We start from the raw sequence: 144,179 nt of genomic DNA, 5'->3' as shown, positions 1-144,179 counted from the left end.
TCTTGGCTTGGGTAGGGGTACTCTTCACTGAGTAAAAAATTGGCCCAAAGAGTGGTGGTGAATGGAGTTAAAACCAGTTGGTGGCCAGTCACAAATGGTGTTCCCCCAGGGCTCAATGCTGGGGCCAGTTCTCTTTAAAATCGTTACTAAAGACATGGGTGAGGGGATCCAATGCACCCTCAGTAATTTCACAAACACTAAAATAGGCACAAGTGTTGATCTGCTTGAGGATGACCCTCCAGAGAGATCTGGACAGGCTGGATCAATGAGCTGAGGCCAATGGGATGAGTTTTAACAAGGCTGAGTGCCAGGTCCTGCATTTGGGCCTCAAGAACTGCCAGTAGCACTACAGGCTTGGGGCAGAGTGGCTGGAAAGCTGCCCAGCAGAGCAGGATCTGGGACTGTTGATTCATAGCCAGCTGACTATGAGCCAGTGATGTGCCCAGTTGGCCAAGGCAGCCAACAGCATCCTGGCTTGCATCAGAAATAACGTGGCCAGCGGGACTAGGGAAGTGATCATCCCCCTGTACTCAGCACTGGCAAGGCCACACTTTGAGTACTATGCTCGGTTTTGGGCCCCTCACTACAGGAGAGACACTCAGGTGCTGGAATGTGTCCAGAGAAGAGCAAGAAGGCTGGTGAGAGTACTGGAAGACAAATGTTATAAGGAGCTGCTGAGGGAACTGGGGCTGTTTAGTCTGGAGAAGAGAAGTTTAAGGGGAGACCTTATCACTCTCTACAACTACCCGAAGGGAGGTTGCAGAGTGGTGGGAGCTGACCTATTCCTAGTGACAAGCAACAGGTCAAGAGGAAATGGTCTCAAGTTGTGCAAGGGTAGGTTTAGATTGGATGTTAGGAAAAAATTCTTCACAGAGAGAGTTGTAAGGCACTGGAACAGGCTGCCCAAGGAGGTGCTGGAGTCACCATCCTTGGAGGTATTTAAAAGACGTGTAGATGCAGTGCTCAGGGGCATGGTTTAGTGATAGCTTGGGCAGGTTAGATTGATGGTTGGACTTAGTGATCTGAAAGGTCCCTTTCAACCAAGACAATTATATGATTCTATGATTCTAACCTGGTAAATGGGAAATCTGTTCCAAAAATGATACATTAACTTTCTAATTAATAAGAAGTATGTGAAGAATATACAATAAGTATCTAAAAAACCCTCTAATGGATCATATTTATTTACTTTTGTGGCTGAAAATAAATGGATAAGCAAAGGAATGGATTCAGAGTTAAAAAAACCCTTAAATATTTAGATATTTTTTTAATTTTCTCTAAATTTTCAAACCCAAAAACTTTTCCAAGAGATGGCTAGCTTGGCACTGGTACAAAGTGAACTAATGTGTTTAGTTGTTTTATAGGTTTACCTGTGTTAGAGATGGCTTCTTTTTTGGCAGTAACATAAACACATCAAAATAGAAATTGTCATAATTCTTGGGGTAATGAAGGGAAGCTTGAAAACCTACTGTTTCTACCTTTGTATTAGATTTCAGGCTGTGACTCTTCCAACCTAGCAGTCTAATGTTGAAATTTTTATATTTTAATAAATAAAATTGGGGCTATATTTAAGAAAATCAATTAGACATCAATATCTAGTCATCTCCCTCTTTCTAATGAGATTAGAAATGTTTGACATGAAACGTCAAAGTCGTCTTAAACCGAACTCCCAAGTTTAGTTTTCAGTTATATGAAATCAGCATAAAGTCCTCAAGATTTTTTGTTCCCATTAAACTGAAGGGTAATATTGAGATGGAAGCAGAGGCAGAACACAAGGCATCTTCCTCTCTGCTTGGGAACTTGCTTTTCCACTTCAGCGCTGCTGATGTCCTCAAAGTGGTGACCTTGGAACTCGGTGTGCAAAGGTGCAGTCCTTTCACGGCAGAACCACAACAGGGGGAAAGTTCAGGGCTCACAGTCCTTCACTGCATGTACTATTCATCAAGGGTGAATACTGCAAACACTGTGGAGGGCAGGGGAAAATGGAACATTAGTGTGTATCTTAAACAGTCCAAGAGGTGAGCAATAAAATCTAATAGAGGTTACCACTTCTGCACTTGATCTTCTCTTAACTGTAATTAATTGGAAATGTTTCATTGTCTTGAACAGTTCCAGCACTGGACTCTGCAGGCTCTAAACAAACCTGATGTGAAATACTTTCTGTAATCTCTTTCCCATTAGTGGGATCACACAAATATCAGATCTGAATGTGTCACCGGAGTCACTTTGTTCAGTTCTGCTACTGCACTAAAAAAAGGACATTATTTCTCTATGGCATCAATCTAAAACTTGACTTGCTCTAGGTCATGATGTTTAAAGGTGGAAAAGTACCACATCATACAAATATACTTGGTGTTTTCAGGATCATACACCAGTGGAAGCTAGATATTATGGATTATTTTTAGGAGTTTTATGTACTTAAGCCTGAAATCATTAAAGCATTATTTTTGATAATTGAAATGTGCATGCGTAAAATTACACATAAATTAAAAATTTAAAAATACCCAAACACTCCAGCACATGTAAATGCACCTAGTGAAAAATTCATTCATTCCACAGCATAATACATGTTCTTCTAAGTGAAGAACTGCAGATCCAAAAGTAAAAATTATCAGGGACTCCTTGTAAAATGGTTGCTCTGGGCAAAAACCTGATACAAAATACATTCTATAATCTAGCTTCCATTAGTGAGATCATTAGCAGATTTTGTAAACACTAGCTGTAAGCATATTTATGAAGTCCTTTATTCCCTTCTACCGAAAAAAAGATATTATATATTCCACCAGTGAACATTTTTTTAAGTGTATGAAAGTTCTGCTCATAGAAAATGGGAGGATTGCAAAAGCTTTTTTACGCTGTTTCTTTTACTTAAAGCCAGGACCAAAATACTTGTGGCCTCTACAATTGCTTTCAACATTTCACACTTCGCAAAATAGGGTGAGAATATAAACAACCATATCTAAATTAGTATCCTGAACTTACTAGCTTGTATATTTTTCAAGTTTGTTTGAATTTGTTGCTTTGAACTAGAGTGGCATGATTTATACTGAAGAAAACTCTCAAAAACATTCTTTGTGAAGTGATTCCAATATAGGAAAAAGAAATACACACACATCCCCCCCCCCTCACTCTTGTCTCAGATGCATTACAATAATCTGTACCTTCTCTTCTTTTTCCAGCTGGTCTATAATCTTAAGGGGCCTGTATTTCTGGAAAGCTAAAAGGAGCACCCATACATCACCCACAGACGACAAAGTTCACATTGAATGTTTATTAAATGATTAATTTCTTGCACTAGAAAATATCATAGCTCCCTTATCATCCTGTTCCACCTTCTCCATTCCTGTTTCTTCCCCCACTGAGATATCTGCACAAGGTTAAAGAGACAAGGTCAAAAAAAACTAATCGGTAGCCAATCCTCTGCTAAACAGTTACAAAACAATCAGTCTTATCCCCAGTTAATTCTGAAACATGGACAGGTGGTTAGTCCTGTAAGGACCCTGATCTGCAGCTAGTGCAAATCACTGTCACTTCACTTGAATACAATTAGACCAACTTCACACCATGTAAGAATGTGCTTTAGGATTTAGTTTAGCTAATGCCAGAGCCAACAAAAAGCAATCCTTGATTCTTAAACCTGAGGTCAACTTAGGCGAGCAGTAAGTTATTGTTTGCCTTTGTTTGTTTATCATTCAGAGAGTTGTTGTTTTATCTTTTATTAAGAAAGGAAAGATAAGTGCATTAAGGTGGATCTTTCAACCCTTGAAACATTTTATAGGTCTATGTAGACATCTGATGCTATCTTCAGAGGCAATAATAAGAAAATGTACTGTGTAAACTCTATTTTATCCTTATAGTTTAAGGATTTTAGTATTTTTTTGTAATAGCTGCAGGGTTTCATAATGCAGGTATATGAAAATTAGAATCTCTCCACATTTTGCAAACTTTTTATTATGCAAGCTATAGGCAAGCTGGAAAAGATAGGTATGCCAGTGATTAGGAAGGGATACGTTATTGCTACATTATAATGCACAAACAGGTTTTATGTTCTTCTGCACAATATTAGAAGCTAAAATTTATTGAGTCACAGCATCTTATCATCACTCAGCTTTTAAATTGAGGCAGCAATCATTGATTTATATCAGGCATAAAGAAGTTCCCTTCTCACATTACTTACTGATACACGGGGTATAATTCTGATAAAATATGAGAGCATGCAATAGGGTTATTAAGAATTATTTGCATGCATGTAAAAAAAAATAAAGCAAAATATATTCATTTTTGTTACTGTTAACCTCTTCAAAGTGACATCCTCTTATTATCTACTATTACCTGCTAAAAAACATAAACATTCAACAAATCTCCTTGAACAATTTCTCACTTTATAGACTTTAAAGATAAAATGTAAATGCAATGCACCTAAAAGTTAGAAAAACATCTATGATAAAGGGATGCAATCAGATCTTGCACTGTTATGTAGAGGCGCTTGTGATAGAGACTATTCTGATAACTAAAAATCCTTTCAGTTGTCTAGCTAGGAATAAACAGACATCCTAAACTACTTTCTAAAACTAGTAAACAAATTCCTGGATAATAAGTTAAATAAATGGGATTAATGAATTTTCACCTTTTTTAAGGATGCAGACTGCATGTGTGGGCAGTCTTGGGGCCTTTATTTGTTCCCATGAAGAAAACTTGCAGATTATGCTTCCTGTACATTTTTGCTTAATTTTAATATTTACTGGTATCCTAATATTCCTGAAATATAGTGAACATTTTTAGTGATCCTGTAGTAAATGCTGTAGCACCTGTAGAAAAATCACCATAGTCTGGTCCTATACTTATAATACCCATTAAAAAAAAAAAAAACAAAGCCACAATAAACACCAAAAGACAAACAACCACCAAAAGCAAAACTGTTCAATGGAAGCTGTTCAGATTATGTGTACATTTCTTAAGAAATTTGAATCAAGATTCCTGAAAGTAAAATTAATCACTAGCCATTTCTACTCCAGAATTAAAATAAATACTCCTTTCTGCAAACTATTATTGATTAGGGCAGTTGAATTTACAAGTCGATCATTAATGTATTTCTCTGGTTCATTGGGAAGATTATGGGCAAAGTAGAGATTTGAAATGATGATAAATCAGAGACCAATGACAATATAGGAAACATTCTATACCGTGGTATTTTAGGATATACTTAGTCAGTCAATTCTGTAAATTACATCCCACAAACGCTAAGGAACCTTCACATCATAAATAAATGCTTTCTAGATAAACAGGGAGCCCACTAAATGCATATTCTCTGTACATAAAACAAAGTGATATATAGTAAATTATTTTGATACTGCACTTGTAAACTCTTGATTTGAGGCCTACTGCTCCTGCTCCAAATAACCCAGCTACAATGTAGTGGTCGTATAAAATGGACTCAAGTTAACCTCAAAGAGTGGCTGAAATACTCTCTCTGGCTGATAGAAAGTAAGTGTGAAAAGAAACACATGCTTTGAGGATTGTTTTCTCTTAATGATCTCTTTTGGCATTGTGCTAGGTGCTTGATGCTATTTCTTACTTTAATTGTCCACAGTTTTCTGTCATTTAATGCATTGCAGTTCTGTTAACTATGAATGTCGATAATTTAATGAATATTCTGATGCTCACTTGATGTTAATGGAAAAAATGAACAGAACACAGTGTTAATTAGATAAATAAAGTTGGAAATATTACAAAATAAATTTCTTGACAGTTACAGTACTAAGCTTTTCTAAGTTACATTTTGGTCTTGTAAAACATTGTGCATGCTATTTCAATTAATGAAATTATTATGTACAGTTTCATTAAATAATATCCATGTGTCTGTTATTCAGGGTGAAAAATGGCTGGAGTCCCTTAAATAATAAAATAAATTGAATTGAAGAAGAAAAAGGATATCAGAAATGCTCAATCTGCAGCTCTTCTATTTCTTTTCAAAGTCAGTTTATCCTACACTGGGAACAATATTTAAACTAACTCAGCTGTCTTTGCATGGAAGATGATGTGAGATAACTATGTGAGCATTTCAGCTTTTCAGCAGCTTTGCAATAACAAAGAACAGCACTGGTAATATCTTAAAATGGCATATCTATTCCTGTAATCAATATCTGGTCATTGCTTCATTTCAAAAGAGACCTCTTCCTCAGGATTTCTTAGAGATGAGGGTTGAAGGAGAGAGAGAGAGGCACTATATTATACCGTAGATTCTGGGTATTTCAGGTAAAATTGTCATGTGTTCTTTTTTGGTGGAAGCTTAAATTGCTGTAGTGTTACGGTCTTGAATTATAAATAAGTATAGGGAAAATCTTTTACAGAGCATCTTTTTTAAAACTAAGACATTTTTATGCCACAATTACTGACCCAGAGTCCAGCTGAGTTTTGCTGTCTTTCCTCCTATAATTTGGAAAAAATTCAAAGGAGATGATGATAAATCATCAAACTGTAAGGCTGAATCTAAATCAGAGATACTGGCAAATACCATGTTGGTGTTACCTGGCATTCAGATGAGCATATGCAAAAAGATGTTGATAATAGAAACTTTTTTCATTACCAGGCTAACTCCACTCTTTGTTAATAGTCCTGGAATTGAGTGCCCAAGCTAATGCACAATGACTGGATAATTGATTATCTGGAGTATGGATTTTACCTTTACACCTGATTTTGCTTTTACTCCACCACATTAATTTGGAGACACTGACGGCAATCAAACCTTAATCTTTATACGTGTGTTCCAATGCTTAATAATGGTGTTCATTATTTTCAAAAAAAAGAGAAAAGCACTTCACTTACAAGATTACAGCAACAGATCTAATTTTACTTAACACATTTTGCTATTCAGAGAGAAATTGTAGAAGAAATTATTATTAAATTACTTGATTTTAAGCAAGCACCTTATTCCGCTGTTCTGTGCACCTATATAGATTCATATCTTTTCTAAGTTTTATTGAAATCTCTTTCAAAGCAGTTTTAACCCTACACTGGCACCTTCAACTAGAGAGGTGTGGAGAAAACCGAATGCAGGAAATGCAAAGACATTTCAAATTCTGGTACACTTCAGATGCATCTATGTCTCTCTAGTCTGTCTCAAAATGCTTTTTACCTGCACTAAACTTGTTTTCTGCCAGTGTAAAAGAAATTAATAGGACTCGGAGAGCTAGACAAAATTCATGCCTTAAAACCTAATTTAGCTGATGAAATTAAACAGAATAGTGCCCTACTAGTTCAAGAAATATCAGATGATGTGTATGTTTATGTGGAGCAGAAGTGATAGGAGAATTATTTTACTGCATTTTCCACACAGATTACACATACCAAATCGGAATAAATACCCTTCTCAAACTGAGTTTGTGACAAGCTTTGTCACAGGCAGTTAGGAAAATCTGTAGGCAGTAAGGCTGACACAAAATAATCAATGAGGGTATTCTAGATTTTTTTATTTTTGCATAATTTACATAGCATTTAGTCTACATTATATCCATATGTAGTAACAGGAATCCAAGTTGTATGAGGGTTTACTCAACAAGTTGTTTGTAGTTACTCTTCACATGATGTATTGATCTGTCCAGATCAACTGTTAATTCAGGATTGGTATCTGATAAAATACAGATTGGTAGTACAAAAACATAGCATACCTTTCACAAAAATTACCTGGCTCACCCTTGGAAAAGGTGTAATGATAGATAAAATGATAACACTCCGAGGAACTACCACTGCTTGTGTTTTGCACAGAAGTGCAAGTGAATGTGACAGATTTTGAACCTTCTTCAATTATTTTTACAGGTGTAAGCTTGTCTAGAAGAAGAATCAAGAAATAAACTTAGCTACCTGCAGTATGTTTAAAGCAATTTTAAGAGGAGTCCTGGGTCAATAATAAGATAAGTTTTTGTATTTAAGATTTCTCCTGATGACAGAAGTTGCTGTCTGTAAATATGGAAAACATATTAAAAAAAATGCAACAAACAAAAAACCACCAAAAGCACAAAACACTAAATCCACTGTTTTCTTCACTTTAATGACTGCCTAGCATATCAGGAGATAAAAAGCAGGTATGACTGTTTTCCTCCCTCCTAGATACATTTGCAAATTTACAGAACTTCATACTTCCCTTTTAAAACCAACATTTCAACTTTGTCAACACACAGAATTCCTAAAGAAATGAAAAAATCACAAAAAAGAGAGAGAGACAGAGACAGAGCGAAAAGGAAAGAAGGCTGGACAGCTGTTATTTTTGGTTAAGGATATTATAGTTTATAAAGAAAGCTCCCAGAGAAGAATGCAATGTTTATGTGCACATTCTTTACAGATGATAGTCATTTAAGAGAGGCTTTGTGGTTAACCCCTGTCAATGGGAATGTATGGATTCTGGTAGGAAAGAGAATTATATACTACCACAATTTGTAGGAAAGTTTTATTTTTAAAGTATTGACTGCATGGTTATGAAAAAAGATGTTTAAGGAGAGTAGTAGTGAAGTGAATATTTGTTCTCGCTCCTCCTGAAATCAGTGGATGAAATGAGCTTCTCTGATTTAATAGAGGACAATATAGCTCAGGAAATTTTATGCCAATTCTATATACAATTTACAGCACATTTCTGTTGCAGAAAATTAAGGATAATTTTTTTCAAAATTAAATTCCATTAATTTTAAATATTTTACAGCAACTTCTCTAGCTCAAATATTTCAGAAAGTGTTAGACACTGAGTATTATAATTCTGCTGGGGATTACTTTGTATTGACAACTTAATAAATTATTGTGTGATAGAAGCCAAATCAAGAAACATATAATTATTTAAAATTGTAGAATAATAATCACTACTGTCTCAAATAAATTGTGATATTTCAGAGAAAAATGTTCTCCTCTATTTGATGGATCAACTTAGTGAAGAAAAATAAAAGATCAGAAACACTGAATGATTGACAGAATCATAGGAAGAACCCTCTTTGGGGTTTTCACCCATATTTTACTTTCCAATAGACATACAGCCTTTCTGCCACTTTAATTAGGATGAAAAAAATATGGCACAGTTTCCACTGCATTCAACATGCTATTGCATTGCTGACACACCTCCCCCAGAAGTCTGAGCACACATTTAATCTTGATTAGATGTTAATAAGCTTTAAAGAGAAAGAAGTTGATATATGAAGTTTAATCTCTTCTTATGTCTTAAGAAGGACAATCGGGGCTAAATTTCAAAAAGACATTTTGCAAACCCATGTAACAAAGTGTGATGTGGCAGGAGCCATCCTGTTTGCAAACCAAGTGAGCAGGCATACAAACAAATGAATTTTGCAAATTATGACTAATAGTCCTATATAAACAGTGTACACACAAATCCAAATATTTTCTGGGAACAAAGTTGTCCAGTTTTAATTGCATTTGATATTGAAGAACAGCAGAAAACATGCATTAACAGAATTTCTAAAAAGCATGTTCCTGAGGAAAAACTGAGATTCTGATCTTTGAAATTACCAGAATATCTCTGAAGAATCATCATCTAAAGTTTTAGGATTTTCATTAAGCAGGTTACATTTTGAAAAGTTCCTAAGTTAATTGTCCCATTCTCATTGAAATCAATAGCAATCAGTTCTGGCTCCATACAAAAGACTCAATCTTATTTAGGCAATTATCATGGCAATTTTTTATTTAGGTGCTTGCTTGTCTATTGGAATCCAGAGCTCTGAGCTAAGTGGATAAGTTTCTCATGAAATGCATGGCAGCTTGCCCAAAAAAAAAAAAAGGAGGACCCATCTCCAGAAATACAGCTGTGATTCCTGCTCAGGTCTGCTTGGGCCAAAAGCATTTAAGCTCCACAGGCACAGAAGTTTGAACGTTAGTATTTGCCAAACACCTGAAGTTCTGTTTCTCGGTACACAGAAGAGCTTTCTTCCTGATGCTTCACAGCTCCCCACTAAATAGACACTAAACCCAACATGGATTCATCTTCCAGACATCTTATATCTTCAGCTGCACCCTCAGTCTATTTGGCATACTCTAATACTTCCTATCACATGCATATAAAATCAGGATTCACAGAAAACCCCAAATAACAAGAGTTTTACTGGCACGTGAGTCAAAGTGCTTATCTAATAGCTCAGAGTTCCTGACTCAAAGCCTTTCTCCCTGAAGATAGAAACCCTAGCTGTTCTGGAAGAGTGCTCAACCCCCAAGTTATTTAAAAAGGGGAGGGGGGTGGGAGAGGGAAGATCTTTTTCTCTTTTCAAAGCTGTTTCACTAGGGGGTGAAAAAAATTTAAAATCTCCATTACAACAGAGGGAGAGAGGGGGATTGCAACTATAACATTATAATATGGATTATTTATAAAATTCAAATATTCTTCCTCAGTCAGTTTGATGAATGCTCTTGCATGTGATTCACAGAAGGTCTGTCTCGTCCTTTGGGCAGTAAACTCATCTCAGCTGTCACTTCACTCTGTGAATATCAAACTGGGCATTATAGAAGTTCAACTGTTTCAGTGACAACGAGTAAGACTATTTGGAACATTCAGGATAACAGTAAATTCATTTCTGGATAGACAGCATGTTTTTTTCTCCAGTGATGAAGTTAGAAATTCACAAACCCACACTACCAACCACCCTTCCTTCATCTTTCATAGTACAGGTTTGTGGATGGGCACTATGAACTGAATGATCAAAATAAAGTAGGATTGAAAACCAAAGAATATTTGTAACAGATCATTCAGCTGGATTTTAATCAGGTTTTAATAACTCTTATCCACTGAGAAAAGGTCTGTTACTGTATATTGCATCTATACTTACCCATACCATGTTGCTTGGAGACATCTAGTCAGTGCCAAGCACATTAGCTCCAGAACTGGAAGTATTGTAGCTCCAATGGCAAGATATTGCACCCTACATACTTAACCCTGCAAACAATCAAAGAGAAAGAGAGAAAATATGATGCTGTATTTGTCACATGCCCTTTCTGATAACCTGGAGCAAAGCTACACATCTCCAAGTCCCTTGTGCAGCATCTTAGCCTGGCTATGAGCAGTGCAGTTTGCATGAAGTTAACATCTTCAGCACAGCATGGCACGATGTGGCATAGAAATATCCTGCTGTAAATCCATAGAAGAGGAAGTGCCCAGCTCCTGGGGATGTCAACACTGATGTTCTGGAACATGTCACGCAGTACAGCTTTTCAGTGTCAGGGGTCACAGTAAGCTAAATGTACTCAATATGCAATGGGGTTCAGTACAGGTAGTGTATCAGATATCTCTACATACAGGGATGACAGTCACAGGCCCATACCCTCAGCTGTTGTGAGATCAGTGAAGCAGCAATAACTTGGAGCCGCCTCAATTTACACCGACGGTGTGTTTTGGTTGTTTAGTTTTTAGGGGAGTGGGGTGGGATATTTCCTATTCCTTTTCCATGATCTCTGTTTTTAGTATCTTTCATCTTCCCATCTGCCCAACCTTCTCCTTATCTATGCACCTCTGCTTGAGTACATGTTGTTGCAGGTTGTGAAGTAACTTGAAATTTAAACCTTGAAAGGTAGCAATCCCATTTTGCAGTACTTTGTTTAGATGGCATCAAAAATCACCAAGAGCAGAGTATGTTGGACTGAAAAAAAAAAAAAAGACAATGAGAAAAGACTTAGTAAATATATGAAAGGTGGGTGGGAGAAGTGAAGACATGAACTGAGAATGCTCGTGTTTGCTGCTGTATTCTAATATAAACTGTATGCATAAGCTAAAATGATGAACACAGGCTTGAAAGGGGAAGAAAAAGGGAAGGGATTTAACTATGTTGAGACAAAAAGACATCTGATAACTTTGCATGTAACACTTATAATGCATATTCTACACATGTAAAACAACTGTATTGTAAGAGTTTTTCCTTATATTAAATAGGGAAATGCTGAGGTGGGAAGAACAGACCTGGTACAAAACATTCATCCATTACAAATTCAGCACTGCTTTAGGTGGTGTTGCTGCTCAAAACAAAAGAAATGTTTCAAACCCGTTCTGCAGTTTCTAAAAGGCTTTTAACAGTATTATCACCAGCAGACAAATCTTGTCGTTTTTTGCTAACTGGAAGTTGCACCTTTATAACTGTATTAAAAAGCTGCTGTGAAACCATGATCCAGAGTAGTGTCTAAAAGCATTTGTTAGGACATTCTTTCATTCTGTGGCAGTACAAGCTCAGGGCACAGTTCTTGACAGGAACAAATGGAAGATCGCATTCTGATGACCAAAGATACCTACAAAAACAAGAGAGAAAAATTTGCAATGCCTTTTCTTCAGTATATCACGGTGCTTTGTAGTGGAAAAGAGCAGTTTTTTAAAGAGTAAGATGCAGACAAGGGTGGGTGCTTGTACAGCCTAACTTCTTAGAAAGGGGAGCAGAACTACAGCGGGGAATTTAAGAGTGTAAAATTTAGCTATGGAAAGGATGAGGAGAATAATTTTTCTGGGTACCACCCCAAAGGAAGCAGCAGATAAACCAGGAGATATCTGTCATTTTGCACCTGGCTAGCAATTAACCAGCATTTAGTCCCTACAACAATACGTACAGGCTAATCAGGCTTAGGAGAAGCCCTGCACTTCTAACTTCTTGCTGACTTCTGTAATCGGTGTTGCTACAAAGCACAGACTGATTCTTGAATTGCTTCTCTTACTTAACTATACTTGTATTCCATTTTTAGAAATTTCTCAATGGAAATAAAAATAACATGCCTTGCACATTTCTATCATGATGCACTTTATTTAATGTAAGGAATTTCACTGGTGTTTGCTTTCTGAACATAAACAAATATACAAAGAGTTATATATCTTCACTTAAATATACATATACTGGAAATATATTTACATAGTAAAAGGTATGTATAAAGCAATTTGATGTAGATCACAATGGCAAATGCAGGGGATCTTGAGCACTGGAAAGAGTGCAGATAAAAAGAATGGAAGATGGAGCCAGATGATGCACAGATTTCAGAAAATTTCCATTAAATAATTAAAAAAGAAATTAAATCCAGACTGTCCCACAGAGCTTAGACATCTGAACCTAATGAAAAAGTAGAGAAAGGCCATCTAAAATCAGATAAAATTAAGGGGAAAAAAATCCAAAGCAAATAAGCAAAGAAAAAGTCCCTCATCTAACCTTCCATAAACAAGATCAGGTGAGACAACTGTAAACTGTTATTTTTTTTATACCTGAGCTGAAAAACAAGGGCCAAATTATCAGCATGTCACTCCTTTTGGAAATTAATTTTAATCTCCAGTTCAGCACAATTAAACCTTTGCCTTTGAAGCATCAGCGGAAGGGAATGGCAGTTATTTGTTTCCCCCCTCCGCGCGGTGACTTCTCTTCAGTAGCAGACAGGAATTTGCCCTCTGTTTTCAGTTTGTATAACATCATACTGTGCTTAAATAACCTACAGGGTAAAATTCAACCTGATGTATCTTCAGTTACTTCAGGAAAATACAGCTATATTTTCCTTAGTAAGTTCCTCTTCAGAGGTGTGATATAACATCTGAAATACAGCATTTTAAGGATCAGAGGAAATGTCACCCATGGGGTACGGTGATGTTGAGAAATGCAGAAGCCACAGCTCCTCACAGAGGAACAAAGTTTAAATAAAGCTACAACAAACCCAACAAAGCTGGGTCACACTAAACTGAGAAAAGTCAAGCAAACGTGAAAGGGTCATGCTTCACTTACAGTCCTACAAACTACATCCAGTAAACATGCTTCAAATACCAATAACTTTAATCTACTCTTCTAAATGCTCAGTGTAGGTATTTTCTTTTGACAGAGGCATAAAATCAGAAGGTAGGCTTTTGCTTGTGAGCTTTTTTTTTTTCTTTCTTTTCTAACTATATAGATTCTACACAGTTTGGAAGCTCAGTTTCAAAAGTAAAATTCAGTTAAGGAGAAGCAATTAGTCAAACTTCTATCAGGATTATAGCATTCCACATGGGTCTTCAAAAGCAATCTTAGAGGAAAGTCCTAGAAAATAAGGATAGAATTAAAAATTTAAAAATTAAAAAAACAGAAGGTAATTTTTAGAGACTTCTTATCTTAAAACAACTATGAAGGCAGTAAATAATTGCTACAAACAGCTCTTTTTTTCACAGCAAAGGATGCATTCGATCAATGTATTATCGTTTTGCTTCTATGTTATCCAATAATCAATCCTAACTGCTGCAACTGTATCCCTTATTCATAAGTACAGAGTATGGATCTATAGTCTGAAAACTATCAACATAAACAGTGTGCTGTTTGCAATCAGACTTGGTCAGTCTCCTGACAGGCTTTTCTTTGTTGTCTTGCTGGATGACTTGAACTTTTTTTTTGGACAGGAGAATAATAAAAAACGACAGGTAATAATTAACAGCAAATGTTGTTGTATCTACTAGCTATTCTGAATGTGACAATCAGATATGCTTGAACTAATTTACATTTTGAAGACTTTATAAGTTACATGAATTTCAATTGTACCTTTTTACCTGAGGAGAAAGAATATATCGTCTAGTCTTTGGAAAATATTTATTCCTACTTAGAATTAACCTATAGATGGAAGGCTGCAGATACTGCTATTTGTACAAGAGAAGCATGACTAACATTCATTCACTTTTCCCTTCAGAAATCCTATACCTGGTAGAATTGTGTTCTGGAGATACTGTGAAGTCCGTGCTGCTCAGTGACACTCTTCACCCTGAAAGATCTTCCTTCTAACTGACTGAAGACAGGTTTTCCTGCTTTCAATTATACAAAGTTAGTAATTCAATGGCTATATGCACATTAATTTACATAGAAGTTAATGGAATTTGCCTACCCAGTTTCAATTGATACTCACATTTGCGGAGCTATGCTGAAACTCCATTCACATTCCATATATTCTTGCCCGGTGAAAAAAATAGCTGTATGTGCATGTGATTGCCTCTTTGGATCCCTTTCAAAGGCTTCTTTAGGAATCTGAATACGCCCTTCTGTGGGAAAAAACTGCAGAAACAAAAAAAGGAATGAGAAACTTTTTAAGACTGTCCTTCCTCCCAGAAGTTTCTCAGAACTTGATTGAGGGCTTCACATGCAAGGGATCCTAAAAGAGCAGGAAGGATCAAAGCCCCCAGCATCAAAACATTTTGGTTTCACCTTTCACTGCGCCTCCTACTTACAGCCATTGGTGTAGAAACTGGAGCAGAGAAAGGGAGGAGATGCAGCTCTGGGAAAGGTGTTTAAATGGGAATTCCACTGTGGAGGGAGCCTGGGTGAAGAGGTTATCTATTTTGTACTATTTTTCTGCTCTGATCCCTGCTGGGAAAATACCCACCTTTCACTTTCTCAATGTCTGCCTTCCCAGAAGAAACTGTAGAGTATCCAGAGCTACAAGAGAATTGTGTGATCTATACTTACATGCACACAAACACACTCAAACACACTGAGAGCATAAATCAGCAGACACTTATAATGATTCATTCACTGTGAAATCACACTCTGCCAAATCAATGAGTTACTGCTGTGTAATCGAAAGGTAAATTTCACTCATCGTGGACGGTTCATACCTATTGTGTTTGGCAGGATTTTGTCAAAGAGTAATTGAAAAAAATGATTGCATATTATGCATGAATAGTACTGTAAACATCACAGATTATAACGTGAAAGATACCTTTAAAGTTTTAGTTTTGAACCACAGAATTTTGGGCACAGTGAGAGAAGTCGAAGCTCTTGGTGGTTATGTGAAAACGTTCATTAGAAAAGTAGGTTTGTTTTATGCTTCCATTTATACCTAGATCAAAGAAGCTTGTGATGTGCCCCATGATTCTAAATAATATTGTTTGTCCTCAAGGTCTTCACATATCCCAAGGGAATTGGCAATATACATCTAGTGCTGTACAGGTGTGAAGTATAATAAATAGATCTTGGTGTACTAGCTATTATAAAGTATTGCTCCTTGTGTTTTACTGGTTGGTATGAGAGCATCTGTACTGGCTTACAAATGATGGTCAGGGAAGTACATACATGTTCTACCTGCTTACGAGCTGAATTGCTAAAAAGCCCTTAGAAGATGGGAGCTTTTCAGACTCTACACAGAATAAATAACTATGAAGAGGTCAGACATAGCATGGTTTAACCTCTTCATGATGCTTGAACTGTAGGTGACTGTGTTTTTATATTTGGAAGGAATGAAGAGAAAACAAACAACTGCTAATACTTTGTTATTAATCATTTACAGTGAAGTAACTATCCCACATTTGTATGAGCTAAATCTACCCAATGTGCAATTAATTAGATGTGAGGATCAAAGCTGCTTGATCCTTTTGATGTATTATTTTTATAATATATTTTTAAATGTTCTGTCTTTTTATGCCAGCGAAGAATAATAGATTGGCATGTGACATGTGAACATAGATGTTCACACTGAGTTAATATAACACATGCAGAGGCTGAAGCTAAACAAGAAATGTTGAGCTAATTTATTCCTTATGTAATTTACAGAAAATGATGGTAAAGACGATCATTCAGAAGAACATACATTTATTTCTGTGGACTGAGTTCACGGGTTAGGATTGTCAAGGCCATTCAAAGGACTAAGGTGCTCAGCATGAAAATTAAACAATTGGATGTTCGTGTAATATATCTGGGTTTTTTCTTGTTTGTTTGTTTTTGCCAGGGAACTTAAAACATCATAGCTTTATTGCTATCCCATCTTTTTAATATCAAGGAAAGGGCACATTGGTGCAAGTGGTTCTCATTAAATGCTTGGAATATGATTACAAAAAATCCTTTTATGGCAGTTCTTGCTTTGCAGGCCTGGGGGTGTGTTTGGGAGGGTAGACGGTCAGGAGACTGTCTGATTTAAGAACAATGTCTCCCCACCTTAGTTTCTAAAAGAAGAATGTAAGAATAGTTGCAACAGGTCCATTTAGCTTAGCATCCTGTGCTCTAACCATGGACAACAGAGATGCCTAGGGAAGTATTAATATCAGGTAACAGCCAAATGGCTGGGCCCAGAGGATTCTTATCAGCAGCACAATGTCCAACAAGAGGCAAGCTAGTGTATACCCCAGAGGCGGATACTGGGTCACACCTCAGGTGGCTAGAGGCCAAGACCTAGGACCTTTCTCCCTGGAGAAGAGAAGGTTCAGGGGGATCTTATCAATGCATATAAATATGAGAAGGAAAGAAGTTGAGGGAGCCTGACTCCTCTCAGTGATGTCCTGTGACATCAAATTCCCTATGAGAAACATTTTGTTAAAGTGAGGATCATCAAGCACTAGGACAGGTTGCCCAAAGAAGTCATGGAGGTTCCATCTTTGTAGATACTCAAAACACAACTGGAAACTGCCTTGGCCAGCCAAGGTATCCTTGTCTGAGCAGGAGGGTTAAACTAGATGATCTCAAGTCCCTCTCAACCACTCAGAGACTCTGTAACAATAGGAATACCTAAGGAAGAATGTTAATATAAGGTAAGCACATAAAGATATTTCTCCTGAACACTCATCCAAAACTTTTTCTTGGGAATTTCTTTCAGCCAGAAATGGATTTTTGACATTTGGCAGAACAGTCATAAGTTTCACATTTTCCCATAAAAATTGGTCTCTCTCTTTCTGCTACCAATGATGAAATAGTTAACACTCTGTAGAGGCACCAGCTTCAGCCTGTCTGCAGACTCACAAGAACCACTGAACTATTTCCGATTAATAGTTTGACTATCATCCCAGCAATCTGTAAATGTGTTTAGGGCCTAATATCATTTACAGATGTGGATGGATTAGTCCAGTGGCAGCTCACCGCTCACATTAACTTTTGGAATGAGGTAAGAGCTTAACTTACTATGGCACTTCTGAAAACACCTATAAGCACTTGCCTGCATTTTCTGTCACACAAATTACCTTTGGACACCAATTCCTAATAGACTGCAGCATGCTAGAAAGTTAACACATTGGAAATTGCAGTTGCTTGCTGACGTAGCCCAGCTTAGTTGCTATCTTTGCGTATCTTTTAGTTATCGTAAGTGGCACTTGATGCTGCCCTAAATTTGTGTCAATAACACTTATGTACAAAATCTCTTCACGGTCTTTTATAGTACAGCTAAATTTTATCAACCTGCAACATTGCAATTTTTTTTTCACATAAATGTGCTTCTTCCAAGAAAAAAAATTCATGGAATCTAAAAAATTTCACAGGGATTAATATAGAGTAAGTCTTGAGTAGTCATATCTTGAGATACAGGTTCTCAGCTGGCTGATGAGGGTTGCCTTTTGCTCTCCATTCTTTGCTTTTTATTCTTTTTGAATGATGTCACCCTTTAAGTCTTCAGCCCCCAAACCATGAACTGTCACTATGTTATTACACTGCAATAGCACATTGCCTTCCTAACTGATAGCTGTACACTTTTCCAAGGCTTGAGAGTAAAAAAACCTGATTTGATGCCGTGTAACCAGGTTCACTCTTACATAGCAGCTTTAATGCAGTCATCACAGTTTCTACTGTTCAGGATCAGCTGTAGCACCAGCAGTAACAGCTAAAGTATAGCAGCATGCACCTGGTTCTGATGTTGTCTCATATAAAATGTTAATAATTGTTTTGACTTTATTGACCTATTTTTGATGCCTCAACATTTCACAACTAATAATTTAAAATATGGCCCATAGGTGCTTGAATATCAATAGTACTCAGAGAGATTTTGGCATCAAAGTAATTAAAAAATGGGACTTGGGCATGTTAATAAAAGCTCTCCTTTGTGTTTCTCTTCCTTGGGTATGAAATGAATATACTAAAACCTTATAATCACAAAGGATTATGATAAAAAGAAATGCATTGAAGTTGTGAAGTAAACAATGGTTATATGAAAATGTAAGATGGCAGGTACATGGACTCTTAGCAGTGGATTTTGAGGTAGTTCAATGATATATGACAATTCCATGCTAAAATAACTTAAAATACAGCAAAACTGAAGCGTTGCAACACTTCCCTTGTGCATAGAAAACTAAGCTAAAATGCCCATAGTGTCCAATGGTATGCTACTGACCTCCATTTATTTTCTTGAGTAAGCCAATGAATTCAAAACATCAGTTCTTAAATCTTGCTATTTACAGTCAGATAAAGGAAATACCCAAAACATGAACTTCCCTTGCCCAGGTAACTATATTCTATCCTACATGTTCCCTAAAAATATTCATAAGCCTTGTAACACGCTCAGAGAACTGATCCATCTGGACTCTGAGAGCAACGAAGAAGTGTGTTTCATGGCCATGGATCTAGAAAGAACAATGCCAAGAGAGAATTAGATAAGCCAGCTGGAACTGGGCTTCTCAATAAATGGAGAGTCTTGTTGTTCACATTGTTCACATCAAAAAATACTTTGTCATAGCAGATAGAACACATCAACCCAGATGTAATGAAAAGAACCAAATGAAAACTCCTTTTCTTGGAGACTGAGCACTACAGTGATGGCAATGAATCCCTGTCCTTGTTTCCTGCATGTCCCCCAGCATGAACAAAGCATTTGGGTTCTGAAATCAGTTGCAAAGCCTTCATGGCACCCTCATGATTTCTATCTCTCGTTTCATCTCTCATAAGTCATTTATGCACACTGATGACAGAAACATGGAGGAAATCAATGATGGACCCTTTTTTAGCACCTTAGGATAGAGGATCAATTGCAAATTCTATTTAATATGCTGTTACTTTTATGAAAATTCTCATATTGCCATATGAAAACACACAGCGCAGCACAAGACATTGAAAATTTTTTCAAAGGACAGTCATCCCTTGACATTCTTCAATTAAGTAGCTTAAGGACATAAATTTTTCAGTGATAAAAATATCTGGTAAGCATTTTGATTTATTTGGACTCACTGTCCCATAAAAGTGGGTTGTTTTTTTTTAAAAAAATCATTATTCTAAATATAATAAAGAAAATATAAATATATGTAGGATGTAAGTATATTTTATACTCTATATAAATAAATAATAATAGTTAAAATCCTTCTGAAACAACCCCAAAAGTCTCTTTTGTTCACAGTTATCCCAACAGCAATTAGTTTACTGGCCGTGGTACTTAGTCCTCTCGAGCTGACCAGCACAGTCTCACTGCTTCTGGATACTTCTGTCACCAGCTTCTCTACTTTGCTTATATACACAGATGCTATGAAATCTTTGGAGCGGGACTTTTTTATTATGTACACAGAATCCAAGAACAACTGTCCCTGACAGCATTAGCAGAGAATCTAGACTCTATTTATAGCAATACTAGATAATAGCAACAAGAATACACTTTAAAGATTTATGTGACTTCGCTGAATAGAAAACATGAAATGTTATTGAAGAGAAGAGGCAACAGTAACATGTGTTGTGAATTTGACCAAGAAACCAAGTGCATTTAATATAAAAAGTGAAGAAAGCAGATTCCTAATTTTCTAGTTTCTGCTGGGAAAAAAAAATAAATCAAAGCAAGCAAGGGTTTAAAAAAAAAAACCACAACCAAACAAACCAAACCCAAACATTCCTGACACTTCCATTGTAAGGGGGAGCATACTTGCGTGTGCATGACTTTATCCTATTGTGTCTACTTCAGAATGTATACTAACTAGTGAAAGGATCATCATGGTATTAAGGAGCTAAACAAAATGTTTATTTAATAGCAGAATTAAATTCATACATAAATAAGCTATGGAGGTCTCACTTAGACCAGACCATATAATACACTACAGCTTAAGGAAACATATCAAGATCTTAACCAAAGGGGAAAAGCAGTTAGAAAAAAAAGGTCATTAATTGGCTGTGTTCCTTTTCAACAACTGCCTAATTCGCCACTGGAAGTCTGAAAGGTGTCTTCTTAACAAATAAATCACGAGAAAGATTTCCTTGGGGTTGCCTGTGACAGTTTTCATGGATTTACTTTAGGCAAAAATGAGACTGGATTTTTTTCCACTCTTTAGGATTACAGTAAACATTTTTTGATCTCAGAGTTTGCTCAGGGTCCAATTCTGCAACAGTTGCTGACACTGGATTTTGCTAATGGAAGCGATTTTGTTCAGAGTAGTTACAGACTTTCTCCTTGTGTTAGGGACCTTTTGAAAAGAGTTAACTATTAACTGTGGCAATCTGTGACTAGCTTGAGAATCTCAAGTCCTTGACGCACAGAACGGGCACCGAGGTCCGTCAGCACAGCCTTCACTGTGTTGATATTACCTACTTACTCATGTTTTCAGCAATAATGTTAGTCTTAGGATAAGGCCTCTAGAAGGATCACTCTTCAGAAACTTTTAAGTGCATAGAACGTCTTTTTCTGCATTCCAAACACGCATCTACACAGATCCACATTAATTCACAAACAAATTTCTTACAGCCGGTGATGTAAGCTATCAGATGGTAACTACATTCAGTCTCCACTGAAATGGGTCAGCTTCGAGCCAGTGACCTGGCAGTGAAAAATCCATTCTCACTCCCCTGAGCATCCATCATCCCAGATAGCCTTTTTACACCGTAATTATTTATTTCCACTAAACTGTGATGCTCGGTAAGATACAGGCAATTTAACTTTTATATTTGATATTTCATCAAAATGCAGAAAACTCTTTCATGGTCAGGGCTTTTATTCTTCTGTGCAGTGATCTTTGCAGCAAGAACACAATTGGAGAAAACACAAAGGAAGAAATACCGTCCACTGTGTATGAAGGTACTCTGGGAAAATATTTTAATCAGAACTTAAGGCAGCAGCCAGTGTTGCCAAATATTACAAAAAGAAAGGACAAAACCTTCATAACACATTTTACAAATGCAGTTAACATAATACAATCAAGCACTGCTCTCTTATAGCCACCGCAATTTAATTAAGCAGAATCTTTTTGCAATGAGCCTACCTGATCGAAAACACCCATTGTCATCAGAAAGAAGGCCAGAACTAAAAAAAAAACCAACCCACATTTTAATAGGAAATTTTATTTATACAATTAGGTAGTCACACAGTCCTTGCTACCGTATAGACCAAGCACTTAGGTTAATAATATATTTGACTGTTTAAATCAGGCAAGATGAGGAGATAGTTTCACATCATACGGTTCCCGCCTGCCGCCCCCAGTAATGAAATAAGGAGATAGCCAGAATATTTCAAGTCATTACGTAAAACACTTATCTCCTGCCAGCTCAAACATAGTTACTCACTGGATGTACAAACTTATTCCATTGCTGGGAAAGTTGCAAGTCTTTTCCGGTCTGCATTTTACTTTCATTTTGCAAAGGATTGTGAAGAGAGTTACAGTAGTGACTTCATGAGATACAATCCCTCAATTGCTCTTGATTCCCCGGCAGACTTCAATCCTGACAGGAAAGTACAGGTGATAAATCCTTGCATTTATTTTATCTGGTTTTCTTTGGGTCGTAAATTAAAAATGCTAGAGAAAATATGTTTCTGGCTTGACACATCCTTTGCTTACAATCCTTTCATTTGAACAGTGTCTTAATAAGATCAGATACAAAAAAAAAAAAAGGACTGATGGGCTTTACAGCAGATGAATATTTATGAAATAATCTGGATTCACTGAACTTGGGGAAGAAAGTTTCAAAACCAAGACTTTCTGAAACAGAAAGGCCTCTTATTTATATTGAGGAAACACTAGGTAAGATATTCTGCTGATTGCAGGCAGATTTTCAGCAGAAGTTGAAATGAAGGCTCAATGGAGTGCCCCATTCCTGAACACTTACGGTGGTTACAGTAATAGGAGAGAAAACTTAGCAGAGAGACGAGTCAGTAACCTGAGAGTAGGGAAGGAGTTATCACTATTTAATTTGATACAATGCTTTGGATATGCCAAAGTAAAATTTAAAGCAACCTTTTCCCTCATTGCCTTCTCCTACTAGACTGCTTTTAATTAACCCTTCTGTAGTAGAGCCTGGAACACTAGGACAAGGGCTAATGGCTTTAAACTGAGACATGGTAGATTCAGAGCAGATATAAAAAAGGTGTTTTCTTAAAATGAGGGTGGTGAAACACTGGAAGAGATCAGCCAGAGAGGTGGTAGACACTACATCCCCGAGGTCAGATTGGACGGGGTTAGTTTAAAACATCCCTGCTCATGGCAGGGGGGGAGTGGACTAGATTACCTTTGCAGGTTACATCCAACCCAAACCATTCTACAATTCTATGAACTGAAATATGTTTTCTTTTGCATATTAATTAATCCATCTGCATTGGATAAAATACATGCTGAAGTAGTCTTCGTTCCAGTTATTGGGCAACACTGTGATTGATTCAGACTATTGGAACTGACCTGGTAGGTTTTTTGACTCAACAGCCTTTAACAAAGCATCTAAAATTCCATCCATACATCTGAAAAATTCCAGCTGTGCAAGACGTATATGGATGAACAAGTCACCACCAGGCATATATGATAGGCTACACTTGATTTCGAGGTACAAGTAGATCTAACTACATTGGCTAATTGAAAAATCTGCATGAAACATGCAAAAACTCCTTGGTACAATGGTAAGTCTGAACTTACCTTAACTGAATGTCACCTCTGTAGCTTGCATTGTGCCTTTTCTGAAAATGAAAATACATCCTTCTCTCTCTCTCATCCACCACCTGTTGAACTCCACCCAATCTGCCACACCAATCTATTTCCTCTTTCTTCTTTCTGCAGTCTGTGTAAGACCTCCTTGGCAGGTACATCTTTCTATTTAGTTTGAAGCAAAGAAAGTTTTTTTCTGAAGCTAAAGAAATTGGTATAGGAGTTGGGCATAGATGGCATACAAGTTTCATTATACAGCTTCAGCTTCTGAAACACTAACTTTATAAAGATTGTCAATATAAAATAATAATACAGTAGAATTTTATTTTAAGGGCAATTCATGCCTGAAGGCACGCTCCATAACTTACTGTAGGTAGGCAATGATGTTGCAATTACGAACAGAAAAGGACACAATATATTTCTTGTGACTGACACATTTATATATGCTTATGATGTGAAAATGGGATATATTGATATTGATTCTTACTTAGATCCTATTTTGATATATGCTTTTATTTGGTAGACATTGACCTTTATGTGATCCCATTTATACGAGGGAATTTTTCCACACATTGAGAGTGATACAATATTGGTCTGAATGAACACTATCACAGTGTTCATTATTTGTCTAATTTACATAGTAATAACCCTATCTGATGTGCCATATCAGTATTAAAGACGGTACAGAGTAGTAGATAGCATAGAGACTAGAGCTTAAATGTGACATAGCTTTCTTATGGAGGATACTGTGTTATATTGATCTTGGATGCTCTGTGAGGATTTTAATGTATGAGTTATTTAAAATATAGAACTTTGGAGGGGGGGAAAGGAGTAAAGGCAACAAGCCATGCTATCTAGTTTTATAATGGAAGAGAAAGAAGTTTTGTAAATGTTGAAAGAGAAAGAGAAAAAAAGGTTGTTAAATCCTGTTCAGTGTTATGGAACACATGGGGAAAAAAAGAATGAGTAGTGAGTTTTATACTGAATAGTTATATCAATAATTTGTTTAGTTCTCAGTTCTCTGAAAAGGGTTGGAATACAAACTCAGGTCAGATACAGTACTAAGTAGATAGACCAAGTCACAGAGTTTCCAAAAAGGATAGTAAATTACTTTAAATTACAGGAAAAGTAAATTTTAATAACAGTTAAAGTAGAAGAATTGACTTCTTCGAGAGGAGAAAAAAATCTTAGGGACTAGGTGAGGCAGGAAAGAAATAAAAGTATTCATAAACAATTCTTTCCCTGCCCACTGTGCTCTGACAGGAGGTGTCATAGTTTCACATGCTGAATTAATTTCAGCTAGATTAGTAACATTTTGAGAACTGCCTCTAGTACTCATGAAGCCACTTTTCTTTCCACCATCCCTGGCAGATAGATGTATATCGGTTCGCTGCTCTTCCAGCAAACTGTCCTTAAAGCACAGACTCTCATTTCCTTGCTATGACACTGTGCCTGAACTAGAAAGCTAAAAGGAAAGAAGTCTTCTTGTCATGTAGAGCACCTTCTGTTTGTCACTCAGTCATTCAGGCAGTTGCAAGATCCAATAGGCATTCATCGAACTGAGATTCTTTTCATTGATTTTAGTTGGATTTTGATTAATAATATGGGGGGAACACCATGTGAGCAATTAAGAAAGGGCTTTTTCATATACATACTCCTTCTGGATCAGGCAACTCAGTGTACAGCAGGTAAGATGTCATGTGGGATGGGAATGGCTAGTCACGAGAGTACTCTCTTCCACTGGATGAAATAATATTCCCAGATATATTGAAATTCAGAAGCTGGATACATGTACACAAAGTTTAGTCAGAAATGAACCCTAATATTAGTAAAATGGCATAAAAACAAGGAATCTTCATCTTGATGAAATCTAAGGTATCCAAGACCTCAGTAAAAGAGAAAGTAACACTTTGCACACTCAGGAAACTGAACATTTATCAACTCTACATACAGAGAAACACTGAGTTCTCAATTCTTTGTATTTGAAACCTTAGCTATAAGTCTAGATTAATTGCAGCAGGACTAGATAGAGTGTCCCATATTATGGAATAAAACACTAAGCCTTAATAATGACATAAACCCGTTTCCTCTCTAGCTATCAGCTTTTCAAAATTCTGAAGTCATCTAGTTTTTTAACTATTTGGATCTGAAAATCCTAAACCAAACCATAACCTACAATTAATTAAAGCTGAAGGAATAAGTGATACCTCTTAAAGAAACATCAGGCTTATGACATCATAGATGCCAGTTCAATTAAAGTCTGTTTGGGCCTTACAGTACACTGAAGTCAGTCAGGTTCTAGATTTATATGCTATATATATTTTAATGCTATAAATTTATAAATTATAAGGCTAAACCTCATCTTTAAAGAAGTACTGATGACCACAATAAAAGAGGCATAGTGACTTAATCCCAGTAGAAACCTATGCTTTTCCTTCTTCTTTGTGACCTGAAGAATTTTGAAGACATTCAGAGTAATAATTCCAAAATTAATCATCCTAGACTAAATTAAAACTGGGCCACTGATCCATGAGCACTAGACAAATCCATGGCTTATGCAGAGACCAACCTTATTCCTGATGTTTATGAGTATCACAGTTGCTGTGGCTCTCTATAGCTCTTCAAACCCTAATTCTAGCTTTAGGACCAGTTTTAGAACCAGAAGGACCAGTACCTTGCTACAAAGCAGACCACAGCACTTTAACAACAGCCCTTATTTTATTTCATTCAGCCCTACATAATAGTGATGTCACCTGAAGTCTTAAAACTAATTTTGTGAATTTACACCAGCTCTGGGATTAATGGAGCCTGGACAACTAATTACAACTGCTCAAAACAAAGGAAGTTTGGTTTCAAATTTATCTTCATCTTTTAGCACTATGATGTATTAACATCATCTAGACTCTAATGTTTTTAGTTTTGAAAGCACTAAGTTGAACAACCACATCAAGAAAACAGGAGGTTTAAGACCCACTGGAGAGCAGATTTCTTTCACCTCTGTCCTACAACACCAAAGCCATGTTGGGTCTGAACTGGTGAGACTGGAAATCCTGTTCCTAACTTCAGTATTAAACCCATGCTTCACAAAACCAAAATACCAGCCTACACTAATAACAACAACAACAACAACAATAATAATAATGTTTAATCACAATTATAGTCTGGCCTATTTTGAAGTTTTTGAACGTTTTAATTTTCCTTTAACTATTTAAGTCTAAATTCAAGAGTTATGGGCATGAGACTGTGAACTTTTTGCCTTGATCTCCTTTGATTCGAGCTCAATAGTACAGTCCAAGCACCACTCAGTTGGAAGATAAAGCCTGACGGAGCAGAAGACATCCTACCTTGCTGATCCAGATGAGACAAAAATCCCTGCAGATCTTCCTACCGCTATCATTCCAACGCAGGGAATACTGAAGATGAATGGGATGCTTCACTTTTGTTTGGGATGCACTAGCACAAACCATTACTCTAATTCCAAACCAAACCTTTAACACAAATACCAGTATTGTCCATAATGGTGTAGATCATTCTGTTCCAGTTTGCCAGTATGGCATAGAGTAGAATAAACTCCATAAAAGAAAACTTACCTTATGTTTCGGGTTTGCGTGGCAAAATGGGGGGGGGGGGAAGGGGGGGCTGCAGGGGTGGCTTCTGTAAGAAGCTGCTAGAAGCCTCCCCCTGGGTCTGACAGAGTAAATACCAGCTGACATACACAGAGGTAATCTGTAGGATCAAAATGTTGTAAATATGACTCTCCCTTTCTCACTCCAGTTTCAGGAAAGTATTTCTCATTCCTGCTGCCTGAAGGAAAAAAAAATAAAATAAAACAATTCTTTTCCAGATCAGCCATCTCTGCCAGTTTAAAGGCTCAGAAAATAATTATTCAAATATTTGTGTGTCCTCCCCTCATTAGTACCTGAAAAACTAGTTGTACCTGGAAACATAAAATAATCTTTAAAGTCTTTTTTTTTTTTCCCTCTATGGGATTTTTCCGGGTTTTCTTCCCTATTGCATATGTGTATATTTAACATATATACACAAATAGCTGTAGCTCCTGGGTCTAATGGTTGAGTTGCCTCACTAAACTCCTCTTTTGGTTCACAGGGCACACAATGGATTGTCAAGAAGCTGAGGCTGCTTAGCATTTCATTATACCAACACTGATATATGACTATTATTTTGACATCGCTGCCTTGAAAGTCTTGAAATGCACAGTGAAAGGGTACCTAATCAAATATTCAGTGATATTTTACCCAGTAAAAATTCTCTAGGGTAAAAGAAAGTCAATAAAAATAATTAAACTATGAAAAGTTAAATATTCTTGCCCAAATTCCGTCTAATAAAGAGATGCATGCAAATGCAATCCTAAAGATCAGGGGTTTTGCAAAAGTTTGGTTTAGGTAGAGAAATGCCAGCACTCTCCCAAATTTATATCTCATACAAATTGATTCCTTTCCCCCTCTGCAAAGGGGGAGTGAGTGAGGGGGAACTGGGCAGTTGCAGTTCAACTCAAGTTTGCAGAGAGTAGTCAAGAGCAGCCAGAAAGGCTGAATTGGTTTTTATTCCCCAGGTCTGGATTTACAAGAGAGAAAACAAAATAGTGGTAAAGGAGTATACATCCGTGACTGCAGGCCAGAGAGAGGATGATTACCAAGTTTTTGGGAATGCTTTTGTGCTTCTTTCCAAAGGCTACAACTAATTGAGATTGTTGGGGAGTTCTTCCTGAAGTGCTGTCATAAGACATTGGGGCTGGATGAGGAAAAGGAGAATGGCTGGAGCAGAGTTTCTACTAATCAGCCTCTTTCTCTCTGTGTAAATGCACTTTCTGTAGGGTACAGGTTTTGTGCTAGCTTTTTGTACTGTAGAGAATTTTATTTCTTACTGTAAACCCAGTGTCAGATCAGTTCATATTTAACTGACGGAGAACTTGCTGGAAACTGCGCCTGACCCCATTACTGAGAAGATGTATTTGCCCTCTGCCACAGAGGCTCGATGTTTATGGGCCCTTGATTGCCCCTGAGTCACAGGCTGCTATTGTGTTCAGAAGTGCTTTTTTTGAAGCTGCACTTGGTGTAGCAATCGCTACTGTTTCGCCCTCATAGAGACCAGGCCATAATTATCCTCGCCTTTGCCATCTCTGAGCCTGTGCAATTCCGGGCGATGATTTTGCTCTTTAAAGCTTTGTGCAGCTGAAGCCCCTACAATCCGAAATTTACTTTTCTCTTCCAAAACGGGTGCTGAGAGATCAGTCCGAGCTACTTGTGGTACCGTTCCCCATGTGCATGCCAGGGACTGGTAGCAGGAAAATTTCTCCGGAGGACACTTGACTTGAGTATTTACTTCCCATCTATTGACTTACCCAGTCAATCTATCAGCTCCTGTTTGTTAAATATAGAGCAAACAAGAGTTAAGATCTACGAGGCTAGAATTTGAGGTAGATTAGTGAGAAGAGTGTTAATGCCATAATGCCTTACAGGGAGATGATGATGATGTCAGAATATATTTTCTGATTGTTTTATCACAACCTCTACTATATGTGTACTGGCAGTCTTATACCACATCACTTTTTTAGCTTTTGGAAAACAATTCCACAATTGAAGGATCCATGTTTCTCTGAAAACTGTCTAATCCAGAGAACTATTTTCGTATTGACAGCTGAGGTAAAACTTGTTTCAGCTTAGGCAGTTTCATAAAGACAAGGATATATTAATAGACGACAAGAAGCACCGAATGTATTTTGCTGCAATGGTTATAAGACTGGAAGTTTTTCAGAGCTGTGCATGGTGCCCTAGGCACCGCAGCGTGATTTCAAGTATACTTTCCCATAGGCTAGCAAAATGTAACAGAAAATATTAATTTTCTTTAGGATAACAGATCAGAAAGATACCTCAGGAAGATTAATCTTTAAACGTGATAGTCAACAATGATTAGAACAGCTTTAGTGACAGTATTTCCAAATACAAAAATCAAAGGGCATGAAATAAAAATGGAATATTCAGTAGCTATCAGAATGACTTTGTCAATACCATTCATGATGTCAGAAAGACAGTGGGTAAAATTATATATATCAAGAAGACTTATTGAATACACTTCCTGGGACATCTTGGCTCCAACACTTTATCTGAAGTGCTAAGCACCATTACCTACCCTTGGAGAGTGATGGCGTATCACTTTATTCTCCTTCTGAAGTACTTACAGTCAGCATAGCATTTGTATAGCAGGAAATCCAAATCAGAAGCCCCTGTTTCTTTGTTATTTTTTACTAGCTACTTTTGAGAGATGCTCCTGTTCCACTTACAGGAGGTGAATGCTATTAACCACCACTGCATTTCTCCAGGCCTTGAGAATTAAAAGTTTACCAAAAAGTCTAAACAATCTGCTGCTCTGGCCTCTCATTACTTAACTCAGCCACCAACTGCAAAGGGACCCCGAATACAAAATTCTGAACTATCTGCAACTGTACTGAGTACGAGTGTGGTTTAACGTTTGTCTATAGCCCTCGGCTGTAGTGCCTTTAAAGTGCTCCCCTTTTAGCTCTTTTCTGGAATGCTCTTTGCAGTGCAGTTTACTTTAAGAAGATCACTTTGAAGCAGTTTGCACAGAAGGAAAGATCATTTGGCCCAGTGGCTCTTGGATAAGGACTTAGTATAATTCCATTTAGGGTCTTCAAAAAGTAACTCTGAGATGCTAAGTAAATCAATCAGCTGTGTCTGTTGTGGAAATCTACAAGGCCAAGAGATTTTTGACATTAAACTTTCCAGACAGGTTCATTCGAAGTGATCATTCCCAGGCTGAATTGGCTTGTATGCACTATTTGGAAATGTACTTACTATTTATATACTGCAGTTTGTATCTGCTCTTCCTAACACAGAACGTACCGCACGGTCACTTGGCTGATAGATTTTAGTGGTGTTTCTTATAAGAAATAATGATCCAAAGTATTCAGAGGTCAATTTGACTTTTGGAGGAAGGCCATATCTTTAAGGTCCTTAGGAATAGATGGTGCCATAAAATAATATTTTACCTTCTGAAAATCCTGGAGCACTTCAGAAATATTTTGTTACGCTATCTCTCTCAGGTAAATAACTTTTAAAGCAGTTTCTGCAGCTTTCCCAAAATTCTACAAACCCCCACCATTTCAGGAGCTACTCAGGCCCCTGCTCTCTGCTGATCACTGACACTTCGCAGTGCCACCTCTCCTGGACTCCGTCAAGGAGGAAGCAATTGATTGGGGTTTACTTTGAGTGAGGGAGAACCACAATCTAGATTTGCCTTATCGATTATGATTTATTATTTTTGAGAAGGAGCTGGCAGTTTGGGGGTTTTGTGTTTGTTTGTTGTTTTTTTTGAGGGGAGAGGGGCAGGCAGAAACCCTTGGCTGTGCCTTGGAAAATACAGCTGTCCTGAAGGGAGAAAAGGGATAGAAGAAAGAAGAAAATGGAGAGGAAGAGGAAGAATAAAAAGGGAAAAGAAGGAAAGGGAAAAAGAAACAAAGAGAGGAGGAGATAAAGATAAAAGAAAAAAGAGAAAAAAGGAAAAAAAGAAAAAAGAGAAAAAGAAAAATTAAAAAAGAAAGAAAAAGAAGGGGTGAGAACTATTCTAGTCTTGGCATGGCTGGGGGAGAGCGGGAGATTCCCGTGCTCAGCCCGCTTGGAGTCACTCAGCTATTTCGGCGGCTGTGCTCCGTCGAGGAGGAGCCGTGCGCCGCTGCGGCGGCAGAGCCGGAGGGCCCCTCACCGGCAGCGGCCGCGGAGAGCGGCCCCGGAAGAGGGTCGGGGGCAGCGGGGGGCCGCAGGGAGCCACGGCCACCCGCCCGCAGGTGAGGCGCGACGCGGCGCAGGTGCGCGGCAGCGGCCCCGCGCGGAGCCGTGGGGCGCGGAGCCGTGCGCGCTGCTGCTGCTGCCGCCGCGCTCCGCTGCAGCGGTGAGGAGCGGGAGGGGGTGGTGCTGCCGGCGGCTGGGTCCGAGGGGGACGGACGGAGTGCGAAAGAAGGCAGAGGGAGAGGGAGTGGAGGGAGGGAGGAAAGGAAGGAGGCGGGGGAAGGAGGGAGGGAGGGAATCAGCGATCCGGTGCAGCTTCTCCACTCTCACTCCGCTGCTGCAACTCCTCAACTCTGCTCGTTCTTTGCCTGGACATGTCTTAAAAAGTTGGATCTGTCCCTCCGCTTCGTCCTTTTTCCTTTTTTTTTCTTTTTTTTTTTCTTTTTTTTTCCTTCTTTTTTCTTCTTCCCCCCACCCCCCCTTCCCCTTCCCCGTCTATTTTTCCCTTCCCACGCTCGTTGAAGTTTAAAGCAGCGGATGGGTCGGAGCCGACATGCCGCGCTGTGGGGATGGGGTCGGGCGCCGCGCTTGCTGCGCGCCGGGGCCGCGCTGAGAGCCGGGGCCGTGGCGGAGGTCGGGCTCTAGAGGTGTGTGTGCGCGCACCGGGGCATCGCTCGCTTCTCCTCAAAAGGACAAAACGAGAGCAGCGGGGAGGAAGCGTGCGGAGATGAACTGAGCTGGAGTGGACTTTGGGAGAAGAGCGCCGAGTCCAGCTGGTCTGGTGAGTTCCTCGTCAAACGAGTTTATTACCGGCAGGGTGCTTAGAGGGATGATTCCCCTGAGAGGTTCGGGGCTCTAGTTTGCTGCGTTATTGAAAATACTCTGGTTTTCGCTTCAACCCGTAGTTTAGAACTGTGTGGCATACGCATGCTTCTGGAGACATCAGCATCTCTATACGCACACCGACTTTACCCAGAGCTATCGCGTACCTGGGGCGGGGGCACCCCTATCTCCTACCTCCACCTTCACGGAGAGAGCGGCACGCAGGTTTCCCGACACACCCCGCAGCCGGAGCCGGGCTCGGCGCCGCGGGCTACCGGCTGAGCTCCGCTCGGCTCAGCTCGGCCGAGCCCGCCTGGGCTGGCTGCCGACCGGCGCTGTGCCCGGCCGCCCGTGCGCTGTGGCGCGGCGCCCCCTACCCGGCCAGCGCGGAACTGCGCCCCTGCCGCCGCGGGGCTGCCGCTGCCCGGGCCGGGGGCTGCCAGGGCGGCCCCGGGAGGGGGCGGGGGCGCCGCACGGCGGAACCTCCCGGCTGCGGGGCGGTGAACCTGCGAGCGGGCGCTTTCCCGAAGCGCTGGGTTTCCTCTGATCCGCAGCCTCGTTGGCTACGGCAGGGCCCCCCCGCGCAGCTGGCTTTATTTATTTATGTGGCTAATAAAAGACGTGGCGGGGCTAACGCGCGCTAAATGCGTCCCCGCCGGCTTCTCCCGCCCGCCGCCCGGCTTCGCCGTCAGCCCGCTGGGTCGGGATTCCCCAGGCAAACGTTTGATGGTTATTAAGCGTGATCACTTATTAATGAGCGGGGAGTCCTCCTCCGAGAACTATTTGGGAGTATTAATCTTTAACGTCGGGCTGGCTGACAGCCACCCCCTCGGCACGGCTCCTCGCAAGGCGCTTTTCCGCCTCAGGTAGCTCGCACCCCGTCCCCGGGCAGGGGGTTCGCTGCCGCGCTCTCCCGGTTGTCCCCGGCTTCTCATGTGCTTCCCCCCTGAGCTGCTCTTCCCGGTGCCGGGGCACGGCATTGCTCCTTCACACGGCGTCGGGGAGCCGCGGTAGCCGTCAGGCGGATTTGGGCTCTGCCGGGAGACCTCCCTCCGCGCGGCTTTCGGCGGCGGCTCGCCCAGCCCAGCCCAGCCCAGGGCCGGGAGGCGTGAGGCCAAGCCCGCCGGCACAGCCCGGGGGAGTCAGCCCGGCCGCCCGCGTCCCCCTCCCATTCGCCGCACGGGGGAAGAGGGAGCGGCAGCCCAGGCGCTGCGGTCGCCGCAGGGCGGGACTCGCTGCCACCGACGCGAGTGGGGACCGCGGGACTCGTGCCCGGGTACCCGCTGCTCCTCGGGCGGCGGAGCCCCGCCGGCGGGGACCGCCGGTACCCCTGGGGCCTGGCGGTCTCCCTCGCCATCCCCGGCAGGGGACGTGCGCTATTCCTCGGCAACGGCTTTCCGAAGTTTCCGAGTCGCCTCTCCGAGGGAGGGCTCCGCCACACGCGCAGCCGCTTCAGTCCCAGGACCGGCGCCTCCGGACCTGCTCCCCCGTCCCTGACGCCCCGGCTGGGCTGGAGCGAGATAAGCGCGGTGGAGGTGAGGGGTTCTCTCCGCACCGGCTCCGTTGTGTCCCCATGAGGCTCAGGCCGCCGGGAGGACCAGCTTGTTCCGTGATTCCCCCTCCCCCCGTGCCGGCTTGCCCCGGCGCTGGGCGGGGAGGCGGGCCGAGCTGCGGGGGCCGCCGCCACTCCCGCGCCCGCGGAGCGCCGCAGAAACGAGTTCCGGAGGGGCGGCCGTCCAGCGCCGCGGAGGAATACGCAGGCGGGGGGCGCGACGGCCCGTGGGGGGGCGGAGGGGCACCGGGGAGGTGCGCGGCCCGCCGGAGAAGAAAGGGGCAGCGGCGCGGCGGGCAGCATGCGGGGCCGGCGTCGGCCCCCTCCCCGCCGGCACTGAGCCACGCGGAGGTGAGGCGCGGAGCGAGCCGGGCGAGTTGAGAGAAGTTTTGGCGGCGCTGGGAGGGGGCGGCCGGGCGGAGCGGGACCCTTCGGAAAGTTGCGGCGCTGAGTCGAGCGGCCGCCTCGTGCTGTGGGGGGTGCGGGAAGCGGCCGCGGAGCGGCGCCGCCCCTCCCTCCCCCCCCCCCGCCCGCGGCGCCGGGCTGGGGTGGCTGCGGGGCATCGCGGGTTCCGGCGCCCCGCTGCTCCCCCTCTGTGGCTGGGGGAAGCCGGCGGGGGTTGGAGTGGCGGCCGCGCTCCCCTGCCAGCCGGCGGGGGGGCTTAGCCGGCAGGTTGCTCCCGAGTCGCGTTGAGGAGCGGGGGTGGCGGCGGAACTCGGCCCCGGAGACAAGGTGTCTGCGGGGGGGTGGTCCGACGGGCCGCTCAAACTTTGTTCCCCGGTAAGGTGGCGGCGGGGGCGAGGGGGGGGGATTCGCGGCGAGGAAGTGCGTGCCTTGGGGTGACTTTCTTCCCTTTGTCTGCGCTTCAGCACCGCGACCTCTCCTGCGGGGCACACGGGGCGATGGCAGCGGCTCTCTCCGAGATCCCGGCTGAAGGGGCAGCCCGCTCCTGCTTGGGCTGGCTGGGCTCCTTCCTTTCTTCTCTCCCTTCTCTTACGGCAGCTTAAGGCTTTGTTTGGAAGGTGTTAGTGGCTGACGGGGGTCCCGCAGCTGCTGAAGTTACTTTATTTTCTGGTGAAACGATTTTAAAATGCTGGGTTGGGTGATTTTTTTTTCCAGCAGGCTTTCCTGCGGCTCAAACTACTTGCATCCAGGCTGTTCCTAGGCAGCTGCATGGGAAATACATGTTACCTGTGCTCTTTCACCACCTCTGCTGCCGTTCTGGAAAAGAAAAGAATGCTGTGTCATAGATGGGTATTTCCCACTTACCTGCCTAACCCTGCGGAAGTGCTCGGCTCCTCAGCGGGGGGAATACCCTTCTTTAACGCTGGAAACGGTTTCGTTTGTCGGTTTTTGCTTTGCTTTCTGGGATATCTTGTAAGTTCCCGTTTATGAGACTGGAAGATGAGCTTTAGTAGTTGACTCAGTCGTGGGGTAGTCTCCTGGGTTTTATAACTTAGTTTGTGGAAGAACTTTATATGGCTGAGTTATCACTGCTATCCAAGTAAGAAAACATAAAATCCCTTTATGCTGCCAAAGATTTACGTAGTTGGGTTTTTTTTTTTTAATGTTTAAAACTGAGTTTTAAAGCTCACAAACCTGTTTTTGTCTCCACAAACTTTTAAGGTGCCACGTTAAGATTTGATCAAACTCTATAACTCAGAGACTGGAGGTCTGCTTCTCCTTTCACAACCGGTCAGTTCAGTATTACACTAGCAAAATTCTCTCCGTCAAACTTTGTTTTGCTCCAGATTTAGAGTCTTTGCTGGCAGTTTGAATACAGCTTCTGCATTTTCCTTTTAACAGCCAAGATCTTGGAAGCATAAATCAGAGTATTTCATGAGGCTAACTCATAATGTAGAGAATACAAGCATAAAACTTGCTGGAGTTTAGTCACAAGTTAAAACTGTTATGTTAATCTTTGCGACAGTGTACATTTTTTGAATAACTTAGCAGATTTACTGAAGGAAAGTTCCCATATGCTTTCATCGTGTGTTTAATGTTCTGGATACCAGAACATGCCTCCCTCCCAGAAGAGCAAAGACACTGTTTAGTTTTTTGATTGGAAACCTAAGCATTTTGGAACAGCTAAACCCCATATATATATTTTTTTTCCTCCAGTCAGACTAAGTAAGTAGTTGCTTTTAAACAATTGAGAGAGTGGATGAAACCACAGTTAGGTCAGCCTGCAGAGTCACTCTGCCAATATTAGACTTCTACAGTAGGAACCCACTCATGACAGGTAGTTTAGTTACTGCACTAATAACTTTTCACAGTGCATTTGTGTCAGATGGTGTCAGTTGCATATGCTGATCAATATTGACCTTTAAATAGGTGATATTTTGATTGCTAGAGACATTTTAGTGTTAATAACATTACAAATCAAAGCTGGTGTGCATATTGGGTGGGGGGGAAACCCCCACTACATTTGTTAAGTCAGTGAGAGACTTCAATAGACAGACAAGCCTTGTAGAAGCAGCAGCCGGAACCTCTTTTAATCCTCAAAATGCTCTCTGATGTTCCCCTAGGGCACCCATGCTCACAGTCTCATTCTGCTAATGTAAATGATGTATCTCAGCTTTATAGGAGATCCTTCTGGACTTAACTGGCAGATCTTGCATGTAGAAAAGCGATAGCAGTGGGACTGAGCTGCATCTTTGGCTGTGTGGCCTGATTTAGGTTTTCTTTCTGCCTGCAATTTCTGTTTCATTGCTGGAGGAGTAAATGTCTCCATGCACATTCCCCATCGGTACCTCATGTAGAAGATAAGATTGTTTTGTGTGTGGGGGAATTTGTTTGTGTTTTTGCCTTGCATGCCATTTTGTACTTCTGCTTAAAACTTTAAAGTCTCAAACTATAAACTTTGAAGTCTAGACACTATAAACATACTGCTAAGAGAGTTTTTTATGTAAACTGCTGCCTTATCCACATTGTTTTCATTTGTAAGCTATCAAGTTGAGGTCAGCTGGCCCCAAAGTTTTGTTACACCTTACATAGTTCACATTTTTAAGTTGTGTCAGTGTTTTTTCCCGAGGTACATATTATGCTAACAGTGCTGATGTGTTAATGATTTAGTTTTACTGTGTTACAATGTTAACAGTCTTACATATCCCAGCGAGGCACATGCATATAAATAAAAATTACCTGGATATGCATATAAACAAAAATGATCCAAATTTAATAATTTCCAAATAGGAAACCATAGTCTGTTTGAAAGTAGCTTTTCAGAATAAATATGGTGTGTGCTTAGACATCCAGAGCTACGATGCTTTGTTCAACAAAGAGTTGCCTTACGTGTTGAAAATGGATGCAGAAAATCCTCAACTGGTCATATTCCAAAGATAATAAATTTGGGAGTTCAAAGTGTAGCCTTTGGCTAAAATGTTTCTGAAATTCAGTCATTCTGGCTCACTGTGATGAGCTGTCTCAGTTTATATCTGCCACGTTATCACTGTATCTTAACACTTTCATACTTTCTCTTAGCAGTTAACTGTCTTTACAACTGGCATTGTTTAATACTTAAGATATTTATCAAGGTAATTGTGTTGATTTTCGGATAATCCTGGATCAACATTTTTTTAGTTTCCAGTAGCTCTGTGAATTATGACAAGATGGAAGAAGTTTCACATAACAGAAGTGACTAGCTTGGTTTTATATCTAACGTGGTTTAGTGTTCAGTTGAGAGATGCTCTTCAGCTCTCCACTGTGACTGGGCAAACTTCAGCCCTTGCTGCTGAGGAATGCATTCTCTTCCTGGCAGTTGCATCATCATGTGTAATAGGCTGCCTGTTGCCAGTTCCCACTGGCCTCTGCTTGAACTTACTACAGAAAGGCAGCAAAAAGTGCTGAAAGTATTATGGTCCAGAAAATAATTTACCATAATAGTGGAACTTACATGTGTGTTCAGTTTTTAATTTTAAGGAGGAGTTGGGTATCTTCGTGCTGTCTAATGCATCGTAGTGTGATGCACGTTGTGTCTGACGTGCCTGAGATGTGAGGAGCGTAAAAGACACAAACAGGTATAATGTTTTATATAGGAAGTACACTGTTTCAGACATAGGAATAAGCAGTGAGTTATGTTATGGCATCAGTGGGGAATCTGGGTTTTGAATTTCCGCATAAATGAAAAAAAAATGTTGTGTAGCTGAGGGAGAAGAGAGGGAAAGATCTGGTTAGGTCAGCATAAGGTCTGACCATAGAATCATCAAGGTTGAAAAAGACCTTCGAGAACAACTGTTAGCTGTGCACCACTGAACCATCTCCTGAAGTGCCTAGTCTACCTGGTTTTTTTTAAACACCCCCAGGGACCATTAAGTAGTTTTTGATAATAGACAGCATACAAAATTCCAGCAAGATGGACTAAAAGAACCTGTTTCTGTTCATTACTTAAAAATGATGTAATAATTACTTAACATGTCCTCTAGGACAGTCTAATGGCATCTTAAATTGCATGGAGTATTGGAAATGCTGATGTCACTTATTGCAGAGTTTTGGTTGGGTTTTTTTTTTGGTGGTTATTTTAGTTTTTGTGTGGTTTGGGTTTTATTTATTTATTTTACGAGGATGTTTCTGTACTTGGCAGTGTGTTTGGGGGATGAAGCCCTACAGATCTAAATGTATATTTATTCCCAAGAATGGGAATAAATCATGGCCAGGTGAGAAGAGTGGATAGGGTAGGAATAACACTGTTAACCCATTGAAGCAGTGGCTGTTCCAGCTTCATGCACATTTGCCTTCTCAGTCTTTCCTTCATCCAGCGTTACGATCTTGCGAGTGGTGGTTCCAGCTAGTCACCTGCTTTTAAAAGCTCATACACTTTATTGTTTGGTCATTTGCTTTTTATTTTTCATTTCATTTTTTGCTTTTCCCCCCCCAACTATTGTAGCTTTAATCATGTAACTTAAATGCCAGATACACTTTTGCTTTTTCTTCTTTCAGAAGGGTACAAAATAAGTTTACATTCTTCTTCAGTATTTCCTGTAGTTTGTATGGATCTGAGTCTTAAATTCTCCTCAGAATCAATGTCTTGCTAACGGCTGTGGCTGAATTAGATTCTTTGGAGGTTTTGGAGTGAACTGTTGACACACATAGATTAATTTGCTCTAATGCTCTCTAGTTGGCAGAGGTGGTCCATGGAATTTCAGCCAATGCAAGCATTCATGTATCTACCAAGCAGGTGGGAAATAGGGGAGAGAAATAACTGTAAGAGAAAATATGAGTGGAAGAAGGAGACAATAGGATGTGATAGCTTTTGAGCCAAGACAAGCAAAACTAGCGGGGGGATAAGCACTGACAGCCAAAAATAGGTGAAGGTAAACTAGGGCTAAAATGTGGGAGAAAAGGTCAGGAAGAATGGAAAAAAGAGTACAGTTAGAAATTAGTATGATTAGGACTAAGTGTAAGTTATAACAAACTGGCCAGGGAAGAAGATGCTAAAGGAGAGGTAAGGGAAGAATACTGGGGATCAATAGGGAAAGGTATGTACTGCTTAATCAAAGTAATCAAATCAAAGCTAGATTGCTTTCTATTTGCTGGAAATAAATTTTCCCCAAAAAGACTTTGTTGCAAGCTTGGGCTTGTTGAGGAAGCGTGCTGAAGCGTCAGGTTGTTATTTTGTGAACTTCAGGGAGGAAAGACTTGCTGTAAACCCAGATGAAGCAGGTGGTTGGTCTCCAAGGTCTTGTTCGTGAGGTTTCTTCTACCTTTCTTCCTACTGCAGTCTTGCTGGGATTTAGGCATTGGAAATGACACACTGATTCCTCCGAAAGGGGAAGCCAGGGAGGGTGTGTCACCATGTCCATCTCGCTGTTTCAGGCTCTGTCCCTGTCATTTCTGGAGTCTTAGAAACATAAGAGTTCTCCAGTTACTTTGAAAAAAAAAACCCCAAAACCAACAAATCCTGTTCTCAGAGCCTTTGATACTAATTTGTTTCAGATCCTTTCTGAGAGGAAAATAAAGGAATATGTTAATTTGTTGTTAATTTCAAGTTAACTCTGTGTGTTCCTGTTGTGCAATGGTAGTAATTACTAGGCTTTTGCTCTTAGGAATTCTTGGCATTTTTTAGGAATTTTAACTTACCAGCTTTTCTGTTATTGTAAACAGTGTTGAAACTTTCTGAAGAAAAAAAGGATATAAGCTAGATGTGTAACTTAGTTTTGGGGCTTTTTTGTGGGCTTTTGTTTTTTGGGGTTTTTTTAAGTGTGAATTCTACATCTCAGTGTTGTTTGAATAATACTTGAATGGTCATAAGTTTTAACACATCTCTCTTGTGTTTCAGGGTTTCTTTGTAATTGCTGCCATGGGAAGATACTTGACTATGCTGTTGCTGCTGATGCTGCTGGTGCAGCAGTTTGGAAACTGTGAAGGAAATCAAAAGCCACATCATGTTTCATCAATGCAATTTACAGAAGCACAGTATAATGCCACTGTGTATGAGAACTCTGCAGCCAAGACTTACGTTGGGCATCCAGTGAAAATGGGCATTTACATTACAAATCCATTGTGGGACCTAAGATACAAAATAGTTTCTGGTGACAATGAGAACTTGTTCAAAGCTGAAGAATATGTTCTTGGAAACTTTTGCTTCCTGAGGATAAGGACCAAGGGAGGAAACACAGCTATCCTTAACAGAGAGGTAAAAGACCATTACATGCTGACTGTTAAAGCAGTTGAGAAGAACACAAATGCTGAGACACGCACGAAGGTCAGGATACAGGTACTGGATACAAATGACTTGCGGCCTTTGTTTTCTCCAACATCTTACAGTGTTTCTTTGCCGGAAAACACAGCAATAAGGACCAGCATCGCAAGAGTCAGCGCAACAGATGCAGACATAGGAACAAATGGAGAGTTCTACTATAGCTTTAAAGAAAGAACAGATGTGTTTGCTATACATCCAACCAGTGGAGTGGTAGTTCTAACTGGTAGACTGGACTACTCGGAAACAAAGCGTTACGAGATGGAGATTCTTGCAGTGGACCGTGGACTGAAGCTGTATGGTAGCAGTGGCATAAGCAGCATGGCAAAGCTGACTGTTCATGTGGAGCAAGCAAATGAATATGCTCCTGTTATTACAGCTGTAACGCTGACTCCCTCAGAATCAGACAGAGATCCAACTTATGCAATTGTAACTGTAGAGGACAACGATCAAGGTCCAAATGGGGAAATAGCATCCTTAAATATTGTTGCAGGTGATCCACTTCAGCAGTTCAAGACAGTGAGGTCTGTTCCAGGAGGTAAAGAGTACAGAATAAAAGCCATTGGTCACATCGACTGGGAGAGTCACCCTTTTGGATACAACCTTACCCTTCAAGCTAAAGATAAAGGAGATCCCCCCCAGTTTTCTTCTGTAAAAGTTGTTCATGTGACATCACCACAATTTAAGTCTGGTCCTGTCAGATTTGAAAAAGAGATCTACAGAGCTGAAATAAGTGAATTTGCCCCTCCAAACACACCTGTGATAATGGTGAAAGCCCTGCCTAGTTACCCTCATGTAAAATATGTATTTAAAAATACACCGGGCAAAGTAAAATTTAATTTAAACACTCACACTGGTCTTATTACCACTTCAGAACCCATAAAAGCACAACATGCATCCCATTTTGAACTTGAAGTTGTGACAAGTGACAGAAGAGCTTCTGCAAAAGTGTTAATTAAGGTACTAGGCATGAACAGCAATCCTCCTGAATTTACTCAGACATCCTATAAAGTGTCATTTGATGAGAATGTGCCAATAGGTACAAGTGTCATGAGAGTAAGTGCAAAAGACCCTGATGAAGGGGAGAATGGTTATGTGACCTATAGCATTGCAAACCTAAATCCTTTGCCATTTGTGATTAACCATTTCAGTGGGATTATTAGTACCTCAGAAGACATGGATTATGAATTGATGCCAAGGGTTTACAATTTAAGGATTCGAGCTTCTGATTGGGGTATACCGTATCGTCGAGAAGTTGAAGTTCCTGTTACTATTACTTTAAATAACCTAAATGACAATATACCTCTGTTTGAGAAAATAAATTGTGAGGGAACAATCCCCAGGGATCTTGGTGTTGGAGAACAAATAACAACAGTATCTGCTATTGATGCTGATGAGCTCCAGTTAGTGAGATACCATATTGAATCTGGAAACGAACTGGATTTATTTAGTCTGAATCCAAATTCTGGTGTACTTTCACTCAAGCAGTCACTATTAGATGGCCTGGGTGCTAAAATGTCTTTTCACAGTTTGAAAATTACAGCTACAGATGGAGAAAACTTTGCAAAACCACTGTATATCAACATAACTGTAGCTACTAGTCGCAAACCGGTTAGCTTGCAATGCGAAGAAACTGGTGTTGCCAAAATGCTTGCAGAGAAACTCTTACAAGCAAATAAATTGCACAGCCGTGGAGAAGTTGAGGATGTTTTCCTTGACACTCACTCTGTGAATCTGCATGCACCTCAATTTAGAAGTACTCTCCCCAGTAGCATTGAAATAAGAGAAGACCAACCCGTAGGCTCCAGCGTAATATCCATGAACGCTACTGATCTCGATACTGGCTTCAATGGAAAGCTGGTGTATGTTATTTCTGGAGGTAATGAAGACAGTAGTTTCATTGTTGATATGGAAAGAGGAGTCCTGAAAATTTTATCTCCCCTTGACCGAGAAGTAAAGGATAAATATACTCTAAATATTACTGTCTATGATCTTGGAGTACCACAGAAGTCTGCGTGGCGTCTTTTAGACTTAAAGATTTTGGATGCTAATGATAACCCACCAGAGTTCCTGCAAGACAGCTATTTTGTTGAAGTGAGTGAAAACAAAGAGGCAAACAGTGAAATAATTCAAATTGAAGCTACTGATAAAGATTTGGGCGCTAACGGAGAAGTGAAATACTCTCTTCTAACAGATACAGACAAGTTTACTATTGATGCTGTGACGGGAGTTGTGAAAGTTGTAGGTGTTCTGGATCGTGAAGAGCAGCACGTCTATTTATTGAAAATAGAGGCTAGGGACCAGCCTACTGAAGAGCCTCAGTTGTTTTCAACGGTTATTTTGAAAGTGTCTGTAGAAGATGTTAATGACAATCCTCCTAAGTTTATTCCTTCTAATTACCATGTGAAAATTAGAGAAGATCTTCCAGAAGGAACTATTATTACCTGGCTAGAAGCCTATGATCCTGATTTAGGCCAGTCAAGTCAGGTACGATACAGTCTTCTGGACAGTGGAGATGGCACCTTTGATGTTGACAAGCTAAGTGGAGCAGTACGCCTTGTACAAAGACTGGATTATGAAAAGAAACAACTGTATAACTTGACTGTGAGGGCCAAGGACAAAGGAAAACCCGTTTCATTGTCCTCTACGTGTTACGTTGAGGTTGAGATAGTTGATGTGAATGAAAACTTGCATGCTCCACGGTTCTCTGTATTTGCAGATAAAGGCTTTATAAAAGAAGATGCTCCTGTTGGCTCATCAGTAATGACAGTGTCTGCTTATGATGAAGATGCAGGGCGAGATGGGGAGGTTAGATACTCCATCAGAGATGGATCTGGTATGGGAGTCTTCCGAATAGATGAAGAAAAAGGTAAGGTGGCTTTCTGTTATTTTTACATCATAAATAAAATCACGTGCCTGCAAAGAGATAAGAGAAGCAGCATTGTTGCCATAGATGTTCTTGTTAGGGCAAAAAGTGAAATTATATGTATACCTTTAATACGTATTTTTCCTGTATTGTCCTTGCTTCTGTCAGTCCTACCTAAAGCCATTCTTAAAATCAATGCCACCAGGCAAAAAATAAAAATACCAACTGATGTAAAATAAAGGTCTGCTTCATATGAACACTGTTGTCTTGTGGACAGTGGGACTGTGAAGCTAAGGCAGTAAACCACTTTCTGTGGGGATTGTCAGGCTTTTTAATCTTAAGTGACATCTCTGTTGCTTCATTTACTGGGGGTATATATGGGTATGATATTGCTGTATGTGCTGGTTTTGGTAATCTTTCAGAGCTATTACAGGTGTGCTCATCTGTAAGTTAATAAGCAGTGCCTTCATGGAAAGGCTTCCATCAAAGAAAGCATAGGTGCAGACTTTAAAAAAAATCCAGCTCTCATAAACAAAACAGACTGACCTGTTGACTTACAACTGAGAATATTTCAGTGTCGTGTGTGCAGGAAAAATATAATTATGGTTTCAATAAATTCTAGTGCTGACTTCATGCTTTTTTTGGACATCTGCGTAGCTATCCATTCATTTATGTCTCTGATAAAAATAGAACACTGATACTATGCTGCTGAGTGCATTAAAATAAATTGAGGAGGAGTCTTGAGCGAGATTTGGTGGTGGGTAAATTAGGACATATGCAGTTGCCATGTTTATATTCTTGATTACAAACTTTGTTTAAGATATCAACCATATGTGATTCATCTAGTAGCCATCCTGTGTATACTGTATGCTTCCCACTGTTGTGAATGTCAGTAATACAGACTCATAAAGTCACTTTACTGTTCAGGTGAACAAGCTGTTATTGGCAGTATGGGGTGTTTTCCTATCTAAAGTCAGTTACTAAAAAAGCAACTCCAGAGCTTGAAATTAGCATTGCTTCTCTTAGCTTTGCTTTTAACAAGCACATAGTTAGGAATGTGGAACAGAATTTGTAAAAAAAAAATGGAAAAATTAGTACTTTCCAAGATTTAAGTAGTTTCACTTCTAGTTGTTTTTTGTATGTATGCAGGCTATCCATTTCTGTATCGTTGTGCCTTTTTTCTGTACTCACTTTTTAAAACATAAATACATTCAAGTTTACTGTGCATTATAGTAGTTAAACAGTCTAGTTGCCTGCAGATTGAGCCTGAGTTTGCCTGTTTGTTGTCCAAGCAATAGCTAACAGTTGTGAGAATGAAAGAGTGAAAAAGTATTTTTATTTTACACCATTATCTCTATGGGGACAGGTAAGTGTATTTTTGTGATGCTATTGTCTGCATTGCCTCTTTACTCCTTTGGCACAAGCCTATTTTGCTTTACTGAAGAGTTAGCATGACTTGTAAATTCCTTTTTATCTGCCAGGTTTACAAAATTGCGGAACTTGGGGTAAAACCAGCTTCTTTTTACTAATCTTGTCCAGGACAGTGGCTCTGTGTTTTCAAGGCAGGGGAGAGACAGTGACTAGATTTATACCAGCCATCAGAATTGTTACAGAAGGCCCTCTTTCTACTGCAGTATCTGAATATTTATCGTGTTTTTTTCAAAACAGTCTGTTCTTGATACAGGGAGCAGACTGATAATTAGCCAAGAAAGCCAAATTAAAGAATTTGGGAGAGAGGAGATCTGGAAAGCAACTTTCCTCTTTCAACTTGCTCAAGGGCTCTTCTGACTTTACCCTTGAGCTATGTATCTCTTCCTGCTGTCTTTGAAAGCATCATGCTATGCTTTAAATTCAAAGACAGGTAAAGTAGATTTAGGAAGCTAATTGTACTCAACACTTCACTCTTTGGTGGCTAAGAGGAATTCTTTAGTGCCTTGCTTTTTAGGAATCAAGGACAACAGTCATTTGCAGAAAGACAAGACAATTGATGAGGTTGATGGAAGCATCAAGTAGTTCCATGCATGGAATTCTTGCTGGCTTTCAGGTGATCTTTTCCATGTTGATGGGGGTTTTAATTTTGCATTTCCAAAAGTAGGAAGTTGTATTAGAGTTTGATATTTGTACACGTAATTCTGGAATTTTCACTAGAGAGTTTAATGTATCTTTGCAACTAGCTCTTGAGTACTTTTTTCTAAGTTTTACCTTTGGTTTAGATCAGCTGGTTTCCACAGGTTTTGTTTTCAGCAGTCCTGTCCAAACTGTCAGAAGTAAATGTCTTAATGGATAGCCCTAATACACCCACACTCCCCACCTCCATTGCTTTGATTACTTTGTTGCCTAATTGCCTGATACTTTTCAAGAAGAGACAGAAAAAAGTATGCTGGGGTGAATTCAGTAATTGGTCATATCTTAGCTTTCATATCAGTATTACTTAGTGTTAAAAAGTAATAACAATCAGGAAAGAAGGAAAGCAAGATGATCTAAGTCTGGAAAATTGCAGTAGTTTCTGTATCACCTTCCTTGTATCACTGTTTTTTGCAGTGTAAGAAATAGGGCACACAGTTAAAAGCTGAGCAGCCTAAAAGGTATTTTTCACATGAAGTATAATAAAGCTGTGAAACTCATTTCCCCAGGAAGTTATACAGATCGAAAGTATGACTAAAGAAAACAAATGGGACTAATGAGATTATTTTGAGGTTCGGCCTCATGCTGTCTCCAGCTTGTAAATTGTTAACTGAAAGCTAAGTGGGTATGGGAAGGAGATCAGAGATCATTGCTCAGTTTATAGTGATTCAGCAGTATAATAGTGCATTGTGACTCCTATTGAACAGAGATAGAATTAAAATTACATAATAAATGGAGACTCCAGGTGTATTACAACAGTATGAAGGGGAAAAATGTTAAGATTTCTGTGCAGTGAATTTATACAACAGAGTAATTTGTTTATGCTTTAGGTGTGTGTATTCAGGAGAAGTGCAATCCTAAGATAGCTTTTTATGCGTGAGCTAGACTGAAGTCTGCAAATTGAGATGATCAGCTGGCTATATAAATTGCCTACTAAAGCAGCTGTAAAATATTTTCCCAAAGAATCTGATAAGGAGTTGAGCAGATTGGGATATGTTAATAATAGAATGCATTGTATTGATACAGATCCCAGCGTGCCACAAAAAACCACACGCACCATCTAAATCCCGTTAGCACTGAGCAGTAAAAATGAGATAAATCATGCCAATACCACGCTGCTACTGCCATTTAGAAAAGCTCTAAGAAGTGACAGAAGCAAGTGGTGGAGGAGAACCTAAAGTAGAAGCTACATGGAACCAAGGCCATACTGAAGCCTCTTCCTTCCATGTCCCAGTCCTCATCCCAGAAGGCAAGCAGGGAAAAGAAGAATGTCTTCTACTTCTTGGTTGTCAAATATAAGGACACATTTTTTCCATTAAGTGGTTACACTCCTTTTTTTTTATTTGTTTACAAAAAGGGTAGATGAGGTAACTTAGGTATATGGTTTAGCATAGGGTGGGAGTGGTTGGACTTGATCTTAAAGGTCTTTTCCAACCTTGTGATTCTGTGATTCCTCAAAGGGGAAATGAAAGATGTAAGTTCTAGTATGTAAAAAAGTGTTAAGAGCCGTGAGTACTTCCAGTTGCATAGGTGAGCAAGGCCACTAAGTGTTGCCTACTGGGCTAGATGTAACACTGTCCTGGGAGCAGCAGCACATGGTGAGCAAGTTTCCACACTGATTTTCAGCTGTGAAAATTAAAACTGCTGCAAGTGTTGCTCAGTATCTGGCCTTCTCCAAGGGATTGTTGTCAAGTGGACTGCTCCTTTCATTGACATATCAGGGCTTCTAGCTTATGAGTGAGAGCTGGGTTTTTTTATCTTGTTTCAAGGTTGTTGTATTTTTGGTTTTCTTTCAAGTGCTGAAAATTTAGATAGCTGAGGGACCCAGTAGAGTTTGAGAGTGTAGATGCCCCAGGTTATTTAGCTGAAGAAAGGTCTTATTGCAGTGTTTTACAGAAGGTGGGAACCTATCCTGAAAGCTGATGCTCAGAAATGAAGGAAGAGTAATGAATTCTGTGGTGTCCAGTTGTGTCTAACCAGTTGTGCACTAGAGTGGTTGGATTTGCAGCCCTTGCACACCCAAATGGCAGGGTGTTACGTGTAAAGTTTCCCCTGATGACAGTTTGCTTTAACTATTTTAATAAGCCACAGTGGATTTTACACATTGTTATTGAAACTTCCTGGCTAGTTCAACTCACAAGGCTACCAGCAGTTGTTTTCTAAACTTCTGAAGCTGAGGATATTTCCCAGCACATACTTTACTTTTAAAATGGTGTTGAGGGTGATGTGGCAATCGGAACTTTATGCATGATAACCTTATTACTTGTCTTTAATCCAATAGTATTGTTGTTTGTTACCAGGAATCTTACTGTTCTTTCACTCTCCTGAGATTAAATTTAGTTATTGGGTGTTACAGAATACCAGTAATTCAGTTTGAATAACAACAAAGTTGAAGGTGATTAAACTAATTTGCTGACTTAAAAAGACGTATGACTGATCTTTATTAGAGCAAAGGTCTCTCTAGCCTGATATGTTGTCTCCAGTAGCAAAAGGAAGACCAAGAGCCTGGCAGATACCTGATACTTCCTTTTAATGCTTTTCCAGTCTCTTGTTTTCTATTCGGAGAGTTACTGAGTCAGATGTGGTTTGTACACATCAGCAGATTTTTTTTTGTCTAGTCTTCCCTTAAAGCCAGGTAATTTTCAAGTGTAACCTTGCTATGGTGATAAGCAAAGATTATTTGTTTTTTGTAAGGATTATTTGTTATTTGTAAAGAATGTTAAAGGAGCTTGTGTGTGTTTAAAAAAACAAAACCAAAAAACAAACAGGGACATGTGGAAGACAATTAATTTTGTTGCGCTATCTCTGTGTGCATAGAATGCCATCAATAAAGCTTAATGGCTATGAGACACTATTTTTAATATTCCCAGAACCATTTCCAGCTGGGAAGACAGTAATTCATTAAAGAGAATGAATGGGATTTTAACTATGTAAAGCAAAATACTGAATTATACTTTAAAAGGTAAAGAGCATCGCTAACACGTAATAAGCATGTTAACATTTCTTTGTAGTGTTCTCATAGTTCTATTAATTAAAATACAGCATATGATTAACACATACATAAGGGGTAGCTTCAGATTCTACTTCTTTGATGATACTTGGCTTTTGAGCTTTTAAAATCGTTTCACTGCTCACTGCTGTTGAGTTAGATTAAGTACTGTGATGATCAATAAAGCAGAACAGGTAAGTACTTACTGGATAGCTACTAAACCAAGTCAACTGGCCCACATCTATCCCAGCAACTCTCATACCTTTAGACAGGGTGGCCTTTGGGAATGCTGTCTGCTGCATTCCCACTCCTATCTGTACAGCCCTGGTTGGTGCACTTGGGAAGAGTGGTAGCGGCCACTGGCCAAGGGCAGTTTAGCAGTGTAGAAAATAAAGTGCCTAGAAACACTTTCTGTCTGTTCGTTACACTAACAACAGCCATAAGCCACGGGAAGGTAGGGGAGGCATTTTTAATCAAAACTGAGATTAGTATAATTTGGTGTTAATTGAAGTTAAGCAGCCTTATGAATACTGGACTTCATTCATGCTTTTTCAGTGAATGCTTCATGGTGAAGTTGCACTTTCTTTGTACTTTAGTTTGTTACTGCCTTTGTATGTCATGAATATAAATACCATAATATACAAGAACTTAGTTTGCCTCGGTTTAAATTAAAAAAACCCCAAACAAACAAGACCAGAAAGTTCCTAATAGCTTCCATTTTTCTACTCTATGTATTCCAAACTTGCTGCTGTCAGAGCCATATGGTGACTGTGTGCTGTGTATATTCCAAGTCCTTGTAGATCTGTCAGATAGGTTGTAAGTCACTGAAAACTGTTAACAGGAAAAAATGTTGAGCAAATCTTTGTGTAAGAAAACTGTTAAACATGAAATTAATAATTGTAATTGATTAGGTGATGTTGACAGTTAGGAAAGAATATTCCTGGTGGGTTTGATATGATAGGCTACGAGGAAGAGATGCTACAAGACTTAATCGAAGTTTGTTTACAGAAGTTGTGACATATCCTGCTTAGCTTCTGTCCACAGACACAGTCTCATTGGCACATAGGTCTTGGTATTAAAAATCCTTATGTGACTACTTTTTGATTAGTTAAAAATGAGGAGTAAAGGGAAGAAGACCCTCTCCTTGCAAAGCACAGTAGTTCTTCCCACTATTTTCAATGCAAGCTGGATTGGGAGATTTCTGTGAAATACTAAGCTTTTTGCACAGGGAATTTTTACTGTAGCTGCTTTGGGTACAGACAAGAGTGAAATTTAGAGCACAGACTAATCTCCCAAGTACCTGATTAGCTTTTCAGACAAGGTTTATTTTCACCCTACACTGAATTCTCTACTGCCTTGTTGCATTGTACTGAAGTTAATGATTTGCCCATATAGATACAGCAGCTAACTTTCTTCAGTGGCTGTGGTATAAATGTGCTAGAGTAAGAATTCTAAGGTTATTCTGATGTGGTTTGTTAAAAAAACAAAACCAAAAAAATCTCCCCCCCAACCCTACAAACAAAAAAACCTAACAAAGCCCCCAAACAAACCCCAATAACACACACCCCACACACAATGAGACTTCCCACAACTATTACTAGGTTCTGTAAACTCCAAGTTAGAGTTAGGTTCTTAAGCCTGTGAATGTTAATCTTATGAATGAGGGGCTGCATCAGCACTTCAGTTAGCAGTTAAGAGTGCTGAAGCCTGGTTCTAACATGTATGCTAGAGATCTGAATGAAATCCTACTCAGCAGAGGGTTCTTTGCCTTAATCAGAGGACTTTCTCAGATTAATCTTGGATTCTGGAATCAGCTGGTCATATGCCACACTGACATCTCAAACAGAATCCCAGGTCAAAACCTGAAATTCAAGCACAAACCACTAAACTCATTAATTCTTTGGAAAATAATACAAGGTTAAACATATTCTAGTTGTTTGAATAGTGTGTAATTGAAGGTCTTAAAGCTCTTTAAGTAACACTTTCTGAGTTTGAGGGCATTTTTGTGTGCATGTGTTTATCAGGATAAAAGCTTATATTGGGTTGTTGGGTGGGTGGGGTTTTTTTGAGATGTTGGAAATACATCTGCTAAATACTAGTTTCTCTCTTCTAAATAATAATAGCATATAGAGTTATTCTGGGAACAGGAAGTAGTTTAGGTCAGATGCAGAAATAATCGTTCCCTTGGCTTTCTCTGTGAGAAGAGTTTAATAAAATATAATACAGTACTAAAAAAAAAAAAAAGAGGGGCAAAGTGAATATTAACTTTGTAGTTAACTGCTCTGGAAAGACACTTAAATGCTGATTTTTAATTTTTTTTTTTCCTGCAAATTTACTTTGTGGTGTGCCTGGGTATTCCCTCCCTGTGGTATTGAAATGAAGAAAGAATACCAGCATGAAAACAACTTGAAGTGATGGACTGGGAGACTAGATCTACCCATTTCACCTTGCTCACTGCAGTCTTAGGAATCCTTTGCAAAAAAGTCCTTATCAAACTTTTCCAGAGCTCACCAGAAGAAGGTTTTTGTTGTAACAATAAATAATGAAGCCTCATAGAGTACTGTTCCCACCCAAACACAATAACCTGGTTTTTTTTAAAGCATTTATTCCACCTTTTGATGATTTCTCTCTATCAGAATTGTTAGTAATAGTCAAGCATGCAGTACTACATGGAGCAGAGCTGAAATCCTAACTTAGTCTTCAGGATGGGAGAGACTATGGTACTGAGGGAGCATGTTTATGGCTGTTGATGTAAAAACTTTTCGTGTGGACTGTTTTTAAAAAGGGGTATCATCTTATTTTCTGCTTTCTAGTTAATGATACTCAGTGGATTTGAGTGTATTCAGTATGATGTTGAAAACAAGAGTGGAGTTGACACAGAGGGAGACCTGTATGGTTTCATTCTGGTTTTACAGCATTTTTCTTCAGTGGCATTAAGCCAAACTTGGGCCATTGTGCAAGAAAATATTAGCTGTGTTTAAAAAAAATAAATAACTGTGCCTAAATTGAGTAATAATTTGAGTTTAAAAAACATTTGCTTAGAATTTCATGCAACTAAAATGTATTTTCCACCGATTTGTTATGGTTTTAAAAATGAGGCATTTGGCACATAGATTCTCTTTCATGAGACAGTACAAATAGCTGCAACAGCAGCTTGTGAAGAATAACTGTTGTATCTTTAGATCCCTTCTAGTATTAGGAGAAGTTTAAAAACTTTTTTTGAAGAAGTATGCACCCAGTTTGGCACACTCTGTGTCTGTTTAGAGAAATAAATCTAAAAGCCAGAGACCCACTGTCAATTAGACTGAAGACAGTGCTAAGTTTGTTAGTATTAAAGAACAACAAACACAACCCAACCAACCAATCCAGAAAGCTTTTTTACCTAGGAGATAACTGACTTTTGGGGGTGTGCTATGTTGCTGGTGCTGATGGCCTGGCTGACCAACCCATGAATTTTATCATGTGCACAGAAGTATTGAAGTTCAAAACAGGTTAACCTGTCAGGGACCCACTTGGTTGACCTGTGGGATGTTGCGGTTGCACTCCTGTTTCTTTTCAGGTGCATCAAACATGCCTGAGCTAAGCCTGGCATTCAGAGCTACTGGTGAGGTTGAGTTTTGCAGAGGTTAGGAGGCCTGGATTTGGACCAAGGCCCTGAGCAGCCTGGGGCTAGCTGTTTACCTTTCCTCCTTGGGATAGAAGGAAACCGCCATTTGCATTTGGGATGATGGCAACTGCGAAGTGCTATTAGGTTGTTAATGTAGCTTTTAGAACGTGGCTTTGGAAGAAGCTGAATTAGTTTTGGCAAACGTATTCATCTTGTGCTTTGCTGTTGGCAGGGGGATCTTCCAAAGTAGATTGAGAGTTTGTTCAGGGGTATCCTGCTGAGTAAAACATCACCTTAGGTGCCAAATAGAGATCCCATACAAAAGCTAGGGCTCCCCTCCTCTTCTGCACGGATGCGGAAAGTAAGGGATTGTTTTGTCCTGAAAGGTGTTGATTGGGTTACGACTCGGTCTGCTGAAAAAGGAGCTGCCTGGGGGCTGTGTCTCTGTAGGTGAACTGAGGCTGAGCCACATGAGGCCCCAAAGATTAGCAGCAATCGATTCAGGCAGCGAGTACATATTAAGGGGCTATTAACTTGTTTAGGCCTCTCTTTGACTTGAAAAGTACTTGTGAGCAGAGGAATAATAAAAGGGAACGGTTGCCAAAAGCTATGGAAGGTGCCTCCTGCCATATCACTGTTGGTACATCTGAGTTTGGGGATTTATTTCCTACTAAGCATCTGCTTAGCTTTTGAAGTACATATTAAGGTCAAAGGAGGGGAGCTTGAAATGATTTTGTAATGTTTATTCTTTTCTTTGAAGATTTTAAACTTTAATCATACAGCATTTGGACATATTTAAAAAAGGACAAACCTACATGAGTATTTGGCGAACTTCCACAACTTATAACATTCAGTAGTTGCAGCTTTAGATTTAAAAATACTTTGGGCCCTTCTGAAACTGTGGTTTGTGGGTCCGTTTTGCAGTCTGTGTATTATTCCTGGTTATCCGAACATGACCAAAAATGCATTTTCAATTCATGAGGCTCCATGTGGCTTGGTAAAATAAAATACTCTAGCATTCCAGTGCCATCATAGAGGGATTTTTGTGAAAATGAAAGTGTCCAAACAATCTAGCAACAGGGCTGCAGGACTTCAGAATTGAGGTTTCCCCGAACTCCTTGTGTTCTACGTAGGCTTCTTGTAGCTGCTTCTATTTAATTTGCAATTATTTGTGAATAAGGATAAATCAATACTTTCTTTTTCTTATAAAGAGTTTTGTAATTTTGATAGGCATCAGGGTGAAAGAGCAAACTGCTGAGCTAGTGTGTATAAATTGTCTTGACCTGCCAGTAGTGGTGAGCATTAATAGCTCCTTCAGCTCAGAGCTCTGCATCTGCGCAGACTTGTCAGCATGGTGTTGCTGAGACCAGAACTGAATTATCTGCCTATGTGAGAGGGAAGGTTACACACAGAAAATTAAATAGTTGCACTTTTTAGTCCCTAATGTACTCCTTAGAATAATCATCACTGGCATGGATTGCATCCAAAACCTGCATGCTGCCTGTCATTTTAAGGCCATTTTTGTTTTGCTGATGCAGAGCTGTGAAACAGCCTCTGTGCACTAAAATGTGAGAATTCCTGAGGTTTGGGTCAGTGGTTACTGAACACAGGGTGCTTATTCACATTTTATATGGGACTTAAGGGTTAAAAGATTGCTACAGAAAAAAAATCAAAACCTAAGAAATATATTTACAGACTGATTTTATTGTTACTGGCAAGTGAGCATTACAGAACTGCTCCAGTCCCGTGGGTAAAGATAGATAGATTTTGGTAACATAATGTGCTAAACATGAATACAGAATGAATGTATAATATGCTAAAAATTAATACAGCCTTCTTCTATGTGTTGCCTATAGTCCTGGTTGTGTTTATGCACAGAATAAGTTTGGTAGTTCAGCTTGAAAGGATTGTGGTGCAGAGAAGCTTATGATGGAATGTATGAATGGAATTATGTATGGGATCTTTAATGCTGGTACTTTGTCCACTCGGTTTTTCCAAAGCTGTGAGGGCAAAGTGCCCAGCTCTTTCATGGACAATACATTTCTATTGCACACATTTTTTTAATTATTTCTTTTTTAACATGCACCTTCCCTCCTACCCCCCACCACCTTTGCCTGTAGATTTACCATGACAGGGCATATCCTGTCTCTATGAAAATTAGAGATTGCTCTCTAATGATAAGGGTTTAATCTGCAACGAATCAGACATGTGGAAACTTCTGTCTGTGGAATTTTCTGTTTGATCTGAAAGGAATGCCCTTGCTGTGCCCTTCCTGTAATGAAAGCAAGGTAGAGTGAATCAAAGTGATTCTAGATAAGATTGGAATGTGTGCATTGGTTATGCCTCTGTTACATTTGGTGTTGCAGTTGTGGTTGTACATATGATTTTGCTATCCAAGCGATTAACAGCACAGTCCATCTTTTTAAAATATACCTCTTCCTTTCTGTTTTAGTTAAAAATGCTGGGGCATTTACAGATTAAATTGAGTGAATTACTTAAGTTTCAATATGGAAAATGTTGCTCACAAACCCAGATACTGTTAGCAAAATATTGAGTGTTGCTATGATAACACAACAGGTTTTTCTTGTTACTGTTACACTATTCACTAAATGTTCTGTCTTAAAGGTTTTTTGGTGTGCCATTGTGAGGAATGGATGATGGTTTCTCTCCCCTGTCTTTATTACACCAACAGTTAATGATTAACAAATGTCCAGCTGCCTGTGCAAGGAATGTTAATTACTTTGGGGAGAGAGGGAAAGGTGACTGTGCCTTTGCATAAAAAGTCTGGTATCGTAGCTCACTTTGAAGGTAGTTTGAATATTACAGTACTAATTTTAGCAGATTAATCAGAAATAGGAAAGTTACTTATGCCTCTTTCTTTGATGGCTGGATATGTATGTGCTTCTGCACTTGTGCTACTAACTAATACTACTTGGGTTGCTGGGTTTGTCCAGACCATTTTAAAGTAAGAAGTGTGTAAGAAGAGAAGACAACTTAAGTGGATTACTTCAGGTATGGATATAGATAAAATGTGGATTAAAAAATAAACCAAAAAGGACACAAGAAAATAAAGCAGTTCATAGTGGAGACTTATTTCTCATCATTCTTAATCAGCTTTTTGAGCAGGGACTTGTGTGGTAGGTCAGTACAAAAGGCCAGAGATCAAGAACTGTGATGGCAAGTATTTAAAAAAATAAAAATCAAAAAATAGAACTTGCACTTTTCAGTTAACTTTTTGCTTGCTTAAAACTGCTAATGCTGAATGATGAAGTTCTGGACTGACTTGAATCTTTCCAAATAAAGATAATGTAGGGGAGAAGAGTATGAGAAGGGTCAAAAACTGTTCGTGAAAGAGGAGCTGCCAAGTTGTCATCTATTCACATGACACATCAGTTTTGATGCAGATTGTTTAATAAGAAACTAAGGGAGTGGTGATTACAGTGCAAAGAAGATTACTATGGATTATGTGGATTGAATGGGGAGAGAATATTGATCCAGTGTGTGATGATAGGACGAGATAAAGTAAGAACTCCATGCTATGCTGTGCCTCTAATTCCAGGTGTGATCAAAAAAAAAAAATCCTTTGGAAATTGGGTTGATCAGTGTAGAACAGTTGGAAACAGAGATCTGAGAAGGTCACTTGGTATAAATCCATCTCTAGGCACTCCAGAGTCTGTGAATTTCTTAAGAAAAAAAAAACAAACCACTGAAGTGGTTCAGGAGCCAAATGCATTTTGTGTCTGAATGCTCTGTGTGTTGGTTACCCCTAATATCTTTGAGTGCTTTTATTTACTTGGAGTGTACTAGTGAAGATGATCTACTTTTATCGTGGTTCTGTGACAAACTTCTTGTTTGGTGGAGAGTTATTCACATCCCTCATTGTCTTTGGTCTTACTAAAACTGCAGTTACCTTTAGTGCAAAACCTTTATGTGGGGAGTAATAAAGAGGTTTCCAGTGCAGATTCTGACAAAGAAGCTCTGTGGTCTGTTTAGACAAGTGCTTGGAGATTCTACTATTAAGCAATAAATACACAGTGAATTGGATGTATAGTTGTTTCTTTTTTAAAAAGAAAACCTGTTAACTTGCATTAATTTCTGCTATTTCTAATATTATTTTTTTCTTCAGTAAAATGCTGATTAAAGCTGTGCAGGCAGTTGTCCATTATTTATGTGAATAAGACTGAACCCATCTACCAACAAGCATCCAAACGACCTACAAATAAATATGCTTGACATCTAATAAGTAATTTCTAGTTCTTTAGCTGTACATCTCCGTTTTAGATTTTAAGTATTGATTCCAGTGTGCATTTGCTTACAAAGTTCTTTGCCTTGGTAAGTCTCCTGTCCTGAAGTTTTTACTCAGACACAAACAAGTTCAGAAACTTTTCTCTGTATGGCCCTTTGTCTATTTTGATTTGTCTGCAAAGGGAAATAATTAAAATATTTTAACAAGTACTGGTCTGTGTGGAATCCCTTCTGTATACACAAGGAGAAATGAAGTCTGAATAAATAAATTTGATACTTCATCGGTTAATAAATCCCACTGTCAGAACAAGGATGCAAATGTCTTTTGTTGCCACTGGATCCCAGATGCTTTAATCTCATGACTTCATTGATTTGCTCTGTTCCAGTACTTGCATGCATGTGGGTACACTGACTCTTCTTTGCACACCTAAACCTACTTGGGAGCAGCACTTCTCTTGACAGTAATTGAGTGTCGTTGTGCATATAGCTACCTGGTGGAGTAACATGAACAGCAGTAACAGCCTCATTTCCAGTATTCTTCAACATGCTACTTGTCTCTGATAAGCATCGGTATCTTTTCTTGCTCAGAGCTGGTCTGGGAGCTGTCAGTGTGAAGCAGGACTTTCTGCAGCTGCAAATAGTCTGGAGACTGAAAGCTTGAAGCTAAATTGCAGCAGCCTAGAAAACAAATCAGTATAAATAAACTGCACATGCCAAATGATAATTTTTTGTGTGTGAGTTAGTCATGAGCCAGTGTTTGTTGTGGAGCACAGCTGTAACCGTGTATTACTGAAGAGTAGGACTGCTCTCTTGAACTTCCTGGGCCTTCAAAATTAACTTCTGCTCATGTAAGGCAAAGTAGGCTGCAATTGTTCAAATTGCAACCAGAAAGAGAATCTGAGAGAAATGCTGTGAATGCAGGAAAGAACTTGTTGGGATGCATGGAACAATTTTCCTTTTTTAAGATGGTCATTGAACTTTGAGATTTGCAGATTAGAAAATTAATTTAGTTGTTGCAGAGCTGTCCAGGTATTTTAATAGTTTGCAGAGGTCTAAACAAGTAGATCCTTCTGGATCCACAAACCAGTTTCTGTACAATTAAATGTGTTGCTCTTGTGTGTAATTGGCTTCCCATGCGTCTCATTATTTTCCTTGTAGCCTCTTCTTCTGCCTAAGGGGGACCTAGGTTAATCTGTCAACTCCAGTTAGCTTTGAAATTCCAGGGGCCACTTGAACAGGAATTTCCCCTTCAGAGGCTTTCCATTTCCCAGTGAAATTACTAGTGTGGTAATATAACCACTTGCATTGTCAACAGTTCCTTCCTAGGAAGACCAGTGGTGAAATTAGAGGGATTTTTCAGGGAGAAGTGATAGCTCTTATGAAAGCATACACGTTTGTTGGTGTGAACGTAAGAAATCCTTACCAACTTTAAAAGACCATAGAAAATAACCCTTTGCACTTTCTATGCACATGCAAGTACGTGTACACGCTGCCCTTTGTTGTGTTTGTTCATAAGTAAAGAAGCAGTAGATTTGAAGAACCCTTTACTTGTTTCTGAATTGCCTTCATTTCTGTAGAAATTCTCTGTTGCTCATGGAAATCTAGTAAAAGAGTGGGATTTAAAAGTAACTTAATAGCGTAGCAATACTATCCCAAAGTATTTTTGCTTAAACGTAGTAATTCATTCTAATTTTATGATGCTGTGTAATTGTATTTCTTGGTACATATAAACCAGTTGTTTCTTTTATCTGAAGACAAAAATCTTTCCTGAATAAGGGGATGAATGACTGGAGCAGTGATTTGCCTCAGATCCAGCAAACCTTGCTCATGTAACACAGTAAGAGGAGCTGCTTTTGTGGGAACTGAGCCTCTGCATGCTTGGCCCAGAATCTGCTGGCAGATTGTTCCATTTTCACTAATGTTTTATAAACCTGCTGTAATGCCGATGTAGTAGTGTGGTCGTGTTTTTTTCAGCATGCTTTCTCTCAAATAATGAATGACTGCTCATGTTAACAGCAAAGCTTGCTTTACTTGCTCTCTCTTCAAAGAGTAGTAGATTGTATGTGGTTGTATTACAATAATTTTTCCTATTGGCATAGGAGTTAACATTTCATTTCCCTAATGTGTACTCATCAGGGGGTTTTTATGTCTCTCCATATCAAGCTTTAGCAACATGGTACTGTTCCTCTGTATAGCAATTATATTGCCTGTCCAAAAGCTTGACATACAAGCAGTCTAGCTGACAGAAATAAGCTGGAGCTATTAAAATAACCATAAATGAGGCTGACAATAGGAGCTGTCTGCCATTGTCCCAAAAGGTTTTCTGAACTGGAAGTAATCGGTTGAGTTCTAAGGCAGCCCCATCAGGGATCTTCTAATTGCAGAAATTCTCCTTTGCCACCCCCCAGCTTCCTGAAAGCAAGTTCACAATCTTTGTGGACCCTAGCAGATTTATTGCTTTTAGCCCTGGCTACCTAGTACTGAATCGTAATTTCTGGTTATAATCTAATTTCAGAACTTTTTTTTTTGTAATAAATGGTTTAAACACTGGTTTTGTTTTTTTTTCCCATTCATTTGACTTGTTCTTGTACAAATGTGCAGAAAACAATGTGGCAGGAACTGGAAGTCAAAATGTTAGTGAGTCCAATTATTTACAATTCTTTCTTTTGCCCTGTGTTTGGTTGTACTTCCCCCATTTAGGTAAGATGTGCAAAACCTTTTTCCTTGATGTTTTAGGATGCAGCCTGTGTTTGGTGCAGAACTTGAACTATGCATGTCTTTGCTTCTAGGCCTTCACACTGGCTTTAGATGTGATTTAAATGATAGCTGTTCTCAGCTAGTGAACATCCCTTATTTCTTCAACTTTCTGTATCTACTTTGTTTATAAGCTACATGTAGCAGAGATCAATAGATACCCTTTCTCTCCTTCCAGTTGAACACAATTCAAAGCATTGCCCTCTGTTCATAGTGCAGAAGTGATGTGTAAACTGTGTTTTAAGTTTTATGTCAAGATTTGGGGTTGACCATGTGCTGGTGCTGTCTGGGTTCCATTTTTTTGCCCCCCAAAAGTGTTTTAGTATGAATGTATTGGTAATCTCTCTGCATTTACAGAAATGAGTCTGCCAGGTTCAACTGGACTCTGGGGTCTGGTTGTTTCACCAGTTATTCTTTCTGTTGTTTCACTAGTATCATATGCAGAAGTGTTTCATTTCAAACACAGTAGGTTATTTAATGGAATTTGGGAGTTTTTGAAGACTTTTACCAGATTTACTTATGGTATTGGTAGGAAAAAAAAAAGGGATTTTGCTACATACCTCATTATGTCCAGACAGTTCAGTGCCATACATATCTGACATATAAAGCAGGTAATTTTACTGTGATTAAGGCTTTGCATTATTCAGTTTGGTTTATTTTCAGGTAAAATCTCAAATCTCTTCTGATGATGAGGATTCCTGGGCTCTGTGTGCTCTGGAGTCCCCATATACGCCTCAGTGATACTCTTCTGCTCCCCTTCCCAGAACTTGCAGTAACTATTCCCTGGAAAGAAAACAAGTAGTGGTGGACTTCTGACATGTTTGAAGGCCTTGCAGCTGTACAGTGAAATGGCATTTACCAGTTAAAGAACATTGGAAAATTCACTACAGTTCTATCAGCTTGCTGATACTGATGTTACTCCAAACTTTCTAAGCCTTGATTAGTTAGAAAATAAACAGTTTGTCCTTGAACCTGCAACAAGACTTGCATTTCTAAATATGTGACAAGCTGTGAGTTTTAGGCGAGATGTTTGTATTGATAACAGATGTTAGACAATATTATCAAAGGGCTTTTGGGGGCTGCATATGAAAATCTTAATTTTAACTTAATAGCCTGCAAACATAAGTTGTTGCAGAATTTTTCAAGGGCGGTTGTTGTTTTGTTCTGGGGGGGTTTTATTTGTTTTCTTTTTAAATTAAAGCACAGTTAAAAGGATGCTTATAAATGCTAAAGCCACCAAATAGTTCAAGAAATAAATCAGAATGTCTTAATTTAGGATTCAGCTTTACTCAGATGAAATAGAAGAGTCATTGATAAAGGTAATGAAACTATTTCAGACTAGACTGAATTATTAGTTATGCACATTCATATTCCTCAGGCATGTTTGCAAACAAGTAATCTGAATTCTTCATGAGTTATGCAAAACACAATATCGATGGTTTGTTGCTAGGTTACAGTCTTTCTAGCTGTGCCTAATTAATGCTCCTGGAGGAGACAGAAGAGCAGCGAACACCTCTTGCTCATGTGTGATTCAAAGGCAAACAGTAGCTGCTAAAACTTTCTGCTCTCCTTCAGGGCTGCAGCCAAGGATTATTTATATTCTGAAACAGTACAGTTTAGTCTGTGTGAGTCTTCAGATGCAAGAATTCTGATATTTGAATAGCTGGTGCTGTCAGTGATAAGCTTCGAATTGCTATGGAGTGGAAGAGCAAATCATGTTTCTCTGGGTGACTATTGCACTTTGTTCTGCAGAGGCATAAGCATGTAGTGGTTCCTCTTCAAAGTGCATATGTGATACAAGTAAGGAAGGCTAGAACTTTTCCAGGTCAGTTTATTTATCAAAAATATTGCTTCTCTTAAAAAAGGAGATTGTATATACTTTTTAAAAGTTCACACAGCCTGCCACAGGTCTTTAGTATTTCAAGCCTTAGAGTGCTGTGCCTCTCTTGGCATTCTGCCCTGTTTATAGAGTGGACGAGCTGACATTTCACTTCTGCAAAAGGAATCTCATTCCATTCCTTCTTTAGAAGGAGACTGTTTCAAGGAGTTCACAGGATGGAGGTTTTGGTCTTTTCAACTGACATTTTAAGTACTGAATAGTTCCTTGTCTCTGTGGCAGGACACGCTCGAAATCTTCTCGGTGCCTAAGATGGTTGCTGTAGAATAAAGATGGGTGTAATATCATGCTGTGTGTTTGTTTTGGTTTTACCAAGTGACTATTACTTGACTGATCAAATAATACTAAATTTTGTTGATATTAGCATTGGATGCTGTTGCAGAACTGTAGCCTTAAGGCTCAGCTGTCCTGCTGGTGCTGGGTAGAGGCCTCTGAGTTACAGTAGCACGGCAGCCACAGGGAAAGCAAGCTTTATTTATTTATTTATTTATTTATCTCCCTAGGGAGTTCATTCAATAGGTTACACTTCTCAAAACCTTCACTGTATAAAACTCTTGTGGCTGTAGTTGGCAGCTGCTACATCAAGGCGTTTCCCAAAGTCAGACTAGAGTGCTGGCCAGGAGTGACCAGTAGTGAGTTAAGATGTAGTTAACAGCAATACAGATAAATTGGATAAGGGATTTTGGGTTTTTTAAATGCTCTAAATATGGAAATGATCAGAGCTGTGACACTGGTCACAATTAGCAATAGAACCACAATTTGTACTGGGTACTACAGATGGTTATAGTACATGCCCATAGTGCACACCAGGCTGCTGTAGCCTCCCTTTGTGTGGATAGTGACATAACTATTAATAAATTTGCTCCTCTCCCCCGGCCCTGCCCCCAATTCAACTTGCTTTCTCCCACTATGTCTAACAGGGAGCATAAAGTGGGCAAAAAACCCCGCAAAAAACACATGCATAACACACAGGATTGCATTTTCCAACTCTCCTGATTTGTCTGTGCCTCTAGAAGTTATCCAGGGGGAAAAGTAGGACGGAAGAGTGTGGATGTATGTGTTCCTCTTTGAGGCCTCTGGGGACTGGTGAGAAGCAGACAAAACCCTACATCATCTTCTATGCCAGATGCTTTTCCTGGGTTTTTTGGTGGGTTTTGGTTTTTCTGGTTTGTGGTGGTTTTTGTTTGTTGTTTTTTTAATCCTGTCAGCTCTGCTACAGCTTCTGTATTTATACAGTCAGAAAAATGCTTGTTGTGTCATGGCAGGTTATAGACGGAGAGAGAGAGGTCTCTTGCAGGAGAGGTAAAAATAGAATGCATAAGAAGAGACGAGTAGGAACAAGAAGTCTGCCAAGGAAGTCATCTGTGTTCATCTGTGTTCGATCTGGATAGTGTTGAAAACCTGGTGTTGCTAACTTGCAAGAAAAAGCAAAGTATGGATTAGAACGGATGTGGTTTTAAATAAGATGACCTGGGCAGAAATCAAAAGTTAATTTAAGTGGAAAATGCCATGCTTTTTTGTTTTCTGGCCCATTCTGGTTATGCAAGTCTGGAGATTTTAATAACAATCTGAAGACCGTCTGTTCTGAATTGCTTAACATTAGAAGCTAAAATATGATAGCATTGTATTTACTAAGATTTGTTTTAAAAGCCCCAAAACAACCAAGCTGCTAATCAAGAACCTTGCTTTGTTTTAACAAAAACTAGGCAAAGTTCCACAGAATGTAAAACAGAAATTTGGCCAGAAAAACAGAGAAGTTCAAGGAGTGGACCCTTGTCCACTTAAAAAGCGAACTTCATAATTACTAGTAGAGGTAGCAGAGATTCAAGTAGTAAAGTGCAGTGTGTGCTGAGCGCTTCCCCCAATTTCATTTTTAATTCAAAGACTGTGCAGGCCTTAATGATGGTTTACACTGCAGACACGTTTGTTTAGAATTCGAGACAAAGTTGCAGTCTGTGTTGGCAGACTGGTGCCATTGAGGGACAGCATGCCTCTGTGTTTTGAACAGGCTTAATCCACTCACTCTTAAAAGTTTGATGTAGATGGGTTGTTCACTGAAGGTCATATTTGATCAGAACCTTTGCTCATGCAGTTCTTGAAACGTTGCCCCCCTCCCCACCCCCCGGATGGCTTTTAAAGCAGCGGAAGAAGCTTTTTTTATTTGCCCAGCTTATTAGAATTTAGATTAATTAAGTTTGTAATCAGATTTCAAGCATCGTGTTCCAGGCCAGGGATTTCTCTTAGTTTGTTTCAAACGTCACTCCCAGGGCAAATTCTGCTAAACTGCATTTTCATGCTTTGCTGAGAAATGATTGCAGGTTTTGATTTCCATTACAGAGTCATTAATATTGTTAATGAGAGTTCTCATGGATAAGCACACTTAAGGAGGATCATCCCTGGGAATTTGGGGTATTATAGTTTGAGCATTTGTTAATTAGATAGAATTGGTGTTTGTAAGACTGTCAGATTTGAGGTGGATTTATATGTTTATTTTTAAGAGTGACTTTGGTTGTAGTGACGAGAGTTGAGTTAATGTTCTGAGTTTTCCACAGCTGCTCTATTCATAAACCAGCCTCTTCTTCCATATTGAATTCTGTCCATATTCTGTTAGGACTTTTGCCTTCTAATGAAATTGATTGAAAAATCCTACTGCCTCAAGTGGTAACAATATCTGCTCTAACATTTCAGACACGTGAATATTGTAAAATCAGCTCTGATGTCCTCTTGCAGATGACTGAGAAACATTTCATCAGAGCTCTTTTGTACTCCCCTCTGCTGGTTAGTGACTGAATATGAATTTCTTTTTATTCTGACCACCTGAAAGGCTTCAAGATTGCATATCCAGCCAAGTGAAAAATGTATTTTGGAATCTTCACTTAACCATATTTTTGGAACAATAATATTTACAAGTCTTTAGGATTACCATACATGCTAAAGATTAGTGCTGTGCTGTAGAAGATTACTTGTCTTGCTACATAAAAAGCAAATGGTTTGTAAAAGTTAAAATTACCACATTGTTTCTGTGTAGAGAATGGATGGGAAATCTGCTGATTAAAGACTTTTTTTTTTTTTTCCTTCCTGTGAATGGGAGAAGAGTTAGAGCAGAGATAGAGCTTTTACAGCATTGAAGATGTAATAGTACTTAAGCTGTACTCCTAAATGTGCTTTTCACTGCTTGAAGAAAAAAATGAAAACACTTTCTAGGAGCCAGAATATGCTGCTGAAACTGATGATACCGATCAACAATTCACTGATGCTTAATGGATCTAGCTGATTGTGAGATTAAAACAAATTAACTCTTACTTAGATTACTTAGTTTTAGTACTTCTCTTTGATGTATGAGTTTCCATCATTTTTCTCTCTGCTGTGTTGAGAACCACTAGAACCAGAGTCAGTGCTGGCTTTCAAACAGCACATGGTGTTATCCTGCCCTAATATGTTAAATAGGCCTCTACAGTTACCGCTTGCAAAGGCAGAAAGTTGGCACACCAACCAAGGATACTTAAAGGACAGGTTTGTCATTTGGTAGAACTACTGTTATCTTTTTAAAAATAACAAAAATTGAAAAGGGAAAAAAAAAAAAGAACTTGGTGTCTTAGTCAAATTATTCTTTAGGCTTTTTTTTAAGGAGGCATGGTGGACCCCTGAAGTTTACCTGCATTTGTAGCATTTGTATTCCTTATTGGTGTAGAGAACTTAAAGGTGAAGCTGTTGGTGTTCTCCCAGGCAAACTCAGGAAAGATTAACTGCTACACTTGCAGAAACAGGAGCAGTTTCGACTAGAGCCATGAGGAAAGCATGGTGGTTTGTAATTACTGATGCAAGGTCAGATTGTACAGTAATGTTAAAAGGGGGAAAAACTCAAGTGTTCCGTGGAGTTGTGTTTTGTGGCACAAGTGCTAAAGTGGAACCTGAAGAAACCTGTTCAGGTTTTGGTAATCGTAGCACCCTCCTGCCATGTGTACTGGATCTGCATCTGTTCCCTTTTATTGCGGGGTGGAAAGGGCAGGAAGAAAGCTGAGTCATGTTAACAAGCCCTTTGTCTCTTCCCTCGCTGTGCCTGGTGCCTGCAGCATTGAGTGATGAAGAACTAGGTGTGGCGGCCTCTATTCCACACTCCTCAGTGTACAAGGAGCAAAGGGAAACTTCTGTCCCCATATTCCTGTCCCATTTTGCATGGCTCTGTATTGGAAGAATTTGAGTCTTGTCAAAGAAATCCACTTGTGTGCAATGCCCATCTCTTAAGCGTTCCAACTTGACTACATACCTACCCCATCTGTTTTAAGCTGTAAGTGGGGTACATGGAGGGGTTTTTTTCATGTACTCTTTGTGCCTCTAGGAAATGTTCATTCAGGAATTAATCTGTTGATTAGTGGTGAACAATTATGTAGATGTTTTTGCATATTTGCTCATAAAAATGTTTTCCTAGATGCTTATAATTCCAAACTGAAATAGAAAGCAGGACATACAGAAAAATGTTCACCCAACAATTTAGGATCTATTGGTTTAGAAACATGAGTAAAATGGAAAAATACTTTCAGAGCATGAGACTTCATGTTACTTTGACTAATGCACGCTTAGAGCGTGGGTCACCCTGTAGAAAATAGGAGACATACTGAAAACCAGAAATACCCTGTTGGGTAAACATCTGTGTTGCATGACAGATGATCAGACAGATTGCAAGCCTTGCATCGAGCATATCTGCAAAAGCTGGAGTAAAATACACAGAAATTGTGTCTCATATGCAGATCTAATTTGAAATGAAAAATTATATTTAAAAAGTTGCCCACGTGTGCTGTATCATACTGTTAGTCACTATCCCTATAGTATTTTACATATTTCTTTTTTGAGATGCTGCTGTTACTGTTGTGGGTGTTTTTTTGGTGTGGTGCTCTTTCCTCATTTGTCCTTTGTGAAGTATGTGACTTAAGAGAACAAATAGAGTCCTCTGGTTTTTTTTCTTTTTTTTTTTCTTGGTTTTTTTTTTTCTTTGAGGTGGGCTTTGATAACCAAGGTAGTTGAATTTTTAAATGCCAAGTGAGCAGCTTACAGGAGGAGAGCTCCATTACCACAGAGTCTCTCTTTATGTTTCTTTAAAATCAAGCAAGGCTATCTTAAAATTAATCTGCCACTTCTGATGTAGCTACTGTTGAGAAGGCAGGACAGGTATGAAATTATAACAGTCATTCAATTCAGCATGTAAGCTTGCCCGCTGTGTTCTGCGTGGATCACAAGTAACAGAGCAGCACTGCTGGAAGCCTTCCTACAAGGGAGTGAATAGTCTAGTCTTACATGTGGTAGGACATGAGTATTTCACAAAATTGTTCAAGGCACATGTGTAGTGACCCAGACTGAAAATGAAGTGTGCCACATCCAGCGTTTAGGTTTAGAAATGAGGCCACAGCAGTTAAGGGATTTGTTTACTCCCAAGCAAGATTCCTGGCTGAAGTAGGGAGGTGCAAAATGTGTAACGTTAATGGTACAGTAAAATAGAATCCAGGTAACTGAGCATTAGAGGCTGCATGCCCCATTTTAAACTGCAAATTTATGTATGTTAACAGTCAGAAACACTATGCAAGTAACCACAGTACAAATCCAGGGAGTGCACAGAATTATTATTTCTAAAAAAATAATAAACCTGCCATCAAACAAAATATAAATAAGGAGTTGAAGAGACTGGAAATGTAAAATGCCAATATTCTTAAAATTAACACCTTGGCTTAGTTTTTGATGATGTTCCTCTGGGAGAGGGGGAAAGGAAATTATGAAGCCACTGGTTTGTTTTCTTGAAAACTTTTACAGACTGTATGGAATGTGTGTATATTTTCAAATTGCAGTGCTCCTCCTCCTTACACCGGCCGCTGACTCTCTAAGACCAGTTTCCACACTGACATCTGGTGGTAGTTCCCAAATGCTGGTGCTTGAAATGTCATATATGGGTGTTTGTCAGGTTTAAGCTTTAGATGCTGTCCCCTCCAGCCCTTCTGATGTGATCTTACTGACATCTTAAATGATTTTAATCAGACCTTTATGCAGGTTCCCACAAGGCAAAAAAAAGTAATGAATAAATAAGTAATTCCTCAATATTTATCTCTTTTAGCTCAGCCAGTATAATACATTAAAACAAAATAAATGTCTGTAGTGTGGAAGGAAATCATAGATCATTAGAGTTGGAAAAGACCCCCAGGATCATCTAGTTGAACCATTGTCCTACCACCTGTATTACTTAGTAAACATCCTTCAACCTTTCCTTAAACACCCCGAGGGACAGTGACTCCACCACCTCCCTGGGCAACCTGTTCCAATGCCCAACCACTCTTTCTGAGAAGAAAAGTCTCCAAATTTCTAACCTGAACCTCCCCTGTTGTCCAGTTGCTACTTATCTGCAAGAAAGGCTGACCCCCAGCTCACCACAACCTCCCTTCAGGTAGTTGTAGAGAGCAATAAGGTCTCCCCTGAGTCTTCTCAGTTAATTCCTTTCTTGAAGAACTCCTGTGAAAGTCTGTTTTACTGATGGTGCGTACGCAGTGTGCAAAGTAAATGAACTCAGGAAAAGGGCCATGACACACATAGTCCCATTACATGGCTGTACCCAGAGTCCAAAACCAGCTGTCATGGCGACAGTTTGACTGATTTCCAGTCCCAGTGAGGACTGGTCTCCATCACTCTATCAAGCAATATGAGCCATGACGAAGCCCTTCAAGGTGTCCACAGAAGGTGGTCACAAGGACTTGTATCTCTCTTCACCCTGACATGTATCAGATTAAGTTGTGTGTAGGAAAATACCTCAGATAAGACAAGCTGTGAAAGCAACTGAACCAGGAGTGCAAAGTTTTGTTGTACCGTGGCTCTGTGAATCCATCCATATAGTATTCATCCCCATCAAGTAGGTTACACCATGTCACATACCCTTTTGACATGTGTATAATATGTCTGTACATGTTGAGTAAGCTCCTTTACAAAAATAGACCTGTGATTTCTTCGCAGTGGATAAAAGCTTGAGTCCCTCATTCTTTATTTAGTTCTGGCTCAGACAAGCTCCTGTAGACTCAGCAGACAGGTTTTTATTAAGTTTGTGAATTGTGTAGCTGCTCCTTAAATGGTAATTCATTTTTTTGTGGGGGGAAAAAAAAATAAAATAAATTTGAGTTAAACACTGGTTTCCCTTGCCAGACGAATGGCAGCCAGTGGTTTGTCCTAGTGCTGCAGAGGGTGGCTTCAGGTATAACTTTTGGGTTATTTTGCTGTGAAATTCCTCTGTGAACCTGTGTAAGCACATTAATAAGCTTCAGTTAAATATTTCATTCGGGCACTGTTTCACATTGGAGTAGCTGCTCATTAATATGAATCATGGTAAACAGTTCAAGAATTTGCCATCTAAATCAGGTAGATTGATATGGCGTAAATTCACTGTAATCAGTGATGAGGAAAGAGGGTCATTCAAGTCCCAAAAGGCTGTGAATTGCTCGTTATATTTAATCTTTTAGACAAAATACCTTTTATGAATAGGGCTAATTGATCTGGTAAATCTCGAAGGATGTTGGAAAGGCAATTAAGTAATATATTGTTTTAATATCTGTAATGCATAATTGCTGAAAGCTGTTTGTAGTGATTTTATTTTTTGTGGCTTCAGGTCAACCTCAGTATGTTTGTCTGTGTGTATCAACACAAATTGTAGAATCAATGTCAGTTACGTTGAACTCATTTACTTTTATTTATTAATTTATTTAAGTTTGTTGCTTACTCTGTTTTTATACACTTCTACATATTTATTGAGCACCTTCTGTTTATCTTCCTGTTAAACAGGTATTATTGAGACTGCGGATCGCCTGGATCGCGAGACGACCTCCCATTACTGGCTGACTGTGTATGCAACAGATCAAGGCGTGGTGCCTTTGTCATCTTTCATTGAAATCTACATAGAAGTTGGGGATGTTAATGATAATGCTCCTCAGACCACAGAACCAGTTTATTACCCAGAGGTCATGGAAAATTCACCTAAAGACGTGTCTGTCATTCAGATTGAGGCATTTGATCCCGATTCCAGCTCAAGTGAAAAATTAACCTACAAGATTACAAGTGGAAATCCACAGGGATTCTTTTCAATAAACTCCAAAACTGGTAAGTACAATAGTATTTCATTGTACCTATGAATAAATCAACGTATTTGCATAAATACATAAACTAGGCAAAATCAAGATCCTTGGTTTAACATTGTAACCATGCTTTCCTAATAGGTAACCTGGTTCTTGAGCTGTGTCAGTATTAGTAAGTTACACAGATAAGTAGAAGAGGGTTTGAGAGCAAAAGCAGTTGGTTCAAAGTACTTGATAACCATATCGTGCATGTTTTGGGAGGGTGTACTTCAGAATAGCTCCATTCTTGACTGGTCAATGCCCATTTGCTTTTGTCATGTAATAAATACATATTTTAGCAAAGTTTCATCCAAGCTGGTTTTAGTTGCCTCAGTTACCCGAGGTTCATGCACAGGTTGTCAGGTGTTGGGGCTTTTTCCTTCTTTCCAGGTAGCGTTTATGTAAGCAATGCAAGCTGTTTATTAACTGCAAACTCACTTGTCCCACAGTCAAAAGGGACTATCTTTGTAAGCAGTTTTTGCTATTGTAAAGAATATAAATCTGGAAGATAATTTGCAGGTGTGGTTGTTATATAATGAGAAGAAAGACTCCGAGTTCAGTGGTTGTTTGGAAAGCTTCAGAAGAAACATACTGGGGTTGTAACAGGAAAGTACAAATACAAGAAACAAGTGACCTTTTAGTCACTGTGAATAACAAATACTGAAATGTGTTTAGGGCAGAGACAGGAAACAAAATAATCCATTTTAACTGAAGCTGCACAGCAATTTTGAAAACAATATAAAGGTTGCAAACCATTCCTTCTAAATGAATGTAGAGGAAAATAGTTCCTCTCCTGGAAGTCTTTTCCACAGATAGTTCCTGTCAGTAAAGAATGGTTTGGTTTTAATTAAATAATGTTTTTTGTGGGTTGGGCACAGATTAGCATTTCATATTTGTGTGCTATTTCCTAGTACAGATTACAGGAGATACTTCTGATTCACTCAGCCAGAAATTCCTTCTGAGAATTCAGAGATTATTTTTTTTAGACTAGAGGTGCTGTAGAGGTGGAGAGAGTGACTTCAGTCTGTAACAAACCCAGTAAATAGAGGGGAGCAATAAAAGTCTTGTCCATTTAGCTATTGCTCATTCACGGAGGGAATTTCAGGGCATTTAAAAGAGCAAAAATTGGGTGAAAAAATATGTTTTGAAGGCTGGGTTGACACTACAGCATTCATTCTCTTTCATAGTTGTTTGAGCTCAGGGTGTGGAAGACTTGCATGTTGTATCAGTTACAATTGCTGTGTCAGCAAAGCTCTGAGTGCAAACACAGGTATGTTATTTGGGTTATCTCTGACAATAACTTCCTTGTCAGCATGTGCTGCATCTGCTTGTGAAGACATTGCCAAGAGGGACATAAGAAGTAGCTGTAGCAGCAACAGATCTTTAGCGTAGTTAAAACTTGTATCTAAATACTGTATTTACAGAAGTGTTTGCTTTAGAACAAAGGCAACCTAAGAAATAAGACAGAAATTCAAGTCTTCTAAAGTGAATGTGGAAACCGTGTCTTTGTGTGTGTGCTTTGTTTGTTTGTCATTCTCTGCTTACACACGATGACAAATGTTCTGCTTTTCTGTCTATTTCCTCAGCCTGTCTGGTTTTGGAAAGTACTGGTTGCCTGCTACTTTGATATTTCTTCTTGTCTCAATCAGTGGTATTGGTAAAAAGAAAAAAATTGCCTGTGAATTGTGTGGAAAGAGCCAAGTGACTGCAGTGCTCCTTTTGCAAGTGAACATAAACTCTGCCTGCATTCATTCAGTCTTTACTTAATTGGCCAAGTACTTTTGGTTGCTCTTACTTTATCTGTAGCTATGTCTTGAGGTCCTTTCCTACCCTTCTCTGCCTTCTGTCTTATTATGCACAATTTTCCAAACTTTGTTCTTAAAAAAAGACACTTGCATGCCTCTTTTACCCAAGTTTTGAAAAGAAGACACATCTTTATTACTGTTTAATGGATAGAAAAATTAAGGCAGCAGGAGATTGTGACTTGTCTTCGAAGTTTGTAGTTTTCCACATCAGTAGCTTACTGCTGATCTCATTTATATTAGGAAGGAAGCTTACCAGACTAGATGGTGAAGTGATAAGGAACACTTAATAGAAAGCTAATAAGGATTTTCTGTCAAGAGTTTCTTACCTGCCTTTGTTGTAGCATGCATACTGTAGAAGCAGGAATTGTGGTCTGAAGTCCTCCTTGAGCTCTGTTAATGGGAAGGGGGTGGGGGGACAACACAGGACACCACAAATTGAAATAATTAATTATATTTCAAAGTAACAGCATGGAGAATAAAAGATTCTCTCTCCAATTTATATTCAGAAGGATGAATTTTAAAAAATCTAGGTAAAATTTAGGGATAGGTAAATTCATTGATGTCTATTACTGTTAAAATTGTAATGCTAGGTAGACATAATAGCCATGGAGAGGAAAGGAAGAGGTGGGCAAAGGAGAAGAGACTTCTTTGGCTTGTTCCTCTTGTGTTCCCAGAGTGCACTCCAACAGATATTAAATAGCTAGCTCATGTAGATTCTCTTCCTGTTTATATAGGAGACTGGCTTTCATGTGGTCTAATGGGCTAGCTTGTTTTTCCTGTGCATGTTTGGTTTGAAACGGTCAGCCTGCAGTAGGCACTAACATAGTGATTAAGGTGAGTTTTGACTGAGGTTATCAGGTTTCTAACTTACCAGGTATTTCTTCAGTCTGTTAGAAATCAAATATGTTTAACATGAGTAGGTCTGCTGTGGGCTGAAAGGGCTTTCACTAGAATTGGGATGTTAAATGTTGAAAAATCACTTTAAAAGACACTAGTTATTGTTGTGGCTGTAACATAGTGTATTTTATTTCCCTCAATTAATTAAAATAGGGCTCAACTGAAGAGTACATTTGACTAGAATGAGTGAAATCAAATCTCCTCTTGTTTGCTTATGCAGGTATGTCACCCTTGTTAGACCTTGTGAGGCCAGAGCACTGTAAGGTGTTTGTCAGAGGAAGAGAAACCTTTTCAGGGCCCCAGGTTTTACTTCCAGCCAAAGGGAGATAGGGATGGAATATGAATCAAGTTTTAACTGTGTCCTATTGTAACACTGAAAAAATGAGTTAAGATTGTGTTACCTTTGTTACTTTGGGCTGCTCTGCAGCCTCAAAAGGAAATTGGGGGCTGAAATGGCATTCAGTTCAAGTCAAGGAAAGGCTAGTGTTGGAATTCTTAAAATATGTGGTAAGCGTTAAATTGTCTCCTCTGTGGGTCAGGGATCCATCATCTTCTGTGTCTTTGTAGAACATAACACTAAGGTATTGTGAACCATGGCTAGAACCCCAACAGAAAATAGTAATACAGATTATAAATAGCAATAACCTACAGGTAACCTCTATCAGGTAAAATAGTGCTTTTTGTTCTCTGGAAGTAGGTAATTCATTTCTAGGGTTGCATAGGCTCCAAACTAAGATATCTGTGTCTTTGTGCAATAATCCTAAATTTTAAGATTGTGAAACTGACTGACATGGACCTATGTAGGAGGATACAGTTCATTTTTCAGAGGAAGAAGAGATTTCTTTACACAACAATAATTATTGATTGACTGGTCTGTTTCTCAGGAGTACCACTAGTACTAGAAATAGTCTGTGTGGCTCTTACAGTCATCAGTTCCTGAGTATCCCCTTCCATAAATCCTCACTTAAAATCAACTTTCTTATTTTATGTAATTATAAAATAGCGTAAAGAAACATCACTAAATTTTTCTTTGCATACAGAAATACTATTTCACTTTGTGGAACAGATATGTGACACAGTACATCAGTGGACTTTTTATAAATCTTTTCAGATATACCTGGCCTTTCCTTAAAACAATTTAGATATAATTTTCTCTAGTTACAGAGTTTCTGTGTAATGAAAAAATCCCTGCTGTACATATGAGCTGGCCAGGTGGAATAAAAATAGCATAATATTATTTGCAGGAAAGAATTAGGGCAAATAGTAATTGCACAACTTTAATGCTCAACCTGCACACAAATATAGACAGATAAGTAAGTTATGGTAACTCTATCTGCTTAACATCATGTAAAATAGCTTGTAATTAAATATAGAAATAATTGACAAAAACAGTATAGTTCCAAGACATTTTATTATGCTTAGGTGGAAGTAGTTGGTGTGGGCTGAATTTGATAGCTATTCAGAACACATGTCCTGAGACTCTTATGGTTAATCTCAGCACTTAACCCTGGAGCTGTTGCACTGAGGATCAGAAAAGATTTTAGTTTCTAGCAACACTCCTGTAAAGCAAAGGATTATGTAACAGCAAACAAGTTCTGGGGTTTGTGCTTTGGAGCTCACAACATCCAATGCTTTTTTCTGGTATGTATAACAGAAAGTAGTTTAGTAATACCTCACTGCTGCTTGTGAGCGTGGTTTATTTGCTTCTGAGTTATTTAGACATTTTCCTTTTTTACATTCTGTAATTACCTTCTAACAAGGTCAAAGACTTTGAAATTTAGTTAGCAAAATATTCATAGTTGCTAGCTTCCTTATTTCATTGGATGCATTTGGATGTTTTGTGTGAGGAAGCAGTGAGATGGACAAAAAAAAAAGGATGTTTTAGGGAACAAATAATTAGTTGTTGTTCCACTTAAAAGTGATTTAACTCCAGTCTAGTTGTGGGACTCAAAAGTTTTAACGTATCACTGATGTAGACTCCATGGTTATATTTACAAAATACAATTTAGTATTCTTTGAATTAAAATACTGAATGTTTTTATTTTCACATCAACACAATCATACTGAGTGGACATTTTTCCCTCATCTTTGATTCTTTCATATTATAATATGTTAACTAACTTTACTGTTGTGGAGGAGGAATGTTGGAAGCATGACAGTTGATAGCAGGATTGCTGTAACTCCTTAAAGTGGAATAGGCATTAGCATTGGCTAATAATAGTTGATGATACCACTGTACATTAGTGTACATTTATGAGCTGCTTATGATTTATGACCATGTAATTTCTAATCTATATTGGATTACCTGTTCACAAATGGATCCATTGGTGCCACTTCAGAAGAGAGTTACTATATTCATTTTACTAAGAGTTTAAAATCTAAACATGCTATTTCTTTCTACTTGAGGCAGGAGAGCATGACATACATTAATACAAGCTTTTTGTTGCATCTAGCAGGAGTTTTAAGGGTAGGCTCCTCCCTTTAAAATGTATACCTACAGTTCCTGGGAGTGACATTGTCAAAGAAATTCTATTTCTGTCATTGTTTCTTATGTTTTGTAGTTTTATTCTTTAAATTGAGGGATTGCAAACTCCAGGTAAAGGCATTCACCTTTAACTGACCAACAATAATGGCTCAGCCAAAAGAGAGTGTCCTTATTTGCTGTACAAGTAGAACCATTAGACTACTCTCTCTAGACAGAAGGTGCTCACTGAATTCTTCTAGGCTCTGTATCAGTTTCCACATGGATGGAATAGTTTTGCCATGCCACTATTTTTAAATATGGCTGCTATTTAATGATACAGGGTTTGTGTAATTACTGTCTCAACGACTGCAGACTTAAGGTGCTTGAAAGAAGCTTATATACTACCTTGCAGTGGGCTGTTGTGGGCATTTGAATGGCAAAAACTGCATAGTGAAAGGATCTCCAGTTCTCCTTAGGATTACTGAGCAAAAAAGTGGAATCCTAACCAGGTATCTATATAGGGTGAGGGAGGACCCCTGTGTTTTGGTTGTTTTTTAATTACCTTACCCGTGTATTCAGGCCAGAAGTAATCTCTGGGGGTTTTTTACCACATTGGTGTGCTTATTTTCACTCCTTCAGGACTTCTGTTACATTTGTTGTTGTAGTTTGGCCCTGTCTGGAGGCCAGACACCCACTGAAGTTGCTCTATCACTCCCCTTTTCAGCTGGAGAAAATATATATTGAGAGGCTTAAGAGTCGAGGTAAGGGCAGGGAGAGATCACTCTGCAATCAGTGTCATGAGCAGAACAGACTCAGTGTGGAATAAAGGAAAGAAAACTCTCTAATTTATTACACTGCCCTGCACACCCAGTGACTGGTACCAGAGTCAGGTAATGAGAAGTGTGACCAGATCTTAAAGCACCTTCCCCCACCCCTCCCTTCTTAGCAGACTTCAGCCAGGATTTCCCTCCCTTCTCTTGGTGTCTGCATTTTTTTTTTTTGGTCTGAAATGTGGTTCCCAGAGGTGCTGTGACCATCACTGATGGGCTGGGCCTTGGTCAGCAGCGACTCCAGCCTTGAGTTGCCTGTTGTTTACTCTGCAGAGAGCTTCTCATTGCTTCTTGCAGAAGCCACCCCTGCAGCCCGCCCTCCTCCACCAGAACCCAGCCATGCAAAACTACAATTGTACAGCCTAGATTTTTCCTTGGGGAAAGAATGGTGTTTGACAGGAGGTAGCACTTTCTTCAGGAGCCATGTTTTACTTCAACAATTTAAAGAATAAGAGCAAATGAGGCAGAGAGTCACAATTTTGAGTCGGATTTGCAGAAATACTGGTTTCAAAAGTATAGCTTTTTATGCCTTTAATGCAGGGATACAAAAATGATACATGCTTCAAAAAACTAGACTTGGGTTCGGAACCTGGACAGGAGAATAAAAATGTTAATTTCAAGTGTTAATGTCCAGACTTCAGTTCTGCAGGTATAAAATAAATATAATTGCAAGACTTAATTGCCTGGGAGTGTTGTGGAGATACGTTCGTTCGTATTTGTGAAGCACTTTGGTATTGTCATGAGAATGCCACGGGCACTCTTTTGAGGAAATTAATAATCCTGTGGTGTAGGAGTTGGGCCATTTAGATAAAGCCTTTCTTACATAGGGAATTCCAGCAGAAGTGTCCAGTAGTATCCATCCATTTCAGAACATAGCGTAAATGGTACTCCCAGTAAGACCCAAATCTCTGCATCTTAGTGCACACATGCAAGACAGTCAAGGTGACGTGACAGTTTTGACTCTGCAGTTTCTTAGTTTGATTGACAAAGTCTCAACATTACTGTTTGTATAGGATTTAATATTACTTGACATAACTTTTTGCTCCTACTTTCTTTTCTGTATGTTCTTTTTTACTATCTCAAGCTTTTGAAAGTTCTTACACTAAATTAATCCTTGGTAATTTAGGACTGTGCCAGGTTTTGTTTCATAAATTATACCACACCTCAAAACACACATTACAAAGTTAATAACCTTAAATTATGCACTGATTTAAAGACATTTTTATAGATGCAATCCCAAAATAGAATGCTGTTTTAATATAAAAAGCTTGTTGTATTGAACAGCAGGGTTTAAATTCTGGTGATGCTGAGTCTGTGGCTTTCCTTGTCTTGTTTGTTAGTTTTTAGTAATCATTAGAGCCTTATGAAGTTTTAAAATGCTAATAGCTCATGGGCAAATCATCCACCTCACGTGATTCTATCTTTTTAAGCCATTTGAAACCTTTTAAAGAAGTGTCTTTGTGTGACTGTCTAATTCCAAAGCTGACTGAAGTGAAATAGGAAATGGGTACAGCTGCAAACAACTTCCATGGGTTTCCGATAACACCGGAGAATTACTTAGTGAGGAAATGAAGGGCCAGTGACCGCACAGTAGCATTGGCTTCATTTGAACAAAGGAAATCTTTGTTGTTTAACTACTTGTGGGTTTTAAATCAAATTGACCAAATATTTTAGAACTTGGATAAAACCAGTATTACTGCATTGCACACTAACGTGATTTAAAGCTAAATAAAGAAGCAAACACTGAAATTGTTTTTGTTAGGTGTGTAGCTGGCAAACAATGCCAGGCTCAATCTTTGTTCATTCATGTCACACAGCTCGGAGTGTATATAGCGACCTCCATGTGACCAACTGTTTACCTGTTACATGCAGAGAAAATAAAGTATTTGATTGCAGTGTCTCCAGAACAGGTTTTTTTTTTTCCCTTACCTTTACTGAAGCTGTGAGCAGAATCAACCCAAATGTTTGTCAAACTCCTGCAGCTGGAGAGGGTTGCATGAGTAGACAAGTTTGTACAGACATGCATTTGGAAAAGGAGCTTAATTCTGCAAAGAGCTACTTTTGTTTTCCTCCTTAAAGCACTTGAAGTGCTATTACAGTAGCAGTCTCAACCTGGTCTCTTCTGGAACTGCAAAAGCAAGTTCACGCGTTGTACAATATTCTATGGGTTTTGCACTTGAAAAGATGGATAATTTGCTATAATATAGGCAGTTCTTTTAAAAATAATTTTTAAGCATTTATGTAGACATCACTTAAAAGAAAGGGGGGGCTCTTTATTCTCTTCCATCTGTTTGGAAAAAGAAATAATAGGAGCTGGGAAAATATATGAGAAACAGAGCAGTCCTTCCCTTCTCCTTTTTCTGTCCCTGAAAAACCTCATGTCATACTCTGCATGATGTATGTAGTAAGGCAGGAGTTTAAAGAAAGTGATGTTATCTTTCAGTTTTCCCATATTCTGATGTGGAAATGGTGATGGAAACAGACTCCATCAATATCATATATTCCACCTCAAAAGAACATACGAAGTGCAAAATTCTAGTTCTGTCTGGGGAAGAGATGGTGATCAGATACTGTTATGAGCCACTTGTGTAGTGCCACTTTCACACAGCCTTTCCGAGATACCAGCCTTTCCTTGATAGGCTCCCTAAGTAGTAAAACTGAATGAAGTTTGTGTGTATAACGACGCTGTAACGTTAGTATTGATTAATTCCCTATTAAGAGAAGATTACTCAGAATTAGAGTCCCGATTCCCATCTAGCTTGGCTTGATTTTTTGAGTGATGAAAATTGAAGATCAATCCTAGCAAAAACATACTTCTACGTGAAACCCAAACCAAAATGATTCTATGAGGTAATATGATAGAATCATAGGGTATCCTGAGTCAGGAGGAACCCATAAGGATCATTGAGTCCAACTCCTGGCTCCACACAGGCCCAGCCAAGTCAGAGCATGGGACTGAGCACATCGGCCAGACGCTTCTTGAGCTCAGCCCACCTTGGGACTGTGACCACTTCCCTGGGGAGCCTGTGTCATTGCCCGACCCCCCTCTCAGTGCAGAACCTCTTCCTGACATCCAGCCTAAACCTCCCCAGTCACAGCTTCATGCCATTTTCTTGGATTCTATCATTGGTCACCAAAGAGAGGAGATTGGCACCTGCCCCCTTGCTCCCCCTCATCAGGAAGTCACAGACTGTGAGGGGGTCTCCCCTCAGCCTCCTCTTCTCCAGGCTGAACAAACCCAGGGACTTCATCCTCTCCTCATAAGACTTCCCCTCCAGACCTTTCACCGTCCCTGTTGCCTTCCTCTGGACACTGTGATATTTTTGTGTCCCTCTTGTACTGTGGTGCCCAGAACTGCATCTAGTGCTCGAGGTGAGGCCTCACCAGCACAGTGTGGCTTGGGACAATCCCCTCCCTGGACTGTCTGGCCATGCTGTGCTTTTTGCACCCCAGGATATGGTTGGCCTTCCTGGCTGTCTGGGCATGCTGCAGTAGTAGTCTGTCTTGTAAATGTAGAAGATAACATGCAACTAAACAAAATAAGGCATCATTGACTAGATCTTCAAGTTTTAACTTGGAAACTACTATTTTTAGGGCTTAACTTTGTATTTTACGGAGTTAGGGATTCTCAAAAGAAAGCCTGTAATGGTGTTGAAGATACCCTGATATTCCTAGTGTGATTGGAACCACTTCCTCTGTACATTTGAAAATGCATATGCCATTCATAAACCATTCTTAACTTCAAAGGAGAGAAAATATTAAGGACAGTTGTGTCTAACAGTTGTATTGTTGCCTTAATGTTCTTTTGGTATGGAAGGTTTAAATGAGTAGCCAAATAAAAGTTCAAGGTTATTGGTGGGCTTAAAGCTGCTGAGAACCCCTAAATGCCTCGAAGTGCTAAGAGGGACCTCATTTATCCATTTACAGAGAACGCTGCAGTAAGGCAGTTCTTAAAAAGAAATAGTTTTTATTCGTTTTGGTTGATCATATGATTTTGTTGTGACATGCTACTCTCAGCCTGCCTCAGTTGCTTCAAGATAAAATATATATATATATAGTCAGTGAAGTGATAAATATTGAAAAAACCACCCAAAAAAACCCCTAAAAAGCTAAACCCCTCTAGTAAATCACATTTTTAATTCAGCTTTTTCAAGTCTTAAAATAATTATTGTTTTCAACAATTGAAATACAATTCTGTTTATTGGCTTTTTGTCTACATTTTCAAAATTAGAAGATCATTGGATAGCCAGTTCTGAAGCTGATGAAGCAAGACCAACCATCTCTGGCAGTTAATGAGCTTTCTTAAGGAAATCCTCGTTGCTTAAATTAGTAAAAAAGAATTAGTGAAACAAGCCATACAGACATTCACATACACACAAAAATCCCAACAGTGATGAGCATTTGGGAGGTTGAATTTCCCCCTTTGATAAACCATATCTTGAAAATTTGGAGGGAAGGGATTTTGTCTGTAGCCATTAACTAATTTCATATCCGTTCTCTACAAATGAGTTAAATAAATACTGTTTTTTTCATTTTTAACTTTTAGAATGCAGTGTTAATGAAATGAAATATTGTGGCTTTCACGGGTGAGTTTGTCTATTTGTAGAATTCCATTAAAAGCCAAAAATCAGTTCAATAATTTCTGATGTTACATACAGTCCTTCTCGTTTGGCTGTTACATACCATCAGTGCTGTCATTAGTTACATGCTGTCATTGCAACCAGAGCACTCTTTTCTGACTAAAACATAGCTTTAGTAAAAGCAGTTGAGTTTTTGACATCAAGACAATACTCAATATGGACACCTGCTCTGATGTTTCTCATTGAAATCGTTCATGTAGTAACTTCTAAAATCCCTGCTTTAAGGCTTAGCTTGGTTGTGCAGCAAGGTGTAGTTGCGATGAACACTGACTTTGATTTCACGGTTGCTGCTATTCCGCTGTAACTACAAATCCACTCGCTGGTGAATACTCCCAGTTAACGCAGAAGTTCAGTTACATTTTGTGTAGTCACCTTCCATTTCAGAGATGATGTCTGCCAGCTGGAAAGAGCTTTGCTGGTAGAGTAAATTGCAAAGACCGTACACGTTCTTTGTGAATTTGTCAATCTTCCTTAATCCACGTGTGTGTGTTGCAAGAGTTTTATGGGAGATTAAACATGAAATTGTAAAACTGTAACGGAGGAAATTACCTCAAAAACTTACCTCAGTCCCTTAGTAATTGGTCATAAACACTTCTCTCAACTGGTCTTGATATTTTCATTTTTTTAAAAATATATTAACAACTCAGGGCTGGCTACTATAGCCTGAAAAGCACGTTTTCTTTGTTCAGAGGAAAAAAAAAAAAGTTTGTAAAAGCATGTAGAGTTTCTTTATTCAGGTACAAAAAATAGAGTAAGGTTATATCAGCTTTGAAAATATCTTTCAAAATGCTGCAAGATTTTATGCCAATAATTCTGTACTTCATTACTGAAGGTGATATGTCTCAAGATAATGAGTGATGAGGATCAGGTTTCTTAAAGAGTTAATTACTGAAGGTATTTGAGCTTTGAATTGGTGTGGCTTTAGTATACTGGATGGTGTTGATGGCAAGAGTGTTTTTGCAAGGTAAACAAAGATTAAAAATTTATAGTTCTCTGCTGATAGTAAGTTTAAAGTTCATTCCAGAGGAAGTTTGTCATCACTTACTAGTTGTCTTTCAGTGATCATACATGGGTTTTGTTGTTTGGTTTTCCATTCAAAATAATTTTAGCTATTTTTATTATTTCTTAAGAATCTTTATTTTTTTGTGATTTTATCTTTCACTGCTTATGACTTGCAGTTCTGGTTATTTTATCTCCTTATGTCTGAGAGAAACTCATACTGCCAAAAGAAGAGAACTGGCAGTGAAACTGGACACATCCTAAAATGCTTTCAGGCACTCAGAATGCAGGATTACTTTTCTTTTTCTACTATACCTATTTGGGGTTGTGTGCTTATTTACAGATTTCATTATTCCCCAAATAGTTGTACTAGTAAAACAATCACTGCAGAAGTAGGTTATACCATTGTCTTGGTAAATCCAGGGTGAAAATAATGTACTCTGTGACTAAGTAGAGTGTACAAAACCACTTGGTTTACTTTTGTAGGATACATTTGAGCAGTTTTCTGTAATTATATGATCACTAAACCCAGATTTGATGCGTCATTTGAAATCTAGCTGAAACTGAAGCTCTACACTGTTTACTGGATTGGATGACTTAGTGGTTTACATAAAGTGGTTTTTTACTTCCGTATCCCATACGTTAATAATCTTTGTCGGGTTACTTTGCCTTTGTTCCCTGCTTTCAATCAGTACAGTGATAAACGAGTACTCTGATCAGCAAATTCCACATCTTTGTATCTGGATGCTGTTAGAACAGTTTAGGGAAGTAACTCTTCACTTCAGATGTACACCTTGTGCTTACACTTTGTAGTAGTAGGATTGAGTAGTTAAATTGCCCGGTTACTGATTAACGTGGCAACTGGTGGTATGAAATTCCAGCCGTAGAATTAAATAACTTCCTTTTTCATCCTATATACCAAGTTTACATTCTGCCTTGGCAACAAGTAACAAACTCATAAACACTGATACTACCCTGCTTCAGTAAACGTCTAATGTGCTGACACAAGCCTGCCCTTACGGACCAGGCTGGTTACTCCTCATTCGATGCACTCCTGACTTGGGTAGGACTGAGATCTCCATTATTACTTCACCTTTCAAAGGGCAAGATGTTTATTCAGCTGGGATAAATGTGCCAAAAAAGGGTATTTTGTGGCTCAAGTCCAGAGCATATGCATCAGCATGTGAAACAGGAATATGGGAGTGCCTAAAGAGAAAGAAAATATGATCTGAAGGGCAAATAGAATGTGTAGTTCTGTAAAGCATTTTAGACCTGGAATTTACCTAGGTGCCTGTGCACTTTGGGAATGTCCTGCTGGCTTTTGCCTGAACTGCTGCAGATGGCAATTGAAGGGAGAAAGGCACCGAAGCTGTGAAAGACTGCGCTAGTTGAGTGCAGTCAAACACAAGGGGAACACCGATTTCAGCACGGGGTACCGCAGTAGGTCTCCTTTAATTTGTCTAAAACTATCTATTTATAGGGCAGTGTAACTCACTTTTATAAAGTACCCTGATCAGAAAATTCATACATGAAGGGGAAAACTGCTCCTTTAGCTTCAAAAGTGGATTTAAACTGCCTAGGGAAGGCTACTAAGCCACAGGCTGTAAGCTGTGCTAGGCAGAAGTGATCTTTGCTCTACTTAAACAACTGTATTGCAAAGAAAGGTAAGATTAAAGAGGCCAGAGGGAACAGGCAAGCAACAACATAATTCTGTACCTAATGGAGAGACTATTCAGCTGAAAGCGGAACCTGGAGTCTCACTTTCTTTTGAAAAGTATCAGGCTTTATTGAAAGAACAGAAATGATTGCTTTTAAATATTTTACTTGAGCAGAAGAAGCATGTGCAGCCATTTAATTGGCTTGTAAATTATGTTGCTGGTTTCTTTCGGGTCTGTGTGTTTACAACTATATTTTCAGTGCTTGAAAATGGCAACAATTTTGTTGCAGGTATTATGGACAATTTTGTTTAGGTGTTTAGGACAAGAAAGACATTCGGAATGAAAAGCAAGGCAAATTGCTAAGGAACAATCTTTAGGACTATGTACATCGAAGCTGTTCAGTTCCTTTATGCTTTCTCCAGTGAGCTGTCTGGCTAGAGCTGTGATCTCGTTCGGTTTTTAACTCAGAAACCTGCCTTTGTGATGATACATCACAATGTCACACAGTCTAGCCTATAATCGTAGTCGATATATGACTGGTGAGACATGGAGTTTATTTTTTGTCAGCTGCAAAGCTGAAATCTGTTCTTAAATCCCTCTGCTATTACGTTTCATTGACCTATTTTTATTAACCTGTTTACTTGCTTTGGTTGTGAAGCCTTGACTTGGCTTACATAGAAGACAAGATTTGACTACATTCTTGCCAAAAACGTTATCTGAACAACTTTAGAAAGGGAATGTGGGCTTTTTCTGATGGTCAGTGATTGTAAAGCAAATTAGGTGTAAATCATAGCTCAGTTGAAAGAAAAATCAGTGGGGTAAAAATGTCTTTCTGTGACAGGCATAAAGCAGTCATGGATTATTGTGTTCACCTGTCCTCTTGTCCATATTTCAAAAAGTGTTGAGCTATTAGGAACAATATCATAAGAGATTTTCATGAAAGTGAAACTTGACACTCAGTGTATTATGTCTAAGACATGGCTTGATCACACTAAGTACTTTGAGCAGAGAACTGCTGATTCCAGTGGACTTCTTGATTTATCAAGCAAAAGAAAGATACATTCCTGTGTCTAGAAGGGAAAGCTGTCTTAAATATAACACACTATTTCTTACATGGGGATTATTAGTAGGAAATCCTGCCTTGAGGTGAGGCAACATCTTTATCACTTGAAGAGACGTAATTGGTCTTCAGCTTACAGAATGCACGCTGTAATTTGCCCAGTGCTTTAGGGTTGTGTTATGCAGTAGTCAGACTAGATTATCATTACAGCCACATGTGAATTTAAAACCCATACTTCCATCAACTCTTACACTGATGTATGTATTAAGTTCTTGTAAAGAAAATACCAAGATAATTGTGTTTAACATTCATTAGTAAATCATCATTTTTCAGGTTGAAGTGGAGGAACAAGAGCTTAAATAATAACACATTACAAGTAAAGTGATCTATAGCTTTAAACTGATTGAGTTGCACTAATGCAGTCCAGAGAAACCATTCCTGCTGACTGGTTATGGTTTGTGTTCAACACACAAGACAAAAATCTCATCCACAAAATGTTTCCTCTCATATATTTATTCCCAGTGTCTTATATCTGTTGGAGTTGGTGATAAAAAATTCTTTAAACCTGTAGTGCTAGTGCACTCAAAGATCAGAGAAACTTACATCTTTTCCTAGGCTGCAATTCCAGGAGCGTTATGCTACATTCAAATCAAGCCTGTCAGTTAAAGCTCATCGGACGCAGATCAGTAGACTTGGTAGTATCTGCTTTAGTCCTTTGGATTGTAGTGGGTTAGTGCCCAGCTCCAGAACTGTAATCTCAAGCTGTATGTGCAGTTGGAGAGTCTGTGTATATCTGTGAAAGCACCAGTGCATGTGTAGGTATGCCTGTAGCAGGGAATGCACGATGTATACAAGGCAAGACAAAAGTCCTTCTGTTACAAAGACCTGATGTTGCTTCTTTTATCACTGAAATTGTCCATGCTGTCCATGCCACGAAGACAGCTAATAGCATGGAACTAATAGTAACATTCTTAGCATGGTGCTCACCTGCTAAGCACTAAATGTTCTGGGTTTTTTAAGAGATTGCCATTCTGGCATTGAATGGAAGTTGTTGATGTGCTGTTTTTCAGATACAGAGGCAATGTGATGTAACTGGGCACTGAGATGAAAGCTTATATGGGATAAAACAAATCCCTGCTAATATCAGCTCCTTTATGCTATTTTCTGTTCCAAATGTAGCAGCTTTATTTATATTTACGTAATTGAATGCTGTAGTTGCATCGTTGTGTGTTTAATAGTGTTTAAAATAGAAATCTAAAGTAAATTTTACTTTAATACAGTTGTAACTATATTGATTTTCCAGTAGACCTCAAATAGACAGCAGATATTCCCAGAATATAAACTCAAAGGAGGAAGGAAGGGAGAATACAATTGTATTTGTTACCCAGTATGGGGTTTGTGTTTTGCTTTTTGTTAGAGATGTTTGTGGTTAGTTTTAGTTCATTATAGTACCTCTCCAGCCAGTGAAGCAGAACAGCTGTGGTTTATCCAAAGTCTCTCTAAATTATTAAGTTGCTGTTATGAAAATGTTTCTGATGAGGTGAGCTTTGGAACATTCCTGAATAGAAAAGAATGTTGCAAATTCACTAGAGATACCGTTTGTTATAAACTTGTCTTTTCTCAAGGATGCTTGACCCAACTTGCCATAGTGTGCATCAGCTTCCAGGTGGAATATACAGTCAGTGATGTGACTTGGCGGAGCTCATTGTTCCTGTTGGTTGGGAGGGGTGATAAGAGGCAGGAGTAAAACAGGAAAATGTGACTGAACAATGATGCTCTGTAAGTCAGTTTTGCTTTCAAAATGAATCCTTTGTCACTGTGATGTTTCTCTCACACGCTGCTATTTCGCTCATTCAGCAGTGATCATATTCTGCCCATCTGCCACTAAGGATTTCAGAATTCATCATGTTACAGACTTCTGCAGAGATGGAGTGAAATCGTCACCTTTGGTGGGGATGTGGTGTGTGTAAAGTTGTGGTTTGTTATTTGTTTTTGTAGCAGGAGGGGTGCAGGAAGGAGATCTCCACACTGTTACAGAGAAGAGAGGGAGCTCAATCTAAAAAGTTTGAGAACTTTTGTTTTCAGTAGAAAGAGTGATGGCTCTTTTTTCAGGGAGCTGATTAGGTCCGAAGATTCTGCCCAACCCTCTTAATAGGCAGTCACTGCATAGAGACACTTGATCATATTATGGCCTTAATTGAGAAAGGCTCTTTAGCAACTGATGAAATCCATTGGTGCAGTATTAAGCATTTTATAATACAGAAAAACTGGGAAACAATGGAAAAAACCTCTTAGCAATTGCCATAATTAAACCTTTCACATTGTTAAACTGTAGTGAAACACTTCACTGAAGCTAAATTTTCACATAGGAAAGTGGCTGGCAGTAAGGAGTTAAATAAAAGGAATGTCATGCATGTGTATGTGATTCTAAATCCAGAAGTGTTACATACCCTTTGTTGGCATTAGTTTCTGCTGAATGTACAGGATATATATGGTGAAGACTAAAAGCTTCTGTTACTGGTCTGAAGCGTTTTAACAGGAGTGTGGCATGAGTGGTTGCAAAGACTGGAAGTTTAAACATCTCAAAGCATGCATCTACTGTTCATTACTGGATATTTTTTTGCTTACCTGTTTGTGTTGTACTGACCAACTTCATCAGCAGAAATTGTATCTGTAATTAGACTTTCTTTAACAAACTGTAGCATGTAGTACATGGTGGAATATTCTGTCTGGAGTGCCTGCAGCAAAAACGTTTTTATGTTCCCCTCCCCCAGCTATTAGCTGGCATTTATTAGTGGTGGCTCTAGTCTTAATGGCTCTTGCTGAGGGAAGAAACGGATGGGAAACTGTTGAAAGGTGTTACCTGCTGCTTTCGTGTCTGAGCAATTCTCTACTTGCTGCTGCTGTGAGGGATCGAATCCAATATTGTCAGAGGGTGCAGACTGAATATTGACTGTTCAGAGAAATGCAAGCACAATGAGATATTCCTGCTGGAATTACTTTATCCTTCCTGTGATTTTTGAGATCCTCCTCGTCCTCAACCCAGCTATTCAGCAGCCAACTCTTTTAGTGGCTGTGCTGAAACTTACCTTTTTCCCTTGCAACTTTGGGGACTTTCAGGGGATTAATGCTTCCTGGGAGGGCTTTGTGCTGGTTCTTTCCAGAGGTACCCAATGAAGAGGTATTTAGGCAAGTTTGTGTTTCTTGGTCGCCAGCAAGTCCCTTTGCTCGAGAGAAGCCAATGAGGTATCAGCTCTGCCATTTGTTCACTTGCAATTAACAGTTCTGTGCTGCTCCCCATAGACCCTGTGAAAAGAAAAGGTGTGGCTAGACCAGGCTCAGCCAGGAAATTAGGAAAAAGCTTTGTTTAAAATAGGTGACAATAAACATTTTCAGTTGTCACTGTTCACAGCTCAGTCATCTCTATGGGAAGATGTTACCTCAAGGAGGTTAAAACAAGAGTCGTCACACCCTCATGTTGCAGGAGGGGATTCAACTTTTTAAAAGGGTAGACAATGGCAGGACAAGGGGGAATGGATTAAAACTAATGGAAGAAAGGTTTAGATTAGATATTAGGGGGAAGTTTTTTACAGAGAGAGTGGTGAGGGGCTGGAACAGGCTGCCCAGAGACAGGGTGGATGCCCCGTCCCTGGAGGTGTCCAAGGCCAGGTTGGATGGGGCCCTGGGCAACCTTGTGTAGACCCAGGCCTGAGGTTGGTGGCCCTGCCTGTGGCAGGGGGTTGGAGCTCTGTGATCCATGGGGTCTTTTCCAACCCATGCCATTCTATGATTCTGTGATTCTATCATCCTTTTTTTTTTTCTGTCTGTCCAACCCCCTCCCCCTTACTAAATTCTCAGTACTAATGCAGCATTTTGTCCATGTGTATTCAGGTTAGTTGTTTTTTTTAATTTTCATTCCCACTTTTTTTGTAATTAAGGGCAGCTACTTCATAATACCAAAATATGTACCCTAACAATAACATACATATTTTCTATGTGTTGATATAGTAGAAGATGATGGATCTTTATGTCTAGAGTACGAGGTATGTAGTGGGTTTGATACAGTAGGAAAGTAAATTGCTGGAAAAACAAGGGTAGATTTGACCATAATGGAAATGGCCATTATTTGCACTGGTTTTTGAAGAATACTTGTTGGAACATTTGACAGCTGCAATATTGCTTTATATAGATTTTGTTCATATTATTTAGTACAGGCTGTCTGCTTTGTTCGTATATGTAGACTACAGCTGTATTTTGACAGTACCATTGAGTAGCTATGCACCAAGGGCATACAATTCTGTTTGTTAGCCTTTCTCTTTAAAGTGAAATTAAAATCTTTATTACTCTTCTTACTTACATGCTCTATTTTTTATCAGCTGTGAGACAAAACTGAAGGTTTTTTATTGTAGCAGATTAACCTTGAAAACTTCATAAATAGATTTTAATTTTGCTTATAAGAGGTCTTACTGATAGAAAGCTTATGCTGTAGATAGAGAAAGGAAAATGAAGTGTGGTCTGTATTTTCATTGCTATTTTGTCCTTAATTGGGTAATTGCTCTCCCATTTTTCAGTTTGACTGTTAAGGATCAAGATGACAGTGCTTTCCTGTCACTGTAAAAAGCTGGGATAGTTGGATAAAAAGTCTTATGACATTGCAGCATCTTCTGTATGTAGAATATGCTGGATTCCTGCTGCAAAGAATAGGGGATGCTTTGGCCAGTAGTGGCTTACATTGCACAAATCCAAATGTCAGTCTTTGCTCTGTGCAAAGCCAAGTGGGGTTTAGCTGGATGAACTAGCACAGGCTCAGTGCCATGTGAACACAGCGGTGGTGCTTGTGGGGCCAACTTGTACCTGCAAGCAGGTTAGTGGCATTGGTTCAGCACAGGGTTATGACCTGTGTCTGTGTCCATGCAGAGTTAACCCATTTAGCCATTCAGCTATAGCTCAGAGTTGACTGGTTTTCATCAAACTCAGTAGTTAAAATTTTAAAACTGCTGTTAGGGAGAATTAATTCAAATAAAATCCTGTTGAATTTAGATTTCACTGTCTCTTCTATCACCTCTTACTCTGACTGTGTTCATTCAAAGTGAAACTCGTTATCCTTTCCCAATCCTCCATCAAAGATGTATCCAACTCTTGCAACAAAATCTAACATCATGCAGCAAAAACTGGTGCTCCTTCTCTGCTATTGCCAACAGCAACTGCTTGATTGCTTGTCACTGACAAATCAAGCCAGCACACACAGATTGCTCTGGTTTTCACTATTAATGGATCTCTTAAAATCATCCTTTTTCTATTGGTATCACTAAAAATACAAATAGATGCTTCTCTGAAAGAGATTGGCAACTATTAAAATAATGTGTGTAAGCACCCTGTGATTAAGGCATATGAACAGCCTCTGAAAACAAGACTTCATGAGAGGGAATTGCATACACACCTCTAGTCAGAAGCATGATGTGCACAAGATGTGTTGGAAATTGAACTGTTTCTGTCTTAAGGGCTGCAGCAGCTTAGCTTTCAGGTTGCAAGGAATATTTTCACAGCTTTTGAAGACTGGAAACCTCTCACCCCTTCCATTTAATGCAAGCATAAGTTCTGCAAAAATAGAAGAGGCGACCTAAAGAAGTTGAGATTGGGCATATCAGTAACCCCTGGTTTAACCTTCATTCTTGAAAGATCTGACTAATTATTCTTTTATGTTTACAGGTCTGATTACAACCACATCTAGAAAACTAGATCGAGAGCAGCAGGGAGAGCACATACTGGAGGTAAATACTTTCTGTACTTCTCTGAGGAACAGTGACTCTAAGATCATAGCTCTTTTACAGAGTTATGTTTACCATACTTGATTACTGCATGAAGAATTTAGACAAACGGATTTCAAAAATTATTTGTTTCTGTGTTCATTATATTGCAATGCAGAAAGCTACCTATTTTATAAAAACAGTGTGTTGGGACTTCTTTGCAAGAAAAGAGTTAAGATACAGATAGAAGTCAATTTTTTATATATATCTGTAAGTAGAGTTTTTTTTTCCAACAGTACAAAGGCAAGATTACTAAAAGGAATATGATTTTCTTTTTTTAAAAAAATCTTCCTGTGCAATAACTGAAATGCCTGTTTCAGCTTCCCACTTGCTGAATATAGACCTCTCAAAAAGAATCTTTTTTCAACATTGAGAATATAAACAGATTGTGAGTAGACCTTTTTTCTGCATAATAGTTATCAGTCACATAAGCAGGTGAGTTGCAAAATAAGCATTATAGAGTTGGAGTCCAAAAGCACGAAATTCAGGACATAATTCTTTTATTTAGCTCCATTTAATCGTCTGCCTGGAATTTGTGTAATGGCTATTCTCATTATTTATCAGAAAAACATGAAAGAAAAACAGACAACAGTGAGTCTTCCCTTTTCACAATGTGCAGTGTGACAGCATTGTACTTCACCTGCAATGAAGACTTGAATATTCATGGTGATATTTAGAGGCTGAGATTTGGCTGGAACTTTTATTGTCCTTTTGCTTCTGGGTGATAAACAAAAGACAGTGATCTAAGCTCACAAAGCTAACAAGTCTGGACTTGCTCAAAATTTGTGAAATCTGTAGAAGAGTTTTCTAATAGGAACACAAGAGCTGTGTAGACTTGGAGGTGAATGTATTTCTTGGTAGCACAAGCTATCCTTTTGCAGAACTCCAGCGTGTAGGCAGTCTTCTGCCCCTTTTCTATCCCTTTGGTGCATTGCAAGCTGGATTAATGCAGCTGTTGGACGAAATCTTTGTTGTTATTTTCAGTTCTGTATCAGCTTTGGGAAAAACACTTAGTACTTAAATAGCAGTAGGGTGGCATTTAATCTGCAGTGTGTTTCTAGTAGTAGTAGCAGCAAAGTTAATTAAGTGGCAAATCTGATTTAGTGCTAGACATGTTATTCCTGTAAATTGTAAAGTCATCACATTATTCTCTTTTTAAATTACCTCCTGTAATCTGCTTGTCTAAGTTTCCCAAAGCATTTCATATCAATTATATCTTATTTCTTGACCACTGATGTATATTGGTTGTAAAATTGGTATCTCTTGACATTTACTCCTATGCGTATCGTCCTGGGTTTTGGGTTGGGGTTTTTTTTGTATTAGATTTATACAGTAAACAAAATGATCTGTGGATCATTCTGTGACCTTATACCTTATCCCTGGAACAGGGTAGCCATGTCCAAGTTACCTCTTGAGAATGGTGCCTGAATTGGGTGAATAGTCAGGCTGCAGCTGGGCAGCGTGTGGGAGTGTGCTGCTTGTTTGGGGACATAATTTAGCCAAAGAGCACACTAACAGTGTCCTGCTATGGGCAGTTGTCTGCTAGCAGTTGAGCCTATTAATTTAATCTTAAATTATAACAGGACAAAATGTACAGAACTCAAGATTTTAAATTTTTTTTATATTTTTTAAGGTTAGAGTATTGTACAAGGGTACAGAAATCCTCCTGGTTTCATCGTTGTCTGTAAAGATAAATAGCAGATTAAGCTGCTTGCTCCTCTTTAGTTTGGTATGTTGGTTATTGCCTGCTGGTATCGTTTGTAATTCCTCATTCTTCCTTCATTTTGAATCCCAGCTGGTTGTTAACATTTTAAATAAGTCTGTGAAGTATCCAAGGGAAGAACGCTTAACTACAGAGCGATAATGGTAGACAGCACAGCCCAAAGCAGCAGTTTTCCCACTTGTTAGTTTTATGTTTACACCTTTGAAAATAGGTTGGAAGCAAACCCAGAAATGCACAGAGTGGTGGGCAGTATTATGAGCCAAGTACTGAGCATCTGGCTAATTAATTGAGCATTGAAATGTTGACCAGATGGGTTTGTGGGTTTATTCCTTGTTTGCTATCAAATTTGATCCTTGATTGCACTCCTGCTTGCATAGTGGTAATTAATATGCCCCATTCTTTTATTCCCAACTTGTAACTATTTTCCAAGTGCCAAATTGGCACTTTTAAAATGCAGTTATTTTAGGCTAGCTTCATGTTATTGTCTTGTATCTTAGTATTCTGTTGGTTGTATCAGTAATGCTGACATAAACTGATGTTGCATTCAAATCAAACTACATTCCTCAAATTTGCCTCTTTTTTTTTTTTTTCTTCTTTTTTCTTCCTGGCTCAGGAAAATGCTAACATTATGTTAATGGCCAAGTTATTACATGCCTCTTGGAACTTCCTTTTTAAAGATATGTTTCTGGTTTTCTGTTTGTATGTTGGTTTTTTTTGCAAACTGAAAGATAGATGGTCATGTTCTAAGTACTAAAGGGAACAGATACTCATGTATGTGGAAATCCCACCATCTGTTAGAGATGAGCATGAACATTTGCATTTCATGTTGCATTTCACGTGTTCTGTTGTGGTTAATCACTTCACTCATGCTTGTTCACTTCATTCTTGCAATTTATGCCATGCTTCACTTATATTTCCTTTTTTCCCCCCTCAAATAAATGAGAAAGAGGAAAAAAAATCTCTGATCCTGTCCTGATTCTTGTCAATGTAAATGCAATTTTTCATCTGGGATTCAATTCCAGCTTTCCATTAGTATCCATTTGATTATTTTGTATCTTGTTATTCTTGTTATTCTAAAGAACTATTGAAGGAATCCTCCACTCACATTCTGGAAGAGAAACGCTTGTTATGCCCAAATTAAGGTGTGCTGCTTGTGATTGGAATATCATTGCTGTGTAGAGTTTTTTGTTTGGGTTTAAGGAGATTGTTTTTGTTTAACAGCCTCCACAACACTGATCCTAGAATCATTGACGTTGGAAAAGACCTCTAAGATTGAGTCCCAGTGTATATCTTTCCCATGATGTTTTCCCAGTGCTACTACAGTGACTGACTTCTGTACAGAGCTTCTTCCCAGCAAAGACTTAAATGTTCCTCATGAACTCAGAACCAAAATGAAACTGCAATGCACAACACATTTCCCATAGTATTTGTTAGGCACACTATGTGTTTGATTTTTATTTTTTACTTTACTTTTCATTCCTCTACAGCTTTGACAAGTATCCAGTAGAATTAGGTGAACATATCTCAGTTCATCAGTTTCTTCTTTATTACAGCAGGGATGGCATTGGTAACCCTCAGACATCCCTGGGTATTTATTTCACTTTAATATTAAGGAAGGTAAATTAAGCTGAGGAAGACAATTTTAAAGGTGGAAAAAAAAAAAAGGAGTGAAAAAAATAAGGAGAGACTGTATAAAGGCTAAGGAAGATTGGTGCACTGGGTTATGAAAGTATTAACATCAGAGATGCAAGTTTTAAAATTTTGAAGCTAAAACGAAAAATAACCCAACAGCAAAGAGGAAGTAAGGAAAAGAATATGAAATATTGACAAAAGGAAAAATATGACTTTAACCTTCATTATTCCTTGTTCTTTAATGTCAGGGTTTTTTTTAAAAAAATACCCCTTCAGAAAATGAGATTTAGCCAAACTGCTATAGGTCAGGTAACACTGTTATCAGTGAGGATTCATATTTGGTTTAAATGCTTTGTATGTAATGGCAGCTAAACTCTCCCTCGAAAACGCCTGTCTGAGCCCATTAGCTTTTATGTAGATGGCAGGGTGCAGCCACAAAGTTATGGGCCTGATTCTCTAATTTGTCTGCTAACTGAGCTCTTACAGGAAGCAGGAATATAAACCCCCTGTCTTTTTGTTCTTTTAAATCGATGCCAAAATAATTCATATATGCTCATATCTAACCCCTTATGAGCTAAGTTTTTCAATCAATTTAGTCCTTTTCCTAAGGATAAGGACTTTTTACTCCATTTTCTGACTTGTGATTAATATAACTTACTATATTTTTGTTCACTATCCATGCCAATAACATCAGATCAGTCCTGGAATTAATATTGTAGACGATTTCATACTCCTTTACAGGCTTTGTAAAGGAAATTTTGACTATTGCTGGAAGAGCAGACTTGGTTTAATTTCCTATTTCATTTAGTCCATGGAAATAGATTTTTTGTGTGTCTTCCTTAAAAAGCAATGCTTTGAGCTTCTTTTAAACAAGATACTGATTTTATGTCTTAAAATACAGGGAATTTTTAGTGTGCAGGCCTGTCAAATTCAGAAACTTACATTCTTATGAATTGCATCCTTCGAGGTGTAAAATCATATTACTAAATTGGAAAGTTGCAAGGAACCATTAGCCTGGAAGTATATTAAGATATCACAGTGAAGCTGTTATGAGAGATACTGTACTTTTCTTTTCCTGTGTTCAAGTTAATATTTCAGTTACAATGCTGCAAAATAATGAAGTAGATTTAATATATATCTCTCCACTCCTACGTGCCATACGTGAAGCATCAAAATGTTGAGATAGTAGTAGCTGAATAAATTTTTTTAAATAAAGCTTCTATAAATATTCACCAAATAGCTTTACACAACGGTCTTTAAGTAACTGGAGTTAGGGAATTACAGTTTTTGTAGGGAGTTGTAGGAAAATGATGTGGTTTAAAAAGGGTATTGTTGGAAGGGACCGTGTTTGAATTGAGCGCTGACCGTCTCCTTCTCAATGCAAACAGGTGACGGTAACAGACAACGGGGTTCCTGCCAAGTCAACGATCGCACGGGTCATTGTGAAGGTCTTGGATGAGAATGACAACAAGCCTCAGTTCTTGCAGAAGTTCTACAAAATCCAGCTTCCAGAGCGTGGTAAGCCAGAGAGAGAGAGAGCTGCCAGGAGAGAGCCCATCTATCGCGTTGTTGCTGCGGATAAAGACGAAGGCCCCAACGCAGAGATCTCTTACAGCATTGAGGATGGTGATGAGCATGGCAAATTCTTTATTGAACCCAAAACTGGAGTGGTTTCATCAAAGAAAGTTTCTGCGGCAAGGGACTATGATATCCTTTCAGTGAGTCAAAATCTTGCATATTATGAATGTATGAAGTGTTCTTTTATCTGTATTCTTATCACTTCTTATTCAGTAGCAGGCAGATGAGTGACTGCAGTTATCAGAAGAAAGCTTCAACAAATCCAGAAGCATTGTTTCATGGGTTTATTTGTTTTGGTTGTGGGGTTTTTTTTTAAAGGATGATTTCAGATGTCTGTATCGAGAATCAAGAAGCTGCTGTTCTTTTTCAGAACTTGACAGATAATAAGCATGATGAGGGAACATAAACAATCAGCTTGACTCTTTTTCAGGAAGAAAGCAAAATAAAACTGAATTTATGGTAACAGTTTGTGCTTCTATCAGGTGCTGCATACTTCTCCATTTGCTGCCCAGATAATGAAGGGCAAGTGGCACTTTGAGAGACACTTAACCTTTTTGGCTATATCTCACACGAGCAAACATGCTCGGAGCTTACTACTACTTTTCCATTTATGTGACATAATGATTTATGTGTTCCTGTAGCTTAAAAGATGTGTCTGTTTCACAGATTAAAGCTGTAGACAATGGTCGTCCACAAAAATCATCAACTACCCGGCTTCACATAGAGTGGATTCCAAAGCCCACCCCACCCACAGAGCCCATTTATTTTGAGGAGTCTTTTTTTTCCTTCACGGTGATGGAAAGTGACCCCGTTGCTCACATGATCGGTGTAATAGCTGTTGAACCTCTTGGAACACCACTTTGGTTTGACATAACGGGTAAGGATGCCTTAAGGGCTTTTATTATTAGAAACAAATGCATGGTGTCTGAGATACTGCAGGGCTCATTGCAGCTTGATTTCGTGATTGCTTTTCTAAATAATGCAGGGTTTTGGCATTCTTTAGCTGTAGATGCGTATTTTTTTCCCTTATTTCATTATAAATCAAAATGACTTAAATTTTTATCAGTGTCACTGTGTATCAAAGATTAAAATTACATTGCAAAATATCTGCTGTGTTGCAGGTTTGGAAATGACTTACGAATATTGTGTCAGTGAAATTAAAACGAATCAAATCAACCTCATAGACTCTAGGACAGAGAAAGAAATAAAATGCAAATCAGAATAAGACACCCACCCAAAGAGAGATTATACTGTTCACACTGATCTCTTGTTCTCTAGGCTGCTTCTCAGTTTGCTGTCCCTTGATTCAGTACTAAAGGGGAAACTTTCAATGTACCTAAACCCAGCAAAATGTTTTGTGTATATATTCTTACTACTACATCAAACCTTAGCCATTGAAAGGGGAATACTAATCAGTAATATGACTATACATTGATGCTGTGGTGTCAAGATGAATAGTATTTTTTAATTTTGGTCTTACTTAGACCTGTGAGCATCAGGTTGTTCACTACATAGCTGATACTAAAAACAGGTTCTGTCATGTGTTACGTGCTTAAGAACCAAGAAGAGTACAGCCTTATTCCTGGAGATGTATCCAGTAGTGAACTGTTTCTGTTTTTTAGATAGCCCTATCAGCTTGGGATTTTTCCACCACAGTCACAAGAGAGAGAAGGATCTTTTTCACCTTGGTTACTACTGAAAATTTTAGCCATGATTATGGTGCTAAATTGTGGGGGGAGAGCATTTTTTTGATTATTATTTCTTTTAAATGTAATAATTTTAAAGGTTGGGTTTGCAGATGTGTATTTCCAAAGGGATGCCAACAACAGCAGCAGTTAGAAACAAAGTTTGAAAACCTTATAGATGTAGTAGGAACGTGTAAATGCCAAATACAAAGGGTTGTTCTCAGAAAACTTTCAGGCACATGAGAAGAGACACAACTCTTCCCTAAATCCATGCTTCTTGCGTGGACAACCTGTGATAATATTGATAATCATTGCTAAAGTATTAAATATTTGAATAGGATTTTTAATGGTTCTTTTGGGGGGGAGGGGAGGGCAAATAATAAATGTGGTTGCTTTTAGGGTATAGAGTTCAAGATACCTCCTTGCATTCTCATATGGGCAAAGCTCTCTGCATTAGAGATGTTTGCTGTTCTTCTAAACATACACACCCATAGATATGGCAGTAGAAAGGCAGAAAATCTAAAAATGACTTATGTGAGTAGGAGAGAGGAGAACGTTCTGTGTGCTCCAACTCACACGGTTATTCAGTCGACAGCAAACATACATCTGTAGGCAAAATGAGTCCATGAAAGGAAAGGTTAAGAAAGAGAGATTGTCAGTGGAAGGTGAGTGGTTCATGGAGATGAAAGAGAGTAGATAGAAGAGTCCTCACAAGCCTTGAGAGTTTTCACAGAGTACAGCAATGGGGTGTTGCATTAGCAAAAATTGTTTGTGAGATTGGGGATGTACTTCTCTATTGTGCTTTGTAGTTTACATCAACTGCTGTGCACTCTGAACAGTGTGTAGGTCTGCTCAGAGTTCTTACTATAGTCTTGTTTTGATTTGCTCCTTCTAAGCATATGCAGCACCGTTTAGACATTTACAGATGTTTTTCTTGTGTGCCTCATGCAGAAAATAGGTAATCTTTTCCTGCTATTTTAAGAAAAACATAAAGAAAAACTCCCAAGGGGAAAGAGCAGAACTTGTCCGTGCACAGTAAATTAAACCACATTGTTTTTACTGTTTTCTTAGTAAAAATATATTGGAAAGTCTGATATATGATCATGTTGTGAAGTTATCAGCTACTCTTACAAGTTGGTCACTTAACTGCCCTCTTTTACTGTTTCTAATAGCATGAATTAATTTGATTGACAGCTTTCCTTTGTGTTCTGTGCTTGCTTTCCATGCTTTCTTTCTTTTTGGCTGAGCCAGGAGACAAGCTTGCTAGTGAAGTATTTTACATCTTTCAGATGGCTTGTGACCTGAACTGTACAGCAGAAGGTATCTGCTGAGATCACATAATTTATTACCAGATTATGAGATCTGAAATGAAAACGTACATTTATAAACTATTTATTTTATTAACCCTTCGGAAATCAAAGTGCTCACAGTTGCATTTGTGACAGGTTCGTTTTTGTTTTGTTTTGTTGTCATTACATTTATACAGCATCAATTCAAGAGCATCCAGTTTTGGCTCTGGCCAAAACTGTTGCTGTTGCACTTCCAGTGTCCCAGATGCAGAAGATTGGGTTGAGTTCTGCTTCAGTGGATTGCCAGATTATCACCACTACTTCAAAAATTAGGCCAGGCCTTTGAGATTTCCTTGATAAGGAAGATAAAAACTGGTTTGAGAACTTCTCCTTGTAACAGGGAAAATGAATGTACAGGGTCATACCCATTGACCAGAGTCTTCCCTTAAAATGGAGGTGACTTCATTGAGGCATCTGAGCCAATTGAATCTCATGCCAGCTATGTAAGAAAAGCTGGAGACTCGCTTTCTGAAGCTGACATCTTACACAAACCCCAGTTAGAAAAATTCATGTTCACCTGTTAAAAAGAAGGGAGAAGGGAAAAAACAAAACAGAAGCTGCTGAAGGTGTTGCATTTCATACTATCCAATTTATACCTGTTCATGTGATTTAGAGACTGCTCTTGGGCCAGCAAGAGGAGTTGCCTTTAGTGAAACAAGAAAAAAATCACATAATCTTTGTCATTATGAATATCATAAATCCAGTGAAGCAGAATCCAGCCCATCTTTCCTAAACTGATATGTCTGTCATGCAGTGGAACCTTCTAAAGGTGAAATCTTTATTACATGTGAGACCCATTTCAGTATTTACTGTTCTTTCTTGCATCAATTATAAATTTGCAACCTTTGGAACTTCACTCTCTCACTTCTAGCTTTGGCTTTTCATAAAAGGCTTTCAGTGATTTACAAAACATGGCATGTAAAAGCTCTTAAAATAATTTAAGAAAAAGCACTCAGATGATATCTGAATTCTGTCCTTGTAAAATATTCAAAGAACACAGGCACATAATTAGGAGAAATTGGTTTGCCATATCTAGTACTGGCTTGACCAAAATAAAAATTGATTCCTCCATTTTAGGCAGTAGCTTGAGAAGTCTAAAGCAGTTGTAATTAAATGGCAGTATTTATCATCACTAACAATATTTGGACTTAATGGAGGTTGTATTTTCATGATAGTCTGCTCAGGGTGACATGGTGATGATCAATTAAATGTTTAAACGACTAAGTGTAGCTATTGATCTACGTGGTTATTTAACTGTATTTCAAAGGGTAATTTGAAAGTTTCAAAAGGGAAGTTAAGACAATTTGCCTCAGAAAAAGGGAGCACTTAAACACTGGGCATTTAAACATTCAGCACTCATCTGAGTCTTGTGTATCTCAGTAGGAGTTAGGTAGTGAATTCTTCAGGTACTTGGCCTTTGGCAGAACTGTACCTCTATCAACTTTAATCTGTAGTCATATATGAGTATAGTAAATTGTACTCTGATCCAAAAGACACAAATTTGACAGGATTTCTGATCGGGATTTTTAATTTATTTTGATACAAAGTATGTTTTCACTAATTAGCCTGTCTGCACTAAATAAACAGTTGCATATCACCTCATAATTCTCCATTTCCTGCTATTTGGAATCTTTAAATTCTGGTTTGTTTTTTTTTTTAAAGTACCTGCTAACTTTCCATGAGCCAGACAAATCAGCTTTGTCCAAAATTAATCAGTTGTAAATATCTGAGTAGCAGCATATCACATTACCAGAAAAAACCCAAGGGCTTTAAAATAAGTGTGTATATATAAGTATGTGTGTATACAGTTCCACCTTCATTAAACATCTGAACACAGAACATGATCATACATGAAAACAACACAACAGTGCTGTGTTTTATGAACTTCTTCCTCTCCCAATTTCCTGAACAAGGTGGCAACTATGACAGCCGGTTCGATGTGGAGAAGGGCACTGGAACTATCATTGTCGCTAGACCTCTTGATGCAGAACAGAAATCAAATTACAACTTGACAGTAGAGGCAACAGATGGAACCAGATCTATCAGCACTCAGGTAATGCACTTATAAATGAAGGAATTTGTAAGTGGGGGGTGTGAGAAGGGAGTTGTACTCTCTCTTTACCATTTTTTTCATCCTGGATAAGTAATATGGCTGATACAAATTAGGGAATCTGTTTAATGTAGAAGTAGATTCTGATACTCATTGAGTCATACTGTTTAGCTGCGAGTTGGAAAGTTGTGTGTTACTGTACTGGAGTCTGAATTAGCAGCTTTTAAGTTATATCATGTTCCTACATTAGCTGGGTAAGTGAAAACAGAAACCAAGCTCTTCCATGCATGATTTACTCACAAGAAAAGGATTAATGCTTTTTCCCTGAATTGCTCTTCTTTATCCAGCTCCCCCAAAACCTCCAAACAGCATTAAACCATTTGAAATTTGGCAGATGAGCACTGTAAGGTCTTTTGGTTTCTCCCCATGCCCCAACATCTACAGATGACAAGTTGTACGGTGTGTCCAGTTGTACAGCATGTCCAATTACTATTTTATGAAACTAATCTGCTCCTTCTGCATGGTGTACATACAGAAACAAGCTTTAGATTATACCATCTCTGCACATCTTCCCAAGTACTTTCTTTTAGCTTCAGTAGAGGTAGAGATTACCAAACACTCTTCAAAAAGCAGCAATCTCAGACAAACAGAGGTTTTTCAGATTACTTCTAAAGCTTCATGGTGGTGGCAGTTCTTTGTGGCTGGGCTATTGACATCACTTAAAGGCAGAACTACTGGAAATAACCCACAGTATAGTAGGTTATGATGTGTATCCCTCCTGTTCTTACCATCGAGTTTTTTTCCCCAGCCCAGAACCTGAATGTATTTGGAAGTAAAGTTTAGCTGAATAGCTCATGGCTCTATTAATGCCACAGAGGAGCTCCACTTTTCTTGCAAATTGAAAGGAAAGGATTTATTTACTGATTTAAGACCTGAATTGGGACAGTGATGTGTCTCTTACCTGCCCCTATCATTGACCTACCCCTCAGGAGCTCAAAGAGTGGGTTGCTGCTCTCTTTTCTCTATAGAAATCTGCACTATGAACCCAATTTTTTCTTGTTCATCTTCTATGAAGTGTTTACGTTTTTCTGTTGTCTTTTCTAACGTCTTATATGTTGTCTTTTTCCTTTAGACCAGAGAGAAAGATGTTTCTTGTCAATGTTTAGGATTTAGAACAGTCTTTATTGAACTGACTGCATGTCTGGAGGCTTGATCGGTCAAATAGACTAAATTCAATAGGAGAAAGCTGCAAAGTTAACAGTTTCCTTTGAGAGCTGCCTTATCCTTTAATGGTGACAATATTCTAGATCATGAATCTTCAAATGTGACAGGATATCTCCAAGTCAGAACTTGATGCCATCGTAGCCATGGTGCTGTTGCTTCTGGTGTTGATAACCACCATAAAATTCTGGAGAATCCTGCTGTAAATTTACTGCCTAATTATAGTAAAGATACCGAGCAGATTCATTTCTACCAAGTGCAGAATGTTGGATAGAAGGCAGGAATTAGTTTGGAAAAAAATAAAAAATAAAAGAAACCCACATTCAGCTAAGAGAATTTCTTTTGCCAGGAGAGTCTGGAAGACAGCATGAGGCTTTCCAGAGATGCTCCCTCCCCCCAAGAATGCTGTCAAAAATGCCACCATGCAGAGTGTGTTGGGGTAGCCTGGGGACATGTAAAGGCTGAATATCTGGTCTTGATGACTGCAGATATTCTGTCCGGTGCTACAGCTTATATAGCCGAACTTATGGAGGCGTCCTGAGTCGTCACAGTTGCACCATAATCTGCTTTGTCTTCTGGAACAACCAAGAATTTGGAAGGTCACAAAAATACTTTAACCCTCACCCCTTCTCTTCCTTTGGGTTACATGATGCATTGAATTCTTCTAAGAAGCGCACAGTGTAGCTTTTGTCCCAATTTCTTTAAATGAATTTGTTATTTTAGCATCTGGTAAAGCTGAAAGAACATTATAAACATTTACCACTGCAGTCTTCTGTGGAAGAATTGCACTAGTAGCCTCACATTTATCATCCCTTACTTCTGCAGTTGCTTTTTGTATGATTTTCTTTTGTGCCTTTCCTCTCTCAGTTAGAGTTGGCAGAAGCAGAGGCTGTGGTTTCTGTTACAAACAAGCACAAAGACTTCCTTTGCATTATTTTCCTGCTTGTGAGCTAAGCACAAGTTCTGCTGCTGTTGGGCTCTCACGTTACTGTGCTATATAGATTGAGGGGCATGGATTAGTTCAGACTCTGCAACTGTTGGTGCATGAACAGACTGCTGATTTTAACTGATTCTCTTATCTTCCCCCATAACTCCTGGCCCACCCAAATCGACCAATCTGTTAAGATATCCCTCAGGGCTATCATTAAGAGCAGGCATTTCAGATAAGGCTTAACTTCAGGGGAATTAAAAATGTTGATTTGAAATCAAAGTTGAAAGTGTGATTTATGGTTGCCAGTGTGCAAATTCCATTACTCGCTGCTGAAATAATGAAGATTAAAGTTTGAGTGTTGATGTTGTGCTAGATTTTTCCAAGAGCTGATAAACAGTTAAAACAGAGTGACAGGCAAAAAAAATTCTGAATAGTGTGTGTATACATTAGGAACAACAATATGCCATATGCAGCCTTTAGCTTACAAAGTAATTGCTGTAAAAACGCAGGAAATACAGTAAACAATTTAACAGATCTTGATTAACAGCAGACTTAAGTAATTTTACATTTAATTTGAGAAAGGAAATGACATTTTCAAGATACTGGGGAGGGGGACGAGGAATGAAAATCTTATTGTGTAACAGCAGTGTATTGTATCTGACTAAAGTAGAAGGCATTGGCTGGCCTCAGGCCATTAACATCTGTAGAGCATTTGACTCTTTCAGGACTTCAGTTAAATAGGAAAATTTGGAAAATACAGCAGCAGTAGGCATGGAGGCTATTAGAATTTTGCATGCATCTGAATGCCAAATGCATGATGCAAAACCAGATAAACAAAACCTACGGTAGTGGTGTTTGACAGATGATGTTAGAGATGTCCAGTGTCACACTGGGAAGGAATATCATTCAAAAAACTAATGTTTTTGGGTTATAATATTTTGCCCTTAAATAGAAAAGGTTATTTGCAAGATGTAACTAGCAACATATGAACTACTGGGCTGCTTTGTGGAAGGGGGAAGCAATAATCCTGTTTCTCCCTATAGCCACTTCCAGTCATTGCTGTCTACCAATTTTTTTTTTTCTGCTGGAAGTAATACTTAAGATGGTTTAAAGGTAATTGCAGCATTTTTACCTATTGCTGTTCTATTACAGAATATTTAATCTTGTTCTATGCAGAATTTATATGGATAGTATGCTTTGGGATCGATTTGGGAATGAAGGCTGGAATGTTCTTCATTGATTAAATGTGCATTTTTGCTTGCGATCACCAAACAGCTCCACAGAGAAATTTTAGAACTGGAATGCAGTTATATTGTCTCTGGATAATGCAACTTTCTGTTTATGAAAATGATTATAAACATGTCAGTGTAACTGTAATGTAATTATGAATGAAGAGAGGAGGAGAATTTAAATTCCACACAGAACCTGCAAATTAAAAACCAGATTAAAATGATGTAAAGAAACATCATGTTTAAATATTACACACTGAGTATGTTTTGTCAGTGGAACATATAATGTGTATAACTCACTGGTAATCAATATATTCCTATGCAAATTTAGGTTTCACTTGTCAAATAAATAGATTTCAAGCCCTTCCCCTGAATAACGTTGGGCTGCCTTGTTCTCTGCATAACCAGGTTGCATCACTCTCACTGAGATCTCTGAGCAGGACACAGCCCTTACGTAGCCTTACACAATCAGTCAGGTTTCTTTAGTTCCAGACCATTTGTTTGAGAGATCACACTATGTCAAGATATTTCTTTAATGTGCCTCTTCAATATGCTTCTTTCTTAACAGATAATATATTTTATTTGAGTTTGATCTTCACTGAGACTTTATGCAGCTGTTTTTATTGTATTATGCATGTTACTTCAGAATAGCACAAGGCTTTCATGTAGTTTGTTCTCAGGCACAAAACCCCATATTTCTCTGTGTGGGTCTTATTAATTGTGAGTGCTAATTTTAATTTCAAGTGTCTTTCACTTAAGTCGAAGACCTCAACAGATGAAAATTTGGTCCTTTTGCAGCACCTCTCATGTAGCATCGGTATGGAGTGCTGCCTTCAAGGTAGGGTTTCACTAGTACATGTATGTAATAGTTTAGATTGGAGCAGCCCCTGGAGTTCATCTAGTTAAAACTCCTGCTGAAAGAGGAAACTGCAAAGTTGGATCAAGTTGTCCAGGGACTCATCAGGTTCTGAGTGCCTGAGGTGACAGGGATGCCACCTCTTTGGGCATAAGTGTTTAACAGTGCTCCTTGAAAATACTTTTTTTCTTATTTCTTAATGTATTTTCCTCTCATTGGAGCTTGTGAGTGTCACTTCTTGTCTTTTCACCATGAACTTCTGAGAAGAATATGGCCCCCTTTCCCGTAGCTCTCCCTCTAAACTGCAGGTGGAGTGCTTTTAGATCCCCATTGATTTTAATGCTCCTTTGCTGGCATTGTTTAATTTTGTGAAGATCTCTCTTGCACTACAGGGCCCAAAACTGTAGTGGATCCACAATCCCACCAGCAAGTGCCAAACAGAGGGGAATAATTCCCCCTACCTGCATGCAGTTAGGCTAAAGGCTGCATCACGCTTGTCCACCAGAACCTGAGGAGTGGCATCAGCAAGAAGTAAAACCAAAAGTTTGTAGATAAAACATCTTTCACTTGAATCAAAGATAAACTTTGGACTTCAGGCACATTTGGTTGCACGAGTGGATCAAATTGTGGTTTTGCAGCTGTGTTAACCAGCACGCAGAAGAACGGCGTGCCTGAGCAAGTAACTCCACAAGCCATGGGATACCTGAGCAAGCCACTTGCAGTGACTGAGTCACTCTCTTCATTCCTTTGCAGTATTTTTGTTAGTGATTCATATTTAATAGAGCTGTACCTTTTGATGAGCTATCTCCTTATCTACTCAGCCCAACAGTCTATTTTTGGAGGATGCCTCCTCATGTGTTTAGTTGGCAAGGTCATTTAAACCGCTTCACTAGGTAATCCCAGAGGGAGTTGATGCCAAGTGCTTCTGATTGTGTGATCAACCCATCCCTTCTCAGCTAAGCTGGCGCACTGACTGTGTGGTTGGTCTTGTGGGTATCAATATTCATTTCACAGCCACTGTGTTCCTGGCATTTGACTTTATACTTTGAGCAGCTTTTTGCAGGGCTCCATTCTGTTTTCCTGTGTTGATAGTACCAGCAGCACAGGTGGCCATGCCTTCTGCTCAGAGGAGTCATCTAATGCCATTGCTCTGCAGTTGCATTCCCTGTCACCCGAGGGTTTGACTTAAGCTTCTGTATTTCCTCACCTGCAGGGAAATAGGCGTGAACTTAAGTAACAGTTTTGATTTAAATCCATCAAAATTGACACTTTATCCTTTCATTTACTGTTTTCCTGAGCCTAAATGTAATATTATCTACCTAGGGGGTGGGAATTGAATAAAAGCAGTGTTGACAATACTCATTTAAAAAGTATAATATCCGTGACTTAAGCATTGTAATTGCCTTTTAACCTTTCAGTTACACTAAATATGTTTGCATAGCAGGATTTATATCAAAGGTTGGGGGGGAGGGGGTGTGTCTGTATTTTTTAAAAATCAGTTGGCCATCTTAATTTGGTTCAATTTGTCATTTTCTTTTGGACCAGTGTTCAGTGAGTAGATGTGTGCATTAGATCCAACAGTGTTTCTTCTTCCAAGATGCATTAAAACCTATTTTATTTATACATAATTGAAAAAAAACCCCAAAACTCAAACAACAAAACACCACCAAAACAACTCTGATTTATTACATCCTCTCTAATCATCACTATTAAAAAATATGCATATTTAAAGCCAGATTTTCATTCTTGATGTTCATTTTCCAGTTGAATTTGTTAGGGAGTATATTTAAAACCTTGATCCTAGTATGTATCATAGATCACCCACTGACAATCAATATTTATTCCAGTTCTTTGTTTCCTATCTTTAGTCAGTTTCTAATCCATGACAGAAACAAACTCCAGAGCTTCCATAGCAACATCTTGCAAGGGATTTTATCGATGTTCCGAATGATTAGTTTATTTCCTATTTCTTCTGTTGTCTGGGAAGTCTCATAAGAGGCAGCATTTTCCTATAAAAAGCAGTAGTATTTTGTATTTATTCTAACAGACTGTTTCAAACACTGAATAACTACCTATATTTATTAGTATTTTCTTAAACATACTATATATTGGACTGCAACACCTAGGACACTTCCACTAAAAATGTTTGGGGCTTGTGTGTGGCTGCGGACAGTAGTGTGTGCACACTTATACACATATGCCCTCCCCACCCCAGCCCCCAGACTTGCTGAAGGAGGAGCTCAGTTTTATTAACAGCACACACTACATCTCATTTTCATTAATTTTTTTCTGCAGTCCAGCAGAACCTGGGGGTGGCTCCCGCCTTGTCTTGGTGATTTGTTTTCTTTAAGCAGCTTATTGCAGCACCACTCCTTGGCCAGCGTCTCATTTTTTTGTGTGCAGGGCTGTGCTCCCTATTGTTCTTGGTGAATAAGACTGAGGAAAAATTGTAATCTGGGACAGGCTTCCCTCCTCCATAATTGCTCTTTTTATTTCCTCATGATCTTGCTTACCCGGCAGGTTGATTTGCAGTTTCAAATAAACTTTAAACCATTTTTATTCCTTCTGTGACTTTTTATTCCATATCTGGCTTCTGACTCTTGAGATTCCACATTTGCCATCTTCAGCTCTGTTTCTATATTCCCTTTTATATGCTCATCTGTTCTTCTTATTATCTGAGTGAAATTCTTAGTGAAAATCGTCTTCCTGGTGACAATTATTCCCGCTAGCAGAGTAGGCAACATCCCAGTTTTTGGGAGAACATTCCTGTGTTGTAATATAAAGTTATCCCTGGAGTTCCACACCCAATTCTTTGCGTTCCCAGCTTCTAATTTTCATTAATCACTCTGCCCTTTGCTGTCTCCAGGGTCCATGGGGGAGTTCATTACTTAGATGCAAAAGTCTTTCTGTTGTTACTTAGAATAAAGTTCTTGAAACAGTCTCCTAAACCCTTGGTAGCATTTTTAGAGTAGATCCAAGGGCTCCCTATGTCTGTCTGCAAGTTTTCTCTTCCTGTAGCAAGACTCATGGCATTTACTTACTTTTTTGACTGTCAGGATTCGTATCATTTAGTTCCTACTGCATGTGGTTCTGTATCTTGCCTGCTACATCCAGTCAGTATCAATGAAAGCAGTAAGCATCTTCAAAGAGCAATTAAACCCACTTATGATATCTTAAGTACTTTAAACCCTTGTTGGTGGCACTTAACTCATTTATGTGAAGCAGCTAACCTTTGAGTAGCTAAAAGCATGGTTGTATGTGCAGCACATAAAGAACTTGAATTTAGCCATGTGTTCTTGGAGCTTTGCTGTCCATCTGCCCTGCCGAGTCCTCTGCGTTACTGTTGCTCATCTGATGTTATCACTGGTGATGGCGGCTGAGTGTCTTACCTTTTTTATACAGGAGGTTGGTGCCATGAAAGGCAAGTGGGTGTGCAGGGATCTTCTGTAGTTCCAGTGAACATTATTATCCCAAGAAATCATTGCGTAGCTAGCACACAGTGAACCCAATGGAATCTACAGGGGACAATGTCATTTTTAGCATCACAGTTAATATAACCTCAAGGAAATTGTGTTGGTGACCAGTTGCCTAGGCTGAGGTTGTGCTACACTGGTAAAGAAGAGCAGAAAATAACTGTGGTCCTTTAAACTAATATAGTTCCTTTAATAATATAGTTCTGTGGGAATTCCACCATTTTTCCATTCTTGCATAGACATAAGGAAGTGAAAGAGGATTTTTTTTCTATGTGAGAGCAAGGAGTACAGTGCATCTGCTGCCTTGGAAGAACACTGCTTAAAATTCCCAACTTTGCACAAATAGAGACTACCTTTACCCCCTCTCAGATCCCTATTATTATTTTTTTTTAAAATTCCAAAATTACTTGGAGATTCTTTTTCCACCTTGCTTTAGACAAAAATCATTCCCATATCTTACCTAAGGCATTTTTGATCATACAGATTTGTGGTTTGACTTTAAGGAAGGTGAGACGGATTTTGAGTCTAGTGAGGTGGTGGTTCTCTGTATCTTTTAGACCTGAAAAGAAGTTGTCTTGTGGTGGAATTATTTCAGTATTCTACTTTTATTTTTAATGAAATAGCCTCTCTTCATCTCTGTTTCCTAAATATCATCGACGTTTCCCTCTTCCCCTTGCTTCATTTCAGGTGTACATCAAAGTTATAGACACAAATAACCACAGACCTCAGTTTTCTGCTTCAAAATATGAAGTTGTTATACCAGAAGACACTGTACCAGAGACAGAAATTCTGCAAATCAGTGCCACGGACAGAGATGAGAAGAATAAACTGATTTATACAATGCAGGGCAGCACCGATCCCACCAGTCTTAAAAAATTTCGTCTGGACCCCGGAACTGGCTCTCTTTATACTACAGAAAAGCTGGATCATGAGACCATGAACCAACATATTCTCACAATAATGGTAAATAAACACAAAACTTCTTCAGTAGTCAACAAACAGATCTCTTTCTTTTAATGCCTTTTTAATCTGTCCCCTTAATACAAACATTTATTTGTGTGTTTAATTTGCATGCAGTCTTTGTGTACAGATTGAATCTTGAGTTACTACTAATGTTTTATCAGCTGCTGAATAACAGTGCTAATAACTGGTGACGTGCTGACTGTTCCAGGTTCGAGATCAGGATGTTCCTGTGAAGCGCAACTACGCGAGAATCGTCATCAATGTTAGTGACACAAACGATCACGCTCCGTGGTTCACCAGCTCTTCCTATGAAGGACGGGTGTACGAGTCAGCAGCTGTTGGATCAACAGTGCTTCAGGTTACAGCCTTAGATAAGGACAAAGGAAAAAATGCAGAAATTGTGTACTCTATTGAATCAGGTATATTGACTTCCTTATCTCTTCGGTTTGTTTTGGAACGGTGCTGGGCTGATACTTTGTTTCAGCTGTAGACATGCAAAACAAAAGAAGGGGGGAAAAAAAAGCTATGGAAGAGAGGTGTTTAAGATGTAACCTCAGAGCATTTACAAGAAAACTTCAATGATGAAGATTCATCTCCCTCCCTTAGCTATTTTTATTATCCTTTAGATATATTTGGAACATTTTAGTAGTAGTAGAAGAAAAAACTACCTTTGAACCCTTCAGAGGGATGTAGAAGTTACAGAAGCATTAAATTCAGATCTAAAAAAAAAATGCAGTTTTAATAATGTAATTGATACTTTGTGGCATAGGCAAAGCAAGATTTTCATAAAAAGAGTAAGAGCCTGATTTTTCACACGTTTAGCACAGTGGGAAAAAAAGAAGCTCAAAAATAACTCAGAAATCTCCTTAACTGCTAACTAGTCCCAGTTTAATTAAAAACCTCTCTGATAGACGTAGCAGGGAAGGGGTTGCTTTACACAGTTTCCTCTGGCTGATTTTAAATAGTAGGACTGCTGTTCTAGCTCAGTGAAATAAGAAGAAATTCTTTAAGTGCTGTTCAGTTTTCATTAAGGAATCTTCCCAAACCTCCCCACAACACTGCCATTCAAATGTTTTAAATAATATAAAACTAGGATGACACTGACTGAGTTCATTTACAAGTTGGAAGTGAGTTTTTTCGTTTAGTCCATTAAATCTTGCTACGAGCCTATTCCTGAGGTCTTGAGCTATCTAGGCTCTGTGACTGGGGAAAGAAAAAGTTACTTAAATTTCATTACTTATATCCAGTATTACTTCCAAGGTAGAAAGTAGTTTAAAGTTGAAAATGCAAGTAACAAGTTCAAGAAATTGTATATTGAAGAGAACAGTAGGTAACAAGTGACTCCGTTATAGTTGCATGCAAGATGATATGTGCATATGCTTTTCTATTTGGCATATGTTGCTTTGTAAAGCATAGGAATTGTTTACTGGAAATATTTCCTTTCCTCCCCACACCCCCAGGTTATTTTGATAAGAAAACATGCTTTAATTATTAAAACAAAGTATTATATTAATACCTTAAGTATTAAAACAAAGCTGTGGTTGTTACACTCTGAAGAGGAAGATTATTTAAGTGTCTTGTAGGTTGCTTAAAATAGTTTGCATTCTGTTCCTTATAGAAACATGATCTTTATACTAAGCACAGGACACTGATGGCCATGAGACTTTTTTCCCTGCCTTTCTCATTTCAGTAGTGCTTGCTTTATGAATGCCAAAATATGGCAAGAGAGGAAGAAAAAAAAGCTTGTGCATGCTGTCTAGGATGCCGTTACACCCAGTTCTCTCCCTTTCTTCTAGCTTTTTGTAGGAGTAAATGCAAGACTTTCTTAGGTTTGTTTTACAGGACTGGGATCTACTGGGAGGTTAAAGCATTACAACTGACGTTCCAAGCATATGGAAGGAGCATTCCTTAAATGTTTGTAATGACTGCTTAGATTTGTAATGGGATATTCTAAGAATGCTGCTGTGTTCAGAGCCTCCAGGCACAAAAAAAAGAAAGCCAAACAAAAAACCCACAAAAAACCCCGTCTTGCCTACTTGTGTGCATAACTCAGAAGTTCTTAATGAATTGTTTCCATGCTGAGAACACAGCTTTAGTAATGTAATTTTTCAAGGAATTAAAATGCTAAATCTTAGCATAATTAGTACATGCCCTGAATATTGTGTGTGATGTAGTTCAGCTCAATATTTGAAAATACAAAGAAGATAAATGTTTATCAAATGCTGTCAGTCAATCTTCAGCAGGTAGTTGGGGTTTTTCTTAACACTGTCACAGGGAATACCTTGCCTGTGTGTTAATGTGAAGTTAAGAGAGCTAAAAACTTTGGGTCCAATTCAGAAAGATTAATTTTGAAGCAGTGATTTAAACAATATTTGAATAATAACTAAGATTCACAAGTGTGAATTCATTAAAGCTTTTTTTTTTCAAAGCAGTGTAGTTATTTAGGTCATAAAATGAAACTTGTATTCCATTAGTGTTGACTTTTGAATATAATTTTCTTTCAGCTTCAGTAGATACTTAAGTTGGCTTAAATATGAACTCAGTGACAAAGATAATTTTAATAAAATATATCATTTATAATGTTGATGCCTGCAAAACACTTGTTATTTTTAAGGCTTGGTGGTGGAAAATGAAAGAAATATTTTGCAATTTTTGGGGGGGCTTGGATGGCTTTGCTAGCTCTGTTTTCATGCAGGCTTTCCACAAGTAAACTTAGAATTGATGCTGACTTTTGATGACAGAAAACTTTCCAGAGAGGCTAGCAAATGCTTTTTAAACATTTGATAAATTTGTTTAAACTAAGAAACTGTTATTCCCTGTGTTGTCACTATAGGATCACTTTGAGCATATAGCTAAATAATTAGTCCATTATATTCTGTATAAATCTTTCTTAAATGCCTTTCTTTTTCTTCACAGGGAATATTGGAAATTCCTTCTTCATAGATCCCGTTTTGGGTATGATTAAAATTGCAAAGGAATTGGATCGTAGCAACCAGGAAGAATACAACCTGATGGTAAAAGCTACAGACAGAGGAGATCCTCCAATGAGCGAAGTGACTTCTGTGCATATCTTTGTAACAGTTTCTGATAATGCCTCACCAAAATTCACAGCCAAAGAATACTCTGCAGAAATCAGCGAAAGTGCCAGCATCGGCAGTTTTGTTGGGATGGTTTCAGCGTACAGCCAGTCGTCTGTGGTTTATGAAATAAAAGACGGGAACATCGCCGATGCCTTTGCCATCAACCCAAATTCGGGTGTCATTGTTTCTCAGAAGATACTTGATTTTGAAACTGTGCCTGTTTACACCTTGACAGTGCAAGGAACAAACATGGCTGGCATGTCCACTAATGCAACGGTGTTGGTACATCTCCGGGATGAGAATGACAACGCACCCATTTTCATGCAGGCTGAATATACAGGACTCATCAGTGAATCAGCGTCAATTAACAGCGTGGTTCTGACTGACAAGAATATCCCATTAGTAATTCGAGCTACAGATGCTGATAAAGAATCAAATGCTTTGCTTGTTTATCAAATTGTTGAACCATCTGTCCGCAAGTATTTTGCCATTGATTCCAGCACTGGTGCCATTCGGACAGTAATGAGTCTGGACTACGAGGAGACAAATATTTTCCACTTTTCTGTGCAAGTCCATGATATGGGCACACCACGTTTATATGCAGACTATGCAGCCAATGTTACTATTTATGTAATTGACATCAATGATTGCCCTCCTGTGTTTTCAAGAGAGTTGTACGAGACGTCCGTTTTGGTTCCAACCTATAAAGGTGTGAAAGTCATCACTGTCAATGCCACTGATGCCGATTCAGGCATTTTTTCCCAATTAATTTATTCCATTATTGAAGGCAACATCGGAGAAAAATTTTCCATAAACCCTAAGAATGGAGATATAACAGTACAAAATACGACTCAGTTAAGAAGCAGATATGAATTAACAGTGAGAGCATCCGATGGCAGATTCACAAGCACTGCGTCTGTAAAAATTAATGTGAAAGAAAGCAAAGCAAGCCAGCTGAAGTTCACACAGAGTTCTTACTCTGCAACAGTGCAGGAGAATTCCACAGAGGCAAAAACAATAGCTGTTGTTACTGCTATAGGGAATCAAATAAATGAGCCTTTGTTTTACCATATTCTAAATCCAGACAGCAGATTTAAAATCAGCCCCACTTCAGGAGTCCTTTCCACAACGGGAATACCATTTGATCGTGAACAGCAAGAGTCTTTTGATGTGGTCGTAGAAGTGACAGAAGAATATAAACCGTCAGTTGTTGCACACGTTGTAGTTAAAGTCACAGTGGAAGATGTAAATGATAATGCCCCGTTTTTTGTCAATCTTCCATATTATGCTGTCATTAAAGTAGATTCTGAAGTAGGTCATGTTATTCAGCATGTCACTGCGGTAGATAAAGACACGGGCAGAAATGGAGAGGTGCATTACTATCTCAAAGAACATCATGAACATTTCCAAATTGATCCCACTGGTGAAATCTCACTGAAGAAGAAGTTTGAACTAGATACACTAAATAAGGAGTATTTGGTCACGGTAGTGGCAAAAGACAGAGGAGACCCTCCTTTTTCTGCTGAAGTTATAGTCCCAATCACTGTTATGAGTAAAGCTATGCCAGTTTTTGAAAAGTCTTTCTACAGTGCAGAGATTCCAGAAAACATTCAGCTCCATAGCCCTGTGGTACACGTACAAGCAAACAGCCCAGAAGGACTAAAGGTGTTTTACAGCATCACAGATGGAGATCCTTTCAATCAGTTCACAATCAATTTCAACACTGGAGTTATAAATGTTGTTGCCCCTCTTGATTTTGAGTCCCATCCAGCCTACAAACTCAGTATTCGAGCAACAGACTCCCTAACAGGGGCACATGCTGATGTGTTTGTAGACATTATAGTGGAAGACATGAACGATAATCCTCCTGTCTTTACAGAGCAGTCTTACACTGCAACCCTTTCTGAGGCATCTGTCATTGGAACATCTGTTGTGCAAGTGAGTGCTACAGACGCCGATTCTGGAACAAACAGGGGGATTACCTATCAATTGGTTGAGGATAACAGTGAAAGCCATGACTACTTCCATATAGACAGCAGCACTGGACTCATTGTTACAGCAAGAACTTTGGACTATGAACAAATTAAACAACACAAGTTACTAATAAGAGCTGTAGATGGTGGCATGCTGCCCTTGAGCAGTGATGCTGTTGTAATTGTTGATGTAACGGATCTCAATGATAACCCCCCTCTTTTTAACCAATTGCTTTATGAAGCTAAAATTAGTGAGCTGGCCCCCCGAGGGCATTTCGTGACATGTGTGCAAGCGTCAGATGCGGATAGTTCGGATGTTGACAAGCTGGAGTACTCCATTCTGACAGGCAATGACCAAAAGAATTTTGTAATTGATGGTAAAACCGGCATTATCACCATCTCAAACCTACGCAGGCAGATGTTAAAGTCACATTATCATCTTAACGTGTCTGTTTCTGATGGGGTCTTCAGAAGCTCAGCCCAAGTCCATATAACTGTAACCAGCGCCAATATGCACAGTCCTGTTTTCAGCCAGAATGAATATGAGGTTGAACTAGCTGAAAATGCTCCATTGAATACTTTGGTAACTGAAGTTAAAGCAACAGATGAAGATTCTGGTACTTACGGCCACATCACTTACCACATCGTGAATGACTTTGCCAAAGACAGGTTTTATACAAATGAGAGAGGGCAGATATTTACCTCTGAAAAGCTTGACCGTGAAACACCAGCAGAAAAAGTAATTGCCATTAGTTTAATGGCCAAAGATTCAGGAGGAAAAGTTGCTTTCTGCACTGTTAATGTAATACTTACAGATGACAATGATAACGCTCCTCAATTCCGAGCGACAGAGTATGAAGTAAATATTGGATCTGATGTTCCACGGGGTACTTCTGTCATTAAAGTCTGGGCATCTGATGCCGATGAGGGTACAAACGCAGACATCACGTACACTATTGAAGCAGAGTCTGAGAATGTTAAAGAGAATTTAGAAATTGATTCATTGTCTGGTATAATTACTACAAAAGAAAGCTTAATTGGTTTAGAAAATGAGTTTCTGGCCTTCTTTGTTAGAGCTGTTGATGGTGGATCCCCCAAGAAAGAGTCAGTTGTTCCTGTCTATGCTAGAATACTCCCACCAGAAGTGCCTCTTCCAAAATTTTCAGAGCCATTTTATTCTTATACAGTTTCTGAGGACATTCCAATTGGGACTTTGATAGACGTTATCAAAGCAGAGCACAATCAGACTTTAGTATATAGTCTGATTAAAGGGAACACTCCTGAAAGCAACAGAGATGATTTTTTTGTGATTGACCGACAGACTGGAGAGTTGAAACTTGACAAAAGTCTTGATCATGAAACAACTAAATGGTACCAGTTCTCAGTTCAAGCACAGTATGCCAATGAAGACTATAATGTTGTTTCCTCAGTAGAGGTAAGCATTCAGGTAAAAGATGCAAATGACAACAAACCAGTTTTGGAGTCCAATCCATATGAAGCATTCATTGTAGAAAACATGCCAGCTGGAACAAGAGTCATCCAGGTGAAAGGAACCGACTTAGATTCGGGACTCAATGGGCAGGTTACTTACAGCTTGGACCCTTCTCAAGAGCTAGACATTATAGAGTCTTTTGCCATCAGCATGGAAACTGGTTGGATTATCACTCTCAAAGAACTCGATCATGAGAGACGAGACAAATACAAAATCACAGTGGTTGCCTCTGATCGGGGTGAAAAGATTCAGCTGTCTTCTGTGGCCGTGGTTGAAGTTACTGTCACAGATGTGAATGACAATCCTCCACGCTTTACCGCAGAGATCTACAAGGGGACAGTCAGTGAGGATGACCCTCCCGGTGGGGTGATTGCCATCCTGAGTACGACTGATGCTGATACAGAAGAAGCCAATAGACAAGTCTCTTATTACATCACAGGTAAATCTTTTTCATTAATGTCAGAGTATTCACTTAAGTGGCCCTGGAATGATGTGAGGTGTCACTTTTCAATAATTTGCAAGATTATTAGAAACCGTAGAACAGCAGGAGAAAGAATATGTGTGTGTTAATATTAAAAACTTCAGGGTGGGGGGGAAAGGAGTTAGAAAACAGGTCTTATGTGGCTTATCATTTCATGTTGGCCTTGCTTAGAATGCTTTTCTAAATGCGTTTTTTATTTATATATCAAGTTTTTATTTAAAATTATACTTTCACTGAACTTAGTGATGTCATTGAATAACAATGGAAGACATTTCATAAAATAATGGACTATTAATTTCCAGTGGAATATTTTATTGGCATTGTTATTTAGCATATGACTTGATATGATGTTGTCTATAATGCTTTGTGAATTTCTACATTAATTCTTATGGATTCCATCGACTGCAGTTAAATTTGTTGAACAAGCATCTGCTGACTGTTTTTAGCTGGAAAATGAAGCTATTTCCCTGTAAAGCCACAGAGGGTGGCTGCTTATTTGCATTTACATTTTTTCACTTTAGCTATAACTTAATGTTGATAGAGTACTAGTCACAATCTCATATTTAAATGTTTCCTTTTGTATTTCAGGAGGTGATCCCTTGGGACAGTTTGCTATTGAAAATATACAGAATGAATGGAAGGTCTATGTCAAAAAGCCTCTGGACAGGGAAGAAAAGGATAATTACCTTCTAAATATTACAGCTACTGATGGGACTTTTGCAACTAAAGCTGTGGTGGAGGTTAAAGTCCTTGATGCTAATGATAATAGTCCTGTTTGTGAAAAGGTAGGCACGATCTGTCTTTCATGTCCAGTAAGATCTAGAAAAGATGATGTGATGATGTACCAAAAGAGGAAAAAATGAAATTAACCAAAAAATTTCCATTCCTATTTTGGGAATGCATTTAATTATCAGTTAATCAGTTACAGTTGTAAAGAGTTCTTAGCTATGCAGCACTATTCAAGAGTCCCCAAGGTTGCAGTATTAATTACCTTTCTGAATAATCTACTAGATGTGAGTAATTAATTAGAAAATCATAAGTTCTTTTCATTTTCAGCAATTTAATCCTCTGTTTTACCTCATATGTTACCAAACATTCAAACAGAATATTATCTCCTCTGTCATCCCTCCTTTCCCTCTTCTTCCCAAGCTCTACTTATTTCACATGTAACTTTTAACCTTGCAGGCTTTATACACCGATTCAGTTCCTGAGGATGCCCTTCCTGGCAAGCTGATAATGCAGGTGTCTGCCACAGATGCAGATATTCGTTCCAATGCAGAAATCACTTACACACTGCATGGCACAGGAGCAGAAAAATTCAGACTTGCTCCAGACACAGGTAATAATGACACTCTACAAAATTCCAACATCACCTGATTTTATAAAATGTTTCACACTAAGACATGCATAAATGTTTAAGTAAACTTTAAACTTTCAATTAAGGGTTAGTTTATCATATAACTGTTGAAAAGGTGAGTTTTGACTACACAGATACTAAGAATATGATGAATTAGAAGTCAGGGAAAAGGCAAGTATTTTAATATATGAGGAACTAAAGAGTAAATAGGGTAATTGCCCCGAAGCCAGAAATTTCTATGCCACAGTGACTGGAGTAAAAGTATGCCCTAAATTTTGTACTTTTTATATTCATTATAGTAGTAGCAATAATGGTTTATAAACTGAAAATACCTTCATTCAGATTTCTTCTTGCCATCGTTTGGTTTGGCATGTTAAATGGGGTGATCCATAGTAAACACCCAAAGTGTCTCCAGTTTTATTGGCAGCATTATATAAATGACTATAACTTTTGACTTGTCTGACTTTGGTTTCCAGTGCATTCATGTCTTCTGGATTATAATACAGGTCAAAGCTAATGACAAATTCCTGTGCTCTGCAGGCTGCAGTAGGTAAGCAGTAGGAAGGGAGTAGTAAACAATACAGAAAAATTGAAATAAGATAAATATAGAGATATAGTGGAAATATGGAGAAAGAGATTGGAATGCTTCAGTGGCAAAATACATAAGAAGGATCTTCATGGGGAGTTTCTTGACTATGAATGTCACCTGTGTGCTGTGTGCATATAAATTCAGAATTGGTGGGGCCTAGAATACTCATAAACAATACCTGAGAATACTTCTTTGAATGGGTTAAAAGAGGCAGTGGCTGTGCTCTGTGCACATCATCGGGTTTTCTGTTACATTGGAAAAAAGAATGTGTTAGACTTCTAGGGGTTTGTCTGTAGCAGCAGGTTATATTTGACAGTGTGAATAGCTCTGTTTATTTTGAATGTTAGAGGAGAGTGAGCTCAGTAGCTGTGGAAAAAAATACAACTAAATGGCCCAGGAACACTCTATGTGGATTTTACTTTACATTTTGTTAAAATCAGAATTCTAATATTTTTAGTTTCTTTAGGCAAAAAGCACATGCATCTGTGCACGTATACACATCCTGTCTTTCTGCACTGTCAGGTAGTCTTACTTCAGCTAATTTCTGTTTCAGAGGCATTTGAAAAAAAAAAAAGGCAGAGGATTTCAGTATTTAATCTCTTAAAGCTGCAAAGGCAGGCCTCTGACGTGCTTTGGCCAAAGTGGAGCTCATTAGTGCAGTAGAGCCGTTGACTTAGCCACTGATGAAATTGCCATTAAAAAGAAAATTGCTGCTTAGTTTTTCTGCATACAAAGACTTTAGAAGGAAACATGTTAGGAATATTTAAGCCTTGCAACTCACATCAACTTACATGTATTATTGTGTTTATAGGTGAACTGAAAACATCAATGCCTCTGGATCGTGAGCAGCAAGCAGTTTATCATCTTCTAGTGAAAGCCACAGATGGAGGAGGAAGATTCTGCCAATCTAATATTATTCTGACTCTAGAAGACGTGAATGATAACGCCCCAGAGTTTACAGCTGACCCTTACTCCATTACAGTGTTTGAAAACACAGAGCCTAAAACCCTTTTGACAAGAGTGCAGGCAACAGATGCAGATGCAGGTATGCATTCTTTGGCTGATACTTTTGCCATGGTCTCAAAGTTACAGTAAAGTTTATTTAGTCTTATCCTGAGAGGTGTTAAGTCTTTCAGTGGAAGTGACAGATGTTCAATACCACTCAGGATTAGACTCCTGAAAGATACATTTAGGACTACTGAGTCATGTAGCACCTGACTTTAATGTGTGAGTAGCTTGGAAAACATCCCTTTTGTGCTCCTGAAAAAAAGGGAGGAAAGAGACAAAATATAGAGCAATTTTTTTGCATGATAAGCTATTAAGGTTAGGAGTTAGAGCCATCCTTTTACTCTAGGTGTAAGTAAAAGGAATATCAAGCCATGTCTGTGTAAATGTGCATGCACTGCTTTTGAGTGTGTGCTTCTCAGGCTAGCCACTGGTGGTCATACCGTAGCTGTAGCTTTTCCCTGCCTCATTATCTTCACCGTTTAGTAACAAATAACTGAAAATGACATTGGAAAGAGTTTGTTCTTAGGTTTTGCCGTAAGGAATACAACAGCATATGGTCTTTGTAAAGGTGTATGATTTCCATATATCATCAGCTGATTAATCAAATAATTAATAGTTGCCTCAGTCTTGTGAAACAACCCACATGCTTTGTGTTATGGTAAAACTAGGTTGCTGACTTGGAAGGTAACAGCAGATGTTTTCACACTTGACTAGTCTTTGAGGCTCAGGAAGAGCAAAACACTTGGCCCAAAAGCCTGTGGGTTTTTTGTGTGTTTGTTTTAGACAGAAATGCTGCCAAAAATTATGTTCCTGTTAATTTTGGGACATGGTTCCTAAATAACCATACTGGAATTGAATCTAGTTATTTGATGCAGCCTAACTCTCCCATATCCTCCTGTGTTATTTAGAAGCCTGCTAAGCAGATGCTGTTGTACTAAAGTTATAATTAGATTTATATCACTAATCGTTTCATATTAGCTAGCACTGTGGCTGAAGCAGAACCATGCTTCATGTTTCTGCTGTGACAGAAAATCAGTGTGATGAAGTGTTAGCTTAATTTTTTTTAAATCAGATTACATCTTTTTGGAAATCACACTGCCCTTCACAAGAGCCTTTAAGTCTTGCTGAAATTTACTTTGTCATGAATGATGCTATTTACCAAGCATGTTGTAGTTCTGTAACTGTCAGAGCTGTTGTTATGTTGTTGTATTTTAATGGCTGCTTCATGCTCTGGAATTGTTTTCAAAATGCAGGGATGAACCATAAAATCCATTATTCGCTGCTGAACTCTGCAGAGGGACAGTTCTCTATTGATGAATTCTCTGGAATTGTTCAGTTGGAGAAGCCTTTGGATCGGGAATTACAAGCTGTGTACACTCTAACTTTGAAGGCTACAGATGAAGGTTTACCTAGAAGACTCTCTTCAACAAGCAGTCTCATAGTTTCTGTTTTGGATATAAATGATAATCCGCCTGTATTTGAGCATAGGGAGTATAGTGCAAGTGTTTCAGAGGACATTTTGGTTGGAGCTGAAGTTCTTCAGATCTATGCTGCCAGCAGGGACATCGAGGCCAATGCTGAAATCACCTACTCAATAGTCAGTGGGAACGAACACGGAAAATTCAGCATCGATTCAACAACAGGTAAGAGATTACAGCTGTGAATGTGCTTCAGGCTAACCAAGCACAGTGCACGCTGCATTCTGCAGCAGTTCAACCAAACAGGCTGTGTGTAATCTTTGTGCATCATCCTGGCTGTAAAGGCAGCGCTGCTTACTGTCTGCTCACCCATTTTGCCAGCATGATTGCTACAGGAGTGCAGTGTAATGTAGGATAGAAACTTTACCTGTTGCTGCTGTTTTATTTGGGTTAGATTCATTTAGCTGGAAAGGCTAAGGGTTTCCTACCTACAATATTCCCCACCCTGGTGGTAAAGAGGGTGGAAGTACTTTGTGCAGTAATGACAGAAGCATCATAGTCCTTTCACAAAAGCTATATAATCAGAATGAATTGCCAGGCTTGGTAAGAGAAGGATCAGAAATTAAGTAGATTAGGAAAAACTAGTCATTGGTCCACAAAGACTAATTCTGGAAGAGTTTGATATGGCATTAAAGGGAGGTTGAAATGTTTTGTTCAATCATGTATCCATCATGACAGTGGAGATTTTAGGTTTGCATGTTAGATTTAGTCTTGGAAAGCGTTACAGTTCTGTGAAGAATTTTTTCTCTATTAATGACAATTCTCTGTTAAAAATCAATGTACACCTGAATTCTAGGGTTTTTTTTTCTTCTGTAGTTCTTTTTCTAGAGTTAATTTCTGGTATACTGTCTTCTTTTTTTTTTTAAATAAGATTTCTACCCGAAAGTTAATAATAGTTAATTATACCAACATAATTGAAATTTAATTCTTGCAGCTGCTTTTTCCAGTGTGCATGCTGGTACTGTGGTATAAGAAGTACTTTCCTAGTTTAATTGGTTAACATATTTGAAAGGAGGAAAAAGGTGTTGGAACACATCTCCTATGAAGACAGGCTGCAAGAGTTGGGCTTGGTCAGCCTGGAGAAGAGAAGGCTCTGGGGAGACCTGACAGCAGCCTTCCAGTACATGAAGGGACCTACTGGAGAAACGGAGAGGGACTGTTTATTAGGGAGTGTAGTGATAGGATAATGAGTAATGGATTTAAACTAAAATAGGGTAGATTCAGGTTAGATATTAGGAAGAAATTCTTCACTGTGAGGGTGGTGAGGCCATGGCACAAGTTGCCCAGAGAAGCTGTGGCTGCCCCTCCCTGGCAGTGTCCAAGGCCGGGTTGGATGGGGCTTTGGGCAACTTGATCTAGTGGAAGGCGCCCCTGCCCCTGGCAGGGTGTTAGAGCTAGATGATCTTTCATTTCCTTTCCAACCCAAACTGTTCTATAGTTCTATAATGATTCTGTGAATATATAATACTACAGTAACAGCAGACTTTGGGTGATGATATCTTTGTTGTTGGTTTGTCCTTTTTTTCTTTCCCTAGGAGCCATTTTTATTATTGAGAGTTTGGATTACGAAAGTTCTCCTGAGTACTACCTGACAGTGGAAGCCACGGATGGAGGCACACCTTCATTAAGTGATGTTGTAACAGTGAATATTAATGTAACAGATATCAACGACAATACTCCAGTGTTTAGCCAAGACACTTACACTGCAGTAATCAGTGAAGATGCTATGCTTGAACAATCAGTTATTACAGTACGTACTGTTGTTTGTTTTCCTTTGAAATACTCTTGTCCTGACAATTGTGCTTTTAGTCTTGAAGGAATAGATATGGAAGATGTAGATGAATGAGGTACATGATAAGTTTGCCACTGAGTGAATCAAATAATTATTTTAAAAAGAAATTCAGAACCAGAGACTTGAGATAGTGTGGGAAAGTAGATGATACTTTGTGCTATATTTGTGTTTTCCTCATGAGAAGAAATTTAGGAAATGAAGTGTGTTGGTCTGTTCTGTTCAGAAGACATTTCTCCAGAGAACTATGAAATGTGTTAGACTGAAACAGCTGTGTTCATTTCAGGGTGAGTTTATCTAAAAAGTGATAGAGACTATTTCAACCCGTTTTAAATTAGCCTGTACTGTCCCTTAGGTAATGGCAGATGATGCCGATGGACCTTCAAACAACCGCATTCACTACGCAATTATAGATGGCAATCAGGGAAATCCTTTTACAATTGACCCTACCAGAGGTGAAATCAAAGTGACTAAACTCCTAGACAGAGAAAAGGTAAGGTTTTGATCCTTTTTGAGTGCTTGGAATTAATTTAGCTGTACATAATTGATGACCAGGGTTTTTTAATTATTATTATTATTATATTTGTAAACTACCATTTCATGTTCCAAAATTATTACAGCTCTAATAAAGTGAAAGCACTTCTTTATGCCAGTGCTTTTTGGGGATGGGAGGAAGAGAAAGAGCTACATATATAAAGGCAAACATTCCTGGGTTTCTTCCTTAAAACAAAAGCTGAGTTTGTTACTTATTTCTCCTTAGTGAGTATGTGATGGTGATGTTATTGTTATTATTTTTTTAGATTTCAGGATATACCTTGACAGTTCAAGCTTCAGATAATGGAAACCCACCTAGACTTAACACAACCACAGTTAACATTGATGTTTCTGATGTAAATGACAATCCTCCAGTATTCTCAAAAGGAAACTATAGCGTTATCATCCAGGTAATATAAATGCAGATGGTGAAGCTTTAGTAATCAGATAGCTAGTATTGTTTGTGTGTTTGTGATTTGAAGAATTCTGCAAGAATATGCTTTGATTTTCTTTTTCTGTATTTTTTATTATTTGAGGTTATCAGTGAGACTGTTACAAGAGTTACAAATTCACATTCTGCGACCTATCTAGAAACGTAGTTTGCAAGTTGAGTGTGTGTATCTGTATATACATTACCTGTTGTGTTCATGTTCATGTTTAGGGTGGTTTTACCATATCAGTGTGAAGCAAGTGCTGTGGCACATAGTTTGAGATTTAATTCCTCTTGGCCTCCTCTGGGATCAGAAGCTGTTAAAACAGGAGTAGTAAGTCACATTACTACATACCAAGCCTTCGATGGTAGTAGTGGGCCAGGTTCTCCGAGGGTGAACATTTACTTGCCCGATTCAGAAAACTCTGCCTAAGCAAAGATAGCAAAGGCAGCACCTCTACCTCTTGTCTTCCTGAACCCAATAGAGAATAAAGGGAGGGGATCAAAAGAATTGCATTAAGACCTTCAATCTAGTTGCATAAGCAAGCTCCGTCTCTCGGGTCCTTTTGCTGTTGCTGGTGCCTGGCCTTGTGCAGCAGGTAAGTGGGGTTGGGCAGCGGTGCCTGGTGCCCTGTGCCATCCTAGCGTACCCCCTCTGTTTGACACCACCTACATGACCTGTAAAGGTGACTTCCCAGAAGAAGGCAAAGTGATTCATCTCAACCAAACATACACAGAGCATGCAAGTAGGATGTCCTGCATCTTAATGGGGTGGGTTTGTTTGCCTGTTTTTGTAAAGTAACAGGTTTGTATGTTTGTGTGGGAGAAAGGTGTTCTGCTTTTCCCAATTACAGTCTTTTTTTGAGGTGAATGTTAATTAATGTATCGCCTCAAACTGTAGACAGTGTAGCCAATGTCTAATGTTTCCCTCAATTAAAAAGGAAGACCTCATGTTTTCTAGTTCATCCCTATCAGCCTGTCCCAGTATGAGAGTAGCAGAGAAAAATCCAGAGGAGTTGCCAAGAATTCCGGTGTGCATGTCCTGATATATTGGAGATGGACATATTTGGAGACAGTTGGAAATGTGCTTGGCTATAATGAAAATCAAATTACTTAACGTGTCCAAATGTAAATATTTGTATTTTAAAATTAAGGTCCTTGTCTGTTTTGCTCAAGGGGAAAAAAAGCTTCAGCTGCAATATCTGATAATTAACTTGACAGAATTTCACCTACTGACTCTGAAGAACAAAGTATGCTTGTTATTGGGAGTTTTGTAACTGTGAAAGGGCAGCATTTTGTTATTGTACTTTACAGTAACACTGGGTTTTTTTCTTCTTCATTTAAAAGATGTCTATCTATAACACTATAGAACTCGGGCCAAAACAGTATAGCACAAATATTTTGGGAGAGGTGTAACACAGACACAATCTGACCTTATATCGAGTACATGATAAACCAAAGTGTCTGTGAAACAATGAGCATCCACATGATGGAAATTCAAAGGGATTTTATGATGCAAATTTTACAACCCAGATTGGGCATTTTTAACAGGACTGTGGCACTGGCAGCCACAACTGTGGTCAGAACACTAATTAGGGAGACAAGGGGTCAGATGGAGGAGTGTGTTGTTCTAGTCCTCCCAATAAAGGCATGGGGTTTATCCTAACAGGTGTTTTAGCTAAATTTGAAATCCTTGACAGCTTGTTAGTTAATCTACAGTAACCTTATTTCATGACAAAAGTGGAAAACATAAAGTTTCAAGGCTGAGCTACTTTTAAAAATAACAAGATACATTTAAAAAACAGTTCTAAAACGTTCTGCCTTTCTCCTTTTACTGTTCTCATTGTTATTCTCTGAAGGTAGTATTTTTCCTTAACCAGTATTGTCAGTCTGATTTCTCCTGTACTGATTAACTGGTGTGACAGTAACTTGAGAGTCTGTTGTGAAAATTGTAACAAAACCAATGTGATGGTGTGGTGTGTTCACAGGAAAATAAGCCTGTTGGATTTAGCGTGCTACAGCTGGTGGTGACAGACAAGGATTCTTCTCACAACGGCCCTCCTTTTGTCTTCACCATCCTGAGTGGGAATGAAGAAAACACCTTTGAGATTACCCAGCAGGGAGTGCTGGCAACAGCTGCTGCACTGAACCGCAGAGTGAGGGATCACTATCTCCTTCACGTTAAGGTAGGATGTGCTCACCTCTAGCTGGTTTCTGCTATAAATACTTAGTTAACTTCCCTACTCAGCCCAATCCACTGCTTTATCCTGCCTGCATTTGTTACATGATCCTGATCTGCCGAAGAGTCACTTGAGGTATGTCCCTTACAGTAACACCTTCAGAGACAGTATTAGTTTGTTTAAATGGAAATCTACACAAGCATAACAGTAAGGTGAATCAAGCTCACATTAAGGGTGAGGTCTGTGTAAGCCCTGTATGTGAGAGGTTAGAAAAGCCAGCATGGGAAAGGCCCCTTGAGCCACCCACCTACTGCCTGCACTTCCTCACACCCATCCACTTCTTCCTTGGCTTTTAGCCTTGAAGCTGTGAGCTGGAACACACTGGTACAATGGCTTCAGGGATATTTAAACTTCCACATCAGGGCAGTACTGAGATATTTTTCTTTTTCCAATTGCAATTGAAAGCATCTTTTGTTTTTTTGAAGTTTAGAAGGGTCAGCAGTCCTGTGTCGTAGCACTGAAATTCACAGTGCTGTACTTGGAAATCTAAGAGATTTGCAGTGGAGAATGCAGCATAAAACTGAAAAAGTTATCCTGAAATGCTGCAATAGATGCTTACATTTGCCATTGTTGTGCAGAAGGACCAGACCGTGGCCAGAAATCCAGGTTACGTTAACATAGACGAGTTCTCTAAAGCACATTTTCATAACCTTGCTTAAGAAAAGTTCAAACCATTTTTTTAATCCTACCTAGCCCTTTTTAATTCAGTTTTAAATTAAGCAGCTGTGAACAGGGGGCTTAAAATTGGTAGGCTAAAAATAGCTGTCCTTAATTCTTAAATTTCATCTTCAGATTTGTGGTTTGAGAAAAGTTCTTACCTTTATTTTTACGTGAGGAGTTTCTTTCTGTCTCCAAATCACTCTCAGACGTAATATTGCAGTTTCTGAGTGAGCATGCTCGTGCAGCCTTTTGGAGCAATATTGCCTGCATCAGTGTGTACTGAATTCGGTCCACATGGGGTAATAATCGTGGTGTATTTACACAAAGTCTGCTTTTCTTTGGGGAAGGAGAAAATTCCCACAAGTGCAGTTGCTTGCTGATTGAGTCACTAAAACCATGTTCTCAGGAGCCATCAGTGTAAGAACCTGCATAGATAAAGTTTCCATCTAAATGTGGTTTAGATTAGGGTTTAAAAATTGAGATTAAAAAGGAGGGAGAGGAGTTTATCATTCCTCCATTAGCCTTTTTTTTATTTTTCTTCCCCTCAATAGGGATCTGCTAATTAGTGGTGGGACTGATTAACCTTCAAGTACTTAAGTGTTGGCCTTCCTAGGTTGCATGAGTCCCAAACAGAAGCAGAGCTGACCTTTGTCACATTTCCCTTATAGGCTTCTGAGTTCTACACAAACTCCCCAAAGTCACCTTTTTTGTTTAGGGAGGATGAACCAGCAGTGTTTTTCCTGTATGTGCCATCAGTGTAGAACAAGATTCGTGTGGTTTATTTTATCTTTTTTCTTGAGCAGTAACTAATTTCTATTTATTTTGCTTCTAAAACATGTTCCTGTGAATGCATGTGCAGGCAACTAATGTCTCTTCTGTGTAGACTTTCACTGCCTATGTCACACTTCGTGATTTAGCTGCACTGTTGGCTGTGCCTGCCCTCTTACGTATGAGGTGCCTATTTGACACCTTACTCTGGGTGGAATCACACAAATCTTTCATTTCCCAGCCACTTCCTAGGCTGTAGGATGTTGGTAAACAACCAGTTGGTACTTCTCTTTAGCACAGCACTTGAAAAGTACCTTGTTTTATCTAGGGAATGCATAAGGGCTACTTTAATAGCCTCCAGTAGCTAAACAAGTGTCTTTAAAACAAAGCTGGTCATTCTGAACAAAGGCTGCCTCCAGACTGTAAATCATTAAAGCAGACTGCACTAATACACAGGGTTTTGTGTGCTGCACTACTCAATCTCAGTATTTTGGATCTCTCTAATCCCTTGATTTACAAGTTCCCTGCCTGAATTCTGGGAATATGTCTCTCTCTTCTAACTGCCATTTATCATCTTATACTATGATAGCTTTTTTTAAATAGACACAGTGCTATAATTTTCTATTATCTTCTCCTCAGTGAGTCACTATACGTGAGTATGAAGGCATCTAAGACTAAAACTAGCATTTCCATATCACAAGACTTGAGTTCCAGTGATGCACATAAAAATAGATACATGACTTTTCTGGAAAAATATTCTTCCCCTGTTCATTTAAAAGAAAGATTTTTCAAAGGCTTTAGGAAGGCATCTTCTCAAGTTCACACTCTTTTTAATTTCTGCACTTGAATCTTGGGGTTCACAAGTCAGTGGCTGTGTGTGATCTCTTGGTAGTCGATTTTTGTTCTCCTCACTGGTGTGCTTTTCAGTACTGACAGCTTTCACCTTAGTTGCTTTCTGACTGGATTGCTGGCATAGGTCATTTTATGTTACAGACATACTTTAATTTGGGGAAAAAACAACAAAAACCAAACAACAATAAAACCCCAAAGCCACGAACAACCCCTCCCATACATACCCCACACACCCACTACTAGCAAATACTTAACAAAGCCTTTCTTTTACTTTTGTGGTTTTAAAAGGAAAAGGCTAATTTTTTCCAAGTCATCTACATGTGTATGCCACTCACATTTGCTTTCCCTCTCTCCAAAAGGAATAGATTATCCATTAACAAATGTCTCACAGCATTACTGTGTGAAATCTTCAACTGTGAGTCATACAGCCCTTTGTGCCACACTCTGAAGTCTTATAGTTTAAAACCACAGCAGATTTTTAAATATCTGCACTACTGAAAAATCATTTCTCCTGGGGCTCTTCTTTCCTACTTGCTGTCCATTTGTTACAATTTTGCTTGCCTGTTTGTTTTAAGCCCTTTCTTCTTTCCCTTGGGCATTTATCCTGTAGCTAAACTGCCTGCCTTGTCTTGTTTCCAAGCAGAAATCTAGGCAAAACAAAACTTTGCCAACTTGAGCTCTCTCCCTGTCCTTATTTATGTTTGGGTAACTAGAGGGCAAGCCATGCTTTGTCTTTTGGAGTGAACAAATGAAGGCATGTAGTTCTGTGAGAAATGCTTTACCTTTTAAAAACAGAGATGATCTGGTGTCTGGAGTTTTTCCTCTTCTGCTTAAATTTGTCTGAAGAATCAAAAGCAGCTTCTCTGCATAGATCTTCAGAGTATACCGACCACTTGTCACCTGAAAATTATTGTAAAATTTTTTGAACAGTGTGGGGTATCTTCTACACTGAGTTGTGTATCCCCTCTGTCCCTTCACATGTCTCCACTACTTCAGCCATTTCTTTAGTTTGGCTTTTCAGCAGCTGGGAAGGAGATCTGTGAAAAAAAGATAGACTGGGAAACAAGAACTGAGAAACAAATAAAGGGAACTGAAGGGAACGCTCTTTTCTCACTTTTCTACTCTTTTTTTTGTTGTCCCCTCTTCATACAACAGCAGCATGTGCTTTTGACAAAAGAGGGTGGAGGACAAGGGGACATAATGTTTAAAAAGGCTTTAAAATTAAATTAGGCTGATGCTGTTAAGCATAATTAATTGTCTCGAACAAATAGCAGTACAGGTTGGGGGGGGGGGGGGTCCCTTCTGCATGATCACAAATCCTGAAAGGCAGCATAACTCATCATCACTTTCTACACACATTGTTTTCCTGGTGAAGTACTGTTTGGCATCCTGCATTTACATTGTCTCTAACACCACCTCCTAATGACTGCTGTGAAGCATGGTGTAAATTTCTGGCCCGTGACTCACTTGGTGTCTTTCCCTGCTTGAAATAAAAAAGCCTCAAGCACCATCTGCTGTCTGAAACCAGCGCTGTGCATTCCCTCTGTATTCACCAGGACCCTTAGCAGTTTCCTGGCACTTCCTGGTATTAAGAGCACCGTGGGCTTTTAATCTCAGAAGTGAAAACATGTTTGTGTGTGCCTGCTTAGAGGAGATTTTAAAACTTCAGTATTAACTTTTATGTCAGGACAGATACTATGAAGTTTTCCTAAAGCATTCACCTGTAGGAACGTTTCTGTAGACAAATGCAACTCACCTTATATATTGTACAAATGCCAACAGTAGAATTGGAGATAAAGCAAAAATCTAACTCCCATCTTCATCTTCTTTTAGGTGGCAGATAACGGAAAACCACCGTTATCATCTTTGACTTACATCGATATCAGAGTTATTGAGGAAAGCATTTATTCCCCAGCAATCCTGCCTCTGGAAATCTTTATCACAGCCTTCGGGGAAGAATATTCAGGTGGTGTCATTGGAAAAATTCATGCAACAGATCAAGATGTTTATGACACTTTGACATACAGTCTGGACCCCAAAATGGAATCCTTGTTCTCTGTTTCCAGTACTGGTGGCAAACTAATAGCACATAAACGGTTGGACGTAGGACAGTACCTCCTCAATGTCACTGTGACAGATGGAAAATTTACAACTGCAGCTGATATTACTGTGCATATCAGACAAATCACACAAGACATACTAAATCACAGCATTGCAATACGCTTTGCAAACCTTGCCCCTGAAGAATTCATCGGTGATTACTGGCGCAATTTCCAGAGAGCTTTAAGGAACATCTTGGGCGTGAGGAGAAATGACATCCAGATTGTTAGTTTGCAGCCTTCTGATCCTCCTTCAAACCTTGATGTCCTCTTGAATATTGAAAAGTCAGGTAGCTCTCAGCATCCAATGAGAGTTTTGCTGCACAAGATAAACTCTTCTGTGCCTGACCTTGAGGAGATTTTAGGTGTGCGGATAATTGAAGTTTTCCATAAGCTTTGTGCTGGCATAGACTGTCCTTTGAAATTCTGTGAAGAGAAAGTAACAGTGGATGAGAACGTCATGTCAACCCACAGCACAGCCCGGTTGAGTTTCGTCACTCCCCGTCATCACAGAACAGCAGTTTGTCTTTGCAAAGGTAAGACAAGTAGTGAGGAAAACAGTACCCTTGAAAAGATTGTCCCAGTTTTGAACAGCCATTATCCCCAGGAGAAAAGTTATATTACAGGACAAGACTTAGATTGTCCTATAACCCTCACCTCAACATTTGCCTAACTTTATTCAGAAAAAGGAGTAATTCTTCATTTTCTTGTTCCCTAAGTTTAAGAGTTTACATGATAGCAGCTTATGTGAGGGTTGGATTGTTTTAGTCAGACATTAATTTTCCAATTTATGGAAGAAGTTCCTTTTTTTTATTGCCTGTTCTAAGCTGCCAGCCATTTTCAGCCTCATATGCATGAAGGTAAGTTCTTGGAAAGTACCTGAAGCTTCCTGGTTTCTCCTTAGAGGAATAGCCCACACTTGGCTGGGAATGACAGAGTGAACCAGGAAATTAATACTCACTAAGATACATATAAGTATACAGAGTTACAGCAGAAGATTCATTTTTCTTTAGATCTGCAAAAAGCAGCACTGCTTTTTAAAATCCTGACTTCACATCGTTGGGTGAACTTGCACATCTTAAGTAAACGTTTAAAACCTGTTCCTTTTCTGTCTCAAATACAGACGTGCTCTTCTGCTTTCCCCACCCCACTCTGTCCACATTTAATACCTAGGTACTGTTTTTTATGATGTGTGACAGCAGTGGTAAACCTTAAACCACACCACTGGTCTCCAAATTTTACCAGTCAAATTGAGCAGTCGTGTGCCAGTCGTGTCCCGTAACTGTTAATTCACTTCTTTGCCTGAAAGCAAATGGAAGTATATTCCTGACTTTTAACTACTGTACTTCAGTGTCCCTTTTCACAGAGAGAAGACAAATAATGTATTTCATTTTACAGAAGGGAAATGCCCCCTGGTGAATAGCGTGTGTGAAGGAAACCCTTGCCCTGAAGGCACTGAATGTTTAGGAGATCCGAAGGAAGGAAAATACACCTGCGTGTGCCAAGACAGCAAAGCTGGGCAGTGTCCTGGTAAGATGTTAACTCTGAAAATCTCCGCATAAATCCACATTACTTTCCAAATATAAAATTTACTCTAGTCCTAAATTAACATGTTTTATGCTTCTGTGTATTCCTAAGCATCAGCAGGCTCTGCTGTGACATTTACTGGGAGCAGCTATGTGAAATACCGGCTCATGGAAAACGAGAACAAAGAGGAAATGAAGCTGACAATGAGACTAAGAACTTACTCTGCTCATGCAGTTGTTATGTATGCTCGAGGAACAGACTACAGTATCTTAGAGGTAATTTAAAATCTGTGAGTGTGTACCTCCACCTCTCTTCTTGCTATTTTTTGTGCCAGATTAAAAGATTGAATCATAACATCTCTGTAGAATTGTTACAATTGGGAATTACCTTCAGGGTAGAGCCTGTGATACATCCAGGTGTGAAACTTGTACAGAATTAACAACTTTAAATTTATTTGCTTACAATACTCGTTAAGGCCATACAGAAGTAGTCACTTAAAGCACAGGATGAATGGTCTTGAAGTATTGTGATCTTTGGACGATGACCTCTGACTTCTTTACTAGAGGAAGAAAATGTACAACTACTGATTTAATTAAAACAATCATACAGAATGAATCACAACTACTGTGACTGTTTGGAATACAATGTTGTTAAACTGTCTTTGATGAACACTGCCATCATCCTGTCTCTCCAGCAAACGTAAACTTTTACAGGCATCAATATTTTATACTCTTGAAGCGTGCAGACCATGTGATGATGTTGTGGTTTTCCTTTGTAGATTCACCATGGGAGGCTGCAGTATAAATTTGATTGTGGCAGTGGACCCGGGATTGTCTCCGTTCAGAGCATTCAGGTTAACGATGGCCAGTGGCATTCGGTGTCGCTCGAAGTGGACGGAAATTACGCGCGCCTTGTTCTGGATAGGGTGCACACCGCCTCTGGTACCGCTCCTGGCACACTTAGGACACTGAACCTAGATAATCACGTGTTTTTTGGTGGTCATATTCGGCAGCAAGGTACAAGACATGGTAGAAGCCCTCAGGTTAGCAATGGTTTCAGAGGCTGCATGGATTCTGTTGTACTTAACGGACAAGAGCTGCCCCTAAACAGTAAGCCACGGAATTACGCGCACATGGAAGAATCCGTAGATGTGACGCCCGGATGCTTGCTGACTACCACAGAAGGTTGTTCAAGCAGCCCATGTCAGAATGGAGGCATCTGCAATGCACTGTCAAATGGAGGTAAGCTGTGCTGCATTCTTCTGCTGATCATTTTCAAAACTGCTTTTCCGCTGCCCTGCCTTGAAGGGCAAGACAACTTTTCCAGAGGGCTGTAGAAGGCTGGTTGTTGAGCAGGTAGGAGGGCTGTGGCTGCCTGTGTTCTAGACACAATTTCTTGGGGTATGAAATACATAAAGTGGGAATTTAATCTTCGGTGTCAACACCTGAGGTCCATCCTCTTAACTAGAGACTTCCTTTGAAAATTCTGAAATCATTGTGACAAACTACAAGAGATGTGAAAGTTACCCTTCAGTCATACTCTAGAGAAACCTTACTGTTAAAATATCTTTATGGAAAGGTGAAGGAAAACCTGTTTCTTTCCATCTTCTGTCTCTGGTGGGTGGGCAAGGAGGATTTTATCTTAAACCCAGTGAAGGCATGTGGTTTTCAAAAAGACTGTATTTGATTTCAGGGTACTACTGCAAGTGTGCACCTTTGTTTATGGGAACTCACTGTGATGTGAGTGTCAACCCGTGTGCTTCCAACCCCTGCCTTTATGGTGGCACTTGCATCCCGGTCAGTGATGATTTTATCTGCCAGTGCCGAGGACAGTACACAGGCCAAAGGTATGTTTGTGTGGTTTATTGTACCAGTGAACCCCTTGGTGGGTAGGCTACACACTTCTTATGTCTCCTTGATTTGTTTTCTACTTAAAGCTCAGACTTTGAAACCCACTGGAGTTAAAGTTAATACCAGCTCTGAATCCCACACTACATACTCGCAGTAAGGTAATGGTTCATCCAGTTTTCTCCCCTCACTCCTCCTTTTTTCTTTTCACTTTTCCAGGTGCCAGCTGGGTCCGTATTGCAAAGACAACCCTTGTAAAAACAGCGGCAAGTGCATTGACAGTTTGGACGGGCCTGTTTGCGAGTGTGAAGCAGGTTTTCGTGGGGAAAGGTAGGCAGTGTTCCCCATGTATTGAATTCTTAACAGGATTACTTAATGGTTCGAACTGGTTGAAATCTGAAACGTGGATAGAACAGCCAATTGCCTGGTAGTGTGCAGTACTGTATGTTAAACATACCTAGAATTGTTGAGAACAAGCAGAGAGTACTGATGTAAACGAACCGTCCTTGCTGTGCTCTGTTTCTGGTAGGTGTCTGAGTGATGTCGACGAATGCATCGAAAACCCGTGTCTTAACGGTGCCCTCTGTGAGAACACGTATGGTTCTTACCACTGCAACTGTAGCCGTGGGTTTGGAGGAAAGCACTGCACAGACATCGTTCTGAACAAATACGTTTCAACCTCCTGGAACATCAGCTTAGCCGAAGTGATCGGGATTATTGTTTTCATCGCAGGAATATTCCTGCTGGTCGTGGTGTTTGTTGTTTGCCGCAAAGTGATCAGTAGGAAGAAGAAGCACCAGCCAGAACCTGAAGACAAGCAAATGGGAGCTACAACAGCTTTCTTGCAAAGACCTTATTATGATGCGAAACTGAATAAGAACATCTATTCCGACATCCCACCACAAGTTCCTGTTCGTCCCATTTCATACACTCCAAGCATTCCAAGCGACTCCAGGAACAATCTCGACAGAAATTCTTTTGAGGGGTCTGCTATCCCTGAGCACCCAGAGTTTAGTACTTTTAACCCAGATTCTGTACATGGGCACCGGAAAGCTGTAGCTGTTTGCAGCGTAGCCCCAAATTTGCCACCTCCACCTCCCTCCAACTCTCCTTCAGACAGTGATTCAATACAGAAACCCAGCTGGGATTTTGACTATGACAGTAAGAAATGTTACTTTTTTATTAGTTTTTGTTAAAGGTATGTGCTGGTGCAGTGTTAATCTGAGTGTGGAGTCTCTGTCTGTGCCTGTTAGGGTAGAAAAGGCATTATGACTTCACTGGGTTTTGAGCCTGATGCTCTGCTAAGTTTTGTAGAGAAAGTTTTGTAACTCTCAGCCTTAAATTTTATTGACTTTTTAATCTAGAATCTATTAATTAGCTCACTTGAAACTTTTTTTTTTTTCAGCTAAAGTAGTAGATCTTGACCCCTGCCTTTCAAAAAAGCCTCTGGATGAAAAGGACTCCCATCCTTACAGTGCTAGAGAAAGCATGTCTGAGGTGCAGTCTCTCAGCTCCTTCCAGTCTGAATCATGTGATGACAATGGTACGTAAAGTCCAGTCACTCTGTACTGCTGCTTACCTTCATTTGTTCTGTCTGTGCATCTGTATCTCTTAGTATCAGTAGGACTTACATATTTCAAATATATATTAAATAGTAGCTTATTTAATATATATCTGTATTTACTTATGTTAGTACTTAGATCTGTTAATTTTTCAAAGTGTTTTGCTTATCTTATGCCTCATGTTAATTGCTGTACCTTAAAATTATATATATTCATTCTGCTGCTAGAATATTAACAGTGAAAACACAGCACAAGGTGTTCAGAGCCTTGTGTTTAAAAAGTCTTAAAAGTATATTGAAATTAGAGATACCCTTCTAGGTAATGATTGGTTACCACCTTGTACAAGAATACAGTGAATTTAAAGAGTGGGCTCTGCACACATGTAACTTTGGCTTTGACATTCAGCTTTCAGTGAAGCTTTCTGCTGTTACAGTGTCATTTGTTTCCTTCTTTCTTTCTTGCTGCGACCTCAGCTCCCATATGGATCAGATCAGTTCTGAGTGAGAGCAGAGTTTAAGGGACTGCTTGTAAGTTTGATTACTTTAGTAATGAAGGAAGCTGCACAAAAAAAGGAATTTTGTTAATGTAGAACAGTGTATTTGGCTTTCACCATGATTAAAATGAATTCATGAAGAAAATTCACACATTGAAAAAGCAGATATAAAAATATTCTGATCACAGCACCAATCCAGCAAAACTTAACCAGCATACACACATTTGTGGGTTTTACTATGATTAATTAGAAATCTCACTTTTCCATTGTGACAACAGGTGCTTTTACAGTTGATACGAATGCATCTGTGTATTCAGAAATACTTCAGACTGCCTGGACAAAGCTGCAGTTGCCTCATAACCTAATTCACTAAGCTTAAGGGGTTTTGACTCTGAATTCCAATTTCTGCTTTTGTATCTGAATGGTAAAAAAAAAAAAAAAAAGAATTTGAAATTCCTTTAGCCAGGAAAAAAGAACATTCTGCTTCTCCATGAAGTAGAGTGATTTGTTCTTAACAGCATGAAAAGAAACATCTGTGTTAATGATTGGTGAAAGTAAAATGGTATGCTTACAGTGCTCATCGTTTATCAGTAGACACCAACTTTCAACTTCTTTCCTGTGCTATTATGTGTTGTGCTGTACATGTTGTTCTCCACTCCTCTCCATCCCATATATTTCATACATTCTTACTTGTATTTCTTGTCATGTATCATTTACTCGCTAGTTCATCATTTTAAAAGAAATAGCTGTAGCATCAGTTGCTGTTCCTTCATTCCTTTTTGGTAGATTCTGCATTTATTAGTTTGAAATTTAATCCCTGAGCCATGCAAACCAATTGCATGTGCTTACCTCATCCTACCCTAGAAGAATAAATCATTCTCCCTTCCAAAAGTACCTTGGGAAAGGGAAGGCATTAAAAAAACACATAAATTTTGGATGGTTTTAAATGAGAATGTCACAACCTGAATTTGGTATTCCTGCTGCGATAGGACTATTCGCCCACAAGTAGGTCAGCAACAGTAGATGTTTTTTGTATTCTAGCTTTTTAGTTCATTTCTGTGAAAACTTCTTCCCCTGAGGGAGAGAAAAAACGAAGTTTGCAATCTAAAAGTAGAAGACTGATACAGTGCTCTTTAATCCACCCAGCCTTTCAAAAAGTCTGGTTCATAGCTATCTGGATGAAGTATCATGCCAGTAGTATGTTTGAAGCAACATTTCAGAAATTCTGACATAACTAAAGCAGCTTTGTGCTCATGCAGAATTTGCTTCAGGAGTAGTTACAAGTACTTTTCCATGTTTACCAAGAATTAAATTCAGGTTTAGAGATGTATTTTATGTATTATATGCAACAGCTTTCCATATAGAGAGTAAATGTATATGTACATCAGTAGTCTTGCTTTATAAAATAGTAATGAACTGCAATTTTCAGTATTTTTTGTATGCTTGTATGCTGTTTAAAGTGATACTAACTATAGGTTTGTTTTAATCTGCTCCTTTTATACCTTTTACAAGCTTCCGTAGTGACTGTAATACACCTTGTCAATGCTGTTGTTGACTCGGTGGAAAAAGAAGGTATATACATATTTTCATATTTATTTACTGCTTTGGCAGAATAATGCACGTTTGTCTTCTAGTCATGTATTCCTAGCAGGCAGGAGTTAGGAAATATTCTTTACTTGGACTTGCTGATAAGTTTTAGCAAAGAATATATTTATATTGTATATTTGTTCATATTTTCATGTGCATGCAATAGCTACCCCGTGGACAGGTTTCAAAGATTTCTTGGGGAAGGAAAGAAGTGTTGAGGTGCTGGCATAAAAAGATGTTGGTGCTTACTCTCTTCTGAGAACATTCACACTAAAGCTCCCAGCAGAACTGAGACAGTGTCAGAGGCAGATACGTTCTCTACAGTAGATGAAAAAGCAGCAGCCCCCGCTTCCCTTTCTTCTCCCACCCACACCTGTAGGCACCTTGTCCAGCTGAGAGGAACAGTAGTCTGATGTCAGTGCTTGCTTCCCACATCTTCAGATCAGTCTGTCTCTAGCAGAAAGCACTGATTTCTGTTACTCTGTTGAGGTATATAGTCATGCACCTCCCTGTTAGTTTCAGTAGCTAGTTACTCCCCAGCATCCCAGAGGCGTGTTTGGGTGTCTGTGTGTACACACACCTGTATTTGTGTGTGTGGTGTGTGCACCTGGAGGTTAGAAAGAGCTGAAGTAGATGTTTTCATTGGCATTGTATTTTTTCTCTGCTAACATTTAAGAACTGACCACTCTGGGAAACACAAACCTCTTTACAAAATAATAGTAGAAATAAAGGTGCCAGTGAGTCTACACAGATACTAACTGTGGTTTTAATTGACTTAAATCCTTGAAGTTCCAGTAAGATGCAAGTAAGTCACTGCAGAGGTTACTTCTGAAATAACATCCACAGTGAATGTTTCCTATTTCTTAATAGGGACTAGGAAACCCTACCTTTAAGTCCTAATTAAAAGGAGCCCATTTTAGCTACTGTATTGAATTTTATGTTCTTAAGTTTCTCATGGGGTCGTTATTTGAATTATACCCTAACTAATGTTAATATCTCTAATATGACAGTATTTCATTAATGTGTCCCTATAGACCATATTCCTCAGGGCTAAAAAAGCTGTAAGTGCATGGTACATGTGAAAGGGAGAAGTGTAAGACTAGAAGAGGCAAAATCTATCAGGGGAAATATTTAATAGCTGCTTCAGATTTTCTCTGAGACTTTAATTGGTAGAAAATAAAAATGATGGATGGAGATATCAAGGCAAAGTTGAAAGTATTTCTTGGTTTAGTATCTCTGTAAGATAGATAAATACAGATCTTTCATGCATTACAGGATAGTTGTAGAGAGGTGAAAGATGTCCTGCTCAGCTACCTCTTAACACTGGGAAGTCGCTACTCTTAATGAGCTCTCCTTTCAAAGCATCTCAGGTAGACCTGAGTGCTGCTTCTGAGCACCCTCAGCAAGAGTGCAGGTTCATGCAGCAGAGACCCTTGCTTAAGCCTCCAGCAAGGTCAAGCTCTGAGGCAGGTGGTCTTTTCTTTTGTCTCCCCAAGCAGTTGTGTCCCAAGGGTATCCTGGAGGCAGGAACCCCGGATAGTCTCCTCTTAGGATAGCTGTAGGCTGGTGTTCTCTGCGCTGCTCCTCAGGGATGGCTGTATCGCTGTGCAGATCGACAGGGCTGAGTGTGAAATGCAGCACCAGTCTATTAAGATGAGCACATAAGGTTCTAGTTTGTGTTTCTGTATTCTACACTAAAGGGCCCATGCCTCAGAAGCAGAGGACAGGACCAAGATCTCCCCATTCCTTGGTAGTCTCTGTCCTAAGGCCTAACGGCTTTAGCTTTGCATCCAGTTTCCCTAGAAAATTAAGAATGTTGTCCGAGTAGACTAGTGATCAGAACCTTCTGGAGATGAGGCCAGGAGTCTCAGATCACAGGTAATACCAGACTCATAGCTCCTTTAGAGTGGACTTTTGCCTGGGCTAGGCAAGCTTTAACAAATACACACACACACCCGCCCTCCCAAGAGTCAACCTCTTGCCCTCCAGTCCTCCAAGAACAGACACAGCTGTCAGATCTGAGGAGGAGGTTCTGGCATTCTAAGGACAGGCATCACCTGTCCTTAGAGTCCTGATTAGGGAGTACAGATTCCTCAAGAGAGAAAGGTTTAAAATCAGTCAGATCACACAAGAGGGTTCTCTGCTGAGTGTGAGTTGTTGGGATTGCTGTACCAAGGGGGGCAGGTGTCCTGGTGCACAGTGTGCAGAAGCTGGATCCTAACACAGAGTTCCCATCCCTGAGTCAGAGACTTGAAAGTCTGAGTCCTAACAGGTGCAGCCCTGAATGGAAACCAAGGGGTTCAAGGAAATAAAAAAATCAGGACAAGGCTTGTTACCCTTTTCAGCAGATGTCCATAGTCTACTGAGAAATCTCTCTACAGACCACAGATTTTGCCACTGCACAGCCATGTCCTGGGTGGGCTATATTCACGCAGTAGCTGTTCTACAGTTCCCATTTAAAAAAGAGTGAGCCAGAAGGACAATAAATTGCCAGTTTTAGCACTAAGTCAACTCGCATATTTTGCCTACCAATAACAGACAAAAGCAGCATGAACATCATAGTGACAGTCATTGTTTGTCTGCACATGGGTTCTACTATTTGATTCCTAACTACAGATGTTTTCTCCTTTTTCTTCTCATTCTGCCACCTAAAGAATCTTTTGCTGTTCCTGACCTCAGCAACTCAAGAGGTGACTTCTGCATGCAGTTCATTGATGTTCACCAAAATATTTCTGTTCTTACTTGGGTTTAACACAGACTCACTGTCACTTGCTTGCTGTGCATTTGTCTGCAGTGATTACTCTTTACTAGATTTGCACCTTACCACAGCTCTGTATTTTCCTTGTTGGTGTTAGGATGAGAAAAGCTATTATTTTTTAACAAAGTTAGGCTTACATCTAGTTTCCAGCAGCTCAATACAAACTTATTCAAGGGGAGTTTGCCGGAGAGGATCAAGTTGGGTCATTTATGCATGATTAAGCTTGATTTTCCTGTTTTGTTCTTGTATTTGAATGTGGAATGTCTTTACTAATAATCAAAAGGTTTTATTGGAGGTATGGAAGCTACTGTAGAGCTAACAGCATTTTGCAGAATTAACTTCACAGTTCAGTTAAGGGGCAAAGTTGCTTTAAATGGGCTGGACACTTTCCCAATTAGAAGTTGCTTATGTAAAAAAAGCATGGTTTGTATCTATGGAAGCTTATATCTGTAAGAAAACCAGGCAGCTGTAATCACCCCAACTGTAATTGCTAAACAATTGATTAAGAGTTTAGCTGCACCAGGGAGGCTGTTGGTTCTTTGCTATCCAGTGAACGATTCTATACCATTGTGTATTGCGACACACAGTCCATAGGTGACCTACAGCTCTTCCTAGGTGAGATGTCCAAGAAAGCATACGAGTTCGAGTGTGAATGATGCAGTATCTAATGCATGGCACAGTGTCAAGTCGTGTTGTGTTGGATGTCTTTTGTGGAACTGGGGCAAACTGCTCTCTAACTAGTGTCCTACTCACAGCGATTGCCTTGTCTGAATAGATGTGCTGACTTCTCAGCTCAGACTGGTTTGAAGACAAGATACTGATACTGCTTTTCTTTTTTCCCCAAATTAACTTTGCAGGTTATCACTGGGATACATCAGACTGGATGCCAAGCGTTCAGTTGCCAGGTATCCAAGAGTATCCAAATTATGAAGTGGTTGAGGAGTCAGCTCCCCTCTACACCGATCCAAACGTCATCGATACAGACTATTACCCTGGCGGTTACGACATAGAAAGTGATTTTCCACCTCCACCCGATGACTTCCCTGCACCTGATGAGCTTCCACCATTACCACCAGAATACAGCGACCAGTTTGAGTCAATACAGCCACCCAGAGACATGCCAGCCGCAGGTAGCTTGGGTTCTTCTACAAGAAGCAGGCAGAGATTTAACCTTAACCAGTACCTTCCCCATCACTACCCCGCAGACATGTCAGAACCTCAGACCACCACCAGTGGTGTGGGCGGCAGTTACAGAGAACCCTACGCTCCTTACACGTTGGGGTACAGTAGAGACTTCGAAGCACCCGCTGTAGACAACATGTCCATGTCTGTGTACGCTTCCACAGCCTCATGCTCTGACGTGTCAGCGTGCTGCGAGGTGGAGTCCGAAGTCATGATGAGTGACTATGAGAGCGGAGACGACGGTCATTTCGAAGATGTGAAAATTCCTCCACTTGATTCCCAGCAACATACAGAAGTCTGACACACTCAACAAAAGTGCCTGGACTCTTACAGACTTTGTCAATTCTAAAAACAACTTTCAAGAGCTTTTTTTTTTTTCCCCCTTCTCTTTCTTTTTTCTCCTTTTTCCCAGCCACGGTGAATGCTTTCGTTTCAGTGAGCTAAACTGGCATGGCAGCATTGGATCATGCAGTTCATTTCACTAACTCAGCTTATTTCCATTTCCTGACCTACTGTTCCTGGACAGTTCCAAGATTTCCATTGTCTGTGCCATTTCTGAACATCCCTTTTGTACTCTACATCATCTATGTTAAAAAATAAAATCACATACCACTACTCCATGTTAGCATGAGGCATATATTTATATAGTTCTAATGCAATTAATTTTCTCCTACTTTTTGTAAATTTTATGTACAGTTTTGATTTTAATAGTTTTAACTAGATTTTTTGTAGATATTTTGTGAATTTGTTTTCCACTGAGAGTAGTGGTGTTAGTGTGCCATTACAAACTAGCACCCTGACGTACTATAATCAGGGCATCACTGTATGTACTCCCCTGACAGCTAAGGTTTGACATTTCATTATACAGGAATCATATTTACACTATCCCAATTGTACATAGGTTAGGTCTGAGATTTTTCTGGGTCAGCTACATGGAAATGTCTTAAATGGGTTGCTGTATTTTAGAACTGTAAACATTTATTATTATTATTATATTTTTTCCCTTCTTGGAAAGTGTGTTGGGGACCCTCTATATACCAGTTTAGAACCAAAACCACCATGACACGGTTTTTATAGTGTCTGTATATTTGTGATCCAATGGTCTTGTAAAGGTTTTTACTGAAAAATTACCATTAGCCAGTCTTTCTTACTGACAATAAATTATTAATAAAATACTTTAGCTTTGCTCTGTGTATCTCTGTTATATAATAGACAATTGACAAAGCATTCAGTGCAGCATTTTTAAGTCTGTAAATGTTTTTTTGTACTGTATTAAGTTACTTGCTCCAAGCAACACATTTTCCTCTCCTCAGCAGTCAGACTGCGGCTGTGTTAGAGATGCTCACTAGATGGCAGTGTCTGTCTACTTCATGGTGTTTTAACAAGTAATCCGGCCAGTTTGAATAAAGATTGATGGGTATCAAACTGCAGTAGCTTTCTCCATAGTTTGCATTTTTCTTTGAACATACACTATCAGCTGTGTAAATTACCAAGTACTTTTTTTTTTCTCTGAAGTCCCAGAACTACATACAGAAAAAAGCCCCAAGCTCTTTAAAGCAGTTTCTTCCTTTCTTAATCACCTGCATAGTTATTTTAATGAATAGTTGGCCCTGAACTGTGCACTTTGCAGGCTGAAATCTCTGTGCCAATTTCTGAGTTTGTGATAAATACATTGGGGGGGGTATATGCAATTACATTTCCATGCAAGAAACTACAATTAAGTTCACACTAGAACTTCTATCTTGAAGTCAAGACAGGATAGTTTGCCTGCATGTTATCCAGCTGCTTTTCTAACTGGAAAAGAACAAATCCTCTTAACAACATCCTCTAGCATCAGTTCCCATGAATTCTTCATCTTGTTCCTTTAAGGTGATTGTCTTCCATCTCTGGCATGAGGGACCCTTTTTAAGTTACAGGTTTCCCAGCACACCGGTGAGTTTTTGGTGTAGCCTGGAATCATGAACTCAACCTCCATTTTTCCCTATTGTCTCATAAAATTCTGTAGCCTAGAAAGGTACAACATCAGGTTGTCTCAGGCACAAGAGCTGAGCCTGGGCCTGCCACCATCCACAGGAACATGGTGCAGGATTTGTGTTGGGAGCGATACTTAGGCAGGAAAGGGAACAGCGCTCTCTGGCAGCTGTATAATGGAAAGGGATGGATTAAAGAGGCAGGCACAGACACTCCTCAGTGTTAACTTGCCTCTAGGGAGGTAAGAATGTCACGATGTATGTAAAAAGGCTAAAAATCAATGGGTGTAAAACCACCTTCTGTCTGTAAACTGCAATATTCATGCTGATAATGAAGAGCTTTTTGTCAGTGGGGCCCAGCGTTAGCATTTTATTTGATAGCTTCAAAAGACTCTTACAGAGCCCAGTATAGGGTATCATGCTCTCCAGAGTAGTTAAGATCACTGCTTATGAGTCATCCTGAGCTGCAGAGGTTAAGCTTAGTGGCAGCACTGCTGGAGGTTGCTTAATCATCTGCTGCTCAGTAGGAACTGACCTCGACAGTCAGAAAGAGGAAGACGCCACACAGACTTCCAGGGTTCCTTGGTTGATAAGGACTCCCAGCAAAACTGAAAGCCTGCCCTACAGATAACGTTTTCTTAAGTTATTCACAGCAGAAAGGGCTGAAAATGGGTTTTTAACACTGAGAAGTGTGAAGGACAAGATACCTTGTTATACACAGTACTGTGGAGGGAAGGCTAACGTCTGTTCAGCACACTGAACCAGAACAGTGTCTCGTTCTACAAAGACTCCCAGCTTAAGAACACCTTATGCTGAAAGTATTAAAATACCCTTTTTTCCCCTCTTCACCAGAGCTGTGCTGCTGGCCAGCGTGCAGCACCTGGGTTACTCTTCACAGCAGAAGACAAAAGGGCATCAGAGCAATCACAGGAATACCAGGCACTTTCAACTACACAACAGCTTTGCAGCTGGTGAGTAAAGCAGGAGCATCCTGAACACATGGTAGATGTACCAGTAGCTCCTAACACCTAATTCAAGGCCAGAGAGGGCGATTAAACCTGTCTTCCCTCCCCCAGAGCGACAACAAGTCCCAATGTGTTTTGCATTATGAGCCCTATTAAAACACCGATACAGCAAGATCAGTGCAGCTGGACTCCTGACTCAAACACATTCAAACACCAGTCATTTATTTTATGGGCCAAATATTTAAAAATCGCTCATCTCACTCATTTTGTAGCTCCAGGCCTGGAGGTTGGTGGCCCTGCCTGTGGCAGGGGGTTGGAACTCTATGATCCTTGGGGTCCCTTTCAACCCAGACCAGTCTGTGATTCTATGATTTCTGTGAAGTCACACTCTCAGGTTGTCACTGTTAATATGCCTTACCTAGCCACTTGTACAGATTTTTTTTTAAGTGGCTAAATACAAATACAAGCTTCATCTCCCAGCATTTGAGTAGTTGCCCTATCCATATTAAAAGGTCGTAAAACAATAGCCTGAATCACAGAACAGTTGAGTTTAGAAGGCACCTCTTGACTTCCTCCATGGATGTAGACCCTAAGACCGCCCTGGGCAACCCATTCCCATGTTCATCATCCCCTGCAGTAGGAGGTCCATGTTCAGATGCAGTTTCCTGTGTTTCAATTTGTGCCCATTGCTGCTTGCCCAGCTGCAGGCCACTACTGAGAAAAGCCTGGCTCTGTCCCTCTTCACATCTTCATGTCAGGTATCTATAAACATGAATACATTCCTCACTGAACCTTCTCCAGACTGAATAGTCCCAGCTCCTTCAGCCGCTCCTCACACAAAGAGGCTCTGGTCCCTTAATGATTGGCCCTTTACTGGACTCACTCTACCTATCTCTGGCTTGTACAGAATTATTTCTTCCATTTTAAAATACTTTTAAGCTAATAAAAGTTTTATTGAGCAGATCTGAGTCAAACCCATTGCTATTCTGTCCAATCTACATTTTATTTCATAAAATTTTATTTCATAAAATGTCATCATTTTTCCTTGGAGCAGAGGAAAAACTGCACTTCTACCTGTTTGATAGTGTTTGTGAGCGCAACAACAGCAGCCAGTCCTGTGAGAATTCCTCCAGTCAACACGTAACATGCACCTAGTCTGAGAACTCCAGGATAGGGGCTGTTTGTTTGGTTTGTTTTTAAACTTGATGATCTTAAAGGTCTTTTCTAACCAAAACGATGCTGTGCACTTACAAGTAGTAACACAACCAGGGAGTGCAAGGGCTGGGTCCCACAGGTTCTGTTTTGGCATAAAACACATCTTTGATTGATTGTCCTCCATTCTCTGCTCTGGCCCAAGCACCCAAGTCTAAGAAGAGTACCTGCACTGGGACACAAGTCTGAACCCACTCCAGCCAAAGCAGATGGTAAATCAGTCTCTAACTGCAAAATACAAGACCCACCCTTTGGTTGGTGGGTACTGTGTGAAAGATGCACCACCTCTACCTTGAATCTGTAAAGCCCTTGAAGACAGTCAGTCCATGCTCTGTCAGGAGTCATGGTTAACAACTGTCTGCCAACAGAGACCCATGCTCAAAGTTCACCAAGGTGCCTGGGATGACTCCAGACTGCACTCACAAGCTCT

At 39.3% G+C, this 144,179-nt stretch overlaps 1 protein-coding gene across 1 annotated transcript; it reads left to right on the top strand.

Moving 5' to 3' along the window:
• Window positions 1-39,950: 39,950 nt before the first annotated feature.
• FAT1 (FAT atypical cadherin 1) lies at window positions 39,951-139,903 on the top strand (the record flags this gene model as incomplete). The annotated part of the gene is made up of 26 exons (XM_084266957.1): window positions 39,951-43,218; window positions 68,638-68,952; window positions 89,029-89,090; window positions 93,870-94,199; window positions 94,726-94,936; window positions 99,007-99,146; window positions 107,541-107,816; window positions 108,025-108,235; window positions 110,733-114,800; window positions 115,431-115,627; window positions 116,028-116,181; window positions 117,600-117,833; window positions 119,050-119,439; window positions 120,810-121,024; window positions 121,419-121,556; window positions 121,864-122,007; window positions 124,016-124,213; window positions 128,381-129,182; window positions 130,045-130,176; window positions 130,291-130,448; window positions 130,952-131,414; window positions 131,866-132,019; window positions 132,240-132,350; window positions 132,550-133,181; window positions 133,426-133,563; window positions 139,278-139,903. The coding sequence occupies 26 exons, from the start codon at window positions 39,951-39,953 to the stop codon at window positions 139,901-139,903; spliced, it is 13,767 nt and encodes a 4,588-aa protein (XP_084123083.1).
• Window positions 139,904-144,179: the final 4,276 nt, after the last annotated feature.

This window comes from Gallinula chloropus (assembly GCF_964237585.1).
Source record: "Gallinula chloropus genome assembly, chromosome: 7".
Lineage (NCBI taxonomy): Eukaryota > Metazoa > Chordata > Aves > Gruiformes > Rallidae > Gallinula > Gallinula chloropus.
This window is presented reverse-complemented; position numbering and strand designations above follow the sequence as displayed.